The sequence below is a fragment of the Callorhinchus milii genome, unplaced genomic scaffold, assembly GCF_018977255.1.
Source record: "Callorhinchus milii isolate IMCB2004 unplaced genomic scaffold, IMCB_Cmil_1.0 Scaffold19, whole genome shotgun sequence".
Classification (NCBI taxonomy): domain Eukaryota; kingdom Metazoa; phylum Chordata; class Chondrichthyes; order Chimaeriformes; family Callorhinchidae; genus Callorhinchus; species Callorhinchus milii.
Window position 1 is genome coordinate 9,866,377 of NW_024704760.1, and position 144,179 is coordinate 10,010,555.

Here is a 144,179-nt window from a genome sequence, read left to right on the forward strand (position 1 = left end):
TTTAATCTATCATTGATCTGCCCAATTCCCAAGTATGTTCAACTCCTCCTGTAATTTATCCTGTTCAGCTTTGCAGTCTGGCACCTTCATTCGCTTTGTATCATCTGCAAATTTAGCCACTGTGCTTGTGACTCCTAGATCCAGATAATTTATGAACATATTAAATAAGAGGTCCCAAAACCGACCCCTGGGAATCTCCACTGGTAATGTTCTCCCAGCCTGATGACATTCCCTGTATCACCACCCTCTGGGTTCTATTGAGCAACCAATTTCTACCTATACTTTCACTGATTCCCGCTGACAGTCAGCTCAGTTAGCACTGGATTTGGGACTAGAGGTTAATAATCCTCCTTAGGAGGTTGTTGAAGTCTCAAAGTGCTTCACAGGATTTTACTGTGAAGTGTAGTGACTAAGATCTTAATTAACAAACAGAGTCTCAGTTAACTTCTCATTTGAAAGACTACAACTACAGCAAAGCAGAATTCTCCCAGCACTGCACTGGAGTATCATCCTAGGTTATGAATTCAAAGACTTGAGACGAGACTGCCACCAACTGAGCTCTACTGATACCTAGTTCTGTGGGTTCCAGAGGAACTGTTCATCACATGAATGAGAAGAGCGCTACTGAGAATGAGTAAACAAAATGTATATATTTTATAAAGTTGCTTTCTTTGTTTATGCAGGCTTCTGCTCGAAACTAAGGCACGCTGCCTCCGGTCATCTCAGTGGAGACGTACAGACTGTCAAGTAACCGTTAAGTTGTAAAACATCCATTGTGGAACATAAGGAAGAAGAGGTCTGGAGAAGCTGTGGTTGTCTGAACAAAAGGCACCTTGAAGGTTGTGCTGCTTGTGCTAGTATTTGCTGTGGGTAGGCGTTGCTGCTGGAGACCTGGGTCAGGGCGAGACCTGGGTCAGGGCTGACCAACTGACGTTGGATAGAAAGACAGACAGTCTGGCTACTACGGGGCTATTGTCTGGGAGAAGAGTTGCTGGTAAGCTGCCTGTGGAGTGGCGTGACTGCTGCTTATACAAGGTAAGTGCATCTTTCCTATTTTGAGTTGCATTCAGTTTTCGTTCTGGTGAGGTTTTTATTGGTCAGTTTGAGCGTGGGAATCACAGCAGGTTGGTTTGTTATGTGGGTTGATGGTGGTTGCCCAGTTACTGAATGCTGCAATAGTGTGCGATGAAACATACTGCAGAGCCTCATTGGGTACGTAAAACACTGTAATCTACTACAGTATATTCAATACAGTAATTGTAATAAGGTGGTGAAAACAACTTTCAAAAAGGAATTGGATAGATACTTGAAAAGGAAACATTTGCAAGGATATGGGGAAAGAGTGGGGGAGTGGACTGATTAGATTGCTCTTCCAAAGAACCGGCTCAGGCACGATGGGCTGAATGGCCTCCTTCTGTGCTGTAATGTTTTATGATTCTGTTCTATGGTTCCATGAAATATTAAATGCTTGAAATACAGTAAACCCCGGCTTACCAGACTCCAGATATCTGAGTTTGGACCGGGCTCGAAACGGAAACCTTTCCCATGGGCCCGCTCGTGTGCAGAATCCTGCCTTGCTCTCCTTCAGTGGCCAGGAAGACCCACTTTGGCTCACTTTGAATCCACAAGCAGAAAGTGGCTTCTTTATTATTTCAATTTGAACAATTTGGCTTCAGCTTGCATTTATATAGCGCTCTCCATGCAGGGCGGTGTCTCAGAGCCCTTAACAATAGCGGAGCCTGAGGCTGAGCCAGGGGGAGGGGGAAAATTGACCGTAGGAGCTGTCAAAGAGGAAGATCTTCAGGCTCGACCTGAAGATGGGGAAGGAGGAGGCGAGGCGATGGGGTTGATGGAGAAAGTTCCAAAGTTTCGGGGTGTAGTGGCCGAAGGCACAGCCGCCAATGATGGAGCGAAGGATTCGGGGAACACGGAGGAGGCCGGACCCAGTAGAACAGCGGCAGCCTGTACTGCTGTGGGGAGAGAGGAGGTTAGTGGGGTGCCATGGAATGGAGGGATTTAAACACTAGAGTGAGGATCTTGAAATTGATCAGCTCTGTGACAGAGAGCTAGTGGAGTTTGGCAAGGACTGGAGTAATCGGGGTACGCAGTTTGGTGTGGGTAAGAATACGGCTAGCGGAGTTTTGAATGAGCTGAATTGTGTGAATAATGGAGGATGAGAGACCGTTAGAGTAGTCCAGTGAGAGGTGACAAACAACAACAAGATTCCATTTATAGAGCGCCTTTCACGTCGGGAGGACGTCCCAAGGCGCTGGACAGTTGGGTCAGGACCCGAGCAGGGGGGAAATGGTCAGGGTGAGGGGAGGGAAGGGAGGGAGCGAGGAGGGGGGAGAGAGTCGAGAGGGGAGGTGAAGGCACGGTTGAAGAGAAAGGTCTTGAGACCGGCCTTGAAGGAGGAAAGGGAGGAGGCGGCGAAGGCACTGGGGGATGGAGTTCCAGAGCCTCGGGGCTGAAGGCCCGGCCACCGATGTTGGGGCGGGGGATGTGGAGCAGACCGGAGCCATAGGAATGGAGGGTATGGGCAGGCAGGTAGGGGGATAGTAAGTTGGAGAGGTAGGAGGGAGCAAGGCAGTGAATGGTGAGGATGAGGATCTTCAATTCGACAAAGGCATGGACAAGGGTTTTGGCAGCTTTTGAGGATCAAACCTGATGCCTAAGTTGCACACAGATTTGGCAAGTTTTAAGTACAGGTTGGGTAAGTTAAGGAGGTCGGAACCGTGGGACCGAAGATGTTGGCGGGAGCCGAAGAATATGGCTTCTGTCTTGTTAACCTTTAACTGCAGGAAATTTGCGCTCCTCCAGTTCTTGATGTCCGACAGACAAACTGACAGAACATCGGGGGACTGGGGGTCGTAGCTGGAAGTGGAAAAGTAAAGTTGAGTGTCATTGCATACATATGGAAGTTAACCCCGTGTCTGTGGATGACATCACTGAGAGGGAGCATATAGATGAGGAAGAAAAGGGGGCCAAAGATGGATCCTTGGGTACCCCGCAGGTGACTGGGTGGAAGTGAGAAGAAAAGCCATTTGCAGAAGGACTCGAACCAAGCAAATACAGTCCCACTGAGGTGGATGATAGAGGACAGGTGCTGGAAGAGGATTGTGTGATCGACTGTGTCGAACATGGCGGGGAGGTCAAGGAGGCAGAGGGACCCTTGGTCACAGATAGAGAGGATATAGTTAGTGACTTTTACAAGCGCTGTCTCTGTACTGTGGGCAGGGCAAAAACCGGATTGGAGACGTTTGAGTAGGGTGTGGAGGGAGAGGTGTGGTTGAAGTTGGTTGGCAACAACGCGTTCCAGAGCTTTGGCAAGGAAGGGCAGGTTTGAGATAGGGTGGTAGTGGCCGAGGTTGGAGGGATCGAGGGTAGGTTTTTTAAGGAGGGGGGTGATGACTGCTGTTTTGAGGGGGAGTGGGACTGATCCTGGGGAGGGATACTGGTTAATAGTGTCTGTCATCAGTGGGCAGAGGAAGGGGAGCTGGGTGATCAGCAGTTGGATGGGGAGGGTTTGAGGTAGCAGGTGGTGGGTTTCACTGTGGTGATGGTGAATGAGAGGGAGGAAGGAGAGATGGGGGCAAATTAATGTAGGATGGGAACCATGGTAGCAGCTGAGGGCGGGGTGGGTGAGTGAGACGGAATGGGGTGGTGGTAGGTGACACAGGCAGAAGGATGAAGCTGCCAGCTGTAAGGAAATCCATGACCACTTTGCACTTGGTGTTGGGTGTGATAATTGAGGGGGCGCACGGAGGAGGTAGTGGGCAGTGGAGAACAGGATTTTGGAGTTATTGTTGGGCTCCAGTATGATGTTTGAGTAGTCTGCAGTTTTTGCTTGTGACAGGGAGTGGCGGTAGGTGTAAATATGCTTGAGCCACAGCTGATGGTGGACCGTGCCACTTGCGCTTGAACAGCCAGGTTTGGGATTTAGGGAGCGGAGATGGCTGTTGTACCGGGGGAACGAATGGGTTTAGAGACGGTCCTGGATTTCAGGGGGACAAGCGAGTTGAAGGTGTAGGAGAGCATCCATGGAGCAGCTTGATGGCTGCTTGAGGGTCGCTGCGGGTGGAAGGCCAGAGGGATAGGAGGTCTGAGGCTGAGAGGGCCTTTGTGAGGGTCTTGGGGGAAGCCTTTTCCATGAGCGGAAAAGTACGGTTGAGGGCTTGATGGAGGAGAGAGGGATGTGAGAGGAGAAGGAGATGAGGAAGTGGCCCGAGATGACCTTGTCCATGATGCACAGTTGGAAATGTCAAGGCTATGTGTGATGACGAGGTTGAGGGGGTGGCCATGGTTGTGGAGTTGATGTGGAGGGTGAGGTTTAGGGAGGAGAGGAGGGCAGTGAAGTCTGAGGATGTGGTGCAAGGGGAGTTTAGATGGAAGTTGAATTCGCCCATTATGAGCATGTTGGAGTTGCAAACAATTACAATGCCGGTACCAGCACTTACTGGTCGGTATTTTTCAACTAAAAATAGCCAGTAAATGCCAGACCGGCATTGTAATTACACTTAGCTAGAAATTTTGGGTGACCGGACCAGTCCTTCTCTCTGTTGCAAACGATTATCTGTTTAGCAGAGATTATTTTTAAATTGGGATTAATTGTTAGGTCTGCTATTACTAGTTTTAATCTTGCATTAGAGATGTTTAATTGTCCTTCCTGTCCTGAAAGTGCTGACCTGTTTAGGGATATCATTTCATAATTGCGTTCAGGTGGCCATTCCATGTGTGTGAGAAGAGTTAACAATCAATCAGCAAGATATTCTATCTTGGCTGTGTACCAGTGATCCTAATCTTGTCCTCACTGAAATACCTGAAGCACAGAGAACCATCATATTAACCCCTTACAGGACTGCCCTGGTTGAGATCAGTTAATTTAGCAGATCCCCAGATCAATCCTGAGATCTTCCGATTCTGTATGGTACAGTATGAGACAATAGCTACATTTTCTCACTCAGCCAATAGGAGAACATACCTTCCGTGTAAATTAAATGATTTTTTTTGTTGGTTGAAAACTGGGATATTGTAACAACTCACAATTATTTTAGATGCTGCCTGGTTTTAATCTACGTGTTGCATCCCTATCTCTAATCTATTCAAAATCGGAGTCAAATGCAACCTGTGTACAGGGTTTTATAATATATGGTTCTGATTTAGTATGATTCTAGTGTGTGTTGGCTCTAATAAGCAGTTTTCTGATTCTTTAAAAACAATTCTGGAATGAAAAATATTTACTAGGAAACCACTTAGGCTAAGTAATGCCGAGCTTTCTGCAGAACTTCTTTGAAATTATTTGTTCTGTTCATATTAATTTATTATAGAAATGTATCTAAACATTTCACATGTTCCCTTCCCGAGTTACTACTTTTTAGTAAAAGAAAGAATGTAATTCTTTCTAATGTAAATGAAACTTCCCACATTTCCCCCCCATTATTTGGATGTATTCCTTAATGGTTTGTCATGTTCATAGGTTTGTTTATTAACCAGAAAGGAAAAAGAGCTTCGTTGCAGTCAAATTTACTTTAATAGCCTACGCACTTTGTTCCTGACTGACTGCATGATATTGATGTCGTTGCCGAGTGCAGATGTCCTGTCTAACCAGTGTAGTCGGTCACCCAATGTTAATTTGCTTTCTTGACAGGTATGGCCTCACAACTGCAAGTGTTTTCACCGATGTCAGTAAAGTCCAGTGCCTTCTGTAACGTGAAGAAATTGAAAGTGGAGCCCTCAAACTGGGATGCAGGACAGGGCACGGCCACAAAATATTGCAATCTGAGTGAAAACCCACCAGTGACTCCAGGACAAGGAAACTCATCACATCAGCCATCTAACAGTCTCCTCTCTTATGACCAGGGCGTACAGCACCCAACCACGTCTGGGCGTATCTTGGTTCCGAGTGCTGAGAGCGTGAGCAGTTCGACAGCACTCTCTGTGGGGTTGTCCAATGGAGTTCAGAGTTTGACGCGTAGGAGCACAGTCAAATTGTTGGATACGTATCAAAAATGTGGTTTGAAGAGAAAAAGTGAGGAGATTGATAGCAGCAGCAGTGTGCAAATAATTGAGGAACATCCGCCTCCGATGCTTCAGAACAACACAGGCAGGACTGCGGTGGGTAATGCTGCCACCACCACCACATCTACTGTGACTTCAAAGAATGGCAGCTCCAGTAATGAGGGGGATTATCAGCTGGTTCAACATGAAATACTTTGCTCAATGACCAATAGCTACGAAGTATTAGAGTTTCTGGGCCGTGGCACATTTGGTCAGGTGGTAAAATGTTGGAAAAGGGGCACTAATGAAATAGTGGCTATCAAGATCTTGAAGAACCATCCGTCCTATGCACGGCAGGGACAGATCGAGGTGAGCATTCTAACTCGGCTGAGCACTGAGAGTGCTGACGATTACAACTTTGTCCGCTCCTATGAGTGCTTTCAGCACAAGAACCACACCTGTCTGGTTTTTGAGATGCTGGAACAGAATCTGTACGACTTTCTCAAACAGAACAAGTTCAGCCCTTTGCCATTGAAGTACATTCGACCTATCCTGCAACAGGTGGCCACTGCCTTAATGAAACTAAAGATCCTTGGCCTGATTCATGCAGACCTTAAACCAGAGAACATCATGCTGGTGGATCCACAACGTCAGCCCTACAGGGTGAAGGTTATAGACTTCGGTTCAGCCAGTCATGTGTTAAAAGCTGTTTGTTCCACGTATCTTCAGTCTCGGTACTACAGGTCAGTGCAATATTATACTTTTTTTTCTTTTTCTGCAGTGTGATCCCATTTGTCAGTGTATTACACAGAAGTGTTTACTGTAATGACTGAATAACAAAATCAAATTTGGTTGAGGTTATGTTGGCGTATCTTGATTGAGAGTGATCTCCTGTTGTGATAAGTGGACTACATCTCACGCACGAGTCAGGTGAGGGTTTGTTTATACCAGTCTCTCCCTTTAATTGGTGCAGATGTGACTTTAACCAGGGTGTTTCTTTGTTCCTAGTCTTGCTTCTATGGTCGACTTGTATTAACAATACTAAATGGAGCAAAGTAAATTGGGACGACGGGCTCATTTGTGAAAGTTACTGGGTTAGCATGGTATCCTGTTTTCACCCATTACTTTTTAGAAAGTGGTTGTAAAAATGCAGGTTTTGTTGTAGCATTGCAGCCATCCCCCCTTATCTCAAACCTGATTATGTCCATGTCACACTGTCCATGTCGATACAGTGAAGTATGAATGGGTGGTCCCTTGTCTGCACATTCATACTTTAAGAACTTATTCTTTATGTCGACGTTGACATAAACTGTACATTTGTCGACAAATTATTTGGGTCCCTAACAGTATTAAAGGCTTTGTTCTATTAACACTTATGTCAACCGTTTTCTTAAATGATTTTTTTCTTACATGATTATCTTTGTAAATAAGTTAATGAAATTTTTGTATATAAGGTAATGAAAATACACGTAAATAAGTACAGGAATTTTAAATAAATTTTGACTTTAAACCTCTTTATATATGAAGCGGAAGAATTATTTTGTAATGAGGCAGTTTGTCTGGTTCACTGTGCATGTGTGTATCCAGCTAGCTCGCTCTCGGTGTGCCAACATGTTCACTGTTTTTTTAAAAAGTTCTGGGTCATTGAGACCTGCCAATGTCACTTCCTCTTCCTATGTGCTTTGTATACATAAGGCACAAAGTGATGGCATAGACCTGATGACCCAGCGATTAAACATTTCAGCTACATGTGTGCTAAAAATGGCCAACTACTCGGTCTTCAGATGTCTGCCAACATGACTTTCTGTGCCCTGCTCACTTACAGAACAGAGGACATTGGCGATGACCTAATGATGTGGAAGTTGAACATTTTAGCTTGAGAGCCAGCTGACACAAGGGAAGCGAACATGGCGGTTGCGCACCCAGTGCACTGAATTGGGTCCACACGCACCTACATTATACTGAATCAGTGTTATAAGGAAGTGCTATGTTGGAGCTGTACTGCATGTACGGTTTTACTTGTTTGGTACATTGTGCACGCTGTTTTCCTCCTCTCCTCCCCCCCACCCCCACTCCACCCCAATGAGGGATGTATAAATATCTAAATGTCTTAGATTTCTGTGAATCTTCCTGGCTCAGGTACAGAATTACCAAGACTGCAACAGAGGATTGACTCCTTTCCAGTCACCTATTGCTAGAAGTGTTACCTAAGAGCCAGCTTGGCCCAAATAATCTTTCCTCTTTACACAAGCTTAACCTGCTTTGTGACTTTGAAAAGGAACAAGAATGATGTGTGTCTTTTGGCCCCTTTGTTTCTATGGAGGAGGGAAAATAATGAAATGGTAAACACATTATAACAATGTGGGTGGAGGGAGGTGAGAGAAAGAAAAGGAGCTTGATGGTGGAAACACTCGGTCACAAGCTGTTCTTATCTATGTTTATACATTTATACATTTGTCATTTGTGATATTTCCCTCACTGTGTGGGTAGTACCTGAAGCTCAGCTTCCATTATGCAATTTTATAATTACCTTTACAGCATTGTGCAGGATTTCTTTTGCACTTGTTCCATATCCAGTGGTGTTCACACATCCAGTTATTTGGGTTAAGTATTCATGTTAAATTAATTTAACTCTACAGTTGTTGAAAGTTTCTTTAATTGTAGGAAAAACTTCTGTAGTGCAAATGTACATCTGCTCTTAGCCTAGTCAATATGACTGATTCATTTACGTTTTGCATTGTGGTGAATATATTCTATGGTTAGTGAATATATTTGCTGATTATAGTTTATTAAACCAAGAAAGGCTTCACTGATCTGAGAAACGTCTTGTCTTTATAAATCGGCTAGGTCATATATTCACCCAAGTCCCATTCAGTTTCCTATCAAGGCCACTTAGATTTCTTTGCACTACTCATATTAATCACCCCTTAACTTGTAGCTCCCCTACCCACCACGATTCCTGCACTTACTGGGTGCATTGAATCGTGGGCAACATAGTTTTGATCTATCGCGATGCACGTTTAGAAGAGTTTACTATCCCGCAATTCAATGCGATTCCGAGGGGATCAAGGATCATGGAAATCGCAGGAAATATAATCTTGACCGGTCACTGCATGTGCACTTACCAACTGCAGTGATGAATACTGCATGTGCACATATCGTCTGCAATGAATTACACATATGGTGAATATAAATTAAATCGGATTTTATGATTTATACAGTTTGCCTCCAATTCGGACTTGACAGAAGTTATACTAAATGGTATGACTTATAGTCCCGACTAATATGACTTGTGAGTTTTACTGTTAATAATAATCTTTGCATTGATATAGTGCTTCATTATGTCTTCGAGACGTGTCAAAAGTGCTTCGCAGAATACTGTAAAGTGAATTGACTGTATATTTTTTGTGTGGAAGAAATGTGGCAGCCAATGGCGCACAGCAATATCAGTTGTATCTCAACCGTCCATCAGTAGTAAACATGTAGGAGGAACAGAGTGAGAATTCTATTTGGGAATTAGGTGAGAGTGGAAATTCGGTGCAGAGAGGGAATTCAGTGCAGGTGAGAACTTGTAAAGGAGAAACAAAAGCCCCAAGAGCCTGCACAAAAGATCACGTGCCGGTCAGTAGGCGTTTAATGTATAAGGAGTGTGAGCAAGAGAGCAAAAGGTGTGAAATTACTTGTTTTTACCTATTTACCATGAAACTGTTGAGATATATTACAAAACATGTCTGAAAAACTTGGCAGACCCATTCCATGCACACTGTGTTCCATGTGGGAACTCCAGAATGGTTCTGGACAAACGTGTGTAGGAAGTGCCTCTGGCACTTAAGCCGGTCTTGGAGTGCATGTGTATAAATGCACGGAGCGTGACCAATTAGCGTGGTGAGCTACAGGCTCAATTGCTAAATGCGGCTATGATGTGGCAATTATGGAGACTTGGCTCAAGCAAGGACAGGAATGGGAGCTGAATATTCCAGGCTGCAACCTATTCAGGAGGGATAGGGAAGAGAAAAAAGGAGGGGTGCAATACTCATTAGGGACACGGTCATGTTCCTGGAAAAGGACGATGTGTTAGAGGGTCCAAAAACTGAATCTGTTTGGTTAGAGTTCAGCAGCAGACAAGGAGCTGTTACTCTGTTAGATATTTACAATAGATCTCCAAATCGTGGGAAGGAGATAGATGAGCAAATCTGCAAGCAGATTTCAGAGAGATGCAAAATCAGTAGAGTAGTGATAATGGGGGATTTCAATTATTCTCACATAGGCTGGGAAACACAGCGTGTAAAGGGCAAGGAAGGGGAGGAATTCCTGAAATGTGTGCAGGAGAACTTTCTGGATCAGCATGTTTCCAGCCCAACGAGGAAGGAAGCAGTTCTGGGAAATGAAGTGGGGCAAGTGGAGCAGGTTTCAGTAGGAGAGCATCTGGATAATAGTAATCACAATACCATTAGGTAGAATTGTTATGGAAAAGGACAACAATCAATCAAAGGTAAAGACCCTCAACTGGAAGTGGGCTAATTTCAGTGAGCTCAAAAGGGACCTAGCTGAAATAGATTGGAAAGAAAGATTGGCAGGTAAGACAGCAAACGGACAATGGGAAGCCTTCAAGGAGGAGATAGCTTGGGAACAGAGCAAATACATTCCCACAAAGGGGAATGTAGGACAGTCAAACCTCCCTGGATGACTAAAGAAATTGGGATTAAAATAAAACAGAAAAAGGCTTATGACAAATGTCAGGTCCAAAACACAGGATCATCAAATAGAATATAGGAAGTACAGAGGAGAAGTGAAAAGAGAAATAAGAGGGGCGAAGAGATTGTACAAAAAAAGATTAGCAGGGAACCCTAAGGTATTTTATGAGTGCATCAAGAGTAAAAGATTAGCCAAAGGTAGGGTGGGTCCAAATAGGGATCCAAGTGGAAATCTTCTTATTGAGGCAGGGGGCATGGCTGATGTAAAAAAAAAAGTATTTTGCAACTGCCGTCACAAAAGAAGAGGATGTAACCAATGCCACAATATCACAAGCGTGCGAACAGAAATTGGATATGATAAAAATCAAAGTAGAGGAGGTGCTAATAAGCATGTTGGTGCTCAACATAGATAAGTCACCGGTCCGGACGGGATGCATCCTAGGTTACTGAGGGAAGCAAGGGTGGAAATAGCGGAGGTTCTGGCCACAATTTTTCAATCCTCTTTGGACACTGGAATGGTGCCAGAGGACTGGACGGCTGCAAATGTTACTCCCCTGTACAAAAAACGGCAGAAGGATAAACCTGAGAACTACAGGTCAATCAGCCTAACATCAGTAGTAGGAAAACTTCTGGAGACTATAATCCGGGACAGTATAAATTCTCACTTTAAAAAATATGGTTTAATAAAGGACAGTCAACGCAGATTTGTTAAAGGCAGATCGTATCTGACAAACCTAATAGAATTTTTGATGAAGTGACTGAGAAGGTGGATGAAGGTAGTGCAGTAGATATAGTTTATCTATATTTTCAAAAGGCATAAGTGCCACATAAGAGACTTATAAACAAAATAGAAGCCCACGGTATTAAAGGGACTGTGCCACATGGATCCAGAACTGGCGAGGAGACAGAAAGCAGAGAGTGGAAGTAAACGGTTGCTTTTCTGACTGGAGGGAGGAGTGCAGTGGTGTCCCTCAAGGGTTAGTATTGGGACCACTGCTCTTTCTGATCTATATTAGTGACCTGGATATAGGGCACACAATTTCCAAATTTGCAGACGATACTAAGCTGGGAAAGTAGTTAATGGTGAGGAGGTTAGCACCAGACTCCAAGAGGACTCAGACAGATTGATAAAATAGGCAGAAACGTGGCAGATGAGGTTTAATGTGGAGAAATGCGAAGTGTTGCATTTTGGTCAGAAGAATGAGGAGAGGCAGTAAAAGCTGATGGTACAATCTTAAAGGGCGCAAATGAACAGAGAGACCTGAGGGTCCACATAAGGAAATCTACTCGGACAGGTCCATAAAGCTGTTAAAGCAGTCAGGATACTATAAATAGGGGCATAGAATTCAAAAGTCAGGAGGTTACATTGAATATTTATAAAATGCTGGTTAGGCCTCAGTTGGAGTATTGCGTTCAGTTCTGGACACCGCACTTTAGGAAAGATGTTAGGGGATTGAAGAGGGTGCAAAGGAGGTTTACCAGGAAGGTACCAGGAATGAAACTAGGATAGCGAAACTAGGATTATTCTCCCTGGTTATAAGGAGAGAATAGCGAAACTATGATTATTTTCCCTATAGCAGAGAAGGTTAGGAGAGGATTTAATAGAGGTTTTCAAGATCATGAGAAGATTTGATAGGTTGAACTGGGAAAAACTGTTTCCTCTGGCGGGTGGGTCAGTAACCTGAGGACACCGATTTAAGATAGTTATTAGAAGAAACCGAGGGGCGGTTAGGAAACATTTTTTCACTCAGTGAGTTGTTCGGATCTGGAATGCATTACCCGAAAGGGTAGAGGAAGCCAATTCAACAATAACTTTTAAGAGAGAAGTAGATGGGTATTTGGGGAGGACAGGATTGCAGGGCTATGGAGAGAAAGCGGGCCAGTGGGATTGAGTTGGGTTGCTCTTTTCGGAGCCAGCGCAGACACGATGGGCCGAATGGCCTCTTTCTGTGCTATATGCTTCTATGTAAGAAAGCTTTTATGACTTGTCTTAAACATTTTAGAATTTGAGCGCTCTGGGACGTGGCCACGTTTCGCCCACAAAATATACAGTCAATTCACTTCACAGTGTATTCTGTGAAGCGTTTTGAGACATCTAGAAGACGTGAAAAGCTCTATATCAAAGGCAAGGATTATTATTATTATATAATTGCAAGTTGTTGTGGAATCAATATTTCATTTTAACAAATGGCTTCTTATGTATTAAAGATATCTTGCTTTATAATTCCCAACTCAGTGGGTGAACGCATTTGAGTACAGACTGGAAAGGTCTCAGTCTCGTGTCTGCTGAGGAAAGGTCTAGTGTCTGCTGAGTTATTTAATTTGTGCCGGGAGAAGCCACTTTGGGGGAAAAAAAAGTTAATTTGAAGAAGTCATTTAGGTGGTGTGTGTAGGAAAGTCAGTGGATGTTGTTAACATGGATTTTCAGAAGGCATTTGATAAATTTCCACATTAAGAGATTGTTGACTAAAATTAAGGCACATGAGATTGAAGGCAACCTGCTGGCACGGATGGGAAATTGATTGGGAGAGATAGTATTAAGGGGATATTTTAGGACTGCTGAGCAGTAAGGAGTGATGTTCCTCAGGGTTTATTTGAGGGCCCAGCTTATAGCTACCAACGATCTAAATGGAGGTGTAGAATTATTCTATCCAAGTTTGCACATGATACAAAGTTAGAATTTTAACCACATTTTTGCATTCGAAAAGCAAATGAGACCTTTATCAAATAGTGTAAAGTAACCAACTTTTTTTAAGAATTTCTTTATTCCATGTGTATATTTTGCTATTGTTACCCAATCAAATGTAGCATAATTTCAATTGTCTGTTATTTTCAAGTTGCCAGTTATGGGAAAAATCCCATCACGCACGCCCGCCTGCCCGCCACAGACGCACCCACACGCAGACCACACAAACGCATGCACCTCCCAGCCGCACGCGCCCCCCACATACACTCACACACACTTGGGTGAAGTATCCATTATACAGCTGTCGTATTGTCTACCTGTGTCGACCTACATAATGCAACACTGAACACTAATTAGGAATTGGGTAGCAGAGACCAGTCTACTGAATTAACACAAAGAATTGGCCCTGACTACTTCAGCTTGGTGGAAATGAACTCTGAACTAATCCAAATGTTTTAGAGTATAAAACGACCACAATCTGTGACTCTTTCCCTTATGTTTTTTTTCTCTCTGATTCTTTGCTATAAATTTGAAATACTAAGTTGTGACATATAGCAATACACAAGTGGCCTTTTAACTCAAGGCGAAGGGATTAAACCTTATTTTGTTTCTAATTTTGAGCGTGTATGACCAATGCAATGATCACTGTGGAAATGAAGCTAGCACGTCTGACTCATGCAGGGAAATGTGTTTTTGCAACACTTCATCCTGTATATAGAAAATGCATTGAGGTCATGGTATTTTAAATAGTCTTCTAGTTTTTTCCATTCTGCAGCGATGGTATGCCATTGTGCAATTCTGGTAAAAGTAGCACTTTGAAAGGTTCAAAGAAATTGTGTAAAGTAGTGCTTTTATGTATAAGGTGTACTGCGGTTACAATTCAGTATTGTATTCTTTTAACTGGTTATATTTCTTCCCTTTTATCTGACCAACTCAGCAAAAGGATTTATAGTCGCCACAGGAACGGAGAGAAGGGATGGAGGAAGAGGAGGAGATTAGGAAGAAGGGGTTCCAATAAAATTAAGCCCATTGTTCTATGCTTTGTTGGTTCAGAGGTGCGGATATTGTCCTTGAATTTTTCAACACACATGCTCTGTGAAGCATGGTGAGATGTCCCCTGACGTGAAAGACTGTAAAGTTATCATTGTTTTAAGGCTTCCACACCAAGTTGTTCGCACTTTTGTTTTACCAAAATCCTCTAGCCTCTCCCCTGATTTAGCTTGACTAGTTTCTGACTGAAATTAAATACAGTTAAATGCCAAAGTGTTGCTCAGAAAGGTCAGTCCAATATGAGCTGGTCAGGTTATGTCCTTTAGCCAATGGGGACTTTCTGACAAGATTACAATGAATTCTGTTTCAAAGAAGACATTTATTTAAAATAACAAACTTAAAATGTGTTGCTGTAGATGTGCAGTTTGTAGCCACATTAATGTGTTTTAAGCTATTTTGAACTTGTATTGTGTTGGCAAGTAATTCTGTGCTCTTACTGTTATTGGCAAGTTTATGATGGCAACTTGAACTCTTGAGTGTGTGTTTGTATTTTCTTGGAATTTGAAATAAAAGTGCTTCTGGTAATCAGGCTTGTGACCATATACACAGATTGAAAATGCAGCCACTTCAGATCTTCAGTTTATTTGCTTGGAAAAAATCCCTTCCTGGCATTCACTTGAAACAATATAGTCCAGTTTATGATTAAAATAATTTTCCATCAAGTTGAAAGTACGCTGCTGGCTCATGAAGAGATTTTTTTAAAAAAAAGTCAGGATAATCGCTTTTCATTGTGTTCATTTCATTTAGACAAGTTCAGCTGGGGAGGGGGATTTTCCAGTCCGGGGGGGGGGGGGGGGGAAGAATGTTTGATGGTATTCTTCCATCTCTTTGACATATGGACCAAGGAGTGGGGCAGGTGCCAGTATTGCACGGGCATAGCTTCACATTCTCCTCCCCTATCTCAGTCTAGACTTGTAAATGCAATGGTTATTATTGATAATATAATATAATATAATGATTTATATTAATAATAATGACTTACATTATTTCCTGGGGATTCACAATGTGCAGAATAAAAATTGTTAAATAATTTTGAACTTTTTTTGTGTTATCAACGTTCAGAAAATCAGCTCTGGAATTGAGACTAAAGTTAAATGCTAAATTCTGCATTTTCTGAAATGCTGAGAAAATAGTGTAAGTTTACAACCAGGTAGGATTTCTCCCCCAGGCCCTAGCAGCGGGGAGTCATTCCTATTTTGAAATGTATCAGTCAGTGTGGCATTAGCGTGAGTCATTTTTTGTTCTGTTCAATTTGGTAGTGTGTAATCCAATATTTTGTTGCTCAACTCTGTCGGTCATTGTGGCTTCAAATTAAAGTTACAGGACCAATAACTGGCAGTGCTGCTGCTTACCATCTCGGAAAATGGTGGAGGGGGCTCGATGGGCTGAATGGCCAGCTCCTATTCCTTTCTTTGAATCTAAAATGGGAGGCTCAGATGTTATTTTTCTGAAGGCTTCACTAATTGCTTCCTGTATGTAGAAATCTAAAGGAGGCAACGCTTCCCCCAGTGGTGTATTGAAGGGTTAGCCTGGAATGCAGTATGCAGTAGTACTCTAATTGTACACCTGGGCTGAATGTGGACTCCTAATTTGTTTGACTTCAAAGTCTAAATGGAGCCTCATATGAATGGATTTGATGGGCTGTGTTTTTTGTATGCTTGCATATTTCACGTTCTGTTTACACAGCCTTGCTTTCTTTGAAATGTTGCACATTATTCTCAAATGTGTTGCAATTACTGGGTTGAGCACTGTGTTTCATAAACATAATAAATACAAAACAATTGTGGTCCTCTGACTATTTCAGTGCCTCCTGGTGGGCAAATAAACTGTTCATTCCTTTTATAAAGGGAGCTTTATTCTGCACACTTACTGTTCTTGCATGGAAGCACTTAATTATCAAGGCTGGTGTAAAATGTGGAAAGCTGCCATGGGGAATCTTGTTTTTCTGTTTGAGATAAAGGAATTGCTTCTCTGTTCAAAGATGCGTGGAATCTTTGTCCTGATTCACTTGTCTTGTATTTACCTCCTATTCCAACTTTACCTCCAAATTTCGAACTGATTGGCTGCTCATCTCATTGATTGCGGGACATCGTGTGCACATTTGCCTATATAACATTCATTTAAATCTATTTTTGGGAAGTGCTTTGAGACGTGGTATAGTGCTTTTCACATCATAAATAAAAAAAGTGATTGTTTTGTTGAAATTTGTTCAGGGCTGGATTGGAGCCAGTTCCTAAACCAGTTTGATACTTCATCCTTCATATTTGACTTTTTGTAAAAATAAAATGAGAAAGGAATTGCTGGTAATGCTTCAGCAGTTCCTGCCATTATTTCTGCTGCATCTACACTGTAGATTTTAAATTACTAGATTACAATGATTGAGAAATAATGTCCAAATAGGGTTATGAAAAGAGGTTTTAACCTGACCAGAATACAAATGTGAGCAGTGTTTAACATCCAAATGAACAGTAAAAAAAACCAATTGCTTTACATAGGTAGAAAAGTGATAAAAAAATCTTGCAAAGCAGTTGTGGACGGGAGATATGACATGACTTTGTGTTTACCTATATTGGTGAAGGGAAAGGGTTGTGTCCCCTGCACCATGGAAGTACATTATTAAATGATCTCAGATGAAGAATCATAGAATTATACAGCACAGAAGGAGGCCATTCAGCTCATCGTGTCTGTGAGGGCTCTTTGAAAAGAGCTATCTAATTCAATCCCGCTCCCCCACTCTCCCATAGCCCTGCAAACTTGTCCTCCCAAATAATTATCTTTGTCTCTCTTAAAAGATGTTATCGAATCGGCTTCCACCATGCTTTCAGGCAATGCCAGATCCGAACAACTTGCTGTGTGAAAAAATGTCCACCTCACCTCCCCTCTGTTTCTTTTAACTATTTTAAATCTGTGTCCTTGGGTTACTGACCCACCCGTCAGTGGGAATAATTTCTCCTTGTTCACCCTATCGAATCCCCTCATAATTTTGAAAACTTCTATTAAGTCTCCTCTTAACCTCTCTGCTCCAAGGAAAATAATCCCAGCTTCTCTGGCCTCTCCTGATGAATAAAGTCTCTCAGTCCTGGTATCATCTTGGTAAAGAAAAGTGAAATATCTAAAGAGGAAAATCAAAGGAATGAAATTTATATACAATGTATACAATAATCCATGAATTTCCCTGAACTGTGATGCCTGACATTGAAAAGAAACTGTTCTAGAACAGATGATACTCTTTATTGGGTTCATTGGGAGACTTTCAGCTCTGCTTCAAGTATTTAAAAATAAACAGTTGAAACCCAATCAGATTAGCTCTGAGGGCCCTGGACACCTTTCTCTATTTCTACAAAGAATATACCAGATCATTTTTATAACGATGTGCAATCCCTTATTTTCATGTGATACAATATTCATACATAGCAGAAATAGCCTATGAGAGAGATCCAGAGTTGTCCATTTGTGAAAAGGGAAATTGAGCTTCAACCCAAAGATGTGGCCATACTCTGGCCAACCTGACAAATGTTGGGTTGCAGCATAGAAGGCAGAATTCTATGCCCCAAGATTCAATCCTACTATTGAAAGGTACTGTATGAAACCCAAAAGGTCGAACTGGAGCCAACTCTGTACTCTCTCTTATCCAAACATAATACACCAGGGTGCATCCCACTGAAATGTCAGTTGGAGAACCCCTTTTAACCCTTCTAACTCAGTTCAGTAAAAGCTGAGATACTGTAGGAAATATCCCAGTGCAAGCAAGTGATGTATTTGCCTAGGACAAATCATGAGAAATGTGTTTAATGATGCCCTGTCATCTGGAATGTCAACCTAACTTTCTGCCTATATTGGACTAGCAAATGGAGCCCTGTAGTGTAGCGCTTAGAGCCCATGCCTCGAAGTGAGAGGACCTGGGTTTGATTCCTGGACCGGGGAAAACGTTAAGCAAGTTTCCCTACTCCACACGCCTCTGTTTACCTAGCAGTAAGTAGGAACCCAGTTGTTAGTCGATTGGTGGATTGCTTTTCTGTTAGTAATAATCCCTTAAAAAAAGCAATAATAATTTTTACAGATGACTGGCCATCATTAAATGTCAAGTCACTTTACAGTATATTCTGTGAAGCGCTTTGAAACATCTCGAAGATGTAATAAGGTGCTATATCAAATGCAAGGATTTTTTATTGTTATATCGCATGCCCAAGAAATGTCCCTAGTAGGTTTTGAGTTTGAGCCCCACAATAAGACTTAAGATCATAAATGAAAGTAGCAGGTAGTGAAGTTGCTGTGCTTTGCATGATGCATTTAAACTGAAGACTTACCTCCCTTACTGTGATGGTCCAAGTGGATGTGAAAGATCCCAAGGCACATTTTCAAAAAAAAAAGTAAGGTGTTCTCCCAGTATCCTGGCCATTCCTCTTCTCTCATCTAAATTTACCCCAAAACGAATTAGTCATTAATCTCGTTGTTTGTGAGAAGTTGCTGACATAGATGAGTTGCGGTTTGCCGACACTACATGCTAACTTAAAAATTCTGTTTCATTGGGATTCCACTTTAGAGGTAGTTCTGCGGTAGCCCATGTCTTTTCACGTTGTGGAATTTACCCCATTCACCCAAGGTGGAATAGTCAGCATTGGCCTCAGCACCAGAACAATTGCGTAAATACAGCTGACAACCTCTGGTTATGGGACTTTCCTATTGTGTGGGGAATCCATGTGGGTCTATGATGTGAAAACCCCTTAACATTTATATGTTGGCTGAAAGTTCAGCTTTCCTGCAGGCAAAGAATGGTGCCCAGCTTCCAGTGGCTGAGAAGATTACTTGTCCTCTCGCTGTGGTCCTCAATACATCTCAGTTTGTTGCTTATTGCAGTGTAAATGTGGTGTACCTTTGAGGGGGAGTTGGGTTGTGAAGCTGTCATTTACAGTAGCAAGTGGGAGCCAATGTTGATCCGGTTTGCTGATTTGAGAATTGCACTAGTGTGCCATTAGGAAACACTGCAGAAGTGGTTCATGCCTTAGAAATATTCAGAGTAAGGGATGTGGTTCAGCTCTTTACTGCTAAAGGAATTTCCTAGTATTAATATCTGTAAAATCCCCTGAAAGATTTTGCAAGTGAAATCATGACGATATGTAGGTTGTTGAATCACATTTCTGGTCATGTTCAAAAAATCTCGTTAATCTATTCTGAGATTACACCAGACTGGGACTCTGGTATCTTTTCGATTTATACTGCAGAACCACCTCAAAGTGCATTCGTTGCCTGAGGAGCCAAGTGCTTGCATACCAGCAAGTATAACCTTTTATAAACTGTTTAAGCGGCATGCAAAATAGTTTATCAATTTACAGCTATATTTTTGGCCACTGTACCTTCTCTTGGCTAAGTAAGAGAAATGGCCATTGAGTATGCCATTCACTACTCTATTATACCAGCTTCAGTGTTTTACACCAGAAAAAGGAGTCTGTAGTTACAATATTCACATTATTTATCTGGGCAGCATGGTAGCTGGAATTTGCCCTTGTTTTTTTTTCTATTTCTCCTTGTGAAAATGGCAGGAAAACTACTCATTTGTTTCATGGTGTTTCTCCCTGTGACAAATGTACAGGTGGTAATTTTTTAAAAATCTTGCTTCCAATTAGACACAGTCAATTCACTTCAATCTTTGCATTTCATGTAGTACTTCATCACATCATTGAAAATTCTCCATGATTTACTATAATGTGTATTTTTATGTGATTGCAATAGTTCCATCTAATATAGATGCAATGTCTCACCATTTTTTTTCGTGGGGGTGGTGGGGGCAGGTTGTTGGCCAGAGCCTCTTTTCAAGTAGTGCTGTGGATTCTTAAACATCTGCCTGATCAAGATGGTTTATTAAAAGTTCAATTTTCTCTGGGTATAATGCAAGTGGAGGTGGGTAAGCGTACTCAACTAAAGATTAAAATCAAAAGTAGCAGGTTTTCTCCTTTTCAAGAACTCTTAGACATATTGTTTTCTTGATTTCCCTTTCAGAGTTTTTACTCCATTCTGGGAATACCGATTATGAAATGCTGTTTGCCATGTTTGAATGTTATTCCAGGTTTGCTTGCTTTCCATTGCTTAATGTGAGTCTGAATTGCTTTAAATTGGCCCAATTGACACAGAGTTGTTGTGCTACTGTATTGCATAACACATCATTTTCAAACTGAAGAACCATATTCTTTAACATTTTTTCCCGTTCAAAATTAGAGTATTAAAGCTTACTATTGATTTACCGGTTTTTAAACATTCAAGTCTGTGGTTATACACACACAAACACACGTGTCCGCAGGCACACAGTGCAGTTTGTGCATTATGACCACTAATAGCTGTTTGTCACTGGTTATAAATGCCTCTGAGATTAAAATTTGGAATTTCATCACGGATGCTGCTGCATTTCCAGGCTGAAGGAGTGGTACAAAGTCAAGGCACTGACAATCGGATGCCACTATTCTTGCTGCTGCGGAGCTTGTTTGCACCAGTTCTGTTCTAGGATCTATCTGTAGTCCTGTAGCTCAGTGGCGAGAGCACCAAACTCTGCTCCCCGATTACCCCAGTCCTGGCCAGACTGCACTGGCTCCCCGTCCCAGTGAGGATCGACTTCAAGATTCTCACCCTTGTCTTCAAATCCCTCCACTCCTCTGCACCCCCCGACCTCTAACCTCTCTCCTAATAACAGTGTCAGTTGCCTTCGCTCCACCGGGTCTGGCCTTCTCCTTGTCCCCCAAGTCCTCTGCTCCACCCTTGGCGGCCGTGCCTTCAGCCACTATGCCCCGAGGCTCTGGAACTCCCTTCCTCACTCCCTTCGCCTCGCCCCCTCTCTTCCTATTTTCAGGTCTCGGCTGAAGATCTTTCTTTTCGACCGCACCTTTGGTCATCTTCCTCCCCCTCCCCTGGCTCCTCCACTGGCTCCTCCCCCTCCCCTGGCTACTCCCCCTGGCTCCTCCCTCTCGCTCCTCCCGCTCCCCGTGGCTCGGCACCGGGATCCGTTAGTGTGAAGCGCTCTGAGACGCCGTCCAGCGTGGAGGCCGCGATATAAATCCAAGTTGTTGTTGTTGAGAGACCTGGGTTCGATTGCTGGCAGGGCAAAACGTTGGGCAAGTTTCCTTACTCCACACGCAAAACATACAGCCAATTCACTTTAGAGTATGTTCTATGAAGCGCTTTGAGGTGTCTCGAAGACATGATAAGACTCTATATCAAAAATGCAAGGATTATTATTATCTCTTATGTGCGTGCAAGGATTACAGCCTGGAATGTAGTAACAGCAATGTCATGACGTCATTTTGCTCGAAAGAAACTTGCATTTATAGCACCTTATCATGTGAACAACTCAATAGTGTTGTTCTATGATTGCTATGTTTACTGTGAGCGTAGTTACTGTTTGCAGGCAAAGATGGAAAGCATTTTGTGCACACATATCTCACAAACAGCCAATTTTATCTTGATTTTTGGCCAGAACACCAGGAGAAGGTATCTTCTCCTTTCTTATAGAATGGAGTCCTGTAGCTCAGTGGTTAGAGCACTCGCTTTGCAAGTGAGAGACCCGAGTTCAATTCCCAGCAGGTCAGGGCGAAACCTTAGGCAAGTTTCCTTACTTCACACAGAGCCTAATAATAATCCCTCCAAAACCAAAAACAATAATAAATTGGTCATTTTCAATCTATGACTGTTTGTGGGACATTGCTGTGTGCAATTGGCTGCCGCGTTCGCCCACAAATATACAGTCAATTCACTTTACAGTAAATTCTGTGAAGCGCTTTGGGATGTCCCCCGACGTGAAAAGCGCTATATCAAATGCAAGGATTATTATTATTATTTTCCTATATAATTGCAGGATCGTCAGTACAATTGCAGAGTCCTGAAGAACTGGTAGATAGGACCTTGACTTTAACATCAGAAAGAAAGTCCCTTTTGACTGCAGCGCTGCAAACGGTGTTAACTTCAATTGAGTTGAAGTCCTGGTGGCACAAATTCAGCTGACACCCAGTGGCATACTTTCCATAGCAGCAAGATCTGGCAGTAAATTTGCATCAATGATTTTTCTTCTTTTCTGGCTCCTTCTAGGCCTCTGCCAATATTTCTTGTGATACAGTCCTGAAGTAATCGAAGAACAGTTCAATTTTAAAACACCTGGATTGCTTTAAATTGGCCCAATTGACAATGAGTTCTTATGCTACTGTATTGCATAACAGACATCATTTTCAAACTGAAGAACCATGTTCTTTAACCTTTTTTCCCATTAAAAATTAGAGTATAACGGTACCTACCCAGCCTCCCTCCAATTTAAGAATATTGACTTGAACCAATTATTGAAAACAAAAACGTGACATAAAAACAGGTGAACTGTCTCAACTGCAAAGAGCTAAATGCAGTCAAAAAGTAGGTTAATTTTAAATGAAAGCAAATGCCGGAAATCCTCAGCAGATCAATTATTTCCACTAAGCTAATTTTAGCTTTCTTGCCTGCAAACAAATCAACTGAAGAAACACTGGGAATTAACCTGGGAAACCGGTCTAAACCTGCGTTCTAGCACATGGGCACACCCTATCAGTGATTTTGTTTCAATGCGTTTGAATGCCATTTACCATCATTGAAGATTTTGTTCAGAGATACGCGCTAAATGCGCTCACGGATAAACCAGTTTAACCTTGAATTCATTTGAAATGGTCATTTCAGATCAAATTCTCATCTGTTCTTTTGCAAATCTACTGTTGCTATACTCTTGATTTTGTATTCCAGTTTCTAGATCAGGGATATGCAAAATATATTTTTTCTGCAATTATAAGAGAGTAAGCTATCACCTTAACTATAGATAATGACAAAGCATTCTGATGCCAGTTTTCTCATAAAGTGCTGATACAGTGAAGTGCTTTACTCAGGAAGTTTCAAAACTCATTAGCTATGTCAGCTTGTGTTCACTTTGAGAATACACGTGAAATATATTTGGTCAGATATTTTCCATTCAAAGTCTGTAGTAGTGCTTACATGGTGACACTCATTGTAAGTTGTGGATTAGAATGGCAGTGCTGAAGTCCCTGAATCCTTTTAGAGCAGATAATTCTGCTTAAGAACTTTTTGGATATAATGATAGAACCAAGCACAGAAGTGCTGAGAATGGTGCGTAACACTGAAACATTTTAGAAAATTGTGTGAAAGCTGCTTAGGCAGGGTTTAAAGCTATTATTCTGTAATGCAAACTTTATTGTTAGCTGCAGTTTTCTACTACAGATGACTATAGTCGGTTCAATAATTCGTTTTAAGATTTTAGTGCAGCTATCCCACGTGCATGATCCATTTACCTGCTTGTCATCTAGACCCTTTTAATCACCTATACCTTAAATCGACGCTCATTACTATACATGTTTGCTTTGATAGCAGGGTCCTTACTTAAGCTTGACCTTTACAGGCAAATCTGTTATTGAGTATTTAAAATGTCCAACATACTATCTTATTATTTTCCAGTTGGTCTTGCATATCCTAAAAACCTTTTAAGACTTTGAAATTTAAGGCAGTCTGCCAATAGGTAGGTGGACCTTGTCATTACAGATTTGTAGGGACTTAAGAAAGCTGTTCTTACTCATGGTTCATCTTATCCAGGCTTGAGCATCTACGTAAGGAGCTTGAGCAAGTGGAAACTTGCTATTTAGAGCAGTCATTAGACTGTCCTATTTTGCCCTTGTCAGTGTGAGGTATTCTAATTAGTTTGGGATTTTGGTTAACATCAGTGCCAAACAGGAAAAAAAATGCTGAAAAGTAGCCTGAAGAGAGAGTGAGTTGCCTTATTTAGCTGCCCACAAAGTGATTTACATGTTTTTTGCTGATGTAAAAGATTATCTTCACTTTCGCACGAGAATTCTTTCTGTGCTTCAAGCATCACCAGCAGCCAGTCACTGTGGTGGGCAGCAATTACATCAGATGCGAGTTCAACGTACGCACGTCAGGTAATAACAGCTGAGCCATAAATGTTTCTCATCACTGGATTATGTTCATATACAATACAGACACAGCAGCACACCAACTGGGTGTTTTCAGGCTTGTGCTTTTATGCTGTCCTACTGTATGTGTTGTTGGATTCCTGGAATAGAGAAGGGTCTGTAGCCAGAATAAATGTCCCAAGTCTCAACACAAATAAACCTGTTGTAATTTGCACGTGACTGCCGTTGTCCCCATTGCCTGGAATTCTCATAAAGGAAACTGGATGAATTCCAGGTACCAGCGGCTTTGAGCAGCTCAGAACTGGTCATCTCTAAATTGGTTTTCAAGTAGATTGTGAAGTTAAATGCTTAAGTAACATCATTTGTTTTTTGTATCCACAAAATAAGAACCCAGTTTTTTTTTGAAGGGTGATAAGGTAGTCAATTTTTGGTGTCAAAAAGGGAAAAAAATTGCGGGGGGAATATTACATAAGAAAACTGGGAAAATAATAATCCTTTCATTTGCTATAAAGCCCTATCATGTTTAGAGGGGGTAAATTCAGAACAAATCTAGGCAAACACTATTTCAGTGAGCGTATAGTGAACTTGTGGAATAGGCTCTCCAGTTGAAGCAGGAAGTGTTGATTCTTTCAAACACAGATTAGATAGTTTTGTTTTAGGAAGTAACATTGTGGGATACAGTACATAGATAGTTTGGGAATGTGTGTATGCGACCACCAGGAAGGTGGAAAGCGAACTAAATGGACTTTGGTATTTTTCGTCTAGCATTTATGTTCTTATGTTGTCAACATCTCAAAACGCTTTATTTACTGCAAAGTGGAGTGATTGTGGATTGATAGGCAAATGTGGAAACCAATTTGCAGACAATAATGTTTCACAAACAGCCATGAAGTGAGTGAATGACCAATTTGATCTGCAGTATTGTTGGCCAGATCCCTGAGAAACTCCTTGTTGTTTTTGAATAATGGCACAGGATCTTTAATATCCGCTTGACCAGACAGTCGGTGATCTGAGCTTAACTTCTCATTCAAAAGACAGCAACTCCGACAATGTTGCACACCCCAGCAATACATTGGAATGGTGGCCTAGACTGCGCTCAGAATCCCGACATGAGAAGTGAACCCACAACCATCTGATTCAGTTGCGAGGGCAGCTGAGCCAGGCTGATACCTGGTTCTGTTGGGTGAAGATAAACTGTTCATCACATGAAGTTTAAAGCCTGATGAGAATACAGTTTTAACATTTTCCTGTTTAACAAAATGTATACATTTTATGAAGTTGTCTTTGGTGTTTTTTAGACTGACACCTGGGCATTGTTTTAAATTGGTGGAACCTTATAAATGTAGCATTAAATCACACTTATATGAAAGAGAATGGAGTTTCTCCCAGTGTCCTGACCAACAATACTTTTGCCTACCAATGTGCAGTCATTAACTACATCAGAAGTTGATCGTAAAAAAAATGAAAATGTGCTTAAATGTTTCATACAATGGGAGCTGTGTGATTATCTCAAAAATAGTGCTCTGTGAGAAATGGTCTTAAATTTGGAAATTGGAAAGTCACAACTATCGCATTACATAAAGCAAAAACTTTTATTTGAACTTGCTAGGCAATACTCGAGCAAGGTATTAAAATCAACCTAAAGTATTGGAAGTATTTGCTAGTCCTGGGATGGTTGATAAATAACCGGTCGGACATAGGCAGATAAGTGTAAAATTCCCCCAGTGCCTTCGCTTCCTCCCTTTCCTCCTTCAAGGCCGGTCTCAAAACCTTTCTCTTTGACCGTGCCTTCAGCTCCCCTCTCGACTCTCTTCCTCCTCCTTGCTCCCTCCCTTCCCTCACCCTGACCATTTCCTTTCCCCCCTGCTCGGGTCATGACCCAACTGTGCAGCGCCTTGGGACGTCCTCCTGACGTGAAAGGCGCTCTATAAATGGAATCTTGTTGTTGTTGTTGTTGTTGTTGTTATATAAACACTCTGGGACGTGACCCTGTGTGAGGAGCACTATATAAATTCTTGTTGTTGTTGTATCATCATGCTGTAAATATCCAGACCGCTTCCCATGCAAAATGTGAATAAGTTATTTCATCACACGCTTACAACAAATAAAAATCGCATTCTATACATCCCAGTAAGTAAAATATCGGATACGTCATCGGGACAAGCTTACCTGCACCACTCAGCCAGCCGGCCACACACTGAGGCCCCTCAGTGAATCCTGGCTCTGAGCGGCCTGGTACTGTGGGAATAGGTGGCCATTGCTCTCACCCGGCCATGTGGCAGCTGTTTTGACCGTTGTAGCAAGATCTATGCGAGTAGGAATTTTAGAACTTCTATGAGGTTCTGCCTGATTGTTAAAGTCTGAGTAATTCAGGTTGTTAAAATGAGCAAAATGAACATTTTTTAAAATTTAGACACACACCTATAATAGTAATAATTAATAACAATGGTTCTTGCATTTGATGTAGCTTACCAATTGCGCACCTCAATGATCCACAAAGAGTCATGGATTGAGTGACCACGTTATTATTTTTTATTTATTCATTTTTTTGAAGAGATTATTACTCCTGGAAAAGCAATGCGCCAATCGAGTAACAACCAGGTTCTTTCTGACTGCTCGGTAACAATTGGACTGTTCTTTACTGCACCTGCAAACATCAGCCTCCAGAAGGTGGACTTTCAGTAAAATGCGACGACAGCCTTAAATTTTGAAAGAGGTTGCGTAATGCGAGTTGTTCAATATGTACGCAAACACCACACATTGTTGGTGGCGTGTTGTTTTCTTGTCCCCATTCGGTGAATATATGGAAAAAACCTGCATTTTTATATCTCTGATCAAACACAGACTAGTCAAGGAAATGTGCATTCCTGAATTGTAAAATCCTAAATAAAGGATATCCTTTCTTCTCCCTGATGCATTCCAATGTATGGCACGAAATCTGAGAAATCACAGATAAACTTCATCCAATCTCTACATCCAATTTCAGCGCCTTGGGACGTCCTCCTGACGTGAAAGGCGCTTTATAAATGGAATCTTGTTGTTGTTGTTGTTGTTACACACATGCACATTCTAGGAGGAGTTTAGTGGAGAGTGATTAAAATTCGTAACTGTTGATTCAGCTATTCTGGCTGAGAGATAACTTGTGACAATCTGGGGATTGAATCTGGACGTGCCCAGTTTGGAAGGCTCTATATCGCACTGTGCATTTATTAACCACTACAAAGAAAAACTTGAATTGCCCTTTTCTGATTGATAAAGTGACTAAGTTAGATGAAATGTGCCTTTGATATGCTGGTGATTATATTGCAGCTGTAGCACCGCCGTATTTCTTGGAGCTACTCCCAATCAATGTATCATAAAATTATACAGCACAGAAGGAGGCCATTCGGGCCATCATGTCTGTGGCGGCTCTTTGAAAAGCTCATCCAATTCATTCCCACTCCTCCACTCTCTCCCCATAGCCCTGCAAACTTGTCCTCCCCAAATAATTATCTACGTCTCTCTTAAAAATGTTATCAAATCGGCTTCCACCACGATTTCAGGCAATGGATTCGAGATCCGAACAACTTACTGTGTGAAAACATTTCTCCTCACCTCCCCTCTGTTTCTTTTAACAACTATTTTAAATTAGTGTCTTTGGATTACCGACCCACCCGTCAGTGGAAATAATTTCACTTTGCTCACCCTATCGAATCCCCTCATAATTTTGAAAACTTCTATTCTGCTCCAAGGAGAATAATCCGAGCTTCTCTACCCTCTCCTGTTAACTGAAGTCCCTCATTCTTGATACCATTCTGGTCAATCTCCTTTGCACCCTCCCCAATGCCTTGACATCCTTCCTAAGGTGTGGAGCCCAGAACTGAACGCAGTCTCTCGCTGAGGCCTAACCAGTGTTTTATAAAGGTTCATCATAACATCCTGAATTTTGTATTCTGTGCCCCTATTTATAAAGCCCAGTATCCCGGATGCTTTTTTAACAGCTGTATCTACCTGTTCTGCCACCTTCAAAGATTTCCTTATATGACCCCCAGGTCTCTCTGTTCCTTCACCCCCTTTAAGATTGTACCATCAGCTTATTTTGCTTCTCCTCATTCTTCCTCCCAAAACGCATCACTTCGCATCACCACATTAAACTTCATCTGCCCCGTGTCGGCCCATGTTACCATCTGTCTATGTCCCCTTGCATTCTGCTACTGTCCTCCTCCCTGTTTATGACTTTTCCTCGCTGAGTATCATCTGCAAACTTGGAAATTGTACTCCGTTATTTCCACCCTGACTTCCCTCAGTAACATAGGATGCATCCCGTCCGGACCGGGTGACTTATCTACCTTGAGCACTGACAACCTTTTTAGTACCTCTTCTTGGTTTATTATTATCTTGTGGGACACTGCTGTGTGCAATTGGCCGTCGCATTTTGCCCACCAAATAGACAGTTAATTCAGTATATTCTGTGAAGCGCTTTGAGACGCTTGATAGTGCTATATCAAATGCATGGATTATTATTAATGCGAAGCATAACAAGTGAAAAGAATCCAGAATGTATGGACAGAGTTATTGTAGCTCACTATTGCAGTGCATTCCATATTTATTCAGTAAGTAGCCTTATCAGCCACAGTATGTAAAGGCCATCACAGGGATGCAAATGATGCTGCTTTCTGGGAAGCTTACCGGTTGTTATAAACCAATGCACCCAAACAATTGCATCCTTTGTGTATAGTGTTTGTGAAAAGTAATTTAATTTTAAATTTAAATTTTTATCTTTCAACTTTAGACTTTTTACGGCCTGGAAATCTATTTTTAGTTTTTATCAAACCAATTGGTTTTGCATCCACACACAGGGGTGGAATATACCTTTTGCTGAGAATAAAAGGAAGTGTTTTTATTATTGAACTATAGCAACAGATGTGCAAATACTGCATTTAGTGGCGAATAACCAAAGGAAAGCACTGATATTTAAGCAATTACTGTATTAAAAGTTCTTTTTGTATAAAAAGTATGTTGCGTTTTTGCTTTTGCACTGGCAAAAATATGTAAAATTGCATTTATTCTATGGAATGTTCTGTCGGAGTCCTGTAGCTCAGTGGTTGGAGCACTCGCCTCACAAATGAGAGACCTGGGTTCGATTCCCAGCAGGGCAAAACCTTGGGCAAGTTTCCTTACTCCACACAACTGATAATAATCCCTCAAGAAAAAAAGCAATAATAAATTGGTCACTTCAATCCACGACTGTTTGTGGGACACTGCTGTGCGCAATTGGCTGCCGCATTTCACCCACAAATATACAGTCAGTTCACTTTACAGTATATTCTGTGAAGCGCTTTGAGACTTCGAGAAGACATGAAAAGCGCTATATCAAATGCAAGGATTATTATGTAAAATCAAACTGTACATTCTATTTGTATGATATTAGGAATTCTTGAGTTAAATATCTTTTGAAAATTAGGTTAGCTTGAAATTAGCGGCATAAAATAACCAATATTGAATAACTTTCAAGATTCAATGTATAGTAAATTGTTGCTGTGCTGGAGAAGATTCACACACAGTGTACAGTACTGGAACAGCCACTTAGCTTAACCAGTCTGTGCTGGTGTTTATAATCCACACCAGTCTCCACCCATCTGTGTGTTTAGTTTATACAATATTCTTTCCACAAATATTCATCACCCCTACATATTTCTAGGTTTTGTTTGGATGTGGGTGTGGCAAGATCACAGAAGCAAATATACCTGATGCCATTTTGCTACTTTGGGAAATGACTTAATTTTTACTTTCATGTGTAAATGGAAAAAACACTTGATTGCAGAATGTTAATTGTGCTGCCATCACAATTGTCAAAGGTTTTATTGCTTTTAGGAGGCTAATAATTCCTTCAACATAATAATAATAATTTGGTCACTCATTCCACAACTGTTTGGGGGACACTGCTGTGCGCAACTGGCTGCCAGGTTATGCCCACAGGATGTACAGTCAATTTACTTTAGCAGTGTATTCTGTAAAGCATTTTGAGACTTCTCGAAGACTCGATTATTATTAAAGAATTCCTGCACTAAGAAACACATGAACATGAGGACAAGCATTCACAGGAATGTGTTACAACAGAGCTATGGCTGATACCTGTGAGCCCAGGCTCGGGAGAGAGACAATTGTGCAGGGTTTTCCCTATTGATCACTTCAGCATACGTGCTTGAGCTGTGGATGAGGACAGTATCAGGGTTGCTTGTGATGGCTTACTTCATTTTATTAACCTGATGATATTCATTGTGCGGTATCTTGCACTTGCTGTTATCGAGGTTGGGGCAAAAAAATGTCTGTGGGTAGGAAAACAGACCTGATGGCTATAAAGAGGCTTATCATGATAAGCTTGTATTTTTAATCTCTTCTGTACTGTTTGGCTTTGTATCATTAAAATCACTCCTGAAGTGTGGTCTAAAGTCCTCGATACCATTGCAAATTCAGGGCAAGCCCTTACAAGGCTGTCTGTGTTGGGAGGCGTTGTAGTGTCTTGATTTTGCTAGCTTGTTTGCTTTTGCTGACTGGCAACTTCATATTGTAGTTTGTTTCAAACTCTTTCACTTGAGGCCCATTTAGAAGTCTGCTTGATCTGGCTCATGTATATTCAAACCACTCACAATATGTCCTGACACATTGTGCGTGTGTATACTGAGCTGTTGCTGCTTGTGGTATTGGTGCATTATAGAATCTGGGCCAGAAGCTGCTATGAAACCAACAGATGTTATTTTCCTGAAGTGTAATCTTTGTTCACAGTAAAGCCTCCACCCTCTTATAGAGTATATTTTTGTGATGTATAGTTTCGTAATTGGTGGTATAATTTCATGCTTAGGAATAAGCAAACGAGCATCGTCATTACATTGTTCGTCCCTATTTAAATATTGAAAACAGAATACTTTTTACAGTGGTGATGTACAGTATTCGTTCTCCTGTGGTCACCTCGCTAGTTGTGGAAATTAATGAAACACGATATGGGAAGTAGACAGCGAAGAGAGATTCGGGATCTTTTGTCCTTCTGAATTGTATTAAGAACCCAAAAGTTAATTGTTTATAAACCAAATGGTGCATTCTTACAGCGTTACCTGGGGATCTGATGCTTCGTACCCAAAGAATTTTTAGCAACTGGTTCAGACTGCTAGAGCAGTTTACGTTACAGCTAAAACTTGTTTTTACTGAACTAGAAAAGAACAGATTATGTTTGTATTAGACTAGGCACAATATCAAATGCAAGGATTATTTATTAATTATTTATTAATACTCGGATGGCTAAATCCTAACGGTTACCACCACCATTTGGCCACTTGCGGATTGCTAAACCCATTTGATGTTCTCCCATTTTTCTATTCTTAGTCGCTTGCTTTGCATGAATACACTATTTTAGTGTTTGTAGAGCTCTGGTAATAAATCCATCAAAGCAATCGATTGTCAATCCTCACTTTTAAATTAGTTTTTTTAAAGCTCATGTGGTATAAGCACTTTGGGACAGCCTCCCAATGTGGAAGGCAGTATATCATTAATCACTCCACCTTGCCCCCTCCCTCCCCATATTTGAATCCAGCCTAAAGACCTTCTTTGATCGTGCTTACGGTGGCCTACCCCCTCCCTCCCCCCCTGGCTTGGCATCAGACTCCGCCACTGTCAGGCACTCCGGGATGCTATCCCGGGTGAAGGCCGCTATATAAATCCAAGTTGTTGTTTTATAAATGTACATTTGTATGGAATTGTACTCTCTGACCTTCCGACTGTTTTTATATTCTTTATTGGGTGCTCTGCTTTGTTAAATGTTTATATTTTTATCATATCACACTTTATTAATAATAACAACAACTTGCATTTATATAGAGCCCCTCACTCAGCGGCCCAGAGAGCTTGACAATGGTGGAGCACGGTGCCGAGCCAGGGGGAGGTGACCGTAGGCACGGTCGAATAGGAAGGTCTTCGGGTGTGACCTGACGATGGGGATGGAAGGGAAAAAGCAGAGGCATAGAGGAAGAGTGTTCCAGGGTTTGGGGCGTTGTGGCTGAAATTGCGGCCGCCAATAGTGGAACGGAGGGCACAAGGAACATGCAGGAGGCTGGAGCCAGTCACGCAGAGGCAGGGGGTAGTGGTTTGGGGAGTAAGCAGGTTGGAGAGGTAGGGAGATGCCGCATGAAGGGATTTGAGAATCTTGAAATTGATCCATTCAGCGATAGGGAGCCAGTGGAGCCTGGCTAGAACTGGTGTGATGGTGGTGCAGAATTTAGTACGGGTGAGTATGTGGGCGGCAGAGTTTTTGATCAGCACTTTTTATTTAGAAATTACAGTAGCAAATTTGAGTATGTGACACATATAGGTGTAACTTAAATTAAGAATCTGTGGTAGTGTATTTGAATTTTTATTTGATTGGTAAAATTTTTTTTACTCTGCAGAGCTCCTGAGATTATTCTTGGGCTGCCGTTCTGTGAAGCAATTGACATGTGGTCACTGGGCTGTGTGATAGCAGAGATGTTTTTGGGATGGCCATTGTATCCAGGAGCGTCAGAGTATGATCAGGTAAGCTCAATTGAGTGAAGTTCTAATCCTAGATTTAGAAGTGAAATGACACTGTGGTAACTACTGTGTAAACTTGGCCCCCCTCAAAATAAGTTTTAAAATCTTTTATAACGATTCATTCGAAGCTTGCAGGATTATAATTTTCATACACTTAATTGAAGGTAATCCCCATAATTTGCTGAAACTTCTCTTTTATGGTTGTATGTTTTGCCGAACCAGTTTTGTGTCTGGACTGTATCAACACCAAAATGAGTCGAGTCCGGTGACTTAGTCAATAACCATCATCTTCAAGTTTATAGTTGTGCAAAATTTTGGAAAATTCTTAAATTCAGTCTTCATTTTATAGGCTGCTTTTCTGCAGTTCTTTATCAGGATTTGCTTTCAGTTGTAGAATTAAATTGAAAACCATTCCAAAATCTTGCCCGATCTTTAATTTTAAGTCTATGGTCATGAGGCTATGATTGTGAGGGATTTCAGACATTTGATGTACAATTAGGTGAGTAACCATCTGCTTTGAGTGAACGTTTTTAAAAAAAAAATTGGGGCCACTCAATGCATGATTATTTGCGGGACACTGCTGTGTGCAATTGGCTATTGCGTCTCGCCCACAAAATATAAAGCTGATTCACTTTACAGTATATTCTGTGAAGCACTTTGAGACGTCTTAACAGTGTGGTAAGGTATTATTTCAAAGCAAGGATTATTTTTTTTGATGCACTCAAAGCAGTGCATTATCCTAATTGTAGTCAGTTCAAGGCATCTGGAATGAGCCTATATGTTGCTCACAGTCAAGTTGTGTCACACTACTGTTATGAAAGCACCACTTCCAGGTAATTCTAGAGGTAATTGCCTATAGATTCGAATGATGTGACTCAGAGTGCAGTATTAGTCCAAAAAGTGCACTATAAAGAAATACTTCAACCTATAATGAATTTGTGCGCACTAGTGCTCTTGAACTTTGGATGTTAATATGTGCTTCGTTGTACACAAAGTGGTCTGAAACCAATTTGGATAAGTAAAGGAAAAATGTGCAATAACTGAAGATCTGAACTCCCAGTTCTGTTTTCAGTAAAACAACAAAGAATAAAGCTATGGGTGCGGTCCGGTCATGTGCCTATGTTGTCATTTCTGTATCTATCTATCTATTGACATTCTTAACTATTTGGTTTGACCACCATCCAAATATTGAATGCTCACACACAGATCACTAATCTACAGCATTGGTATGAATTTTACCATCAAAGGGACATACTGTATTCTTGCCTATCAAATGTTTTGAAGTTGTAACTTGTGTAGCATGTCTGAAACCAGATAGGATGTCCTCATGTTTTCATTTCTTAGAAGAGAACCCAGTAAGAGGGTGGAGCATTGCAACAGACTTTATTTGGTTGATAAGACAGAAACCTAGATTTTATGTAATGCAGATGTCAGCAATTCCTATCAGCTTGGCGTCAGTACTGCTCTACAGGAAGTGAGGCTGTGATAGCTCCGTAACCAAACTGAATATTCAGCACATAAGCTGCTTTTATATTTAATAACAATAAATGCTGAAAATCATAAACATTGTGACAATTCAATTTGTTATACAGATTTAATTTAGAATAACAAAGTCGGGAAATTACACAATGATGTAAATGTTAGCCCTTTTGTTTTCAATATATTTTCTGGCCCTTTGGTTTCCACTTTTATGCACAAATGTAAGATAGGCAGGCAGGCAAGAAACTGACTGCATGGTGGTATGGAGTAAATATGCCTTTTACAATCCATTGATAAAATAATCTTTGTGCCTACAAAACAACACCTCAAAGTGCTTCACAGATGATTGCTCTGAAGTGTAGTACCCATTTGTAGACAAACAAGGCAGTTACTGTAATTGGTGTACAGCTGTGTACCACAGGTGTGATATAAATGGCCAACTTATCTGGAGGTTTGTTGTCTCAGGCAACATAAACACCCTCTCTTTTTGAAACTGTAATGGTATCTTCAATGTTTACCTTAGGCAAACAGGACTCTGAAGGATGGCACCTTCAACAATGCAGTGCTCCCCGAATACTGCATGAAGTGTCACACTGGCTCAGTTGGTAACACTCTTGCCTTTGAGTCAGAAGGTTGTGGGTTTAAGCCGCACGTCAGGACTTGGAACTCATATGGTCTAAGATGACACTCCAATGCAGTGCTGGGGGTGTGCTGAATTGTTGGAGGTGCTGTGTTCGGCTGCAATGTTAAACTGGGGCTCTGTCTGCCTGTTCAAGTAAATGTTAAAGATCCCATGGCACTTTTTGAAAAGAAAAGGGAGTTTCTCCCAGTGTCTTGGTCAACAATCCCACATAAAATTGGTCATTGTTGGTGGGACATTAGCTGCTGTGCTTCACCACAAAATATAATTTAAAAATCACAAACTTAAAGTTTAATTAAAATTTTAAATTAAAGTAAACATACAGTTCTTTGGAACATCATCCTGGCATGAATAGCACTATACAAACTGCAAGGATTATTATTAAATGAGAGTCTAGACAGCTCAAAGCGCTGATGGGACTTTCAACCCACAACGTGCTGACTCAAACGAGAATGCTACCAACTGAACCAAATTATTAACATAATTGGTCATTGGGGAGTGAACGTGCCGGTTTGCAAACAAAGTGTATCTGAAATTAGATATGATTTTGGGGGGAGAATTGGCAGCTTGAGTGACTGTGAAACAAAGTGGGTAAAGTTAAGTGGTCACGTACAAATGCAATATAAAAGAGTAATCCGAAGTTCTATGAAGGTGCCATTCATTCAGGGTCAAAGGTGTGCACCACCAATACAAGTAGTAGCAAATTTGAAGCTTCCCTAGCATTTAGAATCAATTTAATACTCAAAATTTTAATGGCTCCATATAATAAAACAATCCTTGCATTTGATATAGCGCCTTATCATGTCTTCGAGATGTTTCAAAGTGCTTCACAGAATATACTGTAAAAAATGAATTGACTGTAATTGACTGTGGGTGAAACACGCAGTGTCCCACAAACAGTCATGGATTGAGTGACCAAATTATTATTTTAAGGGGTTATTACCCCCGGAAAAGCGAATTGTTTCAAGAGTATAACGCTTCCAAAATAAACAACACGTTTTGAAAAGATTTGGCTTATTGCCCATCTCCTTGTCTTTAACGATGTCCTTATTCTGTATCAGGGTCCAGAACTTGCATCTTGTTCACTGTATCCAAGCTGTCATTTTTTGTGCTGAACCCCTCCCTCCCTCCTCTAAAAGCTCTGTACAGAAATGATAATGTGTGATGTGCAAAGGTGACTATAATGAGTACTTTACCAGTTTGCTATTGAAGCTGCATGGCCTCCCCATTAATATATGTGGTATGTTTCAATGCGGAACTACAGGCTGTACATAATTTACTCCAAAGTACTATTTTACTGAAGTAAAGAATAGATAATAGGAGGGGGTCCATGCATTTTCCGACACCGTGTATTTTCACAAAAGATAAATCTAGACTTGGCTGAAAGTCTGAAGTATTTCAACAGTTTAACTAGTCCTGGATTTGTGTATGATGTCTGGCAGGCTTCTGGATTAAGTAATCTCAAGTACATTCAACAATGTCACCTGAGGCATTCTACAAGAAAGGCATTTCTCAGGACATTTCTTGAGCTTCCATTTTAAATGGCTAACTTGCCCCAGATTTGGGATTTTTGTAGTTTGTCCAGTTCAGTTTTACACAAGCCACTGTTCAGCAATGTAGTGTCGAATGAAAGTTAGAATAAAACGGTGAAGGAGTAGGAAGAAAGAACTTGTAATTTTATAGAGTTTTATCAGGTTCAGATGTATCCCAAGTTCTTTGCAAGGAATTATTGTCAAAGTGTACTAATAAAGGCAAACTTAGCAGCCATTTTGCTTGCAGTAGGTCCCACAAACAGTGATGAAATGAATGAGACAGAAAAAAATTCTGTATGTAGTTTTGATATCTGGGTGGCAGCTTGTTTCAGTTGGTCTCACCTCTGGGCCAGAGTTCTGCATTTAAACCTCATGTAGGGATTTGAATTTATAGTTGACATTCCAGCACTGCACCACAGAAGCTCCACATTATCCAAGGTGCTGTTCATCATGTGAGACATGGTGAGGCCCATCTACCTGTTCAAGTAGCTGTTAAAGATAATAATAATCCTTGCATTTGATATAGTGCCTTATCAAGTATTTGAAACGTCTCAAAGAGCTTCACAGGATATACTGAAAGGTGAATTGACTGTATATTTTGTGGGTGAAACCTGGCAGCCAATAGTGCACAGTAGTGTCCCATAAACTGTCATGGATTGAGTGACCACATTAATATTATTTTTTTTTCAAGTTTATTACCCCTGTAAAAGTGATCTGCCAATCGGATTCTTATTTGCCGCTTGGTAAACAGAGGCGGGAGAAGTAAGGAAACTTGGCCAATGTTTCGTCCACCCGGGAATCAAATCCAGGTCCTCTTGCTTGCGAGGCGAATGCTCTAACCAATATGCTACAGGTCTCCCAAGTTTTTTAAAACTTGCTGTTTGTCATACACATGCTGGGATCCCATAACACAATTGGAAAAGAAAAGGGAATTTCTTCTGGTGTCCTTGCCAACTTTCGTCCAGATTAATTGGTTATCCACTGAATTGGTTTGAGGACATGGATGGCTGTGTAAATTGGCTGCCGTGTTTGTCAAAAGTCAATGGCAAAGTTGCAACATTTGACGTCAATTCCCTGTGAAGCATTTTGCGATGTTTTAATTTTAATTTTAACATTATGGATGCTCTATCCAATGCAAGGATTGTCATTAATACAATCTTCCTTCATTTGACAGGTCCATATGTGGATATCTAATGACTTTTTTTGTTTCCCTAAGATTCGCTACATTTCTCAAACACAAGGTTTACCAGCTGAGTACTTGCTAAGTGCAGGAACAAAGACGACAAGGTTTTTTAACAGAGATCCAGATTCGGGATATCCATTGTGGAGACTTAAGGTCAGTCATCGATTTTCTAAATTATTTCCCTTCTTATAAATGTGGGGAACATCTTTTGCCAATTAATTTTGAAATTAGATTTGCATATTTATAAAGAGAGGGTTCATTCTGTACGAAACACCAGTTCTATTCTGTTACAATTAATTTGAAAAGGATTCTTTGTTTATACAGATTAGATTTTTTAAAAATTGCTCTTTTGTCATATACATGTTGTGTTTCATGTGACTGTGGAACAATCTCCCCATTTCTGTCTCCTTTACCCACATAATTAACGAGCTATTTGCATGTATGGGGAAAGTAGCAGTGTCTAATTGAGGAGCAGTGTGCAGTGTTTGCTCAGCTTGCCCAGAGGCATTCATCATAGTCATCCTTTGCATTTGATATAGCACCTTTCACAGAGGGATGTCTCAAAGCACTTCACAGGGTTTATTGTAAAGTCACATAGTGACTATTTTGTAGGCGAACATTTTGTACACAAGCCAAATAGCGCACAGTAGTGTCCCACAAACAGTGATGGAGTGAATTGTCTGCTCTGTTAACCTCAGACAGACAGATGGAACCTCCATGATCCTATCATCCCCACCCTCATTGGATACATTTGGCTCCCCATCCCCCAGAGGATAGAGTTCAAAATCCTCGCCTTCAGGGCCTTCCACGGGATTGCTGCTCCCTACTTCTGTGACCTGCTAACTCCTTATCAACCCGTCTGCTACCTTTGCTCAGCAGACTCTGGCCTGCTCCATGTCTCTGCCCAGGCCACCCAAACAGCTTCTCTGTCTGAGCCACCCAAACAGCTTCTCTGTCTGAGCCACCCAAACTGCTTCTCTGTCTGAGCCACCCAAACAGCTTCTCTGTCTGAGCCACCCAAACAGCTTCTCTGTCTGAGCCACCCAAACTGCTTCTCTGCCCAACCCTTTGGTACTCCATCCCCCAGTCCCTTTGTCTTGCTCCCTCCGTTGCTTCCTTCAAAGCACGTCTCAAGACCCCCTCTTCGACCGCGCATTCGGCTACCCTCCTACCACTATCCTCCCTCCCTGGTCCTAGCCCTCTGCTTGGGTCCAAATCAAGTACCTTGGGACATCCTCCCGATGTGAAAGGTACTTTACAAATGTTATTTGTTGTTGTAAGTATCAAAGTAAATTGGAATCATGATGCCCTGGGGAACAATGCATCCACCTCCATTACTAATTATCTACTAATTATCAGCCCTCTAATTAGAATCCTGATCATGTTGCCACAAGTACCACATGGTGTACACAGTAAACTGCAGAAATCCTCTAAAGTCTGTCCCTCCCCCTCCACTCACCACCCCCCACCAGTATTTGCAGGGTTTCAATGTACAGGGAAAGTAGCCAGTGATGCTAATATACTGATCCTACGTTCACTGCAGTAACGAGTGCTGGTATTTTAATGCTTTGTTTGGCCTGATATTTTTCCTATTTAGACACCAGAAGAACACGAGTTAGAGATGGGAATTAAATCGAAGGAAGCCAGAAAGTATATTTTCAACTGTTTGGATGATATGGCACAGGTAATAATTGATTGCTAATATTTCTATCAATACTGTGTAATCATATAAGCATCATATACTGTATTTCTCTGCACAATTGCTTTCTTCCTTGTGAATTTTAGAGTGTTTTGTAACTGGTCAGATGGTGCAAAACCATTTTTGAATCATTCTCATCTTTATAGCTCTGTACTTCCTAGTGCTGTTTTAGGCATTGATGCAACAAATCAGTGAGCTCAGGTGCCGCTTGAATGCAGTGTTATGTCATTTGGATCAAATTGCAATACTGTTTTCTTCCCACCATTTTCTCTTGTCTTCTGAAGATGCTGAGTTCTTCCAGTGTACTGTTCCTGAGCAGCTTGGCTCCCTTCATCTGGAACTTTGACCTTTATTGGCCTTTATTCATGTGTGAGCCTAAATAGATAGCATTGAAAGCCTATTTATTCAGTTGGCAATTTTTCTCAGCTTTTTTATTCTTGAATTTTTCTACGGAGCCCATGTTGGTAGTGGTATTTTTGTGCTAATTCTTGATCTCTTATGAAGTACATACAGTGCTTTGTATAGAATAAAACCAGATAAAATGTGTTTTTACTACCAGTTTAAGACTCGGTCACCATTTGGATAGTGTCTTGCCACAACTATCTGAAACTAGTATGTCCCCTGGTCCTCGATAAAGTAGGCTGTTTGTAAATGTATTGCAGGAATTTCTTGAGTGATTGATTGCCAATTGGATTCTTTGCTTTACACCTGGATGATTCTGGTAGATTATCAATAGATGAAGATTGTGTTGGGACTTGATCTGATTCTGTAAAATATTCTGGCTCATTAACCTTAATATTAAAAATACGTGGCCAATCATGTTTAAAGGATGATTCTATAATGAAGCTGTAGTTCAGAAACATTTTTGTTACTCTGTTTGATGTTTAATTACACTTTGCTGATTAATACATTACTGATATTGGATTAGTTATTGTGGTGGGTGTGGTTCAGTATTTAATCCATAAATAGATTACTTGTAGAGGACTCTAGTTGAACCTTGTTATTTCCAGTTATGCAGATGAGAGCCACAGATGTAGTCTGAAAGGAAACTGCCAAATGGATGTGTTAAGTTCTTTTTCAGTGTAATGCCCAGTTGCAAGTGTTTCCATTGCAGATTAAATTTATGATTCTCCAAATGGTGCTCCTAATCTTTGCTGTGGGGAGTGCTGGCGAATTGCTTTGCCAATGCAAGCAACAATTGGACGGTCAGCTCAGGCCATTCTTGTGTATCTTCTAGAGGCTAGTTGGATGGTGCTGAGCAGAGGCATAGAATGGGGATGTTGACTATGCTTTCATCTGATGTGAGTCTGTGGCAAATGGGAGTTCAAGTAACAAAAGCGAATCATTTGGCTTCAATTTTTAAGACATTAAGATTAAAGCTGCACATCTGCAACAAGTTGCATTTACATAGTGCTACGGGTGCTATATAAATGCAAGTTGTTGTTGCAACACTATTTCTTCTATGTTTTAACAGTTGATTCCAGTTGAAACTAAATGCATCCAATTCAAGTTCATCAAGTAGCAGAGCATTTCTACTACAGGATGACCAAAAAGTTGTGATATCTACCCTATTATCTAAAAAAAATCATCATTTCTCTACGACTTATTAGACATTGTAATGGTATCACAACTTTTTGGTCATCCTGTGGTATTTTCATTGCAGGTTAAATCTGGAATATTGCACACAGTAAACCGTGGCTTCCTGCATTCATTGGGGCACTCAGTGCAAGATTAGATTAGGGTGCGTTAGGAGAGTCTACACATGGGTCCATGGAGATTTTCACCTTGGATCTTTTTTGGGTGGGGGGGGTCTAGGGCTTGACCAGGCTTCTAATAATATTCTCTACTTTCAGGTGAATATGCCAAATGATTTGGAGGGAACGGACATGTTGGCGGAGAAGGCAGACCGAAGGGAATATATTGATTTGTTGAAGAAAATGTTGACGATAGATGCTGACAAGAGAATTGACCCGTTAAAAACCTTGAACCATCCATTTGTTACAATGACACATCTACTTGACTTTCCCCATAGCAATCAGTAAGCTTTTTAAAATTGCATAAAAGTTTCAGAGCTAATTTGTGGTTCTTATTACAGTACAAGATGCTTTTATTATTGGGGCTAATGTGAAATGGGTTTCTTTATATTAATTGTATTTTGTGCAACAGTTTAAAACAGATTTGTTGAAAAATCTTATAAAGCATAATATCCAAACTGAACCAAAGTAGAAACTGGAATTTACTTTATAGTTAGATTCTCTTGGTCTATTTTCCTCTATTTGAAATGATAAGTTAAGAAGAGATGCTTTTTGATCTGTGTTCTGGTTAAAAACACCGTGGAGTAGAGCCCGGTTTTAACAGGGTAATTGGTGGGGGGGAAAGGTTAACAAGATGTGTTTCCCGATCAGCATTTCCGTATTGAGGTTGATCATATGATCGGCATCGTCACTGCACAGGCACTCACAAAACAGCCGGCTTTTCACACTTAGCGTTGCCCATTACTGGCTCCTGCTGTGCAAGTGATTAAGTCATGCTTGTTTAAAGTGAACCCATGCTAGAATGAAGTGTGATATAATATCTTAGAATTACAAACTCAGATAATGTACAGTGTAGTTTAATAGTATTTGGAAATGTTTGTGTGCCATAGATTCCCTCTATCCCCCCCCCACCCCGGCATGCTTTATCTTCTGACTTTATTTTGATTTTCTGAAGGCTATGATATATGCTCCCTGCGGGCCAGCAGTCCTTGTTACTTTGCCAGCTGACTGTTTGTGTGAGCTTGGGTGGCGAGTAGAAATGACTTCTGTCATGCATGTAACTATGGGGTGCATTATGGCCAAGTAAATACTCAGCCTTGCCTAATGTTGGACACTTTTTCCAACATAAGCTGATGGATAGTGATCAGGGTTGAAAGTCTTCTCACCACCATGATCTACTCAGTCCCACATTTATCCACAAAACCACCGGCAAAGCTATTAATTACTTTTATTTTGAACTAGATTTGATTTCTTGCTATCAAAAGTCTGCACGATCCAGCTCAAACAACCCGAAAGTAGAAATCATCCTCATACTTATCAACCTTGCGTTTGATATAGTGCCTTCCTTATCACTTTGTGGGGATAATGTTTACTATTTACCTCTGATCACCTGTTTTCTTCAGCTCCTCCTAACTGTAGATGTAGAAAACTCATGCTGCAATTTGTGATCTGCATTATCTAGTCGGAGTAAAAGCAGTGCTACTTGTATCTTTAGTATCTTTTAACCACCTTTGCCTATTTTACATAACAGGATGTTTTAATGCTCTCTTGCAGTGTGAAGTCCTGCTTTCATAATATGGAGATTTGCAAACGGCGAGTGAACAATTATGACGTGGTAAACCAGAATAAAAGCCCGTTTATTGCACACGTTGCCCCAAACACAAGCACAAATCTGACGATGGCCTTCAACAACATGCACAATCAGGTATTGATCAGTACCCTTGTCTGTTGTGCACAGTAGTGTGTTTTTGACAAGAGGAAAAGCTCTCTGAATTCAGTATGTATTTTGAGCCAGAATTATAGCATATGTTCAAGACTATTAAGCCAGTTATTTAAGTGTTCCTCTCTGGGAGGCAGGCTTTAATCTTTTAATAAAGGTGCTTGTGATTAGACTGGTACAGTTTTCATTATCTCTTTGCACATGTATCATTGATAACTTAATATTACTGTTGGAAGTTTTCCATAGCAACCTTTCATGTTAAAGTGGCCAATATTTATTTTTGACTCTCATTCACATTTTAGAATGCCATATTGTTTTAGCATATTTAAAATATTTATTAATTTCAGCTAAATGTCAGTTATGATGATTTATGAAAATGCATTTAATTGATGTGAGTTGTGTATGGAGTAATAATTTTTAAAAAATCTGTGTATTGCTGTACGTTTTATATTTAACTTATCACAGATAAATTGATAGGAAGAAATTAGCAGGAGTAAGACAGTTTTGAAGAGAATGAACCAAATGATTGTAGAAATTCTGCCCAGCACACATATGGATAGAAAGTGGCTGGAGGCTAAATATATGCACTTCATTAAAGCATTGAATGGGTTGAGAAGCTGGAGAGTCGAGTAAAATGGCTTAAGATTAAACTTCAGGTTTCAGGAGGTGCTTGTAACAGGAAATTATAACCCCAAACAAGCTATAGTTTTCACTATGGTGTACCAACACAAACATCTGCTGCAAACAACTTGCAATTATATAGTGCCCTTCACATGGGCAGTACCTTTGAGCACTCAACACTGGCGAAGCTGGATGCTGGGCCAGGGAGAAAGGGGAGGTAAATGTACGCACAGTTGCAGAGGAGTCTTCAGAAGCGATCTGACCTTCCTCATCGCAGATTGCAAAATGCGATTTGACCTTCCTCTTTAACTTACTCTCAACCGCTCTTGATTCCAAACCCCAGCTTGGGTGCAAACCCTTAACTCTCCAGTGTCTTAGGACGTCCTTCCGACATGAAAGGCTCTATATAAATGCAAGTCATTGTCGAAGATGGCCAAAGAGGGGGCAAGGTGGAGGGGTAGAGGCAAGGAGAGAGAATCTCGGAGCTTAGTGGCTGAAGGCATGGCTGGCAATGGAGGAGGGGCTGATGGATGTGCAGAAGACCTGAGCCAGCTGAGCGATGGCAGTGGGTAGAGGAATGGGATGTCAGCAGGGCAGAGAGGTTGGGAGGTGAAGTGATCTTGAAGTTGATCTGTTCTGCAATAAGGAAAGGTGTTTCATCTTGAAATTTTTCTGCATTCCAGAATAGAAACCAATGTTTCTTTTCAACTTCTTTTGAAGGTAGTTGGGCATGGAGCCTTTTAAGAACTCAAACAAGAAATAGTAATTTGACCTTTAATTCTAGTAATTTTGGCAGTTCTGCTCCTTCTGATATCCTCATAGTATGCATGGAATTCTGTGAGCTTTGTTGAACTGTTTAGTTTAATAAGTTTAAAGGCAAACATTGAAGTCACTTTGCTGGTTTCAGACATCAAACATTTACCTGCCCAACTACCGGGTCTATGCCTTTGTCACCTCTCGGCTGGACTATTCAAGTGCCCTCCTTGCTGGTCTCCCCTCCCAACTACCATTCACAAAATCCAGGTCATCCAGAATTCTGTCGCCTGCATTCGTACCCGCACCAAACTCCACTTCCCGATCACCCCAGTCCTTGCCAGACTGCACTGGCTGCCTGTCTCAGAGAGGATTGATTTCAAGATCCTCACTCTTGTTTTCAAATCCCTCCACTCCTCTGCCCCCCCTGACCTCTCTGACCTCTCTCCTCACAACAGTGCTCGTTACCTTCGCTCCACCAGGTCTGGCCTCCTCCTCGTCCCCCGAATCCTCCGCTCCACCATCGGCAGCCGTGTCTTCAGCCACTATGCCCCTAGGCTCTGGAACTCCCTTCCTCATTCCCTTCGCCTCTTCCTACTTTCAGATTTTGGCTAAAGACCTTTCTTTTCGACTCTGCCTTTGGTCACCTTCTTCCCCTTCCCTCCGGCTCGGCCCCAGGATCCATTAATGGAAGCGCTCTGAGATGCCGTCCGGTGTGGAGGACACTGTATAAATCCAAATTGTTGTTGTTATTGGCCACTGTAGTGAAAGTAAAATTGAACAGTGAGTTTGCAACCCAATTCTTTAAAATTGAGAGCCTAGGTAGAGGATCAGGATGCAGTACCCCATTGAAGTTTGGGGAGAAAAGTAGGAGACAAAATTAAATTAGTAAATAAATGGTGAGGTGTGACTTTTTATTGGCTTGATATTCTTACCCTTTTGTTCAGTTAGCTGAAAAATCCAGTGCCAGTCAGACATGTGTTGTATTAAAGTATTATACTTTATTTTGACTTTTTAATTCTTTCAGGCCAGCACGCTAGCTTCTACCTCTGCAACAGCTGCAAATTTTTCCTTGACCAACGCTGACGTCTCTCTGCTCAATTACCCATCTGCCATCTACCAGCCTACAGCAGCACCTATGGCGGCAGTTGCACAGCCCAGCATGCCTTTGCAGGCTGGACCCACACAGCTGTGCGCACAGCCTGACCCATTCCAGCAAGCCCTCATTGTGTGCCCAGCATTTCAAGGTAAGTGGCATCACTACATTCCACAAATCTACACAAGAGAAGTGAAAACCCTTGTGTATCCCTTGAATGCTTTTTAAATTCTGTTATACATTCAAAGGACTTGAAATTTTAAAGACTTTTTAAGGCTTCCAAGTCTGTGTGTGGTCTAATTCCTTTTTTATTAAATTGATTCATGTTTTATCTGTGTCTGTTTTGGTGTCAGCATGGCTAAGTTGGAAGCAATCTTGCCTAAGTCAGAAGGCTACGTGTTCAAGCCCCACATTAGGACTTTGAACTCACAGTCTAGGCTGACAATCCAAAACAGTTCTAGGCTACATTGTCGAAGGTGGTGTTCTTTGGATGAAACATTAAACCGACCGCCTGCCTGTTCAGGTGTACCTTAAAGATCCTAAAGCAGTATTTGAAAAGATGTGGCCAAATCCCCCAAATTTGATTGATCACGTCATGGTTGTTTGTGAGGTGAGCAAATAGGCTGCCATATCCACTTAAAAAAAATCACTACATTAAATCCTGTGAAACTCTTGGAGATGTCCTCCAGTGTGAAAGAGCTGTATCAAATGCAAGAATTATTATTTTGTGGGAATTGACACAAAAGCAAGAGGAAAGGGAGGGCCTGAAAGTGGAAATTTACATTATCACACAGCAGTGAGTGCGGTTGCTTCCCAGCTTCGCTCCTGCCACTCCCTTCACAACCCCTTCAATTGGATTTCCGTGCTGCCCACATCACAGAAACAGCTTGGGACAAAGTGACAAATTACATTTTGTCCATCTTAGACCAGGGCTTCCTCTGCCTCGTTGTCCTCCTTGACCTCTCTGGAGCCATTGACCACTCTATCCTCCCCCACCTCCTCTCCTCTCACCCTTCATGTTCTTCTTGTAGCCAGTGTGGGGAAAGGGATTAAAGGTATAGAATAACATTGTGCAGTTTCTAGGTCAAAGCTATTTGTGCAAACTTGCCCATAGTTATGTGGGTGGAGTGCAGTCGTGCTTGGCAGCACTTTTGTTTTGAAGTACAGAAATGCCAGTGTTAATATCCAAGATATATTTCTGTTGCTTTTTAGGCAGCTTAAGCAATGCATCAAAGGAGGATGTTTACATTAGTAAAAATGTAAGAGTTACCACAGATGAGTTGAGAAGGACTGGCCTTGATTGACCTTTGAAACGCCTCTTGTTATTGCTCTTCAAACTGGTCATGGAGACGTGTGTGGGAAGGTTTAAGGTTGAATGGTGTGTTGTACCTTGTAATGTAACATTCCCGTAAGTGAAATCAGGTTAACCCCAGCTTTTACCACTCTGTGATGATAGCCCTCATTCCAAACCTATGACATTTTCTCATTAATCTTCACTAAACTTCATCTTCAGTCGGTTCCTTAGGGAGAGATTTTCCTGCATTGTTTTGGAGTCCGTTTCTTACATTTGCATCCAAATTTTCAGGGTATTTGCTGATCCCCTATATCGGGGACGTCTCGGGAATGCTCAATAAAAAACAAGGAGTGATATTTATTGCAGTTTAAACAAATAAGTTTATTTTTATTACCAGATGCATGAAATACTTTGTGGAGCTGGCTTCATTTTCAATTGGGCGAAGGATTTACGCAATTCTATCACTCCTTCGTCTTATCTTTTCGATTGTGCGCGATAGTGCCGCCTAGCGGTGATTGACCAGTTGGACCCAGTTTGATATTGTCTTGTGTGTTTTCTGACAGGGCTGCCACCATCTGCAAAGCATTCTGGCTTTTCTGTCAGAGTGGAGAATGCGATGCCTGTCGTGCCACAGGCACCTGCTCCACAGTCCATTCAGATTCAGCCCAGTGTGCTCACGCAGGTAAGTGGCTGATCAATTTGTTTTAAAATTAAAACTTTTCCCCTCCAATTTTCTGCCCTTTTTTTCCTCGTGCCCTGAAGGCAGGTTATATTTTGGGTGTTGATGGCCTCTTATTTGCCATGAGAGTCGAGTCAATATTTTGGCAGTCTATCCACTGAGCCTGATATTGCCATTGCTTCCTATTCACATGTGCACTGGCCAGTCATTGAAAAGCAACAAGGATTGGAAACTCTGTTATTTCTTATATCCCTTCCCTCCATTCAAGACCAGGGACACAGTTTAATTATAATGTTTCCAGTAATGTCCAAACTGAGATTACCTAATTTAGCACAGGTCAAGTATTGAACGAAATACTTTGCTGATCTGTGTGGTGCAGTACCTTGCCAAGTAGAGCATTTATCCTCTGAGCCATCACCAGAGCCAGTCTGTCCATTCTAACCATTCAGGAGCTTCCTGTAAATGTTACTTGGCAGCTGCTCAAAACCTCATTTAAAGGTCAGACTCAAAATTTCTAACTCAATGCACCTTTAGACTATTCATTGTCCACGCTGGACAGGTTAAAGCCACGTCAATGCTACTGGATGTTCTGCTGCTTCCATTGTGATGTACAGGTTTGCATGAACCTCAAACTAGAATCCTCCAGTTGCATTTGTATCAACAACAACAAGATTTAATTTATAGAGTGCCTTTCACGTCGGGAGGACGTCCCAAGGCGCTGTACAGTTGGGTCAGGACCCGAGCATTGGGGGGAAATGGTCAGGGTGAGGGGAGGGAAGGGAGGGAGCGAGGAGGGGGGAAATGGTCAGGGTGAGGGGAGGGAAGGGAGGGAGCGAGGAGGGGGTAGAGAGTCGAGAGGGGAGCTGAAGGCACGGTCAAAGAGAAAGGTCTTGAGACCGGCCTTGAAGGAGGAAAGGGAGGAAGCGGCGAAGGCACTGGGGGATGAAGTTCCAGAGCCTATCATTTATAAATGTACAGAGATCAAGTCCCATTGCAAAAACGATGGTGGGGAACAAATGTAACAATTAGTTCTGGGAGTATTCGAGATTATTATCCACTAGTTTTAAACTTGTTTTCTTGTATAGATTGTCATGGATGGTCTGTTTTGATGAATGCTTAAAAAAATTGCTTTTCAATACTATCAAAAGCCCAAATTGTGGTTTAAATTGATTTATTGAAATGCAGAAGTTTAAGTGTAATGGACTAGTTCTGTTGCTCATCTCTTCGCTAAGAATTCAGTTGAATTAGATTTTAATCATTAATTGCAGCCACTTAACATGATGCTAAGTTGGCACCATTATCTCAATTTAGGCAAGTGGTGTTTGATCAGAACTGATAATTACCTTTAGTTTCTATTCTCACTATGTGGTAAAATCAAAATAGTATAATTCCTGTTTGTCATTTAATTAGCGTTGGGTACGCCAAATGTATAATCTCTTCAGGACCAACCACTCTTCCCCAACCCCTGCCCCCACAAGTTTTTTTATTGAAAAATCCGTATCTTGGTAGCATGAATCAATTTCTGGCACGATGGCACTATCCATTATCTGCACAACTATCTGACTGTAGTACATGTCAAATGTAGTCAAAATGGAGTGCATCTGTACAGAATTAGTTGAATTATGTGGTAAATAGGAACTCTCAAACCTTAGCTATGATGGCAGAATTTTTGCTGACGTAGCCTAAGCCGGTTAAATCCTTGTAACAAGGATGTATCAGCTCCAATTTTGATTCAGTGCTGCCAAGTTTTTCCACAAATAAGCAAAAGATTATTAATTGAAATTTCTGCAAACCTTTTATTTTGGAGGAAAGAAACTTAGTTGAATCTCAAATATGTGAACTAGTCGGATTGAAAGTACAGATAAACTTGAGGAGAATGATTTGTCAGTTTGCTTTGACCTTGATTTGTACATGGATCATTCTGTGTGTGGTAACCTGACGTTTTTCTCACTATTTCAGTAATTTAACATTGTTTCACTGAAGTTCTGCATTGTTTAGGACATTTACTGGTGCAAACATAAGAAGTTAAAGGCTTCTGTTTGTAAACTCAACATGAAACCTTCCGATTTTGGTGACTTGATGACTGCATTATTCTGTGAATGAGATTGATTCGTTAATGCTACTTACAGTATGTTTTATCTGGAAGTCTTTTTGTGTAATTCACGTAACTTAAAACCAATTTATTTGCACCACACCCATCAGTTAGTTCAAACTAAGGTGTGAAAGAACAGTTTAACAACCTTTTGCACATGATGTTTTGTATCACATATACCTAAAATCTTATTCGTTCACAATGGGTTTCTTTATTGTTGTACAAATGTGTCTCTGCAGACACGTGGTGATGTAAATACGGTAAACTTGACTTAAAGTTGTTTCTATAGTTGTTTGACACAAACCCTTGGTCAAGACCTGTTAACAGTACACTAGTTGCCCACTCAAAGCTTTTAAAACCCAATTTGCATGGCTGCAGTTAATTTACTGTTTGTATTTTGTGGTTCTGCGTATACCTGTGGGTTAGTAAAAATCTCTCTTATGGGAATGCGGACTGAGATCTTGAATACACGAGTACAGAGCTGTCTTCCAGAATGAAGCATCGGAATTCATGTAACTTGGTCTTCTACGAACAAAAGCTTTCATTACATCAATGCCACTTGGTGTGTCTGATCTGAAATGTATTAATGAATTTCTCTGTTTCTCTAGGAATATGGATTTTTTTTAACAGTGTTCATAATATTTTTATAAATGCTGAACTCATCATAGCTTTAAAGCCAGATGCTAAAGGTTAATGGGAGAAAGTTTTATGTCTAAGATTTTGAGATTTGCATGGAGGAGTGCTGTCCTGCTGATATCCAAGATTTATTTCAAAACTTATAAACAGAATGCGAAGCATCCATTTAACAAAAGATGACCTGTTCCTGTTTATGGTAATCCATAGCTTAGCTTGGCAGTGGTTCTTTAAAACTATGATGAAAACTGTTTTTGCTTTTGTTAGCAGTGTCCCTTTTTTAAAGGCCTGACTAGAATGTGTCTCAAAGCTACTGTACTATAAATCCGATGAACATCAAATATTAACACCGCGCCCAGTTTCCTATATTTGTTTTCAAAATAAGCCAAGCGAGGCTTTACTTTTTCTCTTGGGTTTGCAAATGAACTTCAGTGAGCTGGGTGGCAGTGTTCTAGTTTCTGTTTCTCTTTCCCCCTGTTTTGGGGCCCAGCCTTGAATCTGACTGAAACAGATGGTGTTGAGGTTGTTTTGGTATGTTGAAAGACCAAGTTTCTGTATTTAGTTTCTAAATTTAATTAATGCAGACTATTTGCCTTTATTACATTTCTTTTGCCAACGATCATATGCGATTTTCAGACTATTCAGGGTGTCGAAAGGGACACTGCAAGTGAAGAACTACTGTACCATATAACTGACTCCCACCCCCCCTTTACAGGGCAGCTGCACACCGCTGATGGTGGCCACTCTACATCCTCACGTTGCCACTGTTGCTCCGCAGTATGCGGTTCCTTTTACCCTGAACTGCACAGCCGGCCGGCCTGCGCTGGTCGACCAGACGACCACAGTACTGGTAAATGCTCCCACTTGGTGTGATCCTGTGCACTAACAGATGCTCCTCTGAGGCTGCTGCAGAGGAACGGCAGCATGTGTCATTGTGTACCTTTTTCTCCACGTCATTAGACGTCTTTTCTATCTTATTCCCTTTGAGAAATCTGACTGATGAAATGGTTTGTAAGTGGGATCAAAGCACTCAGCATTTCTGAAAGGCTCTGGTTTTGTAACTTGATGGAAAAAAGTAACCTTCACGATCACTGACAATTGTACTGTATTATATGAATTATTGACCATTTGAGGAATTGTCTGATGTGTATATGAGAGTTCAAAATTGTTACACATCGATTGATTTTGAATAGCGAGATTAGAGGTGCCAAATGTTTATCAACAGTGAAAGATTAATACCGAATACTGGTCTTGAATGAAGAGGACAGTCCCCCTACATTCTGCTTAATTATATCAAACAATTTGGTGTTAAAGTGCTAGAACTTTCAACAGATCCAGCACCAGCAATAGTTTAGAAAATTATTGGAGATGCCATCCTGTGGAAAAGATGTTAAACCAATGTCCTATTTGCTGATTCTGATTATTCAGATGGACTTTAAAGAATACACAAACGATTTTGAAGAAGAGGAACAGTCTTCTTTGTACAACTTACTCGACACTGGACTGAGTTCTAACGTGGAGAGGAGGGGGGGTGGGATGGCGGAGAGGGTGACAGGATAGTAGAACCCCCAAATTTCCTAGGGACTGTGAATGTCTAATACACCATTGCTGACAATAGTAGAATCTGGAAGTAGAGCTAAGGCCTAACTTTCACATCCTGAAGAATGAATTACACCCCCGTTTGCCTGTCCACCGCTGCAGTGCTTGGATTTCATGAATGTTGTTATCCTTTTTCTACTGTCCAGCTCCTAACATACCAGTTGCTGGCTAGCAAAGGAGGAGTGCTTTGAGCTTCTGCCAGTGTTATTAAAGCAGCCTTAGAATTTGTGCCAGGCTGACTTCTATCTGTTTTCTCTTTATCTGGTACTTTTCCTTACTGACTAGACATCATTGGGAACTCTGTGTGGGAATCACCTTTGTTGGAAGAGCCCTTTCCCTAGGTTCAGTTATTTCAAGTTTGCCCATACTTTGCTATAAAGGCAGATATTTTACTCACTTCATTGTGCTTTGGTTACTAGCCTGAAGGATTTTACTTTCCCGCAGCTTATTAATTCTGAATTTATTTTGTTTAAATTGTAAACTACAATTTGTCTTGCCCATATGTTTGATCTTTTGATCATTTCTTTTCCCCCATTCAAACTCTCTACAGCACCATATTCTATAGGTCTGCAAGTAGCCTTGTAACAACAACAGCTTGCATTTATATAGCAGCCTTCACGCTGGACGGCATCTCGGAGCGCTTTATTGAATTCCTTAGTCTCATATTGGTGCATTTCAGCAAATAGTGACTGCTGACATGGTCTGATGGTACCATTGTAATCTGAATTGATAATATCCAACACATAGTGAAGACTGCAAACATTAACTAGTCTTGTTCACAGCATAGTGCTTTGATGAAAAGTTGGGATTGATGTGGACGATCGATTTGGCCAAATTCTGTTTTTGTCTTAAATGGAATGGTTAGTCTCCATAAATTCTTCTTGTTTGTTATTTCAAACAGTTTGGTGTTAGAGGGCTGGAACTCTCAACAGATCCAGTATCAGTAATAGTTTAGAACATTATTGGAGATGCCATCCTGTGCACCAAATGTTAAACCAATGTTCTATTTGCTGATTCTGGTGCTTCAAGTGGACTTCAATGATCCCACAGACTATTTTGAAGAAGAGGAACAATCTGTGTATAGGTCCTGTCCAATATCCTTCAATCCCTCAAATTCACTAAAAAAAAGTTTGGCATTTATCGGTGCTATTTATAGGATATTGATGGATCTGGTTAGCTACCACGTTGGCCTATGTAACACTTCAAAGCAGCACATTCCATGAAACCCATCTATGTCTGGAGAGGATAGTCACTGAACATTTTGATAGCACTGATGGTTCTTTGGCACAGTAACACGTGAAGTACTTTTTCCCATGAAGACATTACCCGTTTAATATGAATTCTGCACATACTGCTGTACACATCGAGACACTCACTAAAATGTTCATACACTCCTCACTTGAATCTTTGATAAAATTATAGAATTTGTTAGGAACCAGGTGAGCTAAACTGTAAATAACTTGCATCCTTCTCTTGGGATTCCTGAATGACTCCCAAGTCTCAAATGGGGATTCCTTCTAGTAACTGGCCTAGATCACACCAGTACGTGGAGGCACACTGCTCGGATATGGAGAATTCCTGCAGTTTGGAGTGACATATTTCCAGTTAAACACAATCCCACTTTAGACTCTAGTTAAAGAATCCCATTAAAAATTCCTGCAAGTTGCATTCCAAATCGAGCAACCAGATTATCCTGTTTTATCTACAGGTCCCTTAGTTCTTTCTTGAATGGATAGATATCTATATTTTCTGGCTTGATAGCTGGCTTTTTACATCAGTCCATATAAGTTATAGAGCTGATGTCTGACACCTTCAATATGGCTGAAGCTCGGTAATCTTTAAACAGAATCATAAATTTACTAGGCCCATATGTGACTGACAGCCTACTTACCCTTCTTGGGAGGATTGTACTGAAAGGTGTCTCCATCAATATCTCCTTTTATATAGTAACCCCAAAGATTGTGTGCAAATCTTTGTGACTTATCTTCATTTTTTTGAAGAAAAAACTTGTAACTGTTAAGCTGTGACATGGGGAGAAAAGAGAAAATAATATGCGAGGAGTTGCAGACTCTGAGAATCTGAATCCTATTATGCTCATCAACTTGGGGTTCTTTAGCAATTTGATCCTTTCATTTCTTTTATTCGGTTCCTTCAAACCATTCAGCAGAGTAATTAACACTTCCGAGATTGCTTCCTAGTACTCTACAAATAAAAGTATTCAAAACATCAGACAGAAAAAAACTGACTTGTTATTGATCCTGATGGCAAAAACAGTGCCTAGATAATTCCAGCATTTAACGCTAAAATATTGTAGCTGAATCAAAGATATGCTACTTACCTTTTTGTAGTCTTGAATTAAAACTGTGCTAGCATGTCTCCCTTTTTTTCTTACGGATCATGCAATTTCTGCAGTCGCTTCCAGTGACCACATGCATTTTGCTTTCTCAGATCGCAGGTTGGTTAGAATGTTCCCTATCCCGTTTCCCCCCTTTGCTGCTTGGCATGAACCTGCTTAGAAGAGATCGCTGTGTCTGTGTGTTTGCATTCCTGCAGAATGGCTCATCGCACAGAATATCCAAATGTATGTTTCTGCTTCAGAGCTGCAAAGGCATTGGAATACTCACTTTCTCTTTCTCTCATTAAACTGTAATGCCTTGTCCTGTGCAGGTATTGGCTTTGGAGGGAGGTGTTGTGTGACTCTAACATGGCAGATCTTTGTTTTACCATTGTGCTTCTCTTGCCAGCTGTGTGGGGTCTTCAGCTTTGACGCTTTGTGTTCTCTTGAGGGGGGGGGACGGTGCCCTGAGGTGTGTCAATCTTGACAATCTCTCTCTGTTTGCAGCAGGCGTGGCCTGGAGGAACCCAGCAAATCCTTTTGCCGTCAGCTTGGCAGCAGTTGCCTGGAGTGGCTGTCCATAACCCAGTCCAGCACGCCACTGTGATACCAGAAACAATGACTAGCACTCAGCAACTTGCAGAATGGAGGCAAGTATCCTGACAAAGGAGACCCATCGTAACTCAGCAATTCGTTTCCTTTGGCAAAGGGTGTCTATCGCAGTTTTATTAACTATTTAGGGACTGTGTAGTATTTTACTTGATAACGTGGTTGGTGCTTCAGGAATTGTTGTGACTTCACTGAAGGGCTTTGGCCTTGGTGTTGCAGTTAGTTGTTTAGGCACAAAATATGATAAAATAAAGGATGCAGAAGAGGGAAACAGTGTGACTCTGTCACATTGGTCCAATACAGAATCATGGTTCAAGTTTATTGCACTGTGGGAATAACTCTTGCTAATCCAACTCACTTCTGTTGCAAAACAAAACCTCCTAGTTTACGGTGACATGAAAGCTGCAGTAAATATAAAGTGTATTTTTGGCAAAAGCTGTGCAAAGACTGAATCCTCGTATTACTTTAGCTTCATATGTTTCTATCAAGCAGATAGCAATTTCGTACTGGGAGCCAGCTCTGGTGCAGTTTGAGTAGGAGGACATTATTGCATTGCAGTATGGTTTGGGTTGTTTTCACCGGGGTAGGAGGATTTGTGAAGTTCTTAAAATAACAGTGTATGGAGAGAGGCTCCAGGCTACCCACTAGCTGAGCAACTTTAGAAGGATTTATTGCTTTTTATTGCCTTGTTTACTGTAACCTGACTGAACCACATTACCTTTAAATGTCAAGAGCTGGGAATTTACAATATTTTCCCGACTGTTGTGAATGGTTTTAGGTCAGATCTGAAAAACTCACTGCATATTTGTGACAAATCCATCGAATTGAGCTATTGCAGCTGGCAGTTTTCATTTTTGGTTACAAGTACATACCCGTGTACGATCTAGTAGATAAAGAGGAATATTCAAGATATTATTCTGGTTTGGTCATTTTCACGTGAGATGGCATCTTGAGGACTGAGTGGGTAGCTTCGCGTTTGATACAAACTCTATATGTGTTGCTGTCCCCTGCCACTCAGATCCTGCTCACTGTATCCAATCATTGGTGGTAAAAGCATTGAAGGTGTTAATAAACCTTATGACTTTCTTCTTATGGTTAATATGAGCACCACGTGAGGTATAACAAATTTATGTAAGCAAGGCCGATGAGTAACACTAGTTATGAGCAGCCTCAGCAAGTTAGGCTAGTAACCATTCCTCACTGCTGGCCAAGGCGCCCTCCAGACAGCCTCATCAGGTTTTTGACTTCTGGACAAGATGCCTGGCCTTGTTCAGGGGAATCAGAGTAGTGAGATTTAATTAGAGGCTATTTCAGTGATGTTCTAACTATTAACATCAAGTAAATGATGCTCTTTGTGCAAATTAGGTTTTCGAAACGATACTTTAAATTATTAAAAGTCTAGAAATGTAATATCCCTCATGGGAGATTTTTTTTCTTTATTGCATCTTGGCTTCATCGTATAGCAGCCCTCCCTCCTCAGTCCTCCAGACACTTCTTATTAAGCAAATACAATTGAATGTCCTTTTTGTTTTTTCCCCATTTCATCTCTGGTAATTGGGGCTATGGATAGGAGTGAGGTGTATATTTTGTTTAGTGTGTGTGCTTGACAAGGCGTGAAGTAAAGCTGAAATCTCCTGCTCCATTTCATTTGCCATTTGTTGTCCAGAGTGCTTCTCCTTTCAGTGTAATTAAGTTTGTATTTTACAGCGTAAGCAATCTGGCCTTCCTTTGGATTCTTCTGGAGCTCGGTGGTGTGTTTTAACAACCAAGACTGTCCAAAATCCATTATATTTGAATGTTATTTTTTTACACAAAAGGCTATGAAAATGTGGAATAATAATCATTGTGTTTAGTCCAGCGCTTTTCACATGAGGAGTATGTCTTGAAGCGCTTCACCGGATTTACTGCAAAGTATAGTGACTATTATAGTTCAAATACAACAGCGAATATGCACACAGCAATGTCCCACAAATAGCCATGAAATGAATGACCAACCTTTGTCTGGTGGATGTTAGCCAAGAGGGAGAAACTCCCTTCTCTTTTCAAATTGAGCCTTGGGATCTTTGATGACTTCTGAACCGACAGGACCCCAGCTTTAACATCTCATTCAAAGAACAATACAGTGCTTCTCCAGCACTGGATTGTCGACCTGGACTATGAGCTCAAGCCCCACTGTGGGGCTTGAATTCACGACCTTCTGACTCAAGTGAGAATGCTCCCTGTCAAGCCAGACTATTAATATAATACTGTGCAAGCATCTGTGCTTGCTGTTCGTAGAAGCTCTGTAAAGAACTTTGAAAAACACCGGTTTAACGGTGTGTTTGCTGACTATTTTCACTAAGATCAGTTTTCTTCCCTCTTAGAAACGCACATACAGGCCAATATAATGCCATCGTGCAGCAGCCATCTTTGTTGGCTAGTCATGTGACTTTAGCAGCTGCACAGCCCCTGAATGTTGGCGTTGCCCACGTGGTCCGCCCACAGCAAAGCTCCACCACCACATCCTCCAAGAGGAGCCGGCAGCAGCACACAGCAAGGTAAGCCAATCACCTTAAACTGGGGATAACTTATGGCCTAAATTCAATTATAAATTATGCAGGTGTGCAGGAGGAACCTTCAGCCCCAATCCCATACACTTTCACTCCCAACTCCATTCTTGATGCTGATATCCTCAACCCGGTAGCGCATTCAATCTTGTGTTTGTGGCTGGTTGGTAGGATTTTGGCTTCATTGAAGCTGGAGTAAACTGGGATCCTGACAGACAGACTACAAGCTGGAAGTTGTGACCTGGCTTCAGGGCGTCTGGTTTGAGAACGGTAATGGGGAATGGGCTTCTGCCTCCGCACACCCAGGTCATTCGTGTTTCATACTCGAGGGATCTCTCAATTTATTCGAAGTCTGACCCAATGAAGGTATTTTAAATAAATATAAATCACTGAATTCAGGTACTTCCCGTGATGAATTTCAAACTGATTATTTTTAATTATTTCTCAGCACAGTACTAATTTGTGAATGTTTCAACCGATTTAAAAACATTTTAAACATAAAATTGAAGGCAAGGTAAACTGGATCTCCATATTCTGTGTGCTGTAATTCTCCTGAGACTGACAGGAGTTATAAGAAACCTGAGAAGCCAGTGACACTGGGAATGCCAGATCTTCAGTGAACTGCAAATTCTAACATACAAAAGGTGGTTCCTTATGATAATAGAGATAAGTTTCCAAACAAGATGGAAATAGTTCTGATGAAACTTGCATAGGTACATAATATACACTGGTCAAAGCCACTGATAATATTCTCTGTCTGATTAAGTCTCTCTGTCTCTCCCTCAATCCCTCCACCTTGTCCCCTCTCTCCTTTTTCAAGTCCTGCCTGAAAACCTTCCTCTTCAACTGTGCTTACGGCCACCTCCCCCCCTCCCCCTGCTCGGCGCTATATAAGTTCAAGTTGTTGTTGTTAAGTCTCCCTGTAGTTCCTTGACCTTCCCCGCCCCACCTTCATCATTGTCTTTCCTCCATAGTTCCATTCTTACCAGCCCCAACATTTTCTGTCTTCACATAAAACATCTCTTTCTGTGCCCTGCATGGGCACTTCCAGTGTTCCTCAGGGCTTTATCCTTGGTCCTCCTTTTCCTCATCTACCGCTCTCCCTTGATGATATCATCCACAGACGTGGACGTCAACTTTCATATATATGTCTCTGCCACCACCTTTGACCCGAGGACCACTGTGAGCCTAACTTGCCGGATGGCAAGTCTCCAACTGAGTGTCAACAAACCTGAAGCCACCCTGCTTGGCTGCCACAGTGTCTCCTCTTCTGACTCTGGCTCTCCTTCATTGCTTATGAAGTCAATGTGAAGTCTTGTCATGTTGTTCTACTCTCAGCTCTTCTTATACCTAAACAAGTCTGCTTTTCTCCATTGCTGAAACATGGCCTCCTCTGTCCCTAACCCATCCCCAGCGCAGCCAAAATTCTCATTTGTGTTTTTGTCACCTCATTTCTTGAAGTCTACCCTCACCATCCTTCCCATCTCACCCCTCACAAGCTCCAGCTTATTCAGAATTCTGCAGCCCACATCATCTCCCACTCTAGACTGTGGAAGCTCATGGCCCATCCTCACCCGAGTCCATTGGCTTCTGCTACCTCCTGCAGCACCACTGCTGCCCACTCCCTCCGCTGAGGTTTGCTACAAATCCCTTTACAATTGGTAGCTGAGCTTTCAGCTACTTTGCTATGCTCCTCTGGAACTCTCTCAAAATAACTCTGCCTCACTTCCTCCCTCTGCTTTCAAAAATCCTTTCAGAAACTTAACCCTGATTGTACCTTTGGTCACTTCCCTCCTCTCTCCACCTCCCCCCCCCCCCCAATTTCTCACCGTAGTTCAGTTTCCACTGCGTTACCCCCAGCTTGGGGTCCCAGCCAGTCAATGCTTTGAGATGTCCTCCAGATGTGAAAGGTGTTATACAAATGTAACTTATATAAGTGCAAGTCATAGTTTAGTAATTGATGGCAATCAGTTCCAAGTTCTGCAAACTTTTTTTTGCTTTATGATGTGCAAGAATTGCATGGAAAAGGTTCCAGGATAAACCAGGTGGATTTTTAGTCGAAAAGGAAGAAACTGCTATGGGAGGGATAGAGAGCTCTGCTTGTGCTGAAAAGAGGCCAAATTGTCCTTACAACCAATAGTGTGTATTTTTTTGCCAAAGCCCCTCACATATGAGGACCTGGACCAGAGCTAAACGCTCTGAGACACTTGAAGGGCACTGTGTAAGTGCAAGTTGCTGTTGTTGGATTAAGCAGTTGTGTCTCGCAAGCATTGTTGCTGGCTCTTAATAACCTGCTCTGAAGGTCTCTGCCGCACTGATAAAAAGCTGAAGAGGAAATTCAGGCTAGAGGTGCTGTTCTCTGGAAGCTTTTCCTTTTGATTTTGGGTTTATGAGTACGAGCTCTTGCAACTGGGATTTGTTGGCTGCCCTGAGCTGTACATACCGTTCTGAGCCAAACGTCCTTAGAGATCTTAGCTTGTCACTTTGTCTTAAAATTTAAGATGGTGCAGAGCTGTGAAAAATTATTTTGTAATTGTGAAGCTGGTTCTTTTAAGAACTGGAAAAACGGCTTCCAAATTCAAAGTGAGTTTCAGAATTGTCCACAGTTCTGTCCAGTGACCTATACTGCCCGACAAAATTTGTTTACGACAAAATGTTCTCCTATTTACAACAGGTAAAATCTGGGGCTCTGGTTGCTGTAACATTAAGTAAGGGCCCTTCCAGGCCCTAGACACAAATCTGAGAAGAGTATTAAAACTGAGCCCCAGCATTATAGGTATCAGCTTTAATGATCGACACTGAGCTCTGGCTTCAAATAAAATTGGTATCCAAGATATTTAACTGGATAGAGTAAATCTGGAATCATTTCAGATATGTTAAGGCAACAGGACGAGAAGGCACTTGTTTAAAGTTAAAGACCAGCTTAGGACAGATGTAACCAAGAGTAATCAGCGGCTGGAATAGATGGTAATTGAACCCAGAGAGCTGGACTCTGTAAGAAACTGCAAGATGCTGTCATGGACCTAGCAGTGGGTAGGTCTACTTTGCATAAGATAGAGGCTTCCTTCACCTGGACCTCTGGTAATTTAGGGACTAAATAATGGATTTTCAAGTGTATTACTGAAGGAGATACGGTACAGGACGCGAGAGTGAATCACCATCTCCATGTGTGGCTTTCTGTATAGAGGGCAGTAAAGGTCACTGGACAGACCCTTTACACTTGCGCCTATTTTCAAAAGCAGATAGAAGCTCTATGAAATAACTGGTATCTTAATAATTCTATCAATAATAACTCTTCATTTGGTATAGTGCCTCTCACGCCAGGAGGATGTCTCAGAGTGCTTCATGGGCTAAACTGTAAAGTGCAGTGACTGTATTTTGTGGATGAACACGTGTGTAAGCATTTGTTCAACCACAACCTTTCAACCTTTGTTTAACCTTTAAGTGGGTGTTCAGTGCAGCTTTATGAAAATAAATCTGTGCACGAATTACAGTTTTGTATCACAAGCTTTTAGAAGAAACTGGATGATAAGATCAGTTACAAGTACAGAGTAAGAATCTTCATATTTCAGGCCTAATCTTTCTGCTGTAATTTTAAAAGGTTAACGCATGTAACTATCTTCCTTTCAAATGTTGAATGTACAACTGAGCATCGCCAACAGTTTGTGTGTTAAATTAGCCTTAGCTAATGTTCAGAATTGTCAGCAAAGTGTCAACCTCAAGGTTTTTTCCCCACCGACCGCTCTAGGTATAAACCAGCAGTGACCTCATCTTCTGCCAGGAATCTCTCTGTGTTGGACATCACTCCCTCCCAGACGTACATGGTGGTTCAGAACAGCCCTGCCAGTGTATCGTCCCCATACACCAGCACAACACACGATAACCAGCGGCAACCCATTGTGATTCCTGACACACCCAGTCCGGCTGTCAGTGTCATCACCATCCGCAGTGACACTGATGAAGAGGAAGACAATAAGTACAGGCTTGGGAGGTAGGTGGATCTGGTTAGAATCCTTACCCAGTGTAGAATTGTGCTATTTTAACAAGTTACATTTCTTCAAATGTAGCACAATGTGTGAGCACCCTGGGCTGGGAAAGAGCTCATCTTTTGGGATTTGTGTTTTGGATCTGGATTCAGGGATCCTCGTGGCAGGAATACTGTCCCACAAAGTATCAGTCGGATAAACTTACCAGAATTGATTAAGCAGGATACGTCCCTTCATGGAGAGAGTGCGCAATCCATCCCACAAACATTTCTGGAATTTCCATGTATAGGAGGAACTTGGTATGGATACTCTTAAGCGTGACATTGGGTTTCCACATGTGTCAGATACCTGACTGACCCCAAAACAATGTGGTGCTTGGTGAATTCTGCTTCACAATGTCTAAGGATGAAAGAGCAAAATCTCTATGAACACTTGGCTGCTACAGCCTGTTTTTTCTGTGGTAATTTTTCAGACACTTTCTGTGTTATCTTCACCTACAAAATCTGGTTCTAAATACAAAGCCTTTTTAATGAAAACAATGATTTTTTTCTTACTGACTTGTTTTTATTTTTGTCACCCCTTCCGCGCCCCCTCAGACAAACTGTTTTTGACTTTTTCGTTGATCATCTCAAAACTTTCTCAAGTGTCCATTGCTCATTCATGAGCTTTCAGGTAATTTGACCCTGCAGGGTATTGGAGTCTGGCTTGATCCTGTCCTTTAAACTAACATCTCCATCGAGGATTCTAGGGAGAGGAACTTTGGCTGAATTTCAGAACAACAATGGAATGTTTTGTACCCGTGCCTGAAACTCTGGACATTATTCAGTGTAAAGAGTGACATGGAGGCACCGCAAATTACATTAAAAAAAGGACATTCATTACGTTCTGTAATAAATAATCCTTGCATTTGTCTTATCACGTCTTGGAGGCGTCTCAAAGCACTTCGCAGAATATACTGTAAAGTGAATTGACTATATTATGTGGCAGTCAATTGCGCACAGCAGTGTCCCACAAATAGTTGAGTGACCAAATTATTAGTAGTAGTTTTTTAAAGAATTGTTATTGATGGAGCAGAACTGTGAAATGATTGGATCTGACAATCCAAATTTCTTTTCTTAATCCAGATTTTATAATAATTATCCTTGCATTTGATATAGCGCTTTTCACGTCGGGAGGACGTCCCAAAGCGCTTCACAGAACACACTGTAAAGTGAATTGACTGTATATTTGTGGGCGAACGCGGCAGCCAATTGCGCACAGCAATGTCCCACAAACAGTCGTAGATTGAAAATGACCAATTTATTATTGTTTTGTTTTGGAGGGATTATTATTAGGTTCTGTGTGGAGTAAGGAAACTTGCCCAAGGTTTCGCCCTCTGCCTGGAATTGAACTCAGGTCTCTCGCTTGCAAAGCGAGTGCTCTAACCACTGAGCTACAGGATTCCACTTTGTTTTTTTTAAAAAAAGTTAAGTTTAAAAATATAAAAAACTAAAAGCAAACGCATTCTGGTTATAAATGATAGGACGCATAATGAGGTTGTAAAGTACGCAAAATTAACAGAGAATGCACCCAAAATAAATGATGTTGGGCTAATTCTGCAGTTGTAATGGCTCTGTAAGGAGAGCTGTTTTAATTAGTTAGTTTAGGTTTAAGCAGTAATTAGTTTAGGTTTAAGCAGTAAATACATTGTAAGATAGTAGTCTGGCAGCTATAGGAAATGTTTCTTAAAAATTCTGAAAAGTAAGTGATTTTTCTTGCTTTCTTTTCAAGTAAACACGACTGTGCCAGCGAGCGCTCAAATTCTGCTCTGGAAGCTGTTTGTGCATTGGTGTAACTTGCTGACAACCAGCATCAGGGACCGACTGTGGTAATAGAGCAGGACTGAGGGCATTAATACGTTGGATTCTGGAACAGTTCTCTCAGTTTAGATAAAAGAAGTTTGGAGAATCAGACAATATTAACCTTCTTGGTGAAACGTGATCTGCACAAAGTAACTGTTTCTCTCCCTCAGCTCCGGTGCGAAACCACGATCCAATGTTATCAGTTACGTCACAGTCCACGATTCACTAGAGTCTGACTCGTCCAGTAGCAGTAGTCCTTACTCCGAGCGGTTCGGAGCAGTTCACGGTAGCAGCAGCCTCCTAGATGTTTGCAAAAATGTTTTGGATACTGGTCATAGTGCAAGTTCTCGGACTATCATTGTACCCCCTCTGAAGACTCAAGTCAACGATAGCATTGTAGAAAACAACAGTTTGTCAGGTAATCTTTGCGCTTTCACATCAATGTCTCAAAACTCTTCACATTAGTTTTCTGTAAAGTGCAGTGACAATTTGTAGACAGACAAAGCAGCCAATTTGTGCACAGGAAGACCCCACAAACAACCATGAAGTGAATGAAACATTTTCTCTGGGGAGTTGTTGAGAAACTCTCTGTTTTTGTACAGCACCATGAAATCTTTAAAGTCCACCCGAACAGGCAGATGGACCTCGGGTTAACATGCATTCTCTAAAATGCATTGCTGTGTCCCAGCAGTGCATTGGAATTTTAGCCTATTACTGGGAGCTCAAAGTCCTGACATGGAGTTTGAATCTTCAACCTTCTGACTTTGAGGAAATAGTACCACCAACTGAACCTGGTAAAATGTGCATTAGTTTATCCTGGCATTCAGAATTGTAGTTCTATTGCTTCATCTTTGTTCTCAAATTTAGTCTAAGATGGAAAAAGATTTATTTGGTTATGTATAATGTAACCCTCAATCTAGGAATTTATACTTTTTCACATTTTTATAAAATATATATATAAATGCCAAACTGGACCATACATGTCCTTCTCCACCTGAAGGCTCTATGACAATCGGTTGTGGTGTACTTCAGCGGGCACACCCACGTTCTCGTTTCATTTTCATGTGGGTGGGGAAAGGAGGTTGAATCTGATGGTCACACAATCTGATTTGCTTTAATGCACATTTTCCATCTTCCCTCCTGCAGCACGGGGACCCCTTGTATGGAGTTACAAGGGAGGAGGAGAGGTGGCTATTGCTGTCAGTATCTCTCCTCTGTCCCCTCTTGTCAGATCTGCCTGCTGCTTGAATGGAGATGAGAGGTCCCTAGAGTATTGAGAGTTGCTGGGTAATCAGAAAAGTGATGCTGAGAATGAGCGTCATTGAGGGGTGAGGGGTACTATAGGATGGCTTAACCTGTAAAAGTCTGTCAACTATTCTCTTGTTTCACCCACAGGCTTTCTCTCAAACGTTTACAAGGCTAAAACGGGCTTGGCTATGAATGGGCATTCCTCAAACACCACCATGCCAACCATGTACCGGCAGCAGCGCTCCGCCATCAGCACTCTGCAGCCCCTGAACCTCAGTCAGGTGTGTGACAGTCTTGTTTTAACCAGGATGTGTAGAAAATATAACTTTTCTTTGGAGATCTTCCAAATCCTCCAGAAGCAAACTGGTCCTTATTGGTCATTTTCAATCCACGACTGTTTGTGGGACATTGCTGTGCGCAATTGGCTGCCGCGTTTGCCCACAAATATACAGTCAATTCACTTTACAGTGTGTTCTGTGAAGCGCTTTGGGACGTCCTCCCGACGTGAAAAGCGCTATATCAAATGCAAGGATTATTATTATTATTATTGTCTCATCTGTAACACTGACCTTACATAGCACTTCCTTAGTCCTGCCCTGGGATGTCAGCCTAGACTGTGAGCTCAAGTCCCAATGTGAACCCACAATCTTCAGATTCACAAGGTTTAGAAGATGGAACAGGAACATGTCCCAATATGATGGTTTGTGAGACAGCATGATGGCTAATGAAGTTGTTTCAATAAAAGAATTGGAACCTCTTCAGTCACATTCGCTCTAAAACTCAATCCCCACCCTTTGAGTTAATTTCCTATTATAATAATCCTTGCGTTCGATATCGTGCCATATCATGTCGTCTCAAAGCGCTTCACAGGATATACTGTAATGTGGAGTGACTTTATTTTTTGGGCAAATGCGGCAGCCAGTTTATGCACGACAGTGTCCCACAGTCTTCTATTGCTGTAATAATATTGCACAGTTTTGCTGGGGAGACGGAGACACCAGAGCACCATTTGCTAAAACCTTTTTTTATTGATGAAAGGAAAGTGATTTTACTTCAGTTCAATTGGCAAGACTGCTTCACAGAAGTTGTGCAGCCTGTCTGTGTGTGTTGCCTGCAGTTCATGCTGAATGATGTGTTGGAGTTTTATACATCCAGTAAACAGTAGCCATTATAATTATTTTGTTACAAAAACCTGTATTCAAACAGTTCCAGCAGAACCTTTAAATTATCTCAAGTTTATAAGCTTGTCTTTGGATTTTGGAACTTGGACTTGTTGTTTTTAAACCTTTAAATGGAGCTAATTGCTAACTTTTTGGGGTTTCTTTTAGGCCCAACAATCTGGATCCATATCTCAAGAACGAAGTGTGAATCCTGCTCCCCGCAGGCAACAAGCCTACGTGACACCCACCCTGGCTCAGGCTCCTTACACTTTCCAACATAACAGCCCTTCGCACCCGGGTGTTCACCCTCACCTGACTGCAGTGTCGGCTGCCACGCACCTTTCAGGACAGCCTCATATGTATACCTACGCCCCAGCTGCCTTGGCGACCACCAGCTCCATGGCCCACCTCCTGAACCCACAAGGCTCCTCCCGGCACGCCCTGCAACAGGCCACGTATGCAGCTCACCCAACCAGCCTGCTCCACCAGGTGCCAGTCAGCATGGGGCCCAGTCTGCTGCCAGCCTCCAGTGTGGCTCCTAGCCAGTACCAGCATCAGTTTGCCACCCAGTCGTACATTAATGCCTCCAGAGCCCCTGCTCTTTACACTGGTTACCCACTCAGCCCTAAAATAAATCCGTATTCTTACCTGTAGATCTCTCACTCACAATGTGCTGTGCTACTGTATGGGATCTAGACCAATTCTGTATGAAGGAGGAGTGCACTTCATTCCATTTGACCGAAATTCTCCTGTGGTGGCTGGTCAGGCGTGTTCAGCAATCTGCAGTGCAGGAGACGAGTGTTTTTAACCTGTCATTTTCTTTTCCCCATGGATGATGGATATAGATCATGATTTTAAATGTATTTTAAAATGGTTTGGGAGTTTATTTTTAAAGGACAAATTAATGTTTGTTTTAAACGTATTGTTGCTTTTCTTTACCAGCCTCTCGCCTGAACACACTGATAAATCTGTTAACTTTAAATGGGTTTATGCTGCTGAAAGTGTTAATACTATAGCGTGGGAAGTTCATAGAATACATTTTATAGCTCTATTACATAGTGACAGTGGTGAGTAATGGATGTCCTGGTTTGCTTGGCTAGCACTTTGAAGCCTGGATTAACCCTGATGTGTGTTAACTCACTAATGAACACCTTCAGGCACATTGCTGATTCGTGGTACTATTGGGCATTTGAGAAGAGGTTCCAAATTTCCAACCAATACTCAATTGTCTATGAAATAGGCAAAACCGAAATTGTCTCAATTTTAGGATATTGTCATAACTTGAAAGCATACTAATGCAGAATTTTCTTCCAGTATTGGTTTGTGCAAGCGGTAGAGGATGCAATTACGTGCGAAAGCAGGAATTGGAAAGCTAAGGCTGCTTTTGTCGGGATTAAACCTTTCAGCCAATGGCCGTATACTGCTGAAACTACCCCCTGTGCGGGATTAGTAACTTATTTAAAGCTGTAGATTCAATCATTATTTCAGTGAATGTTTTGAACCAGTTTGCTTTGTGAACTTCACCTGCCAATATCTTCATGGTGGTTGATCAGGAGCATGCAATCATGTGATTGCTTATGGATGTGCAGCCAATGGGTGAATTGGGAAACGTCTGATTTTGATGGGTGGGGAGGGAGGGAAAGAGCGTTCATAGAGGTTAGTGACTGCTGAGCTGTGAGATGTGCTAAGTTATCACTTGACGTGATCCATGATTTATTCCCTTCATGTGGAGGAGAACCGCATTCTCACCATGTGTGGGCTCTTGAGTGCATATGTACTGAAGCGTATCTGCTCCTGGATTGCTGGCGTGTTGCATATCACTGCTCTTGGAGCACTGTTCAGTTCCTGATAATGCTACTTCCTAAAAGTGAGGAACTGTCATGAAATTGTGTCCTTAGTAGCGTCTGGAAGTGTTCAGAACCCAGCCTGAGTCCTGCCTGGAGTGTAGTGTGCCACACAGGCTGCTGAAAGGCCTTCAATCACCAGCAGGTGTGGCACTGTCCCATGTTTGGGTAAAAAACAGTGGTGATTACTGGAGCAATACCCTCTGTACATAAGAGCCTGGTTGGTTTATTGTAATGAGTAATAAGACTTCTGCACCATCACAGCAGGAGCAGGAAAGGTGTGTAATTCCGAGCTTTCAACAGATTTAGCTGCAACAATCTTGTTGATGAAATGTCAATTATGATACTTGAATTCTGTATTTTAGTAGTCTTGTTTTAATTCCTTGACAGCCTGAAAGGGGATTTTTTTACATACACAGCTCAGCTTGCAGAAGAATTAGGTTGGAACGTGTTGGAATGTACACGCAGTGTCATTAAATGCATTTTGGAACTTTTTAAAAACGTTGCAGCACTGACAAAACAAAGCGATTGTTAAAGTGGTTGCAGAAGCCCGCACCTATGTGTTCTGAATGGAAGTAGTTCTTTGACTCAGTTTTTGCACAAGTGTGAATGTTGTGGGGGTTTATTTGATGAGTTATTTCCCCTAGTAGTGCCTTAACAGATTTTTACATAGTATGTTGAATTAATACTCCTACACTGTGCTTTAGAAATCCCCACTTGTTGCAGTTAGCAAATTGTTGGACTCGTGCATAAATGTATTTGGAGGACTTTTTGGAGAGTACAAAACAGTGATGGGGGAAAGTAGCACCGGAAAAGAGTATTGTGCTGTCAAAACTGAATTTAAATCATTTTTAATCTTTAGTCTTTTTAAAATTCAGTTGAGTATTTTAATTGAAATTCCCTTTAGTTAAAAAGGGAAGTGAAATTGAAGCAGTGTTGTTTTTTCCTCTGAAGCTTTTAATTTTCATTACCAAGTTGGCACATATAATCCGCTCCTTTTAATGCAGGAAGCTAGTTAGAATGTGAAACTGCATGTATCTGTGTACTGTCTTATTAACTTTGTTCCTTTATTATGTTGCTTAGTGTGGCTGAGCAAACCGTGTTTTGTGTGTGGGTAGTGCAGTATTTTGTTTTTTTAATGAGTTTTGGACAAGAAAAATTATGTGCAATTAGCTTTAGGTGTTTGCATTCCTAGATGTGTTTTTTATTACTTTTTTTTAAAAGTAGTTTATGGATGCTACAGTTCCTTGTGACCGTCCGGTGCAGTTCTATGTTAACCCTGGGAGGCCCCTGGCTGGGGTGTCGCGCAGGCCACTCTGTAGATGGCCTGCAAAGCTCATGTACATCACACCAAAGAAAGCCCATTTACTCTGCCTCCCCTCACAGGGCATGAAATCAGGGGGAATCACACAACAAAATTGAAAGTTCTCTTTTAAAACATTTCAGCCGGGTGTCTGACACACGGGGAAACCCATCACCAGGCTTAAAAATATCCGCACCAACCTGAGAATTCCCACCCACACTTGGAAATTCATTTAAAAAGTCTGTCGTAACCCGCAAGCCATTCCAGGAGGCTATGTAATCCAACCTGCTGCTCAGTGCTATGTCTTTAAAACGTCCAGCACACACTTCTCCTTTCTCTTCAAAATGTTTTTTTTATAAAGTCATTTAATTAGTGTCGTTCTCTTTCTGTATCTCCCCCCACCTCCCCCATTTCATGCACTGGTTACAAAGGATTTGATGTGTGCTCAGTAGAAGGCCCTCAGAGAAAAGTGTGTATTGTTCACTGGTGTAGCAGGATTCAGTGACAATGCTGGGAAGGAAACGGTGGTGGTTGGGTTGTTTCTGTAGCAAACCTTTAATCCTGTAACCTGTTGGAGTGGGCAGACTTTTTGGAGCAGTTTTAATCAGTTAGTGAGAAATGATCATTTAGTTCATGGAAATGTACTGGACAAGAATCCTGTTTTTACAAAACAACTTTTTAAGTGCTCTAAAGTGCCACTTAATCAGCATCACATGGTCAGGTTACTGTTTCTGCACAATCTTTACAGTAGGTGTTCTATCTTGTGCACCGTATAGGTATGTACATGTCATAGGTTGGAATGTCGTGTGGTTTCCAGTTGTTGACGCCCTGTTCTGATCAAGCGGACTGAAGGTAATTGATGTTGGAATGATTTGTTTCAAAAGGAAACTTTTCGGAATGGGAACAAAGTGTGTGAGAGAAAGAGAGAGAGAGAGAGAGAGAGAGAGAGATATCCTCCTTGGCATTTGGCTTCTCGCAGGTAACGGTGTGCAGAGCTCTGAACCCCAACAAACCACCTTTAATCTTGACTTCAAGGAATATTGTTGAAGTTGAAGGTATAAGAGTGTCTGGAGGTGTTGCCTTGACCCTGTTATGTGGTCCAGCTTAGTCCTGTGTAGATACAAGTTTGGCACCCAATCATAATGGAACAAATGTACTGATGGGAGCTAATTCCATGCCCCTGTGGGTTGTTTTTGGTGCTGGAGCCTTTGATTGTCTGGAGTCTGTCATCTGTGCAACGTGTAGGATTTCTGATGTGCTCAGTGCTGACTCTTGCCTTTTCTGAAACTACAAGTTATTGGCGTGATGTGGCATATTATAGTTTTGGTCTGCTGCGTGCTTTTTATTGGTGCATTTAAGTGCTTATTTAGGGTCACCCAATATAAGGCCATTTTGAGCTGACGTTCATCCTTATGCCAGATTATTAAATGGCTTAAAATCCGGTGGCACGTGTTGATAGGTTAGTAACTGAGGCCAAAGGGCTGTACACGTCTGTGTTCTGCCATTGGGGGTAATGCCCATTGTTTTTCCCTCTCTAAACGCTGTGTGCCTGCCGTTTCATGGGCAGCTCAATTAGATGCCCAGGTGAGAGCCATGAACCAGGGAGTTTTTTAATATCAGATTCTGGATGGTTGTGTAAACTGTTTTGGGGAGGGATAATCTGATCTCTAGCACAGGGCTTCGATGGGAACTTTCTGTGGGATTTTATTGTGGAAAGGAGCGAAATGCCAAATTTTGGACATTTTTAAAATTTTTATTTATGGAAACATTTGCCCAAGGAATAATGCTGGTTTCTGACCATATAAACGCAGGTCAAACTTGATCTGTTGGTGAACCTGCAAAGTGTCCGCGCACCTTTAGTACTATTTAGTAACAAAAACTTGTCTGTTTTGTACGGAAGCTATCTGTATCCTGTGTAAGTCATTTAGCATCTATAATGTCCATTTAAAGAGATAGGCCTGCACTGGGTTTGTTTGAACATCATGGGTTGACGTGAGACTAACTCATCTAATGAACCACGTCACTGCTGTCTTCAGTAGAAAGGCAGATTGATTTTTTTTCGCGTGAAAGGACACTAGAGGGCAGAAGGAAATCGAGACCGAACTTAATTACAGGTAACTTCCAAAGTAGTTCTGGCAGCCATTTGTTGTGTATTTTTATATATTAGAGGACTTTGATTTAAGCTTCTGTGGGGAATGGGTGTTGAACTGATCCAGTAGAGCAAACTGATGAGATATTTTTTAAACACCCTGTGTAGGCTGCAAAAGGACTGTCTCTTTAAAATATATATATATTATATATATTTAGGGTTGACTTATATATGGTTACATATAGGTGTGTCTTTATTTACTGTTGGCTGCAGCATGTTTCCTTTATTTTGCTGTCTGTTTCTGCATTTACCAATGCTAATCATATGTGGGTGAACGTTAGTATTTTTTACTAGAATGATTGTAGCGAATGCCACAATGTTAGTAGCCTACGTGCTTGTATCATTGATATTGCTATAATAGATTATTTGACTGGTTTGTATAATGTTATTTGCTACACTAGTTCTTGTATGAACTGCAGTTTCTTACTTTTTGATATAGCTATGTGATTATCACATGTAATGTGTAGGCAGCTCATAGAAACGATTGATCTTTCTATGCTAGTCTGGCAGTAAAACTGTAGAGGTTATTGTAAAAAAATAATAAATTTAACAAAAGAGATTATAGTTATTTAAAAAAAAGTTCATAATACTAACTTTAAACTGGGAAAGGGGGGTCATTGTGATGAAACTGTTTTATCTTGTAATTCACTGTTATATTGTCTTTGGTTTCCAAAGTAGCTTGTCTTCTGATTGAAGTATTTTCTACATACAGTATGTTAGAAACGCATTGAATTACCAATAAAATGGGTTACATTTGTGTATCTGACGTCTGCATCTTTATTGCTTGAATTCGCAGCAACAATGTACAGATCCCATCAGAGCCACATCACATATTGCCTTTATTCTTCAGGCCATAGAATGTTGGAATGCTCACTCCCCCGAAGATTAGCCAATGGTCCTGGTGGGCGAGTGCGAGTGTGAGTGTGGTACCATCAAGGCTCGAACGGCTCTGGAACATGTATTGTCTCGGCTCATACACCGAGATAGAGTGCTGTATATTCTAATGTTTAGTGCTTTTCAGATCGGGAGGACATCCCAAGGCACTGGAAGCCATTTGCCCTATTATGTTTGTTGGTGTCGGCTCCCCCACTGAAATATCCCCCCCCCCCCCCCCACACACAGCCCTTGGGACCTTTGATATTTCTGGACAAGTATTTTTCCTATGATTTTTTTCATTACAATTTTGTGCTGCCTGGGGGGGTGGGGAGGAGGGGTTAAAAGTCCAATAAGGTATTTTAAACGAGACATTGAGCAGAATAAAAAGCAGTACTGAAAGAACTTGTTTTCAATGGATTTCAGTATAACTCAGACACATGATGACTAAGTGGTACTTTCGGTGGTTGTGAACTTAATGGGCTGGAGCATAGATTCCACTGTAAAGCTCCCCCGAGGATTAGCCAATGGTCCTGGTGTGTGAGTGTGGTACCTTCAAGGCTCGAACGGCTCTGGAACATGTTTTGTCTCGGCTCATACACCAAGAGAGAGTGCTGTATATTCTAATGTTTAGCACTTTTCAGATCAGGAGGACGTCCTAAGGCACTGGACATTCAGTGTTTCGGACCCAAGCTGGGGATCGGGGAGGCACTGTGGGATGGAGTTCCAGAGGGTGAGGGTGGAGTGGCCGAAGACATGCCTGCCCGCCAATGGTGGACCAGGTGAGGTGGGGGACGTGAAGCAGGCTGGAGCCTACTGAGCAGAGAGAGCAGGTTGATAGGGAGGTAGGGGGAGCAAGGAGATAGAGGGCTTTGAAAGTGAGGATAAGGATCTTGAACTGTATCCTCTGTGCGATGGGAATACAGTGGAGTTGGGCGAGGATGGGAGTGATAGGTCACCGAGCCTAGTGTGGGAGAGGACACGGGCAGCAGAGTTCTGGATGATCTGCAGCCTAAGGAGGAGATGTTGGGAGGCCGACAAGCAAGGAGTTTGCATAGTCGAGCCTGAATGTTGTGAGTGTGTGTATGAGGGTCTCAGGGACCTGTGGTGTGAGACAGTGGCAGTGCCAGATGATGTTGCGGAGGTGGGGAAGGCAGAGCGGGTCATGGCACGGATGTGGGGTAGAAAGAATAGTTGAGGGTCAAACAGGATGCCAAGGTCCCACACTGGCTTAGTGAGGTGTAGTGTGCGTCCTTGTATGGTGATGCTGTCAGCGCCTGAGGTGTGGAGGCGCTGATGCGAGAAAGTAAGTGCTCATGATACACACAAACACTGTTTAGTAGGAATTGCTATTTTCTGTGGTGTTGGGAGTGTTAACTTTGCTGCTAAATTGGGTGTGGGCAATGCTGCCACCAAATGGAGATATTTTGTCAGCTCTAAATTTCTTATTCCAGATTTGTCATTCTCAGCCTGGGGTTTAAGACTCCAGCAGTCTCTTTCTTCCCTCCGCGCCCCCACCCCCCAAAAAAAACTTACCATCAGTTGTGGCTCTTGGGAGAGAGAGTACTCCACAGCAAACTGAAATATCCATTTTTATGTAAACTTTCAGTAGTTTGGGTTAAGCAAAGGGTTTCTGCGTGGGTCAGACACCCAGCAGACCACAAACAAAACGACTGTAGTGCCAGTGAATGAGTAGAGGGAAGGTGGAGAGAAAATTCTCAAATTTTATAAAAGGGAAAAAAAAAGGAAATTGCCCTTCAGAATCTACATGTGGTGGTTTGTCTCAATTGTTCAGTGCTCTGGAGTTGACCTTGTTTCTTTGGCAGGGACAGTACCTGCCGTGACCGGTGAAGAAATTGTAAGTGCAAATTGGCAGCGTCTCAGCTGCATGTACTTTGGCACTGCTAAGTGCTAACCCTAAGTGTGTTTTGGCTGCCGCTCCTGACGTGAGCTGCCATTCCCTATTCCTCTTCCCTCGCCTCCAATTCTCCCTCTCGCTTTCTTACCGTCCTCCCCATCTCCTCTTACTCCTGGACAGTCCCCCAGCCTCTCTCCAGCCTGGGAATCCTCCGCTGAGCTCAGCAATGGCATACACTATTTACTCTGAGCCCATCACTCCCGACCTTCCTGACTCCACTGGCTCCCCATCCCCCAGGGGATTGAGTTTAAGATCCTCATCCTTACTTTTAAAGGCCTCCACAGTCTTCCCTCACACTACCTCTGTGACCTACTAAAGCCCAATCAACCCATCCACTCCCTCCATTTGGTAAGTACTGGGTCATGGCCCCGTCCTGCCCTCTCCACCATCGGAGTTTGGGCCACCAGTGTTTCTCCTCCCGACCCCCCCCTCTGGAACTCCATCCCACAGTACCTTCACCTCAGCCCCTCCCTTGCTGCCTGGGAGGCCTATTTCAAGATCTTCCTCCTTGACTGCACCTTTGGTCATCCTCCCCGCACCCCCCTACCCCAGCTACCCTCCACCCTAAGAGGGTAGGGGGTGGGAGGATGATCTGTTACTGCCTGCCCTTGCGCTTTCAAAAAAACAATGCTGTGAAAACCTTTTGACTAATATCAAGTGTAATATCCATTCTTATCAGTTACTCCTTGAGCTCGCACCTGCCAGAAACATTCTCCTGTTGAGATTAGTTTGTGAGCTACAGTCATGACTGAATCTCACCCATAATTGGGGCATTATGGGAAGAACTGAACTCCTGGGAAAGCTTTGCTTCCCAACTCTGTGAGCTGGGATGGGTATTGCTGTACCTCCTATCTGAGCAGTGTGATCTGCCCTCACACAGAGGAAGTGGTATACAGAGCTCACTTGAGCACTTGGTCACGAGGCTCAGCTTGGGTTTGCCCTGATGGAGAGGCCATCCCGTCACCTGACTGCTTGGATGGTCGTGATGATGTGGTTCAGGTCTGCAATGTCTTTTGACAATTTGAGGCCGAGAAGAGTTTTCTTGGGGGCGGGGTTTGTCCGCGGGGGCAATCCTCGTTCCGTTGTGGAATATTTCGGTCTAATTGGGTTAATGAGGGTGAGCAGGTCCAACCTCGTTCAGCAATATAAAAGCACAAGAGGAATGTAACCATCACAGCCCATCGCAAAAGTTCAAACCGACGACTGACTTGCTCTCTCGTCACCTTCGCCGCGTGGTCTGGGGGACTAAGCCCCACTCAGCCGTCTGTCAGAAGAACCCAGAATATTGATCGAAAACTTCTACATTCAGACCAAGCAAAAAAGTTAAGTAGTTATATTTTAGGTATAATTCATTTATTATTTAGAACGCTAAAGGGGGAAATGTCAGATGCTCGAGGTTACATATTAAGGGTTGAAAACCAAAAGAAGCCTTGAAATGACTCCCAGTTTATCCTGATTACACACCAATTCATAACGCTAAATAAAGTCTACACACAGCCACATGGCCATTGCGCTGCTCCAGGCGTGTATTACACCTCCCGGGATCACGGGTTGAAAGTCACTTATTTTGGTTGAGGATGTTGAGGCTGGATTATTAAAACTCCTAAAGACCCAGGACGCTGGGAACACCCAGCATCTATGGAGAGAGGATAGTGGGTTAATGTTTCAGGTCGATGACATCTCTCCACAGATGCTGTCTGACGTGCTGAGTGTTCCCATCAATCTCAGTCTTCATTCCAGAGTTCCTGCATCTGCAGTATTTTGCCTTTTACTAAAACCCTCCGCGCCCGACCTGACTCCTGGAGGAGGCGCGAAGGGACTTGAGCTGCTCCGGAATCATCTGCAAACCCAACACTATCCATTTCTGAAATCAAATCGGTCCCGAGGTTCTTTCCCAGGCGAGTCTCGGCTCCGCGGAATTACACGACTGGTTGGTTTCACGTGAAAAGCCACTTCAGTTTTTTTCTGATGGTCGTCTCCCGGTTTGGGAGAGGACGCGATCGATTGCTCTCGTTCAGCGATGTTGTTTATCGATTCTACACTCGGAGCTTCGGGGTTTGTGATCGATTTGTCGGAAATCCTTTGCGAGTAACACGGTGACCTGCGGTCAGTGTCCCGGTTACATTATAGATCAGCCGTTGTCCCGGTTTTATTATTTCCAGGTGTAGGCGGCAGCGCAGCCACGGAATTCCCAGTTCGGCTTAGAAAGCAGGTGATGGGTTTCTGCAGGTGTCAGACACCAGGCCGGGCAGCGATGTCCTGGTGTATTATTGATTAGCGAGGGTTGGCCTGGTGTATTGATTAGCGAGGGTTGTCCTGGTGTATTATTGATTAGCGAGGCTTGTCCTGGTGTATTATTGATTAGCGAGGGTTGGCCTGGTGTATTATTGATTAGCGAGGGTTGTCCTGGTGTATTATTGATTAGCGAGGGTTGTCCTGGTGTATTATTGATTAGCGAGGGTTGTCCTGGTGTATTGATTAGCGAGGGTTGTCCTGGTGTATTATTGATTAGCGAGGGTTGCCCTGGTGTATTGATTAGCGAGGGTTGTCCTGGTGTATTATTGATTAGCGAGGCTTGTCCTGGTGTATTATTGATTAGCGAGGCTTGGCCTGGTGTATTATTGATTAGCGAGGGTTGTCCTGGTGTATTATTGATTAGCGAGGGTTGTCCTGGTGTATTATTGATTAGCGAGGGTTGTCCTGGTGTATTATTGATTAGCGAGGGTTGTCCTGGTGTATTATTGATTAGCGAGGGTTGCCCTGGTGTATTATTGATTAGCGAGGGTTGTCCTGGTGTATTATTGATTAGCGAGGGTTGTCCTGGTGTATTGATTAGCGAGGCTTGGCCTGGTGTATTGATTAGCGAGGGTTGTCCTGGTGTATTGATTAGCGAGGGTTGCCCTGGTGTATTGATTAGCGAGGGTTGTCCTGGTGTATTATTGATTAGCGAGGGTTGTCCTGGTGTATTGATTAGCGAGGGTTGTCCTGGTGTATTATTGATTAGCGAGGGTTGCCCTGGTGTATTGATTAGCGAGGGTTGCCCTGGTGTATTGATTAGCGAGGGTTGTTCTGGTGCAACTGTTGAGAACCAGTCGATTTCCTGATGTCTTGTCGATTATCCATCGATCTTCTGGTTGCTATTGCCTTCCAACCGTTGTCCCGGTCGAGCTGTTGACTCGCCCTCCACCTCCCGGTTGTACTTATCGATCAGCATCGGTCGGTCCTGGGCTGTGTGAGCGGTCAGCGGCGGCTCAGAGCTGCTCGAGCTCCACCAGGACGCCGTGACAGTCCTTGGGATGGAGGAAGATGACGGCTCTGCCGTGGGCCCCGGGGCGCGGGTCGGGGCTGAGGGTGCGGACCCCGCGGGCGCGGAGTTGGCGGAGGGCGGAGGAGAGGTCACTCACCTCCAGACAGATGTGGTGGAGGCCGCCGCCGGGGTTCCTGCGGAGGAAACCGGCGATGGGGCTGTCGGGCCCGAGCGGCTCGAGCAGCTCCAGGCGGCAGCCGCCGAGCTCCACGAAGGCGGCGGTGACCCCGTGGGCGGGAAGCGGCAGCGCGGGGCCCACCGCCGCCCCGAGCGCCTCCCGGTAAAACCCCCGCGCCGCCTCCAGCTCCCGCACCGCGACCGCCACGTGCTCCAACCGCCCCGGCGGCCCCCCGCTCCGCGCCCGCCGAGCCCCGGCCCCCAGCGCCGGCCCGAGGCCGAGACACCGCCCGAGGCCGAGACACCGCCTGAGGCCGAGACACCGCCTGAGGCCGAGCGCCGCCACTGTCGCGACCGCCGCCATCTTGTCTTCTCCTCCACTGACCTGTTAACCTGTCAGCCCCGCCCCAGCCCCGCCCCCAACCCTCAGCCCCGCCCCCAACACAGCCCCGCCCACAACCCTAAGCCCCGCCCCCAACACAGCCCCACCCACAACCCTAAGCCCCGCCCCCAACACAGCCCCACCCCTTACCCTCAGCCCCGCCCCCAACACAGCCCCGCCCCCAGCCCCGCCCCAGCCCCGCCTCCAACCCTCAGCCCCGCCCCCAACCCCAGCCCCGCCCCTACCCCTAACCCACAGCCCCGCCCCCAACCCCAGCCCGCCCCCAACCCTCAGCCCGCCCCCAGCCCCGCCCCCAACACAGCCCCGCCCCAGCCCCGCCCCCAGCCCCGCCCCCAACCCTCAGCCCCGCCCCCAGCCCTCAGCCCCGCCCCAACACAACCCCGCCCCCAACCCTCAGCCCCGCCCTCAGCCCCGCCCCCAACCCCAGCCCCGCCCCTACCCTAACCCACAGCCCCGCCCCCAACCCCAGCCCGCCCCCAACCCTCAGCCCCGCCCCCAGCCCCGCCCCCAATACAGCCCCGCCCCCAGCCCACAGCCCCGCCCCCAACACAGCCCCAGCCCCGCCCCCACCCCTAACCCACAGCCCCGCCCTCAGCCCCGCTCCCAACACAGCCCCGCCCCAACCCTCAGCCCCGCCCCCAGCCCCGCCCTCCAGACCCACCCCCAACAGAGCCCCGCCCCCACCCCTAACCCACAGCCCCGCCCCAACCCCCAACCCACAGCCCCGCCCCCAACCCACAGCCCCGCCCCCAACCCCCCACTGTAAAGTGTGTGACCTCCTCGGACTCTATGAGTGATGCTGTTTATCGTTCAGAAGGAGCCCCGTCCGCCGGTGACCAGGGCCCCTGTGCCGCCTCCTTGTCCTTCTTGACCTTTCTGCCGTCTTCGACACTGTCGACCACTCTGTCCTCATCCACTGCATCTTCTCTCACCTCCACCTTCACAATTCTGTCCTTGACCGGTTCAGATTGTACCTCTCACACCGCCCGCACTTCATCTGCCCAAACGGGTTCCCCTCCAGCCCCCGCACCACCTTGTGTGGTGATCCTCAGGGCTCTGTCCTTGGTCCCTTCCTGTTCAATTTCTATATCCTCCCTTTTGGTGACATCACCCGCAGACATGAGGTCAACTTCCACATGTGTGCGGATGACACCCAACTCTACCTCTCTGCCTCCCCCCCGACTCCAGGACCAATGTCTGTCGGACATCAAGTCCTGGATGAGAGTTAACTTTCTTCAGTTGAACGTCAACAAGACCGAGGCTCTCCTGATTGGCTCCCGTCAGCGCCTTCACACCTGTGGTGCTGAGAGTATCACCATTCCATGGTTGCACACTCCACCGTACTAAGCCAGTCTGGACCCTCAACTATCCTTTCTACCCCACATCTGTGCCATGACCCGCTCTGCCTTCCCCCACCTCCGCAATATCGCCCGACTCCACCACTGTCTCACATCGCAGACGGCCGAAACCCTCAAACACGCATTCATAACATTGAGGCTTGATTATGCAAACTCATTGCTTGTCGGCCTCTCCAACTCCTCCCTCCATAGGCTGCAGATCATCCAGAACTCTACGGCCCGTGTCCTCTCCTGCACCAGGCTCTGTGACCCTATCACCCTCATCCGCCCGACTCCACTGACTTCCCATCACACACAGGATACAGTTCAAGATCCTGCTCCTACCTTCAAATCCTCCATGGCCTCGCTTTGTGACCTCCTAACCCTCTACCATTCTGCTCACTTCCTCTGCTCAGTGGGCTCCAGCCTGCTTCTCGACCCCACCTCGCTCGCCCCATTATTGGTGTGCACGCCTTCTGCCACTCTGCCCCCACCCTCTGGAACTCCATCCTGCAGTCCCCCCAGCTCGCATCCTGTCTTGCCTCCTTCAAGACCCATCTCAAGACCCTCCTCTTCGACTGTGCTTTTGATCACCCCACTGCCCTCCACCCCCCTCCCTGATCTCGACCCCCAGCTCGGATCAGAAACTCTGATTGTCCAGCGCCTTGGGACATTCTCCCGACGTGAAAGACGCTATACAAATGCAATTTTGTTGTTGTTGTTTAGTTGAGGTTCGTTACAGCACAGACATGAAGTGGGTCATTTGGCCCATTAGCACTGCACTGGTGATTTTCCCCAACAAAACCTTTTAAATTATCAGTTTAACAATGTAAAGAGCCGCCGTAATCTAATCTAAACAGAGAGCTGGAGCCACAAACTGAATCGTTGATTTATGTTTCCTATATAAAGACTTTACATAAGACTCTAAACTGAGGTCCTGTCTGCCTGTTTAGGTTGCGATTCTATTTAAAAATGAGAAAGGAGTTTCCCCTGAAGTCTTGGCCAACAAATCCACTTAAATCGGCCGATCCCTTCATGCCTATTTGGATGTTACAGGCCCTGCACGATTTATATAGGGTGACCAAAACGTCACACCATTACTACAAAAACAATAATAATAATCTCCTTGCATTTGATATAGTGCTTTTCATGTCTTCTAAACGTCTCAAAGCGCTTCACAAAATATGCTGTAAAGTGAATTGACTGTTTATTTTGTGGACCAAATGCCTATACGTCTTAAAGAAATAATGATTTTTTTTTAGATAATAGGGTAGATATCACGAGTTATTGGTCACCCTGTATTAATGGACATTTAGATGAGCATGGGTTTAAGATGTTCTTTTCAGTTCTAGCCACTAGATAGTGATGTAGTCCTGACAAGCCTGGTTGCTTCGGTGTCACCTATTGGGACATATTCCCCTTTTGGAAAGAAAGCTCTCTGTACAGTTACACCGTTTGGGTTTGGTGTCTATCTCCTGCTCTAACATTGAAAAGACAACAGTTTAATAATAAAAACGACAGTTTAACAGTTCTGGGAGTGTGTGGATGGGGGAAGGGATAAACAGATGATACATTAGATAAACGCTGTATCGCTCTGTAAGAAAGATTCGCACAACTCCTTCAGTTATGATCAAGAGCTCCGCCGGTCCAGGAAACACGGACGTTGTCAGCACAGAAAGAGGCCGTGTGTGAAACAGTTTGTGGCCTTTCTAAATCAGCCTTTTTACGTTCCCTCCACTCAGCAGCTGTGACTTGCTCCACGTCCCCTGTCCAGCCCGCTCCACCATCTGACCTCTAGGTTCTCCATCCCCTCCTTTTGTAACTCCATCCCACAGCCTTGCTCCCTCCCTTGCCTCCTTCTAGACACATCTCAAGACCCTCTTCGACTGCGCCCTTGGTCACCTTCCTATCCCTGTCCTCCCTGTCCTCCACCCCTCCTGGTCCCAACCTCCCGGATCGGTTCCAAATCCCTGACTGTCTGAGGCCTCGGGACGTACTTGCCGAGGCACAATATAAATGTAATTTATTGTTGTTTTACACTATCCCATCTCCCAGCTCTCTCTCCGTATCCCCTAATGCTTATTTTTACCGAGTGCTTATCCAGTTCCCCTTTGAATAATTCCAGTGATTCGGTCTCAGTAATAATGAATAATCCTGACATCTGACCGAGCCCTTAACACATTGTCAGGGTGACTCGAAGGGCTCCACTGGATTTTGCTGTGAAGTGTAATAACTATATTTGTAGGCAAACACAGCAGATCAGTATTACCCAAATGGCCAGGGAGTGAGTGACAACAACAACTTGCATTTATATAATGCCCCTCATGCAGGGTAGCATCCCTGAACATCCCCGAACACAGGGCCTGAACTCACAATATTCTGACCCAGAGGTTAAACGCAATCAACTGAGTCATAGTGCAGAAGGAGGTCCTGAATTCCATTGATACAGTCTGTGTTCAGTTAGCAGATCCCGTTGTGTGTGTGTTTGGGTTGGGGGTGTGTGGAGGATTGGTGTTACACTTGATGGTACGGGGGTCGGTCGGGGGATAGAAATTAGGCAGCATTCCTGCTTCAGTCATTAATAATAATAATATCCCTTGTATTTGATACAGCGCCTTATCACATGTTTGAAGCGTCTCAAAGCGCTTCACAGAATATACTGTAAAGTGAATTGACCGTATTTTGTGGGCGAAATATGTGAGTATCAGCAGTGGGCGAGAATGTGCTGGAAATCGTGGCTCAACATCTCCCAATACTTACTATCTGAGCTGATACACCAAGAATGTGTCAGGATGGGTCTGTTTAAGAGAGAAAGAAAAATGAGGCAAGAGGTTAGATTATGAGGAATTCTTCACTCAGAAGGTGGCTGGCCTTGCAATTCATTCCCACAACTGGCTGTTGAATGACATCCTTGTCAGTGTAACACCCGCAGCGCTGCTTTGGAATATACAAAAGGCAAAATACTGCAGATGCTGGAAATCTGAAACAACAACAGAAGTCGCTGGGAACACTCGGCAGGTCAGACAGTGTCTATGGAGATAGGAAAGTGGGCTAGTGTTTCAGGTCGATGACCCACTTTCCTCTCTCCTTGGATGCTGCCTGACTCGCTGACTTATTAATAATAATAATCCTTGCATTTGATATAGCGCTTTTCACGTCTTCTCGATGTCTCAAAGCGCTTCACAGAATATACTGTAAAATGAATTGACTGTATATTTGTGGGCGAACGCGGCAGCCAATTGCACACAGCAATGTCCCACAAACTGTCGTGGATTGAAGTGACTAATTTCTTATTGTTTTCTTTTTGAGGGATTATTATTAGGCTCTGTGTGGAGTAAGGAAACTTGCCCAAGGTTTCGCCCTGACCTGCCAGGTATCGAACCCAGGTCTCTCGCTTGCAAAACGAGTGCTCTAACCACTGAGCTACAGGACTCCACAATATTTTTACTGCACTGGAGTGTCAGCTTATATGATTTCAAGTCCTGATATGGGTGTGTGAACCCACGACTAAGAGGCGAGAGTGCTACCCACTGCGACAGGCTGACGTACAAATTGATCATTCACTTCACTGTGCAGGATATTGCTGTGTGGTGAGCCCACAAAACTACAGTTACTACATATAAAATGAATGCTGTGAACCACTTTGAGATATTTTGGGATCTTTTGATGTTCCAGTATCGAATGTGATGGTCTTTGGACATATCATTATTATTATTAAATTCTGCTTAGCCTGAAATGACTGTTTAATAAGTGTAAACATTCGCTGTGGTATAGTTCAAAGCGACCCAGTACTGCACTGTACTTTGAAGCCCGGCATTTTAACATTTATGGGGGATATTTACACAACATGAAACCCAGTGTGTTTGCCAATGAAAATCCCCGTTAGGGTCACTGCGCCAGATGTGGCGTGTGTTCGCCCCTGGAGGGGCTGAGTAAATGTCGACTGGAATAAGAACATATTTACAAAGCTTTTAAAAATGATTTCATATGTCTTTCGTTCCAGCACATAAAACGCTTTATTTCCATTAAAAGTAGACTGCTGCTGAGGGCAAGGCAGGAACTTAACTCGGTGACTGTGAGGAAACCTGTGTTTTCAATTTTCAACTAATTACTTGGTTCTTTCTGCAAAAAGAAAAGTTCAGGATTCTTCATATGTCCTTGTCCTCCCCTTTCACTTTGCTCTGAAACCCCCCCCACCACACACACACACACGCGCACACAATCCTTACACGTGTGCAATACCCTTGCACGCCCGCACATACACACACGCACAACCTTTACATGCACAACCCTTGCCCGCGCGCACAACCCTCCCCATACACAACAATCCATGCATGCACACACAACCCTTATACTCACAAGCACACACTGCAACTCTTACACACACAATTACACAGTCACACACACACAACCCTTGCGCACACATACATAGCGCTTGCACACACACACAACCCTTATACCCACACAACCTTTGCACACACATTCATACACAGACAAACCCTTGCACACACACAGAACTCTTATACCTGTGCACACACACACAACCTTTGAACCCACACAACCCATACACACACACAGACATACTCACACAAACAAATACACACAACCCTTCTACACACACATGCACACACATACAGACACGGACACACACACAAAGACGTGCACAAAACCCCTTCCCCGCAAAAATGTTGTTCTGTTTTCTAACCCACATTTGGACCTTGAGTTGAACTTTCCATTCATGTTACTCTTTAGGAGGTGGAACGTAGCCAAGCCCCACAGGATGCTGTGCGGAGCACTCACCAATTTGAGGCCCGTTTATGGCAGCAACAACAGGCCAACTTCATCAACCTTCAACTTTGTAAAATTGTTCTGCACAAAAGGCTGCTCTCCTGAGAGGGGGCTGGCCTCGCTGAGGCTGCCGTCGCCAGGAGTGTGTTTTTCTTGGTGTTTAGCTGTCACTGCAGATTGAACTCTCTCTGAATCAATGGGGGGCGCGGAGAGGGCAGATTGCGGGGTACCAGCTCCTGCCAGTAGGTACTTTCTGGTCTCCACGAAACAAGACACCAAAACATCACAGACCAAAAGGCAGTGCAGAGGCTGAACCCCAGGGTTAGAGGATTGAGCAACGAACGATGATAAGACAAGCTCGGGCTCTTCAGCCTTCAGAGAAAACTCAGACGGGACCAAAGGGACCTATAGAGGTGGATTACATTTTAAATGGGATTGAAAAAGTAAACTCAGATCATTACTTTTGGATGTAAAAGACAGTAGAACAAGAGGACACAGGTTTGGAGTTACGAAAAGGGCAATTTCAGGACAGACACAGGTTTTTCTTTACCCAGAGGGTAATTGACACCTGGAACAGGTTACCAGGAAAGGTAGTTGAGGCCACAACACTGGCACTTATTTAAAAAGCAATTTGATGCTATGATGGGGAGAGTCAGGTGGGTGTTCTGGAGGGATGAGTTCAGATGAACCGAAAGGCTTCTTCATAATAATAATAATAATAATAATCCTTGCATTTGATATAGCGCTTTTCACGTCTTCTAGACGTCCCAAAGCGCTTCACAGAATAGACTGTAAAGTGAATTGACTGCATATTTGTGGGCGAACGCGGCAGTCAATTGCGCACAGCAATGTCCCACAAACAGTCGTAGATTGAAAATGAACAATTTATTATTGTGAAACCGCTCGTGTGATGTTGGGCTGTAAAACTCCACTTTGTATGTGTGTCTGTGCTTAACAACAACAAATTACCTTTCACGTAGGAGGATGTCCCAAGGCGCTGGACAGTCAGGGATTTGGACCCGAGCTGGGGAATGGGCTCAGGAGGGGTGGAGGGCAGGGAGGGTAAGAGTAGGAGGGTGGCCGAAGGAGTGGTCGAAGAGAAGGGTCTTGAGACAGGCCTTGAAGGAGCCAGGGAGGGAGTGAAGCAAAGGGACTGTGGGATGGAGTTCCAGAGGTTGGAGGCAGAGAGGCTGAAGGCTCGAAAACCAATGGTGCGTCTGGCCGGGCGGGGGACATGGAGCAGGTCTCTGCAGCCTGCTGAGTGGGTTGATCTGACATTAGCAGGTCACAGAGGTAGGAAGGAGCAAGGCCATGGAGGTCTTTGAAGGTCTCTGCAGCAAGGTTGAAAGTGAGGATTGTTAGCGGAGGGGAGTGGAGGGAAGGCTGATCTTTGGCTTGTGAGAAACCCGTTTTGTTTAATTACTGAAACCTTGTTGAGGGAGAGACCTGCTGGATCACTGCACCGTCAGAACTAGTGTGAGTTTAAAGTCCCGACGTGGGGTTCGAACCCACAACCTTCTGAGCCAGAGACGCGAATGAGTGACTGAGCTGGGCCACACCTGGATCTCTTCACTTTGGGTTGGGGATCAGAAACGATTCCAGTTTAATATCATCGGCCGAGACGTGACCACAGTCGGTTGTGGTCAGTGTTGGAGCCTGCTCAGTATGTGCCTGACATCACTGATTTCCTCAGCCTCTCTGCTGGATCCCAGAGCTCTACGTCCCTGTTTTTTCCTGCTCCGTGCGTGCACTTACTCCATGGCTGTGGGCTAAGCCATTCCCTCCTATTTAGTTTGTTCCGTTGATTCATACAAATAACTAACGCCAGTTTTAAAAGTATAATTTAGTTTTTTTTAATAATAATCCTTACAGTTGATATACGCCTATAATGTGGATAGATATTTGGGTAGGACATATTTGCAAGGCTATGGGGAGAGAGTGGGGGTGTGGGATTAATTTGGGTAGCTCTTCCAAAGAGCAAGCATGGTGGTGTGGGGATAACTGATGGGCTGAATGGTCTCCTTCTGTGCTGTATAATTCTATGACTCTCATGTCAAAACCTCTCAAAGTGCTTTGGGAAACAACTACAACAACTTGCATTTACATAGCGCCCCTCACACTGGGTAGCACTTAATAATAATAATAATAATCCTTGCATTTGATATAGCGCTTTTCACGTCGGGAGGACGTCCCAAAGCGCTTCACAGAACACACTGTAAAGTGAATTGACTGTATATTTGTGGGCGAACGCGGCAGCCAATTGCGCACAGCAATGTCCACAAACAGTCGTAGATTGAAAATGACCGATTTATTATTGTTTTTGGTTTTGGAGGGATTATTATTAGGCTCTGTGTGGAGTAAGGAAACTTGCCCAAGGTTTCGCCCTCTGCCTGGAATTGAACTCAGGTCTCTCACTTGCAAAGTGATTGCTCTAACCACTGAGCTACAGGACTCCACAGTGGTGGGGCTGACACAAAGCCGGGGGAGGGGGGACATGACTGTAAGCATGGTCGAAGAGGAAGATGGAAGAGGGAGCCAGCGGAGCCTGACCAGGACGAGGACTGTGAGATAGACTGGTGTGACTCACACTGGTTGCAGCACCTGTCATACAGGATAAGGGCTTCAAAGTTCTTCAGAGAGGATGGAGGTGGGCGGGGGCATGAGTATTGAGATAGCATGTCCTGGGGGAAGTGAGTGAAAGCTTGTCTGCTGATGGTGTGTGCGTGTGAGGAAGAGGGGGATGAATATACAATAGGGATTGAGTTGGTGAGGAGGGAGTTGGGGGTGGGATTGAGCAGCAGTGGTTGGGAAGAGATAGTTGTGGGTGGGTAGGGGGGCTGCAGCGAGGGTGTGTGTGTGTTTCACAGCTCAGACTTGTCCTTCATGCTGAGCCGGTAGATGATCTGGTAACCGTCGTCCCAGGCGTAGAGGTGCCGGTCCCCGGAGTTGTACTTGATGCTGGAGTGGGTGCCATAGCGCCGGGGGAAGTAGAGCAGGGGAGCGTTCTCACTGGTCACCAGGTCACTCACATCGAACACGCACTGGATGCGGGAGCGGCTGCGCAGTTTGCTGTTATACACCACGTACACCGTGCCGCAGATCACGAAGGCCCCCTCGGCGTCCTGGATGGGGCAGGGCGTATCCCACATCTGCTCGATGTCCAGGGTCTGGAGGTCCATCCTGGCCAGACAGATGTGGTCCGCATTCTCCTGGGTGGCATAGAGCGCCCACAACCCATCCTCGTCCGCGGCCAGGTCAATGTAGGTGAACGGCGAGAGGCCGTACACTGGGATCTGCTGCTCAGCCGGGAACATGGCGCTGTCCACCACTGTGCGATTGGCCAGGTGGTACTTGATGACCTGGAAGTCGGGCTGAGTGCGGATGTAGTAGAGGAAGCCTTGGAATACAGTGTGGCCGGTGCCGGCCCAGGGGTGGGGCAGGCGGAGCTTCGTGGCTCTCACCATCCCCGGGAAGTCGGTGAAGTCCCGCATGTTGGCGAACTCGTACACCGTGTCGTTACCGGTGCCGTCGAACACGTACAGCTTGTCCGAGTCCGACAGGACATCTCTTGTCCACAGGCCGGCCGGAGTGTCCAGCTTCTTCACGATCTTCATGGCCCTGATGCTCCCGATGGCATGTACGCAGTCTGTGAAAGGGTCGGACAGCATCGAAAGTTAGTGTCTTCATCATCATCATCATCATCATCAAAATAACCCTTCTATTTGATATAGCGCCTTATCAACAACAACACAAATGACATTTACGCCCTTCACATCAACGTCCTGGACAGTCAGGGATTCGGACCGGAGCTGGGGGTTTGGATCAGAGAGTGTGGAGGGCAGGGAGGGGACTTGGAGCTGAAGGAACGGTCGAAGAGGAGGGTCTTGAAGGAGGTCAGGGAGGGAGCGAAGCAAAGGGACTGTGGGATGGAGTTCTAAAGGACAGAAAGGCTGAAGGCCTGACTGCCGATGATGGGGTGGGCCAGGCAGAGGGACATGAAACAGGCTGTTGCCCACTGAGGGGAGTGAGTAGACAGGTTTGGTATGGAATTTATCACTTGATTTCATGTGACTTTGTCTAAACTTTAGCTAAAGTTTAGGAATGTTCATAGCAGATGCTGTAAGAGTTTTGAAAAATTCTTGGCCTCTTGATTACTGGTGTCACATTATCCAGTATTTTATTTTGTAGCTTTCTTGATTTGCCGCATTTTATTAAGAATTATGTACACAAGTGGTTATTCAAGAGAACATTGTAGGAACTGTTCACATGCTGGATTCATCTGAAGCTTCAGGGGTTGAGTTCTGTTTGAACTGCGTAAAATTTAATAATAATTCTTGCATTTAATATTGTGCTTTATCACGTCTTTGAGATATCTCGAAGCGCTTCACAGAATATACTGTAAAGTGAATTGGCTGTTGGCTTCTCTTCAGCCTTCAGCTCCCCCCTCGACTCTCTACCCCCTCCTCGCTCCCTCCCTTCCCTCCCCCTCACCATTTCCCCCCAATGCTCGGGTCCTGACCCAACTGTACAGCACCTTGGGACGTCCTCCCGACGTGAAAGGCGCTCTATAAATGGACTCTTGTTGTTGTATATTTTGTGGGCAAAACGCGGAAGCCAATTACGTACTACAACAACAACAACAAAATTACATATGTATAGTACCTTTCATGTCAGGAGGACGTCCCAAGGGACTGCAGGGTGGAGTTCCAGAGAGTGGGTGGCAAAAGGCCCACCTGCTAATGATGGGGCGGACGAGGCAGGGGAAGTGAAGCAGGCCAGAGCCCGCTGAGCGGAGGGAGCAGGCAGGATGGTAGGGAGTTAGGAGGTCACAGAGGTCGGGTGGAGCAAACCCATGGAGGGATTTGAAGGTGAGGACCAGTATCTTAAACTGTATCCTCTGTGTTATAAATGCCTCAATGTTATAAATGCACGTGTGAGGGTTTCGACGTCCTGCGGTGTAAGACGGTGGCGGAGCCGAGCGATGTTGCGAAGGTTGGGGAAGGCAGAATGGGTCATGTGGGGATGTGGGTTAGAAAGGATAATTAAGGGTCAAACAAGACACAAGGTTCCGGACTGGCTTAGCGAGGTGGAGGGTGCAACTATGGATGGTGATGCTGTCAGTGCCTGAGCCGCTGATGGGAGCCGATCAGGAGAGCCTCGGTCTTGTTGATGTTCAACTGAAGAAAGTTAACTCTCATCCAGGACTTGATGTCTGACAGACATTTAGTCAGGACAGCAGTGGGTCCTGGGTCAAGGGTGGAGGCAGAGAGGTAGAGTTGGGTGTCACTCGCGCACACGTGGAAGTTGACCCCATGTCTGCAGTGCGCACAGCAGTGTCCCACAAACAATTGTGGATTGAGAGACCATATTATTATTATTATGTATTATTTATTTTTGAAGAGAACCCGGGTCCTCTCGCTTCGAGGCGAGTGCTCTGACCACTTAAATGTCTCATCTGAAGGACGGCATGTCTGACAATGCAACGCTTCTCTGGACTTTCAGCCTTGACTGTGAGCTCAAAATCCTAATGTTCGGACTTTACGCTCACAGTCTAAGGCTGACACTCCAGTGCAATGCTTCTGACTCAGAGACGAGCGCCTAAGCCGGGCTGACACTCAGCGCTGTGCATTTGGCTGTCGCCCACCTACCTATGGCTTTGACTTGCTTGGGCTTCTTATCCTGACCTCGAGTGAACTGCTGCTCAATCAGCTTGTCATCCATCTCAATGCAGGTGGGTATCGGGTTCCGTGTCTCCATGTAATCCAACTCCCGCTCCAGGCGCTCGATGCGGGAATTCGATATCTCCAGCAGACGCCTCTGCTCCTCCCGCTGCTTGTCTATGTTCTCCACCATGCTGATGATGCGGTTCTTGAAGTCCCGGTACTCTGTGGCGTATCTTTGCGTCTGATCATTCCACACAGTGATACGGTCCTACACACCACACGCAACAATAATAATTCATAATAACAATAATCTTTGCATTTGATACAGAATAATAACATAAAAATAACGCAATAACAATTACAATGCATAACAGTAATACGTATTATTATGTATATTATTATTGATATGTATTATTATGTACAATACATATTATTATATTATAATACATACTATTATGTATTATAATAATCCTTGCAATTGATTCAGTCAATTCACTTTACAGTATATTCTGTGAAGCGCTTTGAGACGTCTCAACGCTGTGATAAGACGCTATATCGAATGCAAGGATTATTATTATTATTATAGCGCCTTATCAAGTTGTTGAGACGTCTCAAAGCGCTCACTGAATATACCGTAAAGTGGATTTTGTGGGCAAAACACAGCGCACAGCAGTGCCCCACAAACAGTCACAGATTGAGTGACGAAAATTTGTTTTTGTTTACTTTGAGCGATTGTTACCCCCAGAAAACCACGCGTCAATCGACTAACAACCAGCTTCCTACTTACTGCCAGGCAAACAGGCGTGAGGAAGAAGGAAACTTAACTAAGGTTTACCCTGTCAGGGAATCGAACCTGGGGAGAGACAGAGTGAGAGAGAGAGAGAGAGAGAGAGACAGAGAGAAGGGGGGAAAAAGAAAGATAATTCACACAGATTCAGACTAATTCTGAAACACGTCAGTTTAGTACAAGGCAGACCTGCCCGCAATGCCCTGGATGTGACCTCATTTATACACAGTGATGAAAATCGCCTGTTTCTGCTCAGTTGGAACAGATGAAGTTCCCACGTCTCCAAGCAAATACTGGAGGAGATCGAACAACGCTCGGTTACACAGTCACTGCGCTTCACAGTGAAACCCCGTGAAGCTCTTAGTCTCGATGATAACATAGCAGAGGGAGAAACTGCCAACAGCACAGGTTGGCTACATTTTATTATCAGCGTTCGCTTCAGTCCAAAGGAGCACATCAGCCTGAAGTTAATAATAATGTAATAATAATAATCCTTGCATTTGATATAGCGCCTTATCGCATCTTCGAGACGTCTCAAAGCGCTTCACAGAATATACGGTGAAGAGATGTTTCAAAGAGGTGATTAAGGCGCTGTATCAAATGCAAAGATTATTATTATTTTCTGGGCGAAGTGCGCCAGCCAATTGTGCAGAGCATTGGCCCACAAACAATCATTACTGCCGTCATTGCTGAGACCTGCCCGACCTGTGTCACCCCAGCCATGGCCACGCGGCGTTGCTTACACACACACACACACACACACGGTGGCGCTCGCTGCCAATGTTCCGCCGTGTTGGAGGGCATGAGTTTGGTGGGCAGCGAGCACTCACCTCAAATGATGCCAGTCTCCTCTCGATGTACTCCAAGAAGGCGGGCTGGGCGCCAGCGAGCGCCAGGAGGGCTGAGAGCACAGCGAGGGTCCGCATGAGGGATCTCATGGTGGGGAAGGGTCTGGGCTGCTGCTCGCACAGTCTGAGCTGCTGTGGAGTGTGTGTCTGTGAGTGTTTTTGGGTCGGTATTGCTCTCAGTCATTGGTTAGGAATGTTCCAACAGATGGGCCAGGAGCGGGGAGGCGGGGGAGGAGGGCCAACCCAATATCTCAATCAGATTCTTATTAATTCCACATGTTTTACCGCTTGCAAGTTTCAGAGAGTCAGAGAGACAGGATCAAAGCGCTACAGGGATTTCATTCAAAGCACGTCCACATCGCTCCCCTTGCCCCTGTGCTGACTCTCTGACTGAGGGGAACCTGGGGGCATTTCACCTAGAAAATACACAGTCACTCCACTTCACAGTTTACCCTGTGAAGCACTTTCAAACTCTCAACAACAACAAATTATATTTAGAAAGTGCCGTTCACGTCCAGAGTAGGTCCCAAGGTGTTGGACAGTGAAGGGTTTGCGTCTGAACTGGGAGTTGGAATCAAGAAGGGCGGGAGGACGGATCAGGGTGGGAGGGTGTAGGGCGGGGTGAGAGGGTGGCCAAAGGTACAGTCAAAAGAGAAAAGTCTTAAGGTGGGCTTTGAAGGAGACGAGGGAAGAGGCGAGGTGGAGGGGCTCCAGGATGGAGTTCCAGAGGGTGGGAGCAGAAAGGCTGTAGGCCGATTGCCAATGGTGGAGCGGGCAGGGCGGGGGACATGGAGCAGGCCAGTGCCTGCCGAGCGGAGGGAGCGGACAGGTTTGTGCGGTGTTAATAGGCCTCAGAGGTAAGGGAGAAGGCTGTGGAGGGCTTTAAAAATGAGGTGAGGATTTTAAACTGGATCCTCTGAGCGAGGTTTCCACAGTGAGCCCTCCCAGACCAACGAATGTTTCAACATTAATTCCTGCTTGTGTCCGACACACACTTCACAGGGTTTACTGTGAAGTGTAGTGACTGTGTATTTTGCAGCCAAAGATGGATGGCAATGTGATAAGCCGCTCTGCTAAATGTAAAAGGATTATTATTTTTATAACCGTTCCTATGATCACGAGGTCCCAGGCGTCAGCAAAGGGAAGTTGAGTACAGACACCAGGAAATGTTTCTTTACACAGAGGATGATCGGCAGCCGGGCAGGGTCACTGGGGAGGATGGTTAAAGTTCTCACCCTGGACTCACTTAAGACACATTTTGAGGCACCAAATAAACCTGATGATTTTTTGGCATCCTCCCATCGGCCAGGGTTTGGGGAATTTGTTGCGTTCAGTCTGAGTTTGGGCTCTGGCTTTCCGTAGTGACCCCTCCCAGACCACTGAATGTTCCAACATTAATTCCTGCTTGTGTTCACACAGTGTGCAACACACAGACACTGTAAAACACACACACTGTAACACAGTCACACACCGTGTAATGCACACACTTTGTAACTCACACACACTGTGTAACACACACACTTAGTAACTCTCACACACGCTGTATAACACATACTGTGTAACACACACATTGCATAACACATACTGTGTAACACACACACACCATATAACACACACACACACTACAACACACACAGTGTGTGGCACTGTGTAACACAAAAACACACACTGTGTAACAGACACACTCACTGTGTAACACACACACACAGTCAATCCATTTTACAGTATATCCCGTGAAGCGCTTTGAGACGTCTCAATGACACACACACACTGTGTAACCTATATAAGGCGCTGCTATATCAAATGCAAGGATTATTGTTATCAACAACAGCAACAACTGCATTTATATAGGGCACCCAGGCAGGGTGGCGTATGAGATCGCTTCCCCTGTGTAACCATATTGTTATTATCGAAGCCTTGAGTAGGCGAACGCTTCTAACAAACTGTGTGAGACACTGAGCGTGGCCAGGACAACAGCAAAAGCAGAGGAAATCTGTCTGACTGGTGTCTCTGCAGCTGGAGCCTGAGAGCCTCCAAGATTTGCTCCAGATGTGCTGAGCTCTGGCAGTGAGCGTGTGCTGGGGCAGCACGGCCAATGGATTTCCTATCACGGCTCCCGGCACAGACCCCAAGCGCACCTCCGAGACCCTGCAGCTGGTTATCACCCCTGACCCCTGGCTCCCGTCCAGGCTCTGTCTCTCTGTTTACTGCTCGCCTGAGCTTCTCTGTAGAGTATCCTCAGCCCCATCCTGGAAACATTCAACCACCATCCACCCCACAATCTCCCAAGTACTAAAGGCTGCACTGGCCTGCTTCAGGTCCCCCGCCCTACCTGCCCCACCATCGGCAGTCGGGCCTCTCTGGGGGCCTCTCTGACCCACTGGAACTCCATCCTGGAGCCCCTCGCTTTGCCCCTTTGCTCGCTGCCTTTTTCATAGATTCATAGAATGTTACGGCACAGAAGGAGGCCATTCGGCCCATCGAGTCTGTGCGGCTCTTTGACAGAGCGACACTTTCACTAACCCCAGTCACCAGCTTTCTCCCCATAACCCTGCAAACCCGTCTTCCCCAGATACCTATCCAGTTCTCTCTTAAAAGCTGTTATCGAATCTTCAAGACCCATCTCAAAACTTTCCTCTTTGAGAGTTGCCTTCGGCCACTCTCCCAACCCCACCCCTTAAGCCAACAAAACTACGTGAAAAGAATACGAGGAACAAATCGTTACACGCAAACACGAGAGAAAAGACACCAAAGATGTTGGGAAACATGATGAAGTGACAACACAACAAAAAATACATGAAAGAAATGCAAAACAAATAACACAGAAAAAGCCAAAAAATGCAAAAATAGATGCCAAAAACGGTGAGAAAAATGATGAGGAGACAATACACGACAAAAATGCAGAACAAATGATAACATATAAAAACGCCAAAACATGCAAAAAAACTGCCAAAGATATTGTGAACAATTATGAGGCAATATGAGAAGACACATGAAAAAGATGCAGAACAACAGCAACAACTTGGATTTGTATAGCGCCCTCCACGCCGGACGGCGTCTCAGAGCGCTTCACAGTAATGGATCCCGGGGCTGAGCCAGGGGGAGGGGGAGGGGCCAGAGGGGAGGGGGAGGAAGGTGACCAAAGGTGCGGTCGAAAAGAAAGGTCTTCAGCCGAGACCTGAAAATAGGAAGATATTGAGAAAAATGATGAGTAGAACATTACGAAAAAAATGCAAAAGAAACGATAGCGCATAGAAACACCAATAAATGCGAAAAAAGCGTCAAAGATGTTGAGATGACTCCTCATCATTTTTAGAGCCAAAGCAATAATGCAATACGTGACAAAAACGCAGAACAAATGATGACATAGAAAAACACCCCAAAAAGCGAAAATAGACACCAAAGATGTTTGGAAAGGAGACAATACGAACAAATATGTGGGAAAAAAACACAGAACAAATGCTAACACAGGGTTAGAAGTGCTAGCCTGAGAAGTGCTAAGGTTAGAGGTGTTAGGGTTACAATTGGTAGGTTTAGAAGTGCAACGGTTAGAAGTGCTGGGGTTAGATGTGCAAGGGTTAGAGGTGCGAGGGATAGAATTGCTAGGGTTAGAAGTGCTAGTGTTGGTAGTCCTAGGGTTGGAAGGGCTAGGGTTAGTAGTGTTAGGGTTTGAAGTGATAGTGTTAGACGTCCTAGGGTTAGAAGTGCTAGGGTTAGGGTTGCTAGGGTTAAAAGAGCTGGAAATAGAAGTGCTGGGGTCAGAAGTGCTGGGGTCAGGAGTGCTAGGGTTAGAAGTACTAGGTTAGAATTGCTAGGGTTAAAACCACTCGGCTTAGAAGTGTTAGGGTTAGAAGTAATAGTATTAGAAGAGCTGGGGTTAGAAGGGCTAGGATTAGAAGTGTTAGGGAGGGAAGTGCCACGGTTAAAAATACTATGATCAGAAGTGCTAGGGTTAGAAGTGGTTGAGGGCTAAGCATCTGGTTGAGGGTTAAGTCTCTAATTAAGGCATTAGCCTCTGGTTGAGGGCTAGGTGTCTGGTTGAGGGCTAGACATCCGATTGAGGGTTAAGCGTCTGGTTGAGGGTTTAACATTTGGTGGATGGCTAAGCATCTGGTGGAGGACTAAGAAAGATGACATAAGTAGCTTGAAGTTTCCACGTATCCTCACTTACCGTATAGTCTAAAGTCGTGCAACGAACCTGCTGTAAATAAATTGGCTGTGTGCCTACACTGAACCAGCCCCGACACTGACCAACACTCATCAAATACACTGAACAATCTCAACATGAACTGCCTCGATAACGAAAAGAGATCCTCTGACAAACACAAAGCCACCCCTGTCTCACAACACCTCGACTTCATTGAACCAGCCCCGACACAAAACAACTCTCGTGTCTACACTGGTCAAATCGAGAGCAATTAATTCCCAACAACTAGACTAAGGCTCCGACAGAGGCCGCCTCTCACCAACTACAGCAACCAACCCTGGCACCCACTGACTCAAACTACACTGCATAACTCAAACCATACAGTGTAACTACACTGAACCTGCCCTGACACAAACCAACTATAATAATAATAATAATCCTTGCATTTGATATAGCGCTTTTCACGTCGGGAGGACGTCCCAAAGCGCTTCACAGAACACACTGTAAAGTGAATTGACTGTACATCTGTGGGCGAACGCGGCAGCCAATTGCGCACAGCAATGTCGCACAAACAGTCGTGGATTGAAAATGACCAATTTATTATTGTTTTTGGTATTGGAGGGATTATTATTAGGCTCTGTGTGGAGTAAGGAAACTTGCCCAAGGTTTCGCCCTCTGCCTGGAATTGGACTCAGGTCTCTCGCTTGCAAAGCGAGTGCTCTAACCACTGAGCTACAGGACTCCACAACTATCAAACACCCTTTGAACTAAGCCTAACAAACCCAACTAACCTGCCTTCACTGAAGAAACATTGACAGAAACCGACTCTCAACAACTGGACTAAACTCACCCCAACAAACCCAACTGTGAACCAATCTCAGCATAAACTGACTCGACAACTACGTTAAACCAGTTTAAACAGAAACTGGTTTAAACAGAAACTGGTTTAAACAGAAACTGATTCTCGGCAGTTACACATTGCCGGATACTAGCAACCCAGCCGTGCACACTGCTCCAACCCAGCCCTGGCAGCAACTGACCTGAGGCAACCACACTGAGCCAACTCTAACTCTCAACTGCACTTGACCGGCCTCGTTAGACAGTCACTACTGACTCCACACCTGCCCTGAACCAACTCCCACACAAACTAATGCTCCACAACCCGCCCTGACAGAAACTGACTCTCAGCCACTCAACCCAACCAACCTTACAGACACTGACTCTGGGCAAACAAACCAACCTTCTCACAGTTACTCCATATGACACAACAACACACAAATTCACTCTGATCTCACATCAAACTATTGTAACAGATGGTTATCAAACCTAAACACAAATCCGATCTTAGACCATTAACTGCAGTGTTTGACCTCAATCTCTGTGATTCCTACAATTTGTAGCGATCGATTCTACCCTCGACCCAAACGTTGACCAACCACATTAATCCAGCAACATCTCCCCGTCCTGTCCCTCAAACCTCAGCCGCTGTTACTAACTTCATGGCCTGCTGTCTCTCTTCCTCCCACCCTCTGTCTCCCTCCCACCCTCTGGCTGTCTATTCCCCTCCTTTGAGCACCTTATCCTCTGCCATCTCTCCCATCTCTCACTAAAAATTCTCCTAATTTACCGTCCCCCCAAATCCTCCCCCACCTTCATCTCTGACATCTCAACCCTTCTATCTTCCCTCTGCCTCTGCTCCGACCGCCTCATCATAATCCGAGGCGACTTCAACCTCCACTTCACCCCCCCCACCCCCTCCCTGCTCCACCTCCTCTCTCCTCTCCTCTCTCAACTTCTCCCTCCACATCAACTCTGCTACTCACACCCACAGTCACCCGCTCCACCTGGTGATCACCCGGGGCCTCAGCGTCTCTGATGTCGCCATCACTGACAAGACCATCTCTGATGACCATTTCATCTTCCTAAACTCCTAAATCCCTCTCCCCACTGCCTCCAAACCTACCACCTCAACCACAGGCCGTGAAAGAAGATCATCCTGCAATCCCTCTCCGCTGCCCTGGAGTCCTCTGAACTCCTCCCTCCCCCAATGGCCCAACCCATCCTCTGTATTTACTCTCCTCCACAGCACCCTCTCCACCACACTCAACACCCTTGCCCCCCTCACCTCCCGAACTGCCTCCTATTCCCGATCTTCACCCTGGTTCACCGGCTACCTCCGCTCGCTCAAGGGCCATGTATACGGATGACGCCCAACTCTATCTCTCTGCCTCCACCTTCAACTCCAGGACTACTGGCGTCCTGACCGACTGCCTGTCCGACATCAAGTCCTGGCTGACGGACAACTTTCTACAACTCAACGTCAGCAAGACCGAGGGCTTCCTGATTGGCTCACCCCAGCGCCTCCGCACCTCGGGCACTGGCAGCATCAGCCTCCACGGCTGCACACTCAACCTCACTGAGCCAGTCAGGAACCTGGGTATCTTGTTTGACTCTGAACTGTCCTTTCCCCCCACATCCGCGCCATGACCGGTACTGCCTACCATCACCTCCGCAACATTGCCAGCCTCCGCCACTGCCTCACCCCTCAGGCTGCTGAAACCCTCACCCACGCATTCGGCACCTCAAGGCTCGATTATGGGAATTCACTCCTCATCGGCCTTCCCAACTCTTCCCTTCACAAGTTGCAGATCATCCAAAACTCTGCAGCTCGTGTACTCTCACACACCAGGCTCCGTGACCCCATCACTCCCACCCTCGCCCGACTCCACCGGCTCCCCATCCCCCAGAGGATCGAGTTCAAGATCCTCGTCCTCACCTTTAAGGCCATCCATGGCCTTGCCCCCTCCTACCTCTCTGATCTGCTGACTCCCTAACAACCTGCCCTCTCCCTCCGTTCATCGGGCTCCGGTCTGCTCCATGTCTCCCGCCCGACCCGCCCTACCATCGGTGGCCGGGCTTTCAGCCTCTCTGCCCCCACACTCTGGAACTCCATCCCACGGTCCCTTTGCCTCGCTTCCTCACTTGCCTCCTTCAAGGCCGGTCTCAAGACCCTCCCCTTTGTGCCTTCGGTCATCCTCCCACCTCTCTGCATTCCCTCACTCCTACAACACCCCTCCTCTAGGCTCGGGTCCCGATCCCTGACTGTCGAGCGCCTTGGGACGTCCTCCCAACGTAAAGGGCGCTCTACAAATGTCATTTTGTTGTTGTTGTTGCTGTAAATGAGCCGCATTACAATCTCTGCCACGCATCGCCCCCTGCTGTACCCAATACGTATCTACATTTAGCTGTATGTTTACAGTTTGTTCGTTATGTTTTCATAACAATACTGCTTTTTGATATAGCACTTTATCTTGTTTAGTCATTATTATATTTGATTTTAATATGTTTATTAGCATTGGTCCAAACAGCACCACTCTGTTCAATTTTAGTTGTTGATATATCTCTCTGTCAGTCTCTCTCTGTTAGTCTGTCTCCAATAATAATAATAATAATCCTTCAATTTGGTATAAAACTTTATCACGTCAGAAGGATGTCTCAAAGTGGTTCAAGGATTCACTGTGAAATGGAGACATTATGTATTTGCAGCAGCACAAATGCACACAGCGATGTCCCACAAACAACCATGAAATGATTAACCATTTGACCATTGATGGACCATTGGCCTGGACATTATCATGTTGTCTCGATGTCTCAAAGTGCTTCACACGCTACAATGTAAAGTATAGTGACTGTATTTTGTGAGCAAAACGAGGCAGCCAGTTTGCACACAGCAATGTCCCACAAACATCCATGGATTGAGCGATCAATTTTATTTGGGGGATTTGTTTGCCAGGACATCAGGAGAAACTCTGTTCTCTTTTGGAATTGTGCCATGGGATATTAAGCATCCACCTACTCAAGGAATTTACTAAATTGTACCTCTTAATGTTTTTTCAGAGCAGAGCTGCAAATTTAAAACTCACAAACATTGTTAACTTACATTTATATAGCGCCCTTCAGGCCGGACGGCATCTCAGAAACTTAAGCTATAATATCAGACTATATAGAGGTGTCATTGTTAATGTCAGCCTATACAGAGGTTCTCACCGTTAATATCAGACTATAGAGAGGTTCCCTGTTAATATCAGGTGAATAATAATCCTTGCATTTGATATAGCACCTTATCACGTCTTCGAAACGTCTCAAAGTGCTTCACAGAATATACTGTAAAGTATAGTGATTGTGTATTCTGCGGCGATTAGAATACAAAATTAAATTCTATAAACCGAAATCCTGATATGACTTCACCTTCTGTTAATCCCCAATGTCGCGGTTCAGAGGCAGTTGTTTGGTCAGAGTTTTAGGTGAAATTTAGAGATAAATTATGTCGCCGGACACGAGGCTGACGTCGCCAAACAGGTGGAAGAACAGGATTGTTCATCTTCCTACAGGCAGCCAAGAGAGCCGGGAATGCCCCCCCCCCTCCCCACCCCCCCGAGTGGCTGATTTATATCCACAACAATATAAAACTTTCAGACACAGTGATCAGTAATGGTTGTCTTTTTCCTGCTCTCCACCTCTTCATCTTTGTTGTTCTCAGGGTTGACGCTACCCCAGAGTCTCCTGTGAGCCTTATTGGAGACGAGGGTATGACCAGGGAATGTTCTTTGCACAGATCAGTCCTGATATCACCTCAGGTTGCAGTACAATATCCCGTTCTTAGCCTCGGCCAGAACATGGCCCCAAAACTGTCAAAAGCGAAGGATGCGGTGAACCAAACGGGATTATCCAGGGCACGGTCACTTACTAATCAGTGAAATCTACACCTGAGGGGCAAGGAGAGCAATAAAAGTGGGAAATTATGGATGAGAATATGGTGCAGGAGGATAATCAGGAGGAGAACCATCAGATCAGCCACTACCATGGCAGCCATGTACACTCCGCACTCTCTTCTCAGGAGATCACAATCAAATATCAGATTGGCTGCAAAAATAGACCCAACACAATACAATACGGTCAGGAAAGCTGAGTGGGAGGATTCCCTGCTCCCAGTGACTGCTCTTCCCTTCCAAGTCCTGCCAATCAGTTGGGCTATATTGGGTTGGCATCAGCCACATGTGGCCCAGGATACTGTGCACCCACCCGCTCAGTAACTGAGTGAAAAATAATAGAGCAGAGAACGTGGTATTCCTGGAGCCTCAGACACATCATCAATTAGACAAGAGAATGTTCTATTTATAAAACTGTCTCTGGAAAGTAAACTGTTCTGTAAAGTAGATATAACTCTCTTACCATCTAATGGAGTAAATGCAGTTAATGATTCACAACACCACCAACCTACTCGGGGTACCAAAAGTTGCAATAGGATAACAAATAACTTTCATTAGCAGAATTGCTGGGCAATTACCTCATTGAAGCGATGTGTGTCTATGGAAATTAATAAATATGACTGAGTCACTGACAAGAGGATCTGGTTTATATCCCAGACTGGATTCAGTGAAGCACGTGATGCAATAACTGCTGTTGCTTACAGTCAATTAAACAAACACATGACATCTGCTGCTTGGCCAGACGAGTAAAATCTTCTTTTGCGTTGCTGTTTGTGCGAATCATGTAGGATGGACAGGGTGGAAGCTCACTGCCCGAAAGGCTCCGGCTTTAGCTCACAGATGCCAATCGTGATGACAGGTTGTGACACTCCTCACAAACTGACGGCAGAGGCTTCTGCGATTTACTGAACTCAGTCAGTCAATGTTATGATCAAAAGACAAGTAATATTCTTTGTTCTTACATTATTTAATTAGTAGAATTGCAAAGGATTAAGTAAAAGACAAATTAAAATAAAGTAAACTAGTAACAAAATTCCTGAATACATATTTATATAACTCACGGTCCAAAATTATTCTTCATTTCAACAAGACTACAGACTCTCACCCCAAACTTCTCCAAGTCCATAGGATGTCCCAAGGTGCTGTAGTCAAGGGTTTGTACCCAAGCTGGGGAGGATACTGAAGGGACACTGAGAGCTTGGGGTGTTGGTGAAGGGGAAGATAATTGAAGGTAAAAGAGAACACAGTATAGAGATAGCGCTCATCAAAGTAAGAAATGAAATCCTCTCTATCTGTGATCAGAGCTCCTTTGTCCTCCTGGATCCGCCATCCTCCTCCACCACCTCTCCTCCCTCATTCACTTTAGTGGGACCACACTCGCATGGCTTGAATCCTACTTAATCAACTGCCTCCACTTCATCTCAGCAAATGGTTTCTCCTCGCGCCCTTGCCCGTCACTTGTGGAATACCCCAGGGCTCCATCCTTGGCCTTCTTTTTCTCATCTATATGCTCCCCCTTGGCAATGTCATCTGCAGAAACTGAGTAAGCTTCCACTTATAAATCTACCTGTCCTCCTCCAGCTGCAACTCCCAGTCCGTTGATATCCTGGAAAAACATCTACGGACCCCCACCCCCCCAACCTCTCTTCTGTCCTGGAGTCATCTGAACTCCTCGTCCTCCTGCAATGACCTAGCCTCCTCAGTCACTCTCCTCCAAAATTCCCTCTCCACCACTCTTGATGTACTTGTTCCCCTCACTTCCCAAACTGTCTCCTACGCACGAAAGTCACACCAACCACCTCCACTCTCATAAGGTTCAGGTGCATGCTGCCAAATGAGCCTGGCTCAAATTTAATGGTCCATCGGCGGATCTGGTGGACCTTATCAAAACTTATCATTCCACCCCTTGCCTCTACTAAATCATCCTTCTACTCCCAAGACAATCTTGGAGGCCAGGAACACCCCAAGGCTCCTCTTCTCCATCACCAACTGGCTCCTACACCCATCCTTTCCCACCTTGCCCATCCTCTCCTCCAATGCCAACTGCGAGATGAACTTCCTTGAAACCAAAGTCGAGTGGATTTGCTCAGCTGCCTCTGCCCTTCCATCTACTACCCCTTCCCCATTTCCCCCTCGTACACCGGCTGCTACTCATGCCTCCCTCCCCACCTTTGAACCAATCTCCCCCTCCTCTCTCACCACCGTTATAACCCACATGAAACTGACCACCTGCTCCCTCGAACCTATCTATCCCTCTCCTTACCTCCGAGCTTCACCTCCTTGCTCCTCTATTCACAGACATCATAAACCTCTCGCTGTCCACTGGCAACATTCACACCCATTTAAAAACAGCTGTAATCACTCTTATCCTTAAAACTCTCCCTGGACCTATCCCTGCCCTAAAACTCCATCTCCAACCTCTCTTTCCTTTCCCATATCCTGGAACTAATCGTTGCTTCCCAGCTTTGCTCCTTCTCTCCGCCATTCCCTACACGAACCCTTCTGTGCCTCCCACAGCATAGAAACAGATTTGGTCAAACTGACAAGTGAAATTTTGGTGCTGTCAATATCACCATCCAAGGACACACTCCACCTCCCTGAGGTCTGGAACCGTGAGATCTTGTTTGACCCTCAACTATCCTTTCTACCCCACATCCGTGTCATGACCCGCTCTGCCTTCCCCCAGCTCTGCAATGTAGCTGTGCTCCGCCACTGTCTCACACCGCAGGCCGCCAAAACCTTCATTGATGCATTCATCACATCCAGGGCTTGACAATGCAAATTCGTTGCTTGTCGGCCTCCCCAACTCCTCCCTCCACACACTGCAGATCATCCAGAACTCTGCAGCACGTTTCCTCTCCCTCACCAGGGTCTGCAACCTATCACCCCCATCCTCGCCCAACTCCACTGGTTTCCCATCACGCAGTTCAAGATCCTAGTCACCTTCAAAGCCCTCCATGGTCTTGCTCCCGCCTACCTCTGCAACCTCCCCAACCTTCCCACCCCCTCCGCTCAGCGGGATCCTTCTTGCTCCACGACCCCGCCTCACCCGCCCCACCACTGGCGGACAGGCCTTCTGCCACTCTGCCCCCATCCTCTGGAACTCCATCCCGCAGTCCCTCCACCTCGACCCCTCCCTTGCCTCCTTCAAAACCCGTATCAAGACCCTCCTCTTCGACCGTGCCTTTGATCACCCTTCTTCTCCCACCGCCCTCCCCAATCCTCAGCTTGGGTCCAAACCACTCCTTGGGATGTCCTCCCGATATGAAAGGCTCGAATGCAAATATAATTTTGTTGTTGGGTGTGAATGTGTCTGTGAGTGTGCGTCTGTGTATGTCAGAAAATTGACTCTCAAACCAGCAAAAAAAAACATTTATTCAATTGTAAATTCAACTTAATTACTGCAGCAAGAGAGAGAGAGACTGAGGAGAGACACTGAGAGAGACTGAAAGAGAGAGATTGAGAGAGCGACTGAGCGAGAGACTGAGAGAGATAGAGAGACTGAGAGAGAGAGAGGGATACTGAGAGAGAGACTAAGAGAGAGGGAGAGACAAAGAGAGAGAGAGAGAGACAGACTGAGAGTTACAGACTGAGAGAGAGACACACAGACTGAGAGAGAGACACACAGACTGAGAGAGAGATTGAGAGAGAGACTGAGAGAGATTGAGCGCGAGAGTCAAATCCATTTAAAATATTTCTTTGTATAAGTCATATTAATCATTTTCTAAGTAATAGAAAAAGAGAGAGCGCGAGGGGGGTGGGTGGGGGGGGGAGAAAGAGTGAATAGAGGGGGAGGGATGGAGAGAAGAGCGTTTAGGAGGGCAGACATTGAACTCTATCTGGGGCATCGATTTCCTCGTCATCAGACGACGTGTTGGTGGAATTTGAAGACGCCTCAGAATCCGCTTCAAGATCAGGAGAGAATTCTCTATGATGCTGAGAGAGAGAATTAGCGAGAGAGAATGTGAGAGTGAGACTGAGAGAGGAGACACATACAGATAGAGAGTAAAACAAAGACAGAGTGTCACACACACACAGACGGACAGACAGAGAGAGTGAGGGAGAGGGTGTGTGAGAGGGAGATATAGAGACAGAGAGACTGAGGGAGTGTGGATGTGAGAGAGTATGTGTGAGAGACACACACACACACAGAGACTGAGTGAGATAATGAGAGTGTGAGAGTGAGTGTGCAAAAGTGTGTGTGTGTGTGAGAGACAGTCACAGAGACTTGAGTGTGAGTGTGTGTGAGAGAGAAATACATACACACAGACAGAGAGACAGAGTGTAAGAGTGAGTGTGTGTGAGAGTGTGAGTAAGAGAGAGAGTGAGAGAGAGAGTGTGACTGAGTGGGTGAGAGGGAGATAAGGTGCTATAGCAAATGTAAGTATTATTATTACACTTTCTCACATTCTCTCTCTTACACACATACACAGATATACATTATAATAATAATAATAATAATCCTTGCATTTGATATAGCGCTTTTCACGTCGGGAGGACGTCCCAAAGCGCTTCACAGAACACACTGTAAAGTGAATTGACTGTATATTTGTGGGCGAACGCGACAGCCAATTGCGCACAGCAATGTCCCACAGACAGTCGTAGATTGAAAATGACCAATTTATTATTGTTTTTGGTTTTGGAGGGATTATTATTAGGCTCTGTGTGGAGTAAGGAAACTTGCCCAAGGTTTCGCCCTCTGCCTGGAATTGAACTCAGGTCTCTCACTTGCAAAGCGAGTGCTCTAACCACTGAGCTACAGGACTCCACGTGTAATAGTATAAAGTTAAATTTGTTGCTAAACAAGCAGGAATTTCATTTTATGAAGAGTGGAATTGTCAATTATTCTTGGTCTCTGAGCATTTAATCTTAAAAGATTAAAGCTATATATAGTTTATAAAGAGTGGGTAGATCAGTGGGGTGGACAAGAGCAAGAGGTCAATGTCTCAACATGGAGGGACTCGTGCATAGAAGCATTGGCAGTGAAAGGACATGTTACTTACAAACCAGAGAGTTGCTTCATGGTTCGTTGTAGTTGGAGATGATTTTATAAAGATAATGGTGATCTGGGGAAAATCTATAAGGGAGTTTATTTCTAAGAACCCAACTTGCATCAATTGCTTCAAGTTAGTCACTGGCTACGAGTTTGCTGGCCCCCAACTATGTCTGAAGTACAATACATGGAACTTGATATATTTGAATAGTGCCTTTCACGTTGGGAGGACATCCCAAGGAGTTGGACAATCAGTGTTTTGGACCTGAGCTGGGGGTCGGGATCGGGGAGGGCAGGGGGCGGAGGGTGATCGAAGGCATGGTCAAGGCAGAGGACGTGAAGCAGGCCGGAGCCCACTGAGCGGAGGGAGCGAGCAGGTTGAAGGGGGTTAGGAGGTTGCAGAGGTAGGGGGGAGCAAGGCCATGGAGGGCTTTGAAGGTGAGGATCAGAGAATGTGTGTGAGAGATAGAGACTGAGAGTGCGTGTGAGAGACTGCAAGAGAGAGAATTTCGCCCACAAAACACACTTTACAGTATATTCTGTGAAGCGTTTTGAAACATCTCAAAGATGTGATAAGGCGCTGTGTCAAATGCAAGGATTATTATCACTCTCTCACACACACACACACTCTCTCTCACACACACAAACATACACACACACACACAGATATACAGAGAGAGCATGAGAGAGATACACACACACAGTAAAGCTCCCTCTACACTGGGCGTCCACACTCCCAGGTCTGGGTCAGAGACACAGTAAAGCTCCCTCTACACTGTCCGTATAAACTCCCAGGTCAGAGTTAGAGACACAGTAAAGCACCCTCTGTGGATCCACACTCCCAGAAAGTGTGTGATTGACAGAGTGTGTGTGTGAGAGAGAGAGAGAGCGAGTGCAATAATGTGTGAGAGAGAAAGATAGAATCAGAGACTGAGAGAGATCCACACAGACACATAGTGAGTGTGAGAAAGAGAGTGAGTGAGAGTGTGAGAGAGAGTGTGGGTGTGAGAGAGATAGTATGAGTGTGAGAGAGTGGGAGAGAGATTGCTTACCTCTCTATGACGTCTCTCTCGCAAATGATGCATTAAAAACCAGAGCATGTGACTGTCGAATAAATCACTTTGTCTCAAACTATCAGAATCTCGTTCTCTCTTGTTTTTCTTAATGACCTGAAAGAGAGAGAGACAGACTGAGAGAGAGACAAAGAGAGGCAAGGATACAGAGAGAGAGAGAGAGACAGACAGACAGAGAGAGACACACAGACAGAGAGACAGAGTGTGATAGAGCGACTGAATGAGAGAGACGGAGAGAGAGATATGGAGAGAAAGACAGACAGAGAGAGACAGAGAGAGAGACCTCACGGAGCCCACACAGGGGGCTGGGGAGCTGGGAGGTTGGGGCCCAGATCTTGACGCTATGATCCAGGCCACTGGTGGCCAACACAGGGAGGTGAGGGTGAGGCTCGAGACAGTTTACCTGCAACAGAGACACACATCAGTCACTCTCTCTCTGTGTCTGGCTCGCTCACTCCCTCCATCCCTCTCCACCAGAGAGAGTCACACACACACACACACACAGACACACACACACAAAGAGAGAGACACACACACATAGCGAGAGAGACACACACACACAAATAGTGTCAGTCACTCTCTTTGTTACATTCTCTCTCTCCCTCTCTCTGTCTCTCATACGGAAGGAGTGTGAGCGAGAGAGAGAGATACAATTCACCTGTAACAGCAAACAGCACCAGTTTCGCTCTCTCTATATCTCACCCTCCTCTCTCGCTCCTGCTAGCTGTCTCGCTCTCAGTCGCCTCTCAAAGAGAGAGAGAGAGAGACCAAAAGAGACTGAGAGACACACATACCCTCTCTGTGGCTCTCTCACATTCCCTCCATCCCTGTCCATCTCACTCTCAGAGCGAGAGAGACAGACAGGGAATGAGAAAGAGACACACACACACACATACATACTCTCTCTCACACACTCCCTCTGTCTCTCTCTCTCTCTCCCCCAGGCTCTTTCTGTCTCTCTCTCTCAGTCTCTCACACACACTCTCTCGCTTTCTTTCACACACACACACAAGCTCTCACAAACATTCTTTTCCACTCTCTCCCTCACGCTCTCAGTCTCTATCTGTCTCTCGCTCGCGCTCTGTCTCTCTCTCACACTCTCTGAGTCTCTCTGTTTCTCTCACATTCTCTCTGCCTCGCTCTCTTAAGCTCTCATGCTCTCTCTCTCCCTCTCTCTCACACACGCTCTCTTGGTCTCTGTCTCCATCTCTCTTTCAGTCTCTCTCACACTCATTCTTTCAGTCTCTCTCTCACTCTCTCTTTGTCACATACTATCTCTCACACATAAACACAGACACACAACTACACACTTTTATACTCTCTCTCTCACTGTCTCGGTCTCTCTTTCTCTGTCACTCGCTCTCTCTCTGTCTTGTGTGTCTCTCTCTCACACTCACCACTCCCCCATCATCCCCTTCTAGAAACTGGATGATTTGACAAGATTCTTTCTCCCACAAGAAGATGTGTCCACAGTCACTTCCGCTGACAATAAACTGACTTCTCGGTCCATAGAAATTCACCCCCTTAACTGGGAACACAAAGCACACAGTCACTACACTTTACAGTGTATCCTGTGAAGCACCTTGAGACGTTTCGAAGATGCAATAAGGTGCTATATTAAATGGAAGGATTATTATCCCTCTCTCTAGCTCTGTGCATATTTGCACGGATTATTGTTGTATGTGTGTCAAAGATTATTATTAATACAGAGAGAGAAGAGTGTGTGAGAGACAGAGAGACTGAGAGGGAGACCGAGAGACTAACTGAGGGAGACTGAGTGAGAAACAAGAGACATAGAAATTCACTTATTTAACTAGAAACACAAAACTCACAGTTACTGCACTTAAAAGTATATTCTGTGAGACGTCGCAAAGATGTGATAAGGTGCTGTATCAAATACAAGGATTATTATAATTAATATACAAGATATACAGAGATAGAGATACACACACACAAACACACGGATAGAGTTCGTGAGAGAGAGACTGAGAGAGACTGTGTGTATGTGTCTGTGTGTAAGACTGAGACTGAGCGAAACTGTGTGTATGTGTGTGTGTGTGTGTGTGTGTAAGAAAGAGACTGAGAAACTGACTCCTTTAACTGGAAACCCAAAATACACAGTCATTACACTTCACAGTTTATTCTGTGAAGCGCTTTGAGACTTCTCGAAGACGTGATAAGGGGCTGAATCAAATTCAAGGATTATTATTGTGTGTGTGAGAGAGAGGGAGAGAGACTGAGAGATAGAAAAACAGTGTGGGTGTGTCTGTGTGAGCGAGATACTGAGAGATGGGGGGGCAGAGTGGCTGAAAGCCCACGCGCCAATGTTGGCAAGGTGGGGATGTGAAGCAGGCCAGAGCCCGCTGAGCGGAGGGAGTGGGCAGGTTGGTTGGGGGTTAGGAGGTCCCAGAGCTAGGGAGGAGCAAGACCATGGAGGGCTTTGAAGGTGAAGACCAGGATCTTGAACTATATCCTCTGTGTGATGGGAAGCCAGTGGAGCCGGGCGATGGTGAGGGTGATAGGGTCACGGAGCCTGGTGCGGGAGAGTTTGCATTGTCAAGCCTAGATGTAATGAATGCATGTATGAGGGTTTTGGCGGCCTGATGGGTGAGACAGTGGCAGAGCTGGGCGATGTTGCGGAGGTGGGGAAGGCATGGATGTGGGGTAGAAAGGTGAGGTTCAAAGAAGACAACAAGGTTCCAGACTGGCTCAGTGAGGTGGAGGTGCAACCATGGACTGTGATGCTGTCAGCGCCTGAGGTGTGGAGGTACTGACGGGAGCCAATCAGCATAGCCTCGGTCTTGTTGACGTTCAACTAAAGAAAGGTCTCTCTCATCCAGGACTTGATGTCTGACAGACATTCTGTCAGCACAGCAGTGGGTCCTGGAGTCAAGGGTGGAGGCAGAGAGGTACAGTTGTGTGTCATCCGCATGCATATGGAAGTTGAAGTCTGCCGATGATGTCACCAAGAGGTAGTATGTAGATATTGAAGAAGAGGGGACCAAGGACAGAGCCCTGAGGAACGCCGCATGAGATGGTGTGGGGGCTAGAGGAGAAACCATTTGTGGAGATGAAGTGGAGACGGTGTGAGAGGTAGGATCTGAAACTATTAAACGACAGAAGCATGAAGGTTGAGGTGAGAGGAGAGGCAGTGGATGAGGATAGAGTGGTCAACGGTATTGAAGGCAGCATAGAGGTCAAGGAGGACAAGGAGGCAGAGGGAGCCCTGGTCGCAGATGGACAAAATGTAATTTGTCAGTTTGACCAAGGCTGTTTCTGCACTGTTCTGTGAGAGACTGAGAGATAGAGAGAGAGCAGGAGAGAGAAAGTGTGAGACAGAGATAGAGATGGAGAGAGAGACAGAGATGGAGAGAGAGATAGAGATGGAGAGAGTGAGAGACAGACAGAGAGAGCGAGAGATGGCGAGAGAGAGACTGAGAGAGCGATAGAGAGAGAGAGAGAGAGACTGAGAGAAAGAGATGGAGAGAGATACCCACAGATAGCTAGTGAGAGAGTCTGAGATAGAGAATGGGAGAGAGACCGGGAGAGACTGAGAGAGACTGAAACACACACACAGATAGAGAGGGAGAGACTGAGACAGAGAGACAGACTGAGACAGAGAGACTGAAAGAAAGAGACTGGGAGAGAGCGAGAGAGCGATTGAGAGACTGTGTTTGTGTCTGTGTGGAAGAGAGAGACGGAGAATTGCAGACTCAGAGAGAGATGGAGAGTGTGTGTGTGAGCAATAGAGAGAGATTGATAGAGACATTGTGTGTGTGTGTGTGTCTGTATGAGGGAGATGGAGAGAGAGACTGAGAGAGCGAGACTGATAAGGACTGCGTATGTGTTTGTGAGAGAGAGAGAGAGAGAGAAAGACTGGAGAGAAAGACTGAAAGAGAGAGACTGAGAGAGAGAGCAAGAGAGATACTGTGTTGAGTCTGAGAGAGAGACTGAGAGATTGTGTGAGATAATGAGAGACGGCGAGAGAAAGAGATCTTACCTGTGGCGTTGTTACGATGGCCTTTGTAACGTTTAATATATTCTGACCCATTTTCGTCCGATGTGTTAAAGAGATAAATATCATCATCATTATAGCTTGTTAATAGCTCTGTGTGAAAGAGAGAGAGTATGAGAGAGTGCGTGTGAGAGAGAATGTTTGTGTGAGAAAGAGAATGTGAATGTGAGTGTGCGTGAGAGAGTATGAAAGTGTGAGAGACAGCGTATGTGAGAGACACAGATATATAAACAATGTGTTTCACAGACACACACACACAAAGACATACACACACAAAGACATACACACAGACCCACACAGATACTCAGACGCACACACACAGACAGATACAGACACACACAGATCCACACACACAGATCCACACGCAGACAGATTCTCAGTCTCTCTCTCGCTCTCTCTCAGTCTCTCTCTCTAACTTACCTGACCCATTATGACTATACACAAGACAAGTGATATTAGCCTTTGACTGACTGTTTAACTGAAACAAAAGAAAAAATATTTTTAATGTAATACAGTTTGCATGTTTGTGTATGTATCTGTGTGTATGTGTATCTGTCTGTGTGAGTGTGTGTGTCTGTGTGTGCGTCTATGTGTGTATCTCTGTTGTCTATGTGTGTGTGTGTCTGTCTGTGTGCATCTGTGTGTCTTGTGTGTCTGTGTGTGTTATGAGCACGTAAGTGTAAAAGAGTGAGTGTGACTATCTTACCAAGTGATGAGGACAAAACTTTTTCAAAACTCCATTCATTTGAGAAGGTTGAATCATACGACAATCATATATTCTGTGGAGAGATCGAGAGAGTGTGTGAGAGAGAGCGACTGAGAGAGAGTATGACTGAGAGCGAGACAGAGAGAGAGTCTGAGAGAGTGGGATAGAGTGTGTGAGAGAGAGAGAGACAGAGAGACTGCGAGAGATAGACAGAGAGAGAGTGGGAATGTGAGACTGTGAGAGACAGAGAGAGTATGAATGAGAGAGTGTGTGATTGAGAGAAACTGAGCGAGTGTGACTGAGAAAGACTGAGAGATAGTGTGACAGTAAGAGAGAAAGAGTTTGTGAAAGCATGATAGAGTGTGAAAGAGAGACAGAGAGACCGAGAGTCTGCGAGAGAGACAGAATGTGAACATGAGAATGTGAATGTGAGAATGTAAGAGACAGAGAGAGAGATTGAGAGAGAGAATGAGACAGAGAGAAACTGGGAGTGTTAGAGAGAGCATGTATGTGTGTGTGGGTCAGCCTGGCTCAGTTGCTGTGTCTCTGCATGAGTGTCTCTCTATCTATCTATACTAATAAAGACAAAATGGCTGTGTGTCCACCAAGATCTCAATAACCAATTGACATAGAGATATGATTTATAACTCATAAAGGTCTTGAATTGGGGAATGTCATGTGCATATTTTCTTTCGGGGATCTCCTATCGTTACCTAAACAAGCTCATCACACACGTATAGACTCCAAGAAGGGATGCTAATGAGTTCAGTACATTTTCCTAATCTTTAAGGAATAAAAATGTCGAAGAAGCGAAGATCAAGCCTTTCAAGGACAAATAAAAATGCCACACGAAAGACAGAAGGCCGATTGAATGAAACTGCTTGCAAGCGAAGCAAGAGGTATAGCTAGTTATATATATAATAATAATAATAATAATCCTTGCATTTGATATAGCGCTTTTCACGTCGAGAGGACGACCCAAAGCGCTTCACAGAACACACTGTAAAGTGAATTGACTGTATATTTGTGGGCGAACGCGGCAGCCAATTGCGCACAGCAATGTCCCACAAACAGTCGTAGATTGAAAATGACCAATTTATTTATTGTTTTGGGTTTTGGAGGATTATTATTAGGCTCTGTGTGGAGTAAGGAAACTTGCCCAAGGTTTCGCCCTCTGCCTGGAATTGAACTCAGGTCTCTCGCTCGCAAAGCGAGTGCTCTAACCACTGAGCTGCAGGACTCCATATATATATCTGGAGAGACCTGAGAGACCTGAGTTCAATTCCAGGCAGAGGGCGAAACCTTGGGCAAGTTTCCTTACTCCACACAGAGCCTAATAATAATCCCTCCAAAACCAAAACAATAATAAAATTGGTCATTTTCAATCTACGACTGTTTGTGGGACATTGCTGTGCGCAATTGGCTGCCGCGTTCGCCCACAAATATACAGTCAATTCACTTTACAGTGTGTTCTGTAAAGCGCTTTGGGACGTCCTCCCGACGTGAAAAGCGCTATATCAAATGCAAGGATTATTATTATTATTATTATTATATCTGTGTCTCTCTCACACACACTGTGCCTCTATCTCTCTATCTATCTCTCTTTATATTTATCTGCGTGTATGTGTCTCTGCGTTTTGCCCACAAACCACAGTCACTACACTCTACAGTATCCTGTGAAGAGCTTTGAGACGTCTCGAAGACGTGATATCAAATGCAAGGATTATTATCTCTCTCTGTTTATCTAATCTGTGTCACTCTTGTTCTTTCCTTCAACAAATTACCAGTTAATGTAGAATATTCCTACACAGCATATTGTCTGTCTGTCTGTCTGTCTGTCTGTCTGTCTGTCTGTCTGTCTGTCTGTCTGTCTGTCTGTCTGTCTGTCTGTCTGTCTGTCTGTCTGTCTGTCTGTCTGTCTGTCTGTCTGTCTGTCTGTCTGTCTGTCTGTCTGTCTGTCTGTCTGTCTGTCTGTCTGTCTGTCTGTCTGTCTGTCTGTCTGTCTGTCTGTCTGTCTGTCTGTCTGTCTGTCTGTCTGTCTGTCTGTCTGTCTGTCTGTCTGTCTGTCTGTCTGTCTGTCTGTCTGTCTGTCTGTCTGTCTGTCTGTCTGTCTGTCTGTCTGTCTGTCTGTCTGTCTGTCTGTCTGTCTGTCTGTCTGTCTGTCTGTCTGTCTGTCTGTCTGTCTGTCTGTCTGTCTGTCTGTCTGTCTGTCTGTCTGTCTGTCTGTCTGTCTGTCTGTCTGTCTGTCTGTCTGTCTGTCTGTCTGTCTGTCTGTCTGTCTGTCTGTCTGTCTGTCTGTCTGTCTGTCTGTCTGTCTGTCTGTCTGTCTGTCTGTCTGTCTGTCTGTCTGTCTGTCTGTCTGTCTGTCTGTCTGTCTGTCTGTCTGTCTGTCTCTGTCTCTCTTACCTGGCATATTGATCTTTACCTCCGACAGCGAATTGCTGAGGTTCACAAGGGTTGATATAAATCGAATATAATCCAATTTTCTTGTCTTGTTCCTTTGTGGTAATAATCTTCCTGAAATATACAGAGACGGCTCACAGTTTACATTGATCTTTCTCTCTCCCTCTCTCTCTCTCTCTCTCTCACACACACAAAGACAGACAGAGAAACACACATACTAAATGCTTCACCACTTGCATTTAGCTTTTTCGCACTCACTCTGTCACTCTTGCTCTCTCTCTCACACAGAGCTTAGAGAGGCATACTGAGATAGAGAGACACACACACACTTTTTGTCTCACACACTGTCTCTCTCATTCCATCTCTCTCTCTCTCACACTCAGTCTCACTCTCACACGCTGTCTCTCTCACACGCTCAATCTCTCTGTCTCTTTCTCACACACACTCAGTCTCTCACACACACTCAGTCTCTCTTTCACACTCAGTCACACTCTCTCAGTCTCTCTCACATTGAGTCTCTCTATCAAACTCAGTCTCTCTCTCTCTCACACAGTCTCTCTCTCTCACACACACAGTCTTTTAACTCTCACACTAAGTCTCTCTCTTTCACACACTCAGTCTCTCTCATTCAGTCGCTCTCTCACGAGCTCAGTCGCTCTCTCACGCGCTCAGTCGCTCTCTCACGCGCTCAGTCGCTCTCTCACGCGCTCAGTCGCTCTCTCACGCGCTCAGTCGCTCTCTCACGTGCTCAGTCGCTCTCTCACGCGCTCAGTCACTCTCTCACGCGCTCAGTCGCTCTCTCACGCGCTCAGTCGCTCTCACGCGCTCAGTCGCTCTCTCACGCGCTCAGTCGCTCTCTCACGCGCTCAGTCGCTCTCTCACGCGCTCAGTCACTCTCTCACGCGCTCAGTCGCTCTCTCACGCGCTCAGTCACTCTCTCACGCGCTCAGTCGCTCTCTCACGCGCTCAGTCACTCTCTCACGCGCTCAGTCGCTCTCTCACGCGCTCAGTCACTCTCTCACGCGCTCAGTCGCTCTCTCACGCGCTCAGTCACTCTCTCACGCGCTCAGTTGCTCTCTCACGCGCTCAGTCTCCCTCTCACGCGCTCAGTCGCCCTCTCACGCGCTCAGTCTCTCTCTCACGCGCTCAGTCTCCCTCTCACGCACTCAGTCTGCCTCTCATGCACTCAATCTCTCTCTCACGCACTCAGTCTCCCTCTCATGCACTCAATCTCTCTCTCATGCACTCAATCTCTCTCTCACGCACACAGTCTCTCTCACACACTCAGTCTCTCTCTCACACACTCAGTCTCTCTCTCTCTCACGCACTCAGTCTTTTTCTCTCTCATGCATTCAGTCTCTCCCTCTCTCACGCACTCAGTCTCTCTCTCTCTCTCTCTCTCACGCACTCAGTCTCCCTCTCCCACACACTCAGTCTCCCTCTCCCACGCACTAAGTCCCTCATTCACACAGATATATACAGAAAGATATTCGCTCCATCTCTCTCTCTCTCTCACACACACACACACACAGAAATACAATCTCGCTCTTACACTTTCTCTCTCACACACTCTCTGGCTCGTCTCTGTCACACTCACACACAGACAGATAGAGATACTGAGATAAGGCGTGAGAGACACACACAGACAGAGACACTCTCACACACACAGACACACTCTCTCTCACACACTCTATCTCTCTCAGACAGACACGCACACTCGCACACAGACACTCTCACACACTCTCTCATTCCATCTCACACACTATCTCTCTCTTTCTCTTGCACACACTTTGTCTCGCACACTGACGAGAGTAACATCTCACAATGCTTCACCGCTTACATTTACAGTGCCTTTCACCCCAGTGTGTGTGTATTTGTGTGTGTGTGTGTGTATCTCATGCTCACATTTACAATAATAATAATAATCATTGCATTTGATACAGCGCCTTATCACATCGTCACGACATCTCAAAGCGCTTCACATGATACACTGTAAAGTGTAATGACTGTGTGTTTTATGGGTGAAACGTGGCAGCCAATTACACGCCGATACTTACGTTGCACATCGATCTTGTCTCAAATCAATCGAATAAATCACAGCGTCTTCACCAGCAGAAAGAAACACTGAGGGGGAGTCTCGGTGTAAAGCGAGCTAGAGAACGAAAGAGAGAGGGAATGAGAAAAAGAGGTAGAATTAAAGAGAGGGGGAGAATGAGAGGAAATAAGAGAGAATGAGAAATTCAGAGAGTGAGTGAGAGAATGAGTGTGTGAGACAGAGACACAAAGGCTGAGAGACACAGAGAGACATTGAGTGTGTATTAGTGAGAGAGACAGACATTATTTGAGTATGTGTGTCTCTTTGTCAGTCTGTGTGTAAGAGACATACAGAGACAACACACGGAGAGAGATGTCTCTCTGTGCGTGTGTTTGTGTGAGAGAGAGACATATTTCTGTCTGTGTGTGGTTGCGTGAGTGAGATGTCTCTGTGTGTGTGAGAGAGAAAGAGGAGTGTGAGAGAGATAGTGTGTGTGCATCTCTCTCTATGTCAGTCTGTGTTTGGAGAGACAGAGAGAGAAACGAACACACAAACACAGAGCGATGTGTCTGTCTCAGTCTGTGAGAAAGAGGCAGAGAGAGACAGGGAGACACAGAGAGCGAGAGACAGAGAGATACAAAGATAGACCCCCACCCACACACAGACAGAGAGAGAACAGGGAGACAGAGATCGAGACAGAGACACACACACACACAGACAGAGACGGAGGGAGGGAGAGAGACATTGTGAGTGTCTGCATCTCTTTCACTCTGTGTGTGAGACAGAGACTGAGTGTGAGATTGAGAGACAGAGAGACTGCACACATATATTGCATGTGGGCGTAACAGACAAAGAGAGACACAAACTGAGATATGCCCCCCTCTCTCTCTCTGTCTGTGTGAGAGAGACACACACACACACAGACAGTGTAAGAGAGAAAGACACACAGACTGAGAGATGTCTCTCTCGCTCTCTGTCTCTCTATGTGTCTGTGTGTGAGAGAGACACACACACACCCAGAGAGACAAACTGTGAGAGAGAATCATACGCATAAGAGAGTGTGAGACACACACACACACACATTCCATGAGTTTGAGAGAGATAGAGAGAGACACACACAGAGACAGAGTGTGAGAGAGACACACACACTCTGTCTCTTTGTGTATCTGTGTGTGAGACAGCGACACACACGCAGACAAAGTGTGAGAGAGAGCCATACACACAGAGACAGAGTGTGAGAGAGAGAGAGACACACACACAGACAGAGTGTGAGAGAGAGAGAGAGAGACACACACACAGAGAAAGAGGGAGGGAGACATCTCTGCGGGTGTGTCCCTCTCTGCATCAGTCTATGTGTGAAAGTGCGCGTGTATGTGAGTGTGAGACAGAGAGAGAGAGAGTAAGGGAGACAGAGACACATACATATAGCTACAGACATTCAGAGAGAGAGAGACATACATATCGGACACACAGAGAGGTGGAGCAAAAGATAGAGAGAGACATCTCACTCTCTCCGACTCTTTTTCTGTCTGTATGATAGAGATAGAGACACACACACACAACAACAACAACTTGGATTTATATAGCGCCCTCCACACCGGACAGCGTCTCAGAGCGCCCTCACAGACTGAGGGAGAGTCACAGAAAGACATAGAGAGACACACACAGACTGAGAGACACAGTGATACACACACAGACAGAGACACAGTTACCTTGTGGGCTGAGCCGCGATGCTGAGCTACTCTGCGGGTAGATTTACATGTTTCTGTAGCTGACAGTTCAGCCACTCGCACCTGCCCATCTCTCGCACACATCACCATCGTCGTGTCACCTGTGTTCGGCAGGAACTTAGCCTAAGAGAGAGAGACAGATAGTGAGAGAGTGTGAAAGAGTGTGTGTGAGAGAAACAGTGAAAGTGAGAGAGAGTGTGTGAGAGAGATGGAGACAGAGTGTGTGAGAGTGTATGTGAGAAAGATGGTGTGTGAGTGTGTGAGCGAGAGTGTGAGCGAGTGTGAGAGACTGATAGAGAAACACACACAGGCAGAGAGAGACAACACATATGCAGAGACAGAGAAACGGAGCGTGAGACTGAGAGAGACTATAATAGTAATCCTTGCGTTTCATACAACACCTTATCATGTCTTCGAGAGAGTGTACATGAGAGAGTCTGATACACACAGACACAGAGAGAGACAGACACAGAGAGACGGAGTGTGAGAGAAACAAAGAGACAGATAGAAAGCGCGGAGAGGATAGTACTCTGTCTCTTTCTATCTGTGAGAGAGAGAGAGTGCATAAGCGAGTGTGTGAGAGAGTTTGAGAGAGAAAATGTGTGAGAGAATGATAAGGCGCTGTATCAAATGCAAGGATTATTAGGAAAGGAAAGTGAGTCAATGCTTTGGGTTCACGACCCTTCATCAGAAGCCTTTCGTACTGACGAAGGGTCCTGGACCCGAAACGTTGACTCACTTTCCTCTCTCCATAGATGCTGCCTGATTTGCTGAGCGTTCCCAGCGACTTCTGTTTTCGTTTCAGATTTCCAGCACCTGCAGTATTTTGTGTTTTGCAAGGATTATTATTATCATCAAGACCGAGGCCCTCCTGATTCGTTCCTGTCAGCACCTCCACACCTCAGGCGCTGACAGTATCGCCCTCATATACGGGTGCATAATATCCAGGCTTGACTGTGCAAACTCCCTGCGTGTTGGTCTCCCCAACTCCTCCCTCCATAGATCATCCTCTCTGCAGCCTGTGTCCTCTCCCGCACCAGGCTGCATGAACCCCATGACCCCCTCCACTGGCTTCCCATCACACAGAGGATACAGTTCAGATCCTGGTCCTCACCTTCAAAGCCCTCCGTCGCCTTGCTCCCCCTCCTACCTCTGCGACCTCCTAACCCCCTACCAACCTGCCCTCTCCCTCTGCTCAGCAGCAACTCGCCTGCTTCATGTCCCGTGCCTCGCCCGCCCCACCGTTGGTGGCCGGGCCTTCAGCCACTCTGTCCCCACCCTCTGGAACTCCATCCCGCAGTTTCTCCGCCTCACCCACACCCTTTTCAAGACTCATCTCGAGACCCTCCTCTTTGTGCCTTTGATTACTCTTCTTCCCCCCTTGCCCTCCATCCTACTCGATCCCTACCACCAGCTCGGGTCCGAAACACTGATTGTCCAGCGCCTTGCGACGTCCTCCCGGCGTGAAAGTCGCTGTACAAATGTAATTTTGTTGTTGTTATTATCCGTCTGTCTCTCGCTCTCTCTGTTACTTTCAAACACTCCCTCTCCATTTCTCTCGCATACACACATCACTCTCTCTCTGTCTCTTTTTTTCTGTCTCTCTCTCTCTCTCCCATACACACTACACTCTCTCTCTCCATCTCTATTTTCTCTCACTCTCTCGCCCTCTGTCTCTCTCACACACACACAGACACTCTCTCACCGTCCCTTTCTCCGTCTCTCTCTCTCTCAGTCTCTCACTCACACACTCCTTTTCTCGGTCTCTCTCCCACGCTCTGCATTTCTGCATTTCACATTCAGTCTCTCTTTCCATCTCTCTCACTCACCCACTCTCTCAATCCATCACTCTCTCTGTCTCTCTCAGTCTCTTTCAAAAGATTCAAAAGAATTATAACATTATACAGCACAGAAGGAAGTAATTCGGCCCATCATGTCTAACTCAGCTCTATGAAAAGAGATATCCAAGGGAATCATTCCTACTCCCCCTCTCTCTCCCCATAGCCCTGCAAACTTGTCCTCCCCAAATAATTATCTACTTCTCTCTTGAAAGTTTATAATCAAATCGGCTTCCACCAGCCTTTCAGGCAATGCATTCCAGATCCGAACAACTCTCTGTGTGAAAACATGTCTCACCTCCTCTCTGTTTCTTTTAACAACTATGTTAAATCGGTGTCCTCGGGTTACTGACCCACTTGCCGGTGGAAATAGTTTCTCTCTGTTCATCCTATCGAATCCCCTCAGAATTTTGAACATCTCTATTAAATCTCCCCTTAAACTTCTCTGCTGCAAGGAGAATAATTCTAGTTTCTCTAGTCTATGAACATAACTGAAGTCCCCCATTCCTGGTACCACCCTGGTAAATCTCCTTTGCACCCTTTCCAAGGCCTTGACATCCTTCCCAAAGTGTGGTGCCCAGAACTGAACACAGTACTCTAGCTTATGCCTAACCACTGTTTTATAAAGGTCCATCATAACTTCCTTACTTTTGTATTCTATGCCCCTATTTATAAAGCCCAGTATCCCGTATGCTTTTTTAACAGCTTTTTCTACCTGTCCTGCCACCTTCAAAGATTTGTTTATATGAACCCCAGGTCTCTCTGTTCCTTCACCCCCTTTAAGATTTTACCATCAGCTTATATTGTCTCTCCCCATTCTTCCCACAAAAATGCATCGCTTCACATTTCTCCACATTAAATGTCTATGTCGGTTGTCTTGCAGTCTCCTTCCTCACCGTTTACTACTTTTCCTAGCTTAGTATCATCTGCATACTTGGAAATTCTACTCCATATACTCAAGTCCAGGTCATTTGTATAGATCAAAAAGAGCAGCAGTCCAAATATCGTCCCCTGGGGGACACCAATTCTCTCCAGTCAGAAAAACAACTGTTCACCACACGACTTTCCCTCAGTCTCACATACTCTCTCTGTGTGTCTCTCAGTCTCACACACTCTTTCTCCGTCTCTCAAACCCGAGGATTAACAAGAATTATCATCACTTGAAACACATTGCTCGTGGCCGGTGTGAAACTCATCCCTCTAACGGACTCGCTCAGGGCCACACTCACTCCATCTCTCTCAGTCTTGCTCCTCTCAATCTCAGTCCCTCTCTCTCTGCCTCTCTCTCTCTCTCTCTTACACACTCTTTCTCTATCTCTGTCTCTCCATCTCTCTCACTGACTCGCCCAGTCCTATTCACTCTATCTCTCATCTTTGTCTCACAAACACACACTTTTTGTATCTCTCTCTCCATCTTTCTCACAAACCCACCTGAAACACATTGCTCTTGTGACCGGTGTGAAACCTCAGTCTCTCTCTCTGACTCGCCCAGTCCCACACGATAACATGCAGATCATCACTGCCACTGGCCAGACATGTCCCCGACTGATTGTAGTGAAGTGAGTTCACACAACCTCGATGGGAATCAAGTGTGAACAGACGCTGGAATCTCTGGACAAAACTCCGGGCCCCACAGGCCCCTGTGGTGAAGCTCAAAGGGTTTGAGCCTCTCTCTCGCGACAGTAAAGCGTTTAATGGCGTCCACACTGGGTTAGGAGACGGTTGTGTTTCAGCCGATAACCAGAATTCGAGGGCTCTCTCCTCCGCTTCCATCTCCTCTTCGTTCATCTCCTCCTCTTTCTCCGTCTCCTCTTCTCTCTCTCTCTCTCTCTCCGTCTCTGTGTCCGGGGGGGTGGGGGAGGCTGTGAAAGAGAGAATGTATGAGAGAATAAGAGAGAGATGGAGAGACGGATTGTGTATGTGTCAGAAGTGCATAGAGATGGAGAGAGAGTGTGTTTAACTGAGAGACAGATGGAGTGTAAGGTGGAATGAAAAAGTGTGAGAGTCATAAAGAGAGATACACACAAATATGGATAGATAGAGAGAGAGAACGATACAGTGTGTAAGAGACACATGTACACAGAGACTGGGAGAGAGTGACAGAGAAAGAAAGTCTCACACAGATAGATAGATAGATAGAAAGATAGAGAGAGACACATACACAGATAGAGGGATAGAGATATAGAGAGAGACGGAGAGAGAGGCTGAGAGAGGGAGACTGAGAGAAATAATTTGTGTGCTCTCTCCTCCTCTTTGTTCATCTCCTCTCTCTCCATCATTCATTCACTCACTCCGTCATCTTGCGGGGAGGTTGGGGCATCTGGGAGAGAGAGTGTGTGTGAGACTAAGAAAGAGATGGAGAGAGAGAGTAAGTGTGTGACTGACAGAGAGTGTGTGAGAGACTGAGTGAGATGGAGAGACCATATCTGAAAGAGAGAGAGAGATGGAGAGAGAGCGTGTCTGTGAGAGACAGAGAGAGAGATTGAGAGAAAGAGAGCTGAAAGAGAAAAAGAGCTGAGAGAAAGAGATAGAGAGAAGGGAGAGAGAAAAAATTTAAGGGCTCTCTCCTCCTCTTCATTCATCTCTTCCTCTCGCTCCGTCTCTGTGTCTGGGGTGCGGTGAGGGAATCCAGTGGAGGGAGAGACTGAGACTGAGAGATGGAGAGAGAGAGAGACTGAGAGACATAGAGTGAGAGACCGAGAGCATATGAAAGACTGAGACACAGAGACTGAGAGACAGAGAGTGTGTGAGACTGAGAGAGAGACTGATACTGAGAGAGAGACTGAGAGATAGATGGAGACAGAGACTGAAAGGCAGAGACTGAGAGAGATGGAAACTGAGAGCGAGAGATAACTTACTTTCCTCACTCTCTGCATTGTCCATTGCCCGTCCGTCTGTAAGAAAGTGAGAAGATGTGAGAGAGTGAGGTAGAGAGCAATATAATAATAATCCTTGCATTTGGTAGAGAGAAAGAGTGCAATTGAGAGAGATAACGAGAGAAAGTGAGAGAGCAAGTGATAGAGAGTGAGAGAGAAACAGAGACAGATTTCCTTCCTTCCTTCCTTCCTTCCTTCCTTCCTTCCTTGCTTCCTTCCTTCCTTCCTTCCTTCCTTCCTTCCTTCCTTCCTTCCTTCATTCATTCATTCTCTCCATTTGTTTGTTCTTTCGGTCTTCCTTCTTTCTCTCCTTTATTCTTTCCTTTTCCTTCTCTCTCTCTCTCTCCCTCATCCCTTCATTCCCTCCACTCTCTCAGCTAATTATAGTGCTCCCTCCTTCATTCCCTCCTTCTCATTTGTTCCCTCCTTCATTCTTTCTCTCCCTCCTCTCTCTCCTTTATTCGTTCGCCATCCTTCTCTTTCTCTCGTTCCCTCTCTCTCTTTCATCCCTTAATTCCCTCCTTCCTTCTCTCTCTCTCTCGTCCCCTCCTTCATTCTTTCTCTTCCTCCTTCTCTCTCTCTTTCATCCCTTCATTCCCTCCTCTCTCTCTCTCTTTCTCGTTCCCTGCTTCATCCTTCCATTCCCTCCTCCCCTCTTTCCATCTCTCCCTTTCATTCATTGCCCACTATGAAATCATCAAAACAGAGACTGGTCCTTAGATATGGTTGCTAAGGAGAGTCAAGGCGCCTTGTAACGGTTGCTAGGGGCCCCTTGTGACATCATAACAGTGACATCATCACGGGGGGGGATTGTGCGACATTGGCATTGTTTATGGAGGGCGGGACGAGGGAGACAATCAGCGGCCGCTCTCGGCCAATCAGAAAACCATACTCGGCAGAGTGACAGCTGCTGGTACCAATCAGCGCGCTGTAAGGTGACAGACAATCAGTGCCCAATCAGAAGTCGCTTACTGTGCAAATAGGCAAGAACCGGAGCGAATCAGAGGCGCTGTGTGTGGGCACTGCGAGGGGCGGGAGCAGCAGCCGTGCGACCCGGGAGCCAGGGAGGCTGCTGCTGGGCAGATTGACATTAGCTGCAGCCAATCAGCGCACTGTAGGAAGGATGGGACGGGAGACAATCAGCAGTCAATCAGGAGGCTGCTGCTTAACAGTTTGACGGGAGCCAGAGTATGTGTGGGCGGGACGAAGGAGACAATCAGCAGCCGTGCGGCCCTTCGCCTGGACCGTCACACAGGTGGCAGTTGGTAGGCAGATTGGCAGGAGCCAATCAGAGGCTCTGTGTGTGGGAGGGACGAGAAAGCTCAGCTAATCGGAGACCGAGCAACCCGCGAACAGGAGCCGGTGACGTCACACTAGGCAGATTGACAGGAAGCTGGAGCCAATCAGAGGCTCAGTGTCTCGGTCTCCCGCGAGGGGTGAGAGCAGTTGTTGTGCGGCCCACGGGCCGGAACCAATCAGCGACCTGTTACTAGGCAGATTGACAGCGCCTGTGCGAGCCACGGCCCGGTGTCACGTCAAAGAATGACAGACATCTGAGCCAATCAGAGGCGCTGTGCGGACCCCGCGAGAGCCAGAGTGGCCGTTATTCGGCCAATCGGGAGGCAGTGTGGCCCGCGGGCCTGCATTTGTGATGTCACACAGCGGCCCAGTTACTGGGCAGATTGACGGCTGTGAAGCCAATCGGCGGCGGTGCGGCGTGCGGCCAATCGTTGCCGCGTTGCCAGAGGCCTCTCTCCCTTTCTCTCTTCGTGGGGCGAAAGCGGCGGCCAATCAGCGGATGTGTGTGTGAGAGAGAGAGAGAGAGAGAGAGAGGGCAAGGAGAGGGAGGAGCTGAGGGGCTGCGGGGAGTGGGGAAGAGGCCTAGTGGGGCTGGAGCCTGGTGTCAGGGTCTGTGTCTCTCACCTGCTCTAGGCCTCAGCCTCGCTCTCTCCGTGTTTATGTCGACGGTCGAGGCGCTGCGTCACAGACACTTCCCTCTCTCCCTGCGTCTCGCTGCTGCCACGTACGTATGTACGTCACACGCTCTCTCCTCTCTCGCTCCGCCCCCCCCCCAACGCGCGTCACACGCTCTGCCTCCGAGAGTGGCAAGGAGAGGGAGACTCGCTGGCTCCCCCCATCTGTGGGACGTCAGACTCACTGGCTCGTACGTCACACGCTCTCCTCGTTCCTCCCTGTGCCTACGTAGAACCCCCCCCCATTAGCTAGGTGACGTCACTGGAATGACGTCACAGAAAGATGACATCACTCACTACCTCACGCTTCATTCGCTCTGGCTCCGCCCTCTGTTTCACATCACACGCTCCCCACTCTAGCCCAGCCCAGGTCTCTGTGACGTCACAAACCCGCCACTCTAGCCCCGCCCCCAGGGCTGTGATGTGGCAGCGAGCTCTCTCCCTAGCAACCATATTCCTCCTTAGCGACCATATCCATCTGTTACTAGGTCTCCATCACTGCCCAGCAACTCGTTCCCTCTTACCAATCTATCTAGCGGTCCCCTCACAACTGTTACCAGGGGCCAGTCTGACCCTAGTTACTAGGAATCTACCCTAGCAACTATTACTAGGGTCCCCATCGCTCCCTAGCAACCAAATTCTCCCTAACAACTGTGCTACAGTCAGTGTCTCTGTGTCTCACCCTCTCCTCTCTCTGTAGCCCCACCCGCAGCTCTCTCTGTGATCTCACACACTCTCATCAGTGTGTGGTGACGGTCACAGAGTAAATAGCAACTGTTACCAGGCGTCTTGACTCTTAGCAACCGGATCTGAGGACCAGATTCTTGTCTAGAACCAGGAATTTGCCCCTAGCAATCGTTACTAAGGGATTTGTGTCTCCCAAGCAACAAACTCTCTCTGTCTCTCTGACGTGTGTCCCTGGCGTTCTGTGTGTGTATCTGTGTGTCTGGGTAATGCCACTCTTCATAATGTACTGTTACTACAGGAAAGTTGATTTATATATATATATACCGTTTTTTGTCTAATATTTTTGGAGAGCAAGAGAATGGGGTGGGGAGAGTAATGCCATTAAATTTAGGTCCCTGTGGCGTGATGGTTAGAGCACACGCCTCACAAGCGAGAGGACCTAGTTTGATTCCTGGGCTGGTCAGGGTGAAACCTTACTCTAGATACACACATGCCTCTGTTTACCTAATAGTAAGTAGGAACCCGGTTGTTAGTCGACTGGCAGATCGCTTTTCCCGAGGGTAATACTCCCTTCAAAAATATATTATATAATTTGGTCGCTCAAATCCATGACTGTTTGTGGGACACTGCTTTGCGCAATTGGCTGCTGCCTTTCACCCACAAAATGTACAGTCACTACAATTTAGAGTATATCCTGTGAAGCAGGATATTGTTGTTGTTGTTGTCACACACTCTGTCCCTCCCCAACTAACGCTGTGATGATGTCACGGAGTAACTAGAGACTGTTACTCGGTGCCTTAGCAACGGTATCCAGGGACCAGACTCGGACTGCTGATGTCACAGTGTGCGATGATGTCACTGAGAGAGAGAGAGACTGACACACAGACACACAGACAGACAGACAGACACACAGACAGACACACAGACAGACACACAGACAGATACACAGACAGACACACAGACGTACACAGACACACAGACAGACAGACACACAGACAGACAGATAGACAGACACACAGACAGATACACAGACAGACACACAGACAGACAGACACACAGACAGACACACAGACAGACAGATAGATAGACAGACAGACACACAGACAGACAGCCACACAGACAGACAGAGAGACAGACAGAGAGACAAACAGATAGACAGACAGAGAGATAGACAGAGAGACAGACAGACAGAGACAGACAGAGAGACAGAGAGACAGAGAGACAGATAAACAGACAGACAGACAGACAGACAGTATGAAATTGAGAGAGATAGAGTGTGACACTGACGGACTGTGTGACAGAGTGTGCGTGAGATCGACTCAGAGAGAGAGAGACAGATAGAGACGCACAGATACAGAGAGAGTGTGTGATGATGACACTGATAAGAGTTAGGAGATGATTAAGATGACTTATACAAAGAGAGGTAAAAACAGAGAGATACACGTTTTGTGACGTGGAGAGCGATAATAATAATCTTTGCATTTGATACAGCACCTTATCACGTCTTCGAGATGCCACAAAATGCTTCACAGGATACACCGTAAAGTGTAGTGACTGTGTTTTGTGAAGGTGACGGGGTGAGGGATGGAGTGAGGGTGATGAGGTGAGGCTGATGGGGTGAGGGAGATGGGGTGAGGCTGATGGGGTGAAGCTGATGGGGTGAGGGATATGGTAAGGGTAATGGGGTGGCTGAGGGATGGCATGAGGGTGATGGAGAGAGGGATGGGTGAGGGAATGGGGTGAGGGAATGGAGTGAGGGTAGTGGGGTGAGGTTGATAAGGTGAGATATGGGGTGAGGGATGGGTGAGGGTGATGGGGTGAGGGATGGCGTGAGAGTGATGGGGTGAGAGTGATGGGGTGAGGGATATGGTAAGGGTAATGGGGTGGCTGAGGGATGGCATGAGGGTGATGGAGAGGGATGGGTGAGGGAATGGGGTGAGAGTGATGGGGTGAGAGTGATGAGGTGAGGGAATGGGTGAGGGATAGGGTGAGGGATGGGGTGAAAGTGATGGGGTGAGGAATGGTGTGAAGTTAATGGGGTGAGGAATGGGGTAAAGATGCTGGCGTGAGCAATGGGGTGGTGGATGGGGTGAAGGATGGGGTTAGTGTGATGGAGTTAGTGAATGGGTGAGGGTGATGGAGGAGAAATGGGGCGAGGGATGGGACAAGGGATGGGGTGAGGGATGGGGTGAGGGGTGAGGATGAAGGGGTGAGAGTAATGGGGTGAGAGTGATGGAACATAGGAACATAGGAATTAGGAGCAGGAGTAGGCCATTCAGCCCCTTGAGCCTGTCCCACCATTCAATAAGATCATGGCTGATCTTCTGACGTAACTCCATCTGCCCGCTTTATCCCAATATCCCTTAATCCCTCTATCCTTTGGAAATCTATCAATCTCAGTCTTGAGTATGTTCAAGGACTGAGTACCTACAGCCTTCTGGGGTAGAGAATTCCATAGATTCACTACCCTCTGAGTGAAGAAGTGTTTCCTCAACTCTGTTCTAAAAGGCTGTCCCTTAATCTTAAGATTGTGACCCCTGGTTATAGATTCTCCTACCAGGGGAAACAGTCTCACACTGTCTACTCTGCCAAGCCCCATAAAAATCTTATATGTTTCTACAAGATCACCCCTAAATCTTCGATATTCTAGAGAATATAGCCCTAGTTTACTCAACCTCTCCTCATAGGTCAAACCCCTCATCCCATCCCAGGAACCAACCTACGCTGCTCCCCCTCTAAGGCGAGAATATCCTTTCTTCCCGTTAGCCACTATTGATCCATGCTAATATATTGCCTTTAATTCCATGGGCACTAATCTTGTGTAGTAGCCCTTTATGTGGCACCTTGTTGAATGGGTTGTGCACAGTTGGGGCAACAGCTGTGGCAATACCCGGCGGCCTGTAGTGCTGGAACTGTAAACAGGTGGGGCACAAACCAAAAATCTGCCACACGGCCAAACACTGTGACCTCTACACCACTACAAATCCTGCCCCAGGAGGATTGGAAATCAGTCAGCCCCGAAACGAAACCCAGACTGGCTCCATGTGACCGAGGAGAATCAGCAGCCAATGGGCAAAACAACATCAACCTCACCCCCATCCCGGGGCAACAACAACAGAAACCATCGGGGGGCGCCACAGCAGCAGAGAAAAGAGTTGGTCAGAGAAAATAGGAACAGCCGGGGAGAGACAACCCCTACACTTACACCTCCTTGGAATAAGAGAATGACTCTTTTTCCAGCGAGTAGGAAGACAGCGAGGATGTGGACCTCATAGCCCCCAAGAAAAAACAGTGAGAGAAGAACAATGGCAGATAGCCGGCAAGAAACACCAGAGATAAAACAGATGGTAAAGCCCAGAGAACGGAATTCGGACCAAAATCAAAGAGAAACAAAAGGGTGGTGCGAGGGGAAACCATAAATGAGTGGAGCCACGAAGGCAAAGCACATTTCGTGAACCTTTTCTCAAACCTCCAGAAGGGGTCGGGAGATGAGGCCACGAGCGAAGGGGACAGTAAAAATTTTAAAAATGTCTTTGATAGTAGGGACCCTAAAGGTGCTCAGCAAGTGTAACGCCTCGCGCTGCGTCTCTACCTGACTGTTCCTGGCTGGGGTGCGGTATCACAGGGCCTGGGCTAAGTGGTGGTCACCCTACAGACCCTCAGCGTGGTCCGGGGGAAACGACCACCGCGACTCTTGGTGACCGTGCTGCTGCAGGGGAACTTCACCATCACAAAAGGAATCCCCAATCCTACCTCAGGTCAGGAGGTCACAGAGGTAGGATTGGGGACAAGGGAATGATGGACGTAGAGTAGTTTCTCACTGGGGAAAGAGGGAGCTTTCTATGAGGAAACTGCACAGCTGGTCCCCCTCTCAATTACTCTTCACTCCCCCTCATTCTCACACACACTCTCTCCCCTCTCAATCTTAAAGGGGGTGAAGGAACAGAGAGACCTGGGGGTCATATAAGGAAATCTTTGAAGATGGCAGAACAGGTAGATACAGCTGTTAAAAAAGCATCCGGGATACTGGGCTTTATAAATAGGGGCACAGAATACAAAATTCAGGATGTTATGATGAACCTTTATAAAACACTGGTTAGGCCTCAGCGAGAGACTGCGTTCAGTTCTGGGCTCCACACCTTAGGAAGGATGTCAAGGCGTTGGCGACGGTGTAAAGGAGATTTACCAGTATGGTACCAGGAATGAGGGACTTCAGTTATCAGGATTATTCTCCTTGGAGTAGAGAAGGTTAAAGGGAGACTTAATAGTAAGTTTTCAAAATTATGGGGGGATTCGATAGGGTGAAGGAGAAATTATTTCCACTGACGGGTGGGTCGGTAACCCGAGGACATCGATTTAAAATAGTTGTTAAAAGAAACAGAGGGGGGAGGTAAGAAGAAATTATTTCACGCAGCGAGTTGTTGGGATCTGGAATGCATTGGTTGAAAGGCTGGCGGAAGGCGATTCGATAACAACTTTTAAGAGAGACGTAGATAATTATTTCAGAAGGACAAGTTTGCAGAGCTATGGGGAGAGCGCGGGGGAGTGGGATTGATTTGGACAGCTCGTCTCAAAAACAGGCACAGGCACGATGGGCCGAATGGCCTCTTTTTGTGCAGTATAATTCTATGATCTCCCTCACATTTTCTTTCTGTCAATCACTCTCCCTCGCACCCTCCCCCCCCCCCCCCCCCCCCCCCACTCTCACTGTGTCAATGGCCTGAGGCTGTTCTATCAAATGTGTATTTATACAGTCTCATTGTGAAAATGTCATCAAGTGTCAGAGCGTCCGAACAGATGTTAATATTGTGCAATATATCGCTGGTATAATGTGCAGAGATGTACAGACTAATTACCCAGAAAATAATATGCAGCGCCTCCTACATTCCTTTCTGCCTGGCGGGTTAAGCCGGTGTCAACCCATCTTCTGCGTTGCCTGCAACATTCTTACACAAAAAATAAGAGGCACTGCCTTTATTTAGCAACCAATAGAAATGACAGAAAGTTTTCTGTTTCTTTATATTGCTCGATTGTTATGGGTTTACTTTTGAACTTACATTCAAGACTGCGAGTTTACAGGAAATTATTATTTGCTGATGCTACAGAACAAGTCGATGTTGAAGAACAGTTTATCAGCAAAACGCCGAACAAGTCGCTGCTTTTTATATGTAAAGTTTTCTTGCTCGGCGCACTCTGGAAAGTCGCTTCACACAGGACGAGTCAAGCGGCCTTCAGGTGGGGCGGAAACTCGGGGCACAATTGTCAGGAAGCAGCTGTGAATGTGTGCAATCAGTTAGTGATCAGCTTCCTGCCCCACACCCAGACCCTTCACACATTACTCCCCTTCACACCAACAGCAACAACAGCAGCCACAACTGTCGAGTCGTCTAAAGTGGCTGCGATTGGTAAACCAGAAATGGTAGAATAAAAAGTAATATTAATGCATAAAATCTTCAATTTGACACCGATACTTTCACATCAGGAGAATGTCTCAAAACACTTCAGAGAGTTTACTTTGAAATATCGTAACGTTACTTTCACGCAAACTTCATTCAAGGACTTGCCGAGTTCCCTCTATGATCTCCTTCACGCCCAGCGACCCGGCCACTTCCTTTGCTCAGTGACAACCACCTGTTTCATACCTCTGCTGCCCTACCATTAGTGGTTGGACTCTGTGGAACTCACAGGCCTTCAATTGCTTGCTTTCTGCTTGATTGAATAATGGAGTTATATTTGTATCTTAATAAACCTCTGGTGTAATTCCAAAATCTACTGACATCCGAAAAGAATAATTAAAGTCACTACAATTTCACCCCTTACTGTTAGCCACCTGGAGCAGAAACCATCTGCACCTGGAGAATTGTCGGGGTACAGATCTACTAATTTTACTATTGCAATGTTTATGTTTATAATTAATTTGATTTAAGATAATTGGCAAATGAGCAGTAGGGGAGACGAGGAGACATGTTTTTAGCCAAAGAGTTGTTACAGTCTGGAAATGCACTGCCTGAAAGAGTGGTGGAAGCAGGTTTGATAATAGCTTTCAAAAGGGAATTAGATAGGTACTTAAAAAGAAGAATGTGCAGGGCTAAGGTGTAAGAGTGGGGGAGTGGAACTAGTTGGTAGCTCTTTCAAAGAGCCAGCACAGGGACGATGGGCTGAATGGTCTTCTTCTGTGCTGTAAGATCCTATGATTCTATGATTTAATTAAATTAAATTAGTGCATTTCCCTTTCCTGCTTTGAACTGTTTGCATTTTTTAAAAACCTTTCACGATGAAGGTTGAAGCAAAACCTTCACATATCGGATATCTCCTATCGTTCATGAGCTGTGACCTAAAATGTATTTCAGTTTTGCCTTTTTCACTGCAGTTACACCTGGTGGTCACTCCGGTTGACCGTGGCGCTGTGGCATCCTGGGTCACAGAGCACCCATGTAGCCAAGCTATGGGAACAAAATAAAGAATCCAGACAAAGCTAAGCCATGGCAACAGAAACAAAACTACATTTTTAAAGTGCCGAGTCCCCCCACTGAGTTCTCCCATAGGAGTCCTCCGAGATGAGTATAGATAAAAGTGAAGTGTTTGTATGTCAATCTACATTCCATATTGGATCCTTTGCAATAGGTACAGCTAGTACATTATATAACGATAGGAGATTCCCCCTCCAAAAAATATGCCCATGGTTTTCTTTGTCACACTTTATTGCAGAATATATCTCTCTAGAATGGTGTGTGATTTCCCTTGTCGCCACTTTGTTATATAATGATAATAATAATAATCCTTGCATTCGATATAGCGCCTGATCACATCTTCGAGATACTTCAAAGCCCTTCACAGAATATAATGTAAAGTGAATTGACTATATTTTGTGGGCAAAATGCAGCAGTCAATTCCGCACAGCAGTGTCCCACAAACAGTCATTGATTAAATAACCAATTTATTATTATTATTTTTTGAATTAATTATTAACCCCAGAAATGTGATTCACCAATCAATTAACAATCAAATTCCTGTTTACTGCTAGGTAAACAAAGACATGTGGAGTAAGGAAACTTGCCCAACGTTTCGCCCACAAATATACAGTCAATTCACTTTACAGTATATTCTGTGAAACGCTTTGAGATGTCTGGAAGACATGCAAGGATTATTATTTTTATTATTATTTCGCCCTGCCTGGGAATCGAACTTGGGTCCTCTTGCTTGCGAGGTGAGTGCTCTAACCACTGTGCTGCAGAACTCCATATTTATAATAATAATCTGTGCATTTGGTAATGGCACATTGAATATTTGGAGTAGCTCTCAAATTATATCAACTGGTGACAAGAAGCAATCAATTTTAAATTAATTTAAGCTAATGAGCAAAGTGGATGATAAGGAGTATTATATTTATACAGAGAGTTGTTCAGATGTAGAATGTCCTATAGGTTGTGGTGGACAAAGCTGGATCCACATTAACTTTTACAAGATTGGTTGAGGAGAAGAAACCCGTTTGACTCATCTGATTGCATCCTTCCAGCACACCACCTTACAACCCCCCGCCCACCGCCTCCCCTTACCAGCAACCAGTTTCAGTCGTTACTTTCCCACTTGTCCTTAAATAGCCCTTTGCAGCTCCAAAACAATGTTCGAAATCTAATATAAAACTCCATTTATACATTACTGAACATTTTTTCAATTTTCTGTCTAATCCAAACTCCATTTTTATATCAACACTGAATATCATTACTATTTGTGTTTTGTTTTGCATTTCTATCACTTTCACGCCTACATGAATATGCCAAAGCAATGTTTATCTGCAAAAAAACTAAAACATTCAGCTGGACCAAAATACAACAATAAAAAAACTGGAGTCAAAATTTAATTTATAAATATCTTGGAATAGATGAAGGTGATGGAATAGATTATAAAGGCATAGAATTTAAAGGTGTTTCTAAATATATAAGACTTTTTCTGAAAAAATGTACATTTGGTTCTTAAACGCCAGAGTTACATGCCAGAAATAAAATATTTGCTATTAATACAATTGCAATTCTAGTAATAACTCGTATTATCGATTGGTTGATCAGTGATCTGAAAATTATTGATAGAAGAATGTGAAAACTTTTTACCATTCATGGCATACGTGGTATAAAAGCTGACCTCTAATGCGTTTAAATACAGAGAAAAGGAGGAGGAAGAGGCCTGGTTTAAATTGAAGCAATCTTACATATCAGGAATTGTAGGTTTACAATAATCCTTGGATTTGACATAGTGCTTTATTACATCTTTGAGACATCTCAAAGCGCTTCACAGAATATACTGGAAAGTAAATTGACTATGTTTTGGGGTCAAATATTTAGCTTTAATATGTCAGAACAAATCCCAATGATAGAACAAAATGGCAGAAAAACGAAATAAATTTTCCATCATTAAAGAAGCAAGCAAGATCAAACAAGAATATCAAAAAGACCATCAAAAAGAAACAGAAATCGAATCAAACTTGTTCATATGATCTAGTTTCTATTTCTACAAAGAAGTAGAAACTAGATCATCTGAACCAACAAACATCTCAAAAATGGAACGAAAATTGTCCTGAAAAAGAAAATGATGTCTGGTAAACAAAACAAATGGGATACAAAAATCATGTATGGTCAATTTCCATGAGAAATGAAAGAACAAGGACTCGATATGAAGAAAAGCTATAACTGGTTGACCAATGGGCTCTGAAGGCTGAAACAGAAGCTCTGATAATCTCAGCACAAGATCGATCTATTTTGACCGATACTATGAAAATAAGATCTTAAAAGTGTAGAATTGATTCAAAATGCCAAATATGTCATTGATCATCGAAAACAGTGGACCACATATTGTCATCATGTCCAGCCTGAGAACAATCAGAGTATTTGGTTTGACATAATAACATAGCTATATATATATAAACAATCTGTAAACACCTTGATATTGATGGAAAGATCAACACTGTTATGAACATTAACCAGCAAAAGTGACATCAAAAAACAACATGACAATCTGGGACTCACACTTAATAATAATAATCCTTGCATTTTATATAGTGCTTTTCACGTCTTCAAGACATCTCAAAGCGCTTCACAGAATATACTGTAAAGTGAACTGACTGTATTTTGTGGGCGAATCGCTGCAGCCAATTGAGCACAGCACAGCAAGTACATACATCATTTGTAACAGAAAATTTACATCAAGAATCAAATAGATTGTACATGCAGTATTATTCACGTGGGTATCCCAAGTAATTAGAACATAAAACATAAGGCACTGGAGAAAACCAGTACATGCTTTGATCTACAAATTGAATTCTAATATATGTGGCAATGCATCTTTCAAAAATGGCTTAATAGAATATCTGGTAAATGATATATCAACTCCTGGAAAAACGTAGCTCTTTTAGGAAGCTCAAATATACTAAGTAAAGTAATATCCATTCATATGTAACACGACAGCATTTTTGGTCTGGCTCACGCATCACTGAAAACAATTTAGAAATGAACTCTACAGAATGATTTAAACTTAATAACATAATAATAATAGTAATAATCCTAGCATTAGGTATAATGTCTTTCACATCAAAAGGATACCCCAAAGCTCTTCACAGGATACATATTGTAAAGTGGAAAAACTGTGTGTTTTGTGTGTGGACTACTTGCTATCTTTATTTATTTATTTATCTTTATTTGATTCACACATCTATATCAAACGTTGTTTTCTACTGATCAGCCCTTGTGGATATCCTATCAAGGTCTCTTGGCAAAACCTTTCCTGCTCCACTAATACCACAATTCCCTTGGTGTGATCTGCAAATGTAACTAAAAACCTTACTAGATGGATATTTAAAAGTGTAAGTTACAAAATATGTGGGAGGCAAGTAAAATGGACTGATTAATAATAATGATCCTTACATGAGATACAGCAACGTTCCACATTGGGAGAACATCTCAGAGGCTTTCAGAGGATTTACTGTAAAGTGCAGTATTTTGGAGGCAAATATAGCCATCAACTTCCACACAGCAACACCCCACAAACAGCCACAGGGGAATGTTATTCTTTCTTTCCAAAACAGAGAAAACCAGATGAGTCCTATCCTATGACAACTATCCAGTTGTCCCCCACACTTAACTTAAAATTAACCCATTCACAACATCTATTATGATTCTAACATTACACAAAAAGTGTAAATTCTAACAGTCCCCACCTTGATACCGAATGAAGATGAGGTATCACAAAACTACAAAAAGAAAGATAATACAAAGTCAGAAAAATAATACAAGGTTACACAACCTGGGAGGGAGGATGGTACTTCCAGGAGGCAAACTCTCTTAATGAGATTTGTCTCGGGTTTCACAGCTCAGTCAAAACCAACAGGTTATTTCCAGCGACCACAGTCACAATTGAAATCAACATTCAATTACTATCAGTCCTGGTCCCTCTCCTTACCCGGAGGTAATAAGGGATTTCCTTCTCTCAGTTTGTACTGACTTATTTCACAGCTCAGTTGTAACCAACAGGTTATTTCCAGTGACCACAGTCACAATTGAAATCAACATTCAATTACTGTCGGTCCCGGTCCCTCTCCGTACCCGGAGGTAATAGGGGATTTCCCACTGACTGTTCGAACGCCCGAAAGTTACTCCATCACTTACGCAATTTCCACATCGACGCACAATATATCAACATATTCAAATGTCGTTCACACGCACATCAGCGCATTTAAATGCCTGGTGCGATCGCCAGCGTACTCAAACGCCTGACCGTTACCGAAGCTTGGTCCCGACTACACCTTAGTCCACAGCTTACTCAAGCTTGGCCCCACCTACACATTGGTGTGTCACCCACAGCTTACTCCAAACTACTGGGCTGTGCTGCATTGTCGGAGGTGCTGACCTTTAGATGGCTTTAAATTCAGGCCGTCTGCCTGTTCAGGTTGACATTCAAGAACCCACAGCACTATTGGAAAAGAGTAGGGAGTTTCTATAAGCCACTATATCAAATGCAAGGATTATTGTTATATTGATATTATAAATCTTCCCATCTTGTTTTGAAGGCATTATTCAATTATTATTGAAGAATTTGTTTGCCAGACAGGGTGAAACCTTAGGTAAGTTTCCAAAGATCTGGCAGAGGTATGATGGGCCGAATGGCCTCCTTCTGTGCTATAATATTCTATAATTCATCGTGCTTGGCCTCCCGAATCCACCCCTCCAACTCAGGTGCAGAAACCTCAGCTGTCCAGCGCCTTGGGACTTACTCTGGATGTGTGTAGGCAATGTACTGTTGTTGTGAGGTAAAAGTGAACACTGTGACTGTTCAGGCAGACATTAAAGATCTCTGCATTTCTACTGGAGAAGAGAAGGGAGTTTCCCTCTCCGTGTGTCCTGGTTGACAATCCACCAGATACAATGACTCACTCACTTCAACGCTGTTTGTGGGACATTGCTGTGTGGAAATTGGCTGCTGTGTATTCCAACATGACACACAGTCACTACACTTTATAGTGATTCCTGTGAAACCCTTTGAGACATTTCGAGACGCTGTAATCAAACTAAGGATGGTTATAAAACTCTGTTTAATTCAAAAAAATATATCAAACTATTTGCAGATTCAGACAAAGAGAATTCCGGGACAGAAATGGAAGAAGTATCAAACTTCAGAAACAACAATCCAAACACTGCTAATGGTTAACCTCCTCCTGACCAACCCAACAACGTCTGAACATCCCCAACAAACTGCCAGAACACAGACTTGTGACACTTGTTTCCAATAGAGATCTTTAACATTCACCTGAACAGCCGGACAGGAGCTCGGCTTAACGTCTGATCTGAAGGATGGCGTCTCTGACAAAGCAATACTCTGCCAGCGCTGTGCTAGAGCATCAGCTTAGACTGTGAATCCAAGTCCTGACATGGGGCTACGCACACAACCTTCTGACTCAGAGGTGAGAGAGTGAGTGACTGAGCCAGGCTGACACATGATATGCAATTATCAAGCCACACGTTCTTTAAACGAATAGAGCTTTAACCTTTCAGTGTTACCTGATGTTTAACGGGAGTCACGTGATTCGAGTCATGCCAGTCCACAATGAGTGGGATGGCAGCCACACTCTCAACTTCTGTTTCCAACACCAACCTCTGCCTGTCTTCCTTGGCCACCTTGTTGATGCTTCCCAGGTATCTCTCCCTCATTTCCTCGTGACTCTGACCAAAGAGAAAAAGCACATGGTTCACAATGACTCGCTTTTACACCATGACATTCACGAGCCGGGCAGCGTCTCAGAGCATTGGACAGCGGTGGAACTTGACTCCAAGCCACAGAGAGAGACTGAGAGATACACACATAGAGAAACTGAAAGGGACAGAGGGAGACAAAGAGAGAGACAAAGAGAGAGAGCCTGAGAGACAGAGAAAGAGAGAAAATGAAACACAGAGCTAAACTGAGAGAGAGACAGAGAAAGAGGCACAAAGAGAGAATGTGAGAGAGCACAGAGAGAGAAACTGAAAGAGAGACAGGGAGAGAGACAGAGAAAGAGTTACTATAACAACAACTTGCATTTATATAGCGCCCCTCACACAGGGTAGTATCCCAGAGCGCTTGACAGTGGCGGAGCATGATGCCGAGCTGGGGAAGGAGGGAGAGGTAACTGCCAAGTACTGGAATAGGAAGGTCTTAAGGTGCGACAGAAGGGGCAGAGGGATAGACAAAGAGTGTTCCAGAGTTTGAGGGCTTAGTGGCTGAAACAACAACAACAAGATTTAATTTATAGAGCGCCTTTCACGTTGGGAGGACGTCCCAAGACGCTGGACAGTTGGGTCGGGACCCGAGCAGGGGGGAAATGGTCAGGGTTAGGGGAGGGAAGGGAGGGAGCGAGGAGGGGGTAGACAGTCGAGAGGGGAGCTGAAGGCACGGTTGAAAGTGCGGTCACCAATGGTGGAATGGAGGGTAGGTGTGGGTGGCCTGAGCCAGTCGAGCAGAGGGTTTTGGGTTAAGCGGGTCAGAGAGTTAGGGAGGTGCCAGGGCATGAAAGGACTTCAAAATGAGGATCTTGAAATCAATCCGGTCGGCGATAGGGAGCCAGTGGAATCTGGCCAGAACTGGTGTATGGAGTTTAGTGTGGGTGAGTATGCAGGCGGTGGAGTTTTTGATCGACTGGATTTTGTGGATGGTGGAGCTGGGAAGACCAGTGAGGAGGGCATTTTTGAATAGTTGACAGGGAGACACAGAGGAGATATGAAGAGAGAGAGAGACAGGGAGAGACTGACATTGAGAGAGAGAGAGAGAGACAGACTGAGAAAGACTGAAAGAGATTGAGCGAGAGACTGAGAAAAAGACATTGAGAGAGACAGAGAGAGAGATTGAGAGCCAGAGAGAGATATTGAGAGAGACAGAGAGAGAGATATTGAGAGCCAGAGAGAGATATTGAGAGAGACAGAAAGAGAGATTGAGAGAGACAGAGAGAGCTTGAGAGAAATAAATTGAGTGTTGTATCTTTTCCCACAGAAATGTTTCCAGGCCTCCCAGGATTCATCGGATTGCTGAAATCTTTCAGACATTGATACTGTGACGAGGACACTGCCGATTAACACCGACAGCAACATAGATGTAAGAGGGAGTTTCACAAGAGATTTGGGGATTAAGAGAATGGATTGAGGTGTGAGAGGGAGATGGATACAATACAAAATTGCGTTTGTAAAGCGCCTTTCACATCAGGAGGACATCCCAAGGCACTAAACAGTGAGGGATTAAGGATTAGGACCTTAACGGGGTGGGGGGGCGGTTGGATCAGGGAAGGTTCATAGAATAATACAGCACAGAAAGAGGCCATTCGGCCCATTGTGTCTGCGCCGGCTCCTAAAGGAGCAACCCAACTTGTAAATAGTTGGGATTATAATATAAACATCATTAGTATTGATCATGCAGTGAATAGATGAATTAAGTAGAATGAATTAAAGAAATAAAAACTGCCATGTGGCACACACACACAGTCCTAGTAAAGAGGCTCCGAGCTAGGAGGAGGACACTGGAATGTAATCCATGGCCAGGGAAGATAGGGATAGCTGGATCTAGAGGATGGGTTGTAGGCCATCTGCGCTTACAAGGGCATGTGAGCTACGGGCAGGAGAGATAGGAACCTGGGATAATTGGACCAGGAGAATGGATGGGAAACAAACTAGTAATTAAAACTGAGAATAAACTTAAAGTGAGCAGGTCACATGGACAGAGTTAGAAAAAAGGACTGAAACTTCAGGGACATTGATCCAGGTGGTTTGGGTTAGATAAGATGGAATAGGAGGAGTATTGTTCTCCTGCAGAAGATACTACCAGCTGGTACAAGAGAAACAACTTGAAGATAGGGAAAGAATGCCTGGGAAAGTGCAGAGAGCAGGAAAGAAGTCATGAAAAAAAGAGTTAGAACACGGATGGCTGGCGAAAAAGGGTATAAAAATCGATAGCCAAAACTAGTTTTTTTTTAATCTCTGGAGAGCCTCTGAGGAGAGGAAGGGAACGAACCTCTACGGAGAGGAAGAAGAGAGCCTTTGAGGGAAAGAGGACAAGTCCAGCTCTCGCCGGAGTGGACCACCAAGAGACGTTTGCAGCCAGCAGCAAGCCAGCGATAGTGTCTGACATTTGTGCCAGCCTCAGAACTTCGTCACGCTTTCCTGCCTGCTTGGTAGTATCTCTCCTATTTACTAAAACATGCACCCAACATACATTCAAAACAGTTAGAGATTATTTAGGCACATTTCATATATCACATAATGTTTTTTATATATATGATTAGAATTTTAGTATTGAGTGTATCTTGTTAAGATAATAGTTATTTAAGCGCGATGAGTAATGATAATGCGTCGGGTGTAATGTGATGCTTAGGTTTGTGTGGTTTTATAATTGCTAATAAAACATTTTAATAATATCCTTGGTGTGGTTTCTGACCATCGCTTGAACCCAATTTCACAAATTCAATCCCACTGGCCCGCTTTCTCTCCATAGCCCTGCAATCCTGTCCTCCCCAAATACCCATCTACTTCTCTCTTAAAAGTTATTGTTGAATTAGTTTCTACTACCCTTTCGGGTAATGCATTCCAGATCCGAACAACTCACTGAGTGAAAAAAATTTTCCTAACCGCCCCTCGGTTTCTTCTAATAACTATCTTAAATCGGTGTCCTCAGGTTACTGACCCACCCGCCAGAGGAAACAGTTTTTCCCAGTTCAACCTATCAAATCTTCTCATGATCTTGAAAACCTCTATTAAATCCCCTCTTAACCTTCTCTGCTATAGGGAAAATAATCATAGTTTTGCTATTCTCTCCTTATAACCAGGGAGAATAATCCTAGTTTCGCTATCCTAGTTTCATTCCTGGTACCTTCCTGGTAAACCTCCTTTGCACCCTCTTCAATCCCCTAACATCTTTCCTAAAGTGCGGTGTCCAGAACTGAACGCAATACTCCAACTGAGGCCTAACCAGCATTTTATAAATATTCAATGTTACCTCCTGACTTTTGAATTCTATGCCCCTATTTATAGTATCCTGACTGCTTTAACAGCTTTATGGACCTGTCCGAGTAGATTTCCTTATGTGGACCCTCAGGTCTCTCTGTTCATTTGCGCCCTTTAAGATTGTACCATCAGCTTTTACTGCCTCTCCTCATTCTTCTGACCAAAATGCAACACTTCGCATTTCTCCACATTAAACCTCATCTGCCACGTTTCTGCCTATTTTATCAATCTGTCTGAGTCCTCTTGGAGTCTGGTGCTAACCTCCTCACCATTAACTACTTTCCTAGCTTAGTATCGTCTGCAAATTTGGAAATTGTGTGCCCTATATCCAGGTCACTAATATAGATCAGAAAGAGCAGTGGTCCCAATACTGACCCTTGAGGGACACCACTACACTCCTCCCTCCAGTCAGAAAAGCAACCGTTTACTACCACTCTCTGCTTTCTGTCTCCTCGCCAGTTCTGGATCCATGTGGCACAGTCCCTTTAATACTGTGGGCTTCTATTTTGTTTATAAGTCTCTTATGTGACACTTATCCTTATACAGTGTGTTCTGTGAAGCGCTTTGGGACGTCCTCCCGACGTGAAAAGCGCTATATCAAATGCAAGGATTATTATTATTATTATTATTATGCCTTTTGAAAATATAGATAAACTATATCTACTGCACTACCTTCATCCACCTTCTCAGTCACTTCATCAAAAATTCTATTAGGTTTGTCAGATACGATCTGCCTTTAACAAATCTGCGTTGACTGTCCTTTATTAAACCATATTTTTTAAAGTGAGAATTTATACTGTCCCGGATTATAGTCTCCAGAAGTTTTCCTACTACTGATGTTAGGCTGATTGACCTGTAGTTCTCAGGTTTATCCTTCTGCCGTTTTTTGTACAGGGGAGTAACATTTGCAGCCGTCCAGTCCTCTGGCACCATTCCAGTGTCCAAAGAGGATTGAAAAATTGTGGCCAGAACCTCCGCTATTTCCACCCTTGCTTCCCTCAGTAACCTAGGATGCATCCCGTCCGGACCGGTGACTTATCTATGTTGAGCACCGACAGGCTTTTTAGAATCTCCTCTCAGAGAAACAGTTTGTGAGTCATGGGATTTTTGCACTGTCCGTCCCCTCTTCCTTCCACCCACTCACTCTCCTTCTGAATCAATCCTCTGTGGCTGTGTTCGATCCATGAATTCCATGAAGGAAAGATAGAAAGAGACACAAAGTGAAGAAAGAGAGAGAGAGAGAGAGAGGGAGAGGACATAGAGAGAGAGTACAAGGAAAGATAGATTAAGAATAAAGAGAGAAAGTGACAGAGAGCAAAGAAAGAGAGGAGAGAGAAAGAGAAAAGGAGAGAGAAAGAGAAATGTGTCATCTTAGATCTTCGGGTTTGATCCTGTCTGAATGCACTCCCTCTCCCCACAGTGACTCACCAAATCAGTCAAGTGATTGAGAGCGAGAGAGAACGATGCTTTCCCCAGTTTAAAGTCCTTGTGGTTGATCACTTCCATCACATTCTGCAGCCAAATGTTTATCCTTGAATACTCTTCATCCTGAGACAGAGAGAGAGAGAGAGAGACTGAGTCAGACTGTCACCCAACACAGTGACCCACACTCATCCCCCAGAGTTGTCTCACAACATTTCACCCCTTCCATTTACGCAGCACCTTTCACTGCAGATGGACGTTTGACTAACCTGAGTGTTATATCTTTTTCCAAAGAGATTTTTCCAGGTTTCCCAGGGATCATCGGGATGAAAAGTCCGTGTGGAAATCGATACAGTGACCAGAACACTGACAATTAAGAACGACAGCAACAAAGCACCTTCTCTGTAAGACGGGATAGTTATTGTCAACTCCTGGAGATAGTTCTCTGCCCTTTCCTTTACATTCCCTTCCCAAGGACCTTAACTCTTCCAGCTTGAAATCCTCTCCCTCTTCACCCACCCATTGCCACTCTCCACTGACTCCTATCGAGATTCTGACCAGTGCTCTCATGATTCACTGAATTCAAAGCCTTGAGGTATGAGAGGGAGATGGATAGAGGCTTGGGGGAGTCAGGGTATGGATTGAGGTGTAAGAAGGAGATGGGTAGAGACTCGGGGGAGTGAATGGATGGAATGAGGTGCGAGAGAGCGATGAACTGGAGAGAGAGATGGATGGAGACTTGGGGAGTCAGGGGATGGATTGAGGTTTGAGATGGACAGAGACTTGGGGGAGAAAAATAATCGATTGAGGAGTTAGATGGAGAGATATGGAGAAAGAGTTGAGATGGACTCAGTTGCTCAGTGTGTGTCTGCACTAAACGAATGTGGGGAGGAGTTGTGCTGTGAGGTTAGCTGAGAAAGTGGACTTCATATAGTCTCACAAGAGGTGGACAATCAAGTCTCAAACAGCCAGTTTAAAGCCCAGAGCTCCAGGGCTTTATTAACCCTCTTACCCCCCCCCCACCCCCCCCCCCCCCCCCCCCCACAACCCCACGGGTGTTTTGGGTGACCTGAGACTTATCTGTCTTGGGCGGACTCCGCAGTGACCTGGGAGGTTTCTGAGCCAAACCAGCCCCCGGCTGAGACCCATTGTATGAGGATTATCCCTGGAGTGCTCGCTCACTCCACAACTGTTTTGGGGACGTCGCTGTGTGCAATCTGGCTGCCGTGTTTTGCACACAAAATGCAGTCATACACTTTACAATATATCCTGTGAAGCTGCTTAAGACGTTTAAATGATGTGATAAGGCACTGAATCAAATGCAATGATTATTATTGTTAGAGAGAGGAGGGGAATGTGAGAGAGAGAATTTGAGAGAGAGAATGTGAGAATGTGTGAGAGAGAAGGGGACTGTGGGAATGAGACAGAGAGAATGTGTGAGAGGGTGAATGTGAGAGGAAGCAAAAATGTTAGAAAGAGAATGTGTAAGAGAGAGGATGAATAGGAGAGAAAGAGAGATAACATGAGAGTATATGTGAAGAGAACAAGAGAATGAGAGAGGTAGAGAAACATTTAATATTCCCAGTGTCTCTAATAATAATAAGCTTGTAATTGACATAGTGCCTTCATAAGTCGATGAGACGTCTCAAAATGCTTCACAGGATATACTGTAAAGTGTAGTAACTGTGTTTTGTAGGTGAAACGCAGTAGCCAGTTTGTGTACAGCAATGTCTGACAAACAGCCATGGAGTGAGTGAGAGAGTTTATTTGGGGAATTGTTGGCCAGAACATTGGGAGAGAGAAACTCCCTTCTCTTTTCCAACAGCACCGCAAGAGATCCTTAACATCCACTGAACAGACAGGCGGGAGCTTCGTTTAACATCTCCTCCGAAGGATGGCGTCTCCGACAATGTAACACTTTCCCAGTGCTGTGCTGCAATGTCATCGTACAGTGTGATTCTAATTCCCAACGTGGGCTCAAACCCACAAACTACAGACTCAGAGGTGAGAGAGTGAGTGACTGAGCCAGGCTGACACACAATGTCTAAACATCTAATATTGTTTCACAGAGAAACGATGTACTACAATATATCCTTTGAAGATGTTTAAGATGTTTAGACGACGTGATAAGGCATTATATCAAATGCAAGATTTATTATTGTTAGAGAGAGGAGGGGAGCGTGAGAGGGAGAGAACATGAGAGAGAGAAGACCAAGGCCCTCCTGCTTGGCTCCAGTCAGCGCCTCCAAATCTTGAGTGCTGACAGCATCACCTTTCATGGATGCACTCTACATCTCACGGACCCAATATGGAACCTCAGTGTTCTGTTTGACCCTCAACTGTCCTTCATCTCCCACATCTGTGACATGACCCGCTCTGCCTTTCTCCATCTCCGCAAAATTGCCCGGCTCCACCAATGTCTCCCACCACAGGCTGCCGAGACCCTCATAACATCCACGATTGACTATGCCAACTCCCTACTTGTGGGCCTCCCCAACTCCTCCCTCCACAGGCTGCAGATCATCTAGAACTCTGCAGCCCATGTGCTTTCCTGCACCAGGCTCCGTGACCCTATCACCCCCATTCTCGCCCAACTCCACTGGCTTCCCATCACACAGAGGATAGAGTTCAAGATGCTGATCCTCACCTTCAAAGCCCTCCATGGTCTTGCTCCCCCCGACCTCTGTGACCTCCTAACCCTCTACCAATCGGTCTGGTCCCTCCGCTCAGCGGGCTCCGGCCTGCTTCACGTCCCCTGTCTGGCCCACTCCACAATTGATGGGTGGGGCTCAGCCTTTCTGTCCCCACCCTCTGGAACTCTATCCCACAGTCCCTCTGTCTTGCCTCCTCCCTTGCCTCCTTCAAGACACGTCTCATGCCCCCCCCCCACCTCTTCAGTCACCCTCTTTCCCCTACCCTCCCCACCCTGCACCCCTCAGCTTGGGTCCAGATCCCTGACTGTCCTCCTGACGTGAAAGGCGCTGTACAAATTCAATTTGTTGTTGTTGTCTCAAATCGCTTCACAGGATATACTGTAAAGTATATGTTTTATGTGTGAAACACGGCAGCAATGTCCCACAAACAGTCATGGAGCGAGCGAGCAATTCTATTTGGGGGATTGATTACCTCTCTCTCACATTGCCTCTCTCTCATTTCCCCCATCTCATTCACAATAAATCTCTCTCTTCCCTTCTCTGTCTATCTCACATTCTCTCTGAAATACACTCTCTCTCACAATTTCCTCTCTCTCTATCTGTCTCTCAT

The 144,179-nt window shown here is 44.5% G+C and overlaps 4 protein-coding genes and 1 long non-coding RNA gene across 7 annotated transcripts; 1 reads left to right on the forward strand and 4 right to left on the reverse strand.

Moving 5' to 3' along the window:
• Positions 1-666: 666 nt before the first annotated feature.
• LOC103179048 (homeodomain-interacting protein kinase 1) lies at positions 667-71,462 on the forward strand. 3 transcript variants are annotated; one of them, XM_042342189.1, is made up of 16 exons: positions 667-1,035; positions 5,648-6,740; positions 32,786-32,909; positions 37,774-37,893; positions 39,338-39,424; positions 41,293-41,477; positions 42,748-42,898; positions 45,315-45,534; positions 47,241-47,359; positions 50,797-50,931; positions 54,523-54,665; positions 56,988-57,161; positions 60,919-61,161; positions 63,168-63,415; positions 64,393-64,526; positions 65,574-71,462. In XM_042342189.1, exons 2-16 carry the CDS (start codon positions 5,650-5,652, stop codon positions 66,057-66,059), a joined length of 3,660 nt encoding a protein of 1,219 aa, XP_042198123.1. In that variant the 5' UTR covers positions 667-1,035; positions 5,648-5,649; the 3' UTR covers positions 66,060-71,462. The 3 variants fall into 3 exon arrangements, with proteins under 3 accessions (XP_042198123.1, XP_042198124.1, XP_042198125.1); XM_042342190.1 differs by having other exon boundaries at positions 54,526-54,665; XM_042342191.1 differs by lacking the exon at positions 50,797-50,931 and having other exon boundaries at positions 54,526-54,665.
• Positions 71,463-74,828: 3,366 nt separating this feature from the next.
• mcee (methylmalonyl CoA epimerase) lies at positions 74,829-77,280 on the reverse strand. The gene has a single exon (XM_007894294.2). It carries the CDS (start codon positions 77,278-77,280, stop codon positions 76,744-76,746), a length of 537 nt encoding a protein of 178 aa, XP_007892485.2. The 3' UTR covers positions 74,829-76,743.
• An 8,659-nt stretch (positions 77,281-85,939) lies between these two features.
• On the reverse strand, positions 85,940-90,892 carry olfml3b (olfactomedin-like 3b). Its single transcript, XM_007894107.2, has 3 exons — positions 90,725-90,892; positions 89,093-89,375; positions 85,940-87,090 (listed from the first exon to the last, which is right to left on the reverse strand). Exons 1-3 carry the CDS (start codon positions 90,830-90,832, stop codon positions 86,306-86,308), a joined length of 1,176 nt encoding a protein of 391 aa, XP_007892298.1. The 5' UTR covers positions 90,833-90,892; the 3' UTR covers positions 85,940-86,305.
• Positions 90,893-103,417: 12,525 nt separating this feature from the next.
• On the reverse strand, positions 103,418-120,260 carry dcaf8 (DDB1 and CUL4 associated factor 8; the record flags this gene model as incomplete). The annotated part of the gene is made up of 11 exons (XM_042342194.1): positions 103,418-103,594; positions 105,704-105,820; positions 106,008-106,127; positions 107,122-107,252; positions 109,725-109,832; positions 110,160-110,217; positions 110,446-110,518; positions 112,852-112,962; positions 114,906-115,000; positions 116,596-116,736; positions 119,883-120,260. Coding segments are annotated over 11 exons (1,455 nt in total), but the record flags the coding sequence as incomplete, so codon positions are not given.
• A 492-nt stretch (positions 120,261-120,752) lies between these two features.
• LOC103179045 lies at positions 120,753-123,505 on the reverse strand. The gene is made up of 3 exons (XR_487937.2): positions 123,251-123,505; positions 121,310-121,345; positions 120,753-120,771 (listed from the first exon to the last, which is right to left on the reverse strand). It is a non-coding gene; the product is annotated as an uncharacterized LOC103179045 (long non-coding RNA).
• Positions 123,506-144,179: the final 20,674 nt, after the last annotated feature.

Bases quoted from the DNA above. Each gene is read 5' to 3' on its own strand.
- LOC103179048 (XM_042342189.1), top strand. From the start codon at position 5,650: ATGGCCTCACAACTGCAAGTGTTTTCACCGATGTCAGTAAAGTCCAGT. The intron at 47,360-50,796 runs GTAAGTGGCTGA...CCCCCTTTACAG, and splicing joins AGCCCAGTGTGCTCACGCAG to GGCAGCTGCACACCGCTGAT. The intron at 57,162-60,918 runs GTAAGCCAATCA...CGACCGCTCTAG, and splicing joins CGGCAGCAGCACACAGCAAG to GTATAAACCAGCAGTGACCT.
- mcee (XM_007894294.2), bottom strand. From the start codon at position 77,280: ATGGCGGCGGTCGCGACAGTGGCGGCGCTCGGCCTCAGGCGGTGTCTC.
- olfml3b (XM_007894107.2), bottom strand. From the start codon at position 90,832: ATGAGATCCCTCATGCGGACCCTCGCTGTGCTCTCAGCCCTCCTGGCG. The intron at 89,376-90,724 runs GTGAGTGCTCGC...TGTGGTGTGTAG, and splicing joins GGAGACTGGCATCATTTGAG to GACCGTATCACTGTGTGGAA. The intron at 87,091-89,092 runs GTAGGTGGGCGA...ACCCTTTCACAG, and splicing joins CAAGCAAGTCAAAGCCATAG to ACTGCGTACATGCCATCGGG.